Below are 121,568 nucleotides of genomic sequence, written 5' to 3'. Positions count from 1 at the left end.
TCCAGGCATTTTTCACAGCACCAGAGTTGCATTAAAGAGAATCCACCCTACTCGCAAATACAGAGCGCTGTGACCTGAAATAGACTCAGAATATTTGCAAAAGAGCATGTCAACAAGAACAAATGCGTGAAAAAATAAACCCCAAGCTTGTGTGTTCTGGTCTCTCTGGATGAGAGGGGTTCAGCAGTGAAAGATTCAGAAAGGGGGTTCAACCTTTGAAATCTAGTTTGAAAGGGGGCTATAGATTGGCAGGGAAGAGAAAATAAAGTTGGAATAAGCACCTTCCCTTAAGGTTACTTAGACACTCCTACTGCTATGAAATGAATTTTCCAGTCTGTCTCCCTGAGTAGCTTGGAATCACGCTGAAACGTGGCAGGGTGAATTCAGGTCAAGAGCACAGAGATATTTCTGGTGACGAGGTGGTTAAATACCAAACCATTTCATTAAAGGAAGTGGTGAAATGTCGATTTTTTTTTTTTTTTTCCCCTCGGATGATTTTGGCTTACTCCGTTTGGAGACAGGAGCTAGAATACACGAGCTCTGGAAACCTCATCTGAAAATGGCAATTCTGCAGCTATAAGATAACTTTATTACACTGGCATAAAAAGGGTTCAGGGCGAGCCACATAACAACAAACTGTTACTCAAGCCCAGACCCTCCCAGAGAGCTGGTGCAGGAGCTTTTCACCCTTCCTCCCTGGTTCCCATACTCCAACAAGCATGAACTAGAAAGGGCCTGAGTCACCGGGTCACGTGACTGAAAGTGCACGCTCCAGTGTTGGCAGGGCCACATGAAACCAAAATAGCCAGTGCCCTGCGAGCCAGGGAGCACCAGACACTGACAGGTTCATGTCAGGAAACACCCCGGGGCTGCCATCCAGCCATCGGAGCTTTAGAGGAAAACCATCCTTGGAAATTCTTCATTCCAAGGCACACTGGCCTGGCTGCAAGACCAGTCTAGCCAGTCTCGTACTTCACTGGCGTTCACACGTGGGGTCTGCTGCACCCTGCAGGCCCGGGATTGCTGAGCAGAGCTCAGCGTCACTCCCTGTTTCAGCGTCGTTCACTGTTGTTCACAGAAGAGGATGTTTACATTCCTACCTGTCCAGGTGTGTGTTGGTCAGTCAGTTGATTTAGTTGTGTAGTCAGTTGGTTAACTGATTGGTTAGTCTGTTCATTTTGTAAGTAGCACAAGGGCACAAACCCACCTACAAGAAAATGATGTTGTTTCACAGACTCGTTCATGATTTCACTGCCCCTGTGGGAAATCAGAAAAGGCCTTGAACAGGAAGTCCACCTGAAGAACCTTTTCTCCTGCTCTATGATTTCTGTTTTCCTACGAATGATGGACCCGGAGACGATTTAGGTTTAGTCAGACCTTAGGAATCATCTAGCCCAATCTCGTTTTCCAGGAAAGGAAGCCCAACCCAGGAGAGATGGAGGAACTCACCCAGGTCACACATCTGGCCAGTGTGCTTCACCTGGGAGTGGACCAGCCCACATCCAAGGTGAAGGAGGAGGAAAGAGGCCATTTCCCGCTTGTGTTTCAAGTAACACCGTACCCTTCACCTGTCCGTGTCCCAAACACCACCACCATCACCAAACACACACACCTATGCTGCCTGCCCTACTGCTTCTAAGAAATCACTGAGTCTTTCATTTCCAGGAGATTTTAAATATATAGGCACCATCGTTGCCTTCCAGCAGAAATGGGAGTGGCTTCCTGACCACAGAGGGAGGTGCCATCCTCAGCAAGCTCAGGCTGGGTGACAGGTTTTGTGTCATCAGTCTTGTCATTCACCTTTTTTTTTATTTTTTATTTTGTTATTTTTTTAAATTATTTATTTATTATGTTTATTTTTGGCTGTGTTGGGTCTTCGTTTCTGTGTGAGGGCTTTCTCCAGTTGCGGCGAGTGGGGGCCACTCTTCATCGCGGTGCGCGGGCCTGTCACTATCGCGGCCTCTCTTGTTGCGGAGCAGAGGCTCCAGACGCTCAGGCTCAGTAATTGTGGCTCATGGGCCCAGCTGCTCCACGGCATGTGGGATCTTCCCAGACCAGGGCTCGAACCCGTGTCCCCTGCATTGGCAGGCAGATTCTCAACCACTGCGCTACCAGGGAAGCCCCATCATTCACCTTTTTTTTTTTTTTTCATTCCTGCCTCCCAATTCCCAGAACCCACCTCCTCAGCACTCAAGTGGATCAATTGGGTGTAGACAATGAGGGTGGTTGAAAGAGCCGGGGTTTTCACATCAAAAGGCCTAGATACTAGCATCAGCCGCATGGCCTCACTCAAGACGTTTAATGATTGGCATTTTAAACTGGCAACAGTAATGCCATGGTGCCATGAGAATGCAATGACATCATATTTTGGGAAAGCCCTTTTGAAATGGTTGTGAGAGGAAGCGTAAGGGATTTTCATCACTACCTCCAAGCTGCCTCCAGCCTGAACACGCGAGTAGCGTTCACAGCCCAGAGGAAGGGTGTCAGCAGCTGGGCTGGGCCAGAGGCTGGCCTGGAGATTGGGAATGTGGTCTCCCCCACCTGTGTACTCAGGAGAGAGCCGCTTCCCACCGTCCTCAGAGGGGACGTGGCAGGGGCCCAGGGTGGCTGGAGCCCAGAATGCACTGGGGCTGCTCTCCTGTCAGCCCCTGAGGCTGCTGTGTGTGTGTGTGTGTGTGTGTGTGTGATTGGTTCTCATGGCTTCTGGAGCATTTTAAAGAGGCTGTGTCACGGCTGACCTGGCAGACAGGCAGCTTGCTCTAAGGCAACAGCTCATTTTTTTTCCCAGCCTGATCTTGTGCAAGTGGAGAATATCAGGGATGTGGACGCCTCTTCCCTCTTACTTCACGTCCTTCAAGCAGTTAGTTTCTCCCTCCCACTCCACTATCTTCAGCAGTCTTGACAAGAAACATAGTCTCCTACCTAACATGAATGTCTCACCGTCCTTCTTCATCTCCAAAGACTGTTCCTTCAAGAAAAAGAGCATCACTTTTTTTTTTTTTTAACTTGGAAGCAATGGTATAGATTTACCCATGACAATGTTGGGGGTTCAGAGCAGCCTCTTTTTACCAAAGGGGAAAGGTGGGGGGAGGGATAAATTAGGAGTTTGGGATTAACATACACACACTACTATATATAAAACAACCAACAAGGACCTACTGTATAGCACAGGGAACTCTACTCAGTACTCTGTAATAACCTATATGGGAAAAGAATCTGAAAAGGGATAGATATATGTATAACTGAATCACTTTGCTGCACACCTGAAACTAACACAACATTGTAAATCAACTATACTCCAATATAAAATAAAACTTAAATTAAAATTTTTAAAAAGAAAGAAAAGAGCATCCTCTTTTATACAAGTTAACCACAACACCTGTTTCATCACTTCCTGAACCCCCCCTCTCTCAATGAGCATAGCAGACCCCACCTTCAATTTCTCCTTTCCACAGACTTTTTCCCCTCTGCCTATGAGCATATCCAGGCTTCTAATAACTTGAGAAATGTTCCTCGATGCTTCCTCCACTATTTTCAATCCGATTCTTATTTTCCTTCCATTGCCACACTTCTTAAATCAGTGATCTATAGGAGCAGTCTCTTCTTTTCCTGAAATTTTGCTCCACCTCATGCCCCATAGAAACTTTTCCCCCAGAGGTCACCAAGGAGTTGTCTAAAGGTCAGTGACTGATTTTCAGGCCTCAGTCTTCCTCTGCAATGTTGATGTTCCACTCAGTGGGATTCATTCGCCCCATGGCTCCTGTGAACGACCTTCATCTCTGTTTCTCTGCCGGATCCCATGTCCCCCTGGTCAACTCCTCTTCCTTTTACTGCCTCCTAATATGGACATTTGTTCTCAGGGCCTCTGCTATTCTGTTTATTCTCTTTCCCTTATTAATTTCCTTCACTCTCTTAGATGGATGCTTGTTTCATTCTGAAGACATGTCCAAACCTCCCTGTGGGGGGATGGAGGAGGGATGAAAAAGTAGGAGGCTAGCTAAAAGATGCTGGGCTTCTTGCTAAGGTCATGAAAACCTTCTAAAATTGACTGCTGTGATGGTTGTCCGTATCTTTGAATAGTCTAAAAAACATTAAATTGTATACTTTAAATGGATGAATTGTAGATACATGAATTACATCTCAATAAAGCTGCTAAAAAGTCAAAAGATGTCTGTAAGGAATAAACAATTGGAAAACTTAATGGAAAAAAAATCTCATCCATAAAATCAACAGAATCTGGAAAACGAATAAATATTGTACAAAATCTTTATTTAGAAAATTACAGTATTGAAGTACATAAGAAAAGACCTGAATGAATGGAGATATAAAACATGTCTGTGAATGGAAGATTCAATATTGAAAAGACATTAATTTTCCCTGAATAAATCTATAAAAGAGATGCAACTCCATTCAAGTATTTATTGGATCCTAAAATTCACAAGTAAGGGAAAGGGGTTAAAAATATCCAAGACACTCCTGATAAATAAAGTGAAAAGACAAGGCTTGCTCTACCAGAAATCAAGACTTAACTATAAAGTCGAATTATTGAGAGTGTATTAGTAGGGGATGGACAAAAAAGCCAATAGAAGAGAATAGAGAACTCAGAAATGGACTCACATATAAATTAAAACTTGATAAATGAGAGAAATGACCTTAAAAATAATCAATGGAGATTTTTAAAGAAGAGATGGCGTATTTAATCAATCAGTGATCCTCATATGATTGATTACCCCCAAAATTATGTCTCTGTCTTCCACCAACCACAGAAATAAATTCCAAGTGAAGTAAAACATAAATTTGAAAAGAAAGCTTCAAAACTTTTAGAGGAAAATTGGGAGAATTGCAGAAAATAAAATATAAATCATTCATAAACATCTTAAAACCCGTTATCAAAGAAATTCAAATAAAAGTAAGAAGAAATTTTCACATATTAGGTTATCAAAAATATTTTTCTTGGTAATACTCAACATTGGCAAAAGTATGATTCCATGAACATTGATATGCTGCTGGTAAAAGTATAAATTACAACTAATATTCAGAAAAACGATTTGGCAATTCGGATAAAAATGTCCATAATTTTTTACCTTGTTATTATACTTCTAGTTAACTATCAGGAGCAAAAACAGGAATATGATAAAGATTTGTGTTCAGAGATGTTATTTATTGCATTGTTTATAAGAGAAAAAAAAGAAAGAAAGAAACAGCATAAATATCCAAAATAAGGGAATGTTTAAATAAATTATAGATTATAATTTATTTATAAGATAGACTATTAGCAGTCATTCACTTACAATGATGTTTATAAAGAATTCTTAAAGGCATTGTGAAATAAGTGTGCTGTAGGGTTAAGTAGCAATATAGGGTATAGACCTGTATTACAGTGTTATCTCCACTATGTAAACATACACAGGGGTCCTCGTTATCTACATAGTCATTATCCAAGTCTCCAGAGTTGCAAGATTTAATGAAATGAGGGGGAGTCTGGAGAGCTGCACAAATCACGTGCGAAGCCACTAGCAAATAATTCAGAGTTAGATCCATAAAAAATTGAAGGTAAAGTTGGCAAGGGTGATGATAAGATGGGCCATGCAGAAGAGAATAATCTGACTAGTAAAGTATTCTGAGAGGCCATTGAGGAAACTGATGAACTCTTCAAATGTTTTTGCAAAATTGGTCCTCTTTATGACTGTGTTACAAAATAATCCAATATGAAGCGAAACGTGTAGTATTAAATTAACTTTCATTTTCTTGGGAAAAATTATCCCCCATCCCCTCTCCTGCCATTTTATTTGTTGGTATTTTCTTCTAAGAATTGGTGAGTAATTGAAAGTTTAACCTAAATTTCATTTCAAGAAGACTTAAAGTTATTTGTATATTTTTTATTGCATTTTCAAGGTAAAAATCATAAGGATTCTTTTTAAGAACTGTTAAAAGATAAACGAGGCATATTAAAAATTTTAAGAGTTTATCTGAGCAAAAATTTGTTGGCATCAGGCAGCACCAAATGGGAAATGGTTAGAAGCACTCCAAAGACAAGAGCCAGGACTAACTAGCCAGTCTCCAAAGGCTAACATAGAGAGTGTTAGGAAGCAAAGAAAGGAAATTATCTGATTGGCTATAACGTAAGCCTAGTTGGCTGTTTGTGATTGGTTGTCCCAAGTGTTTCAATTTGGTAACCTTGGGGCATTTACAGGCTGAGATTTTGATTTCTTTACATAAGCCGCCTTGGCATTAGAGCCACCTAAGTCTAACAACCTCCTTGTTTAATTAATTTAATGCTACTTATGAAATTTTGATTCCCATTTTAATTGATTAACTTCAGATGATTCCTAGTTAACAAAGACTTCCTGATTATTACATACAGAAAATAAAAAGTGGACAGTACCATCAGATGGAAATACAATGCGACCCACTTATGTGATTTCAGTGAAATTAATTTAATAATATATTGTGTTTAACACAATTATCCAAAATATTACAATTTCTACATATAATCAATATAAAATTATTAATGGGTTTTTTTTTTTTTTTACTAAAGCTTCAAAATCTAGTGTGTATTTGACACTTAAGAGCATCTCAGTGGGAACAAACCTTATGCCAAGTATTATATAGCTCAGGTCTAGAAGAAAATGCACACAAAATGATTATGTATAAATGGAGGGATTACATGTGAGAAAATATTTTCTTAATTAACATTTTTATTAATTTTGGCTTCAAGTATCACATATTTCTAGCTTTCTTTTTTCACTTACAAAGGATAATATTTTTTCTATATCTCTCATTTATTGGTCAGTATTTAAATAATACATTTTTCCCTTATTTTTTTTCTTCTCTTCTTTGCTACTTGCATTTTATTTCCTGTTTTGGCTTTTCTGGTTTTCTGAGCAAATTATTTCTATTTTTTCCATCCTTTTCTCTGGTAGCTTGGCAAACTTCCACTTCTGAGATCATTTTAAAGCAACCCTTAGCCCTACCAAGTTAATTTCTTTCTACCCTTCCCTTCTTTCCCATGGGTCAAGATAGTTTTTTCATATGTTATTGAAACCATATTGTTTTCTTATGAAACAAGCAGGTCTCTTAGACTTCTTTTTTTTTTTTTTTTGATTTTTTTTTTTTAATGTGGACCATTTTTGAAGTCTTTATTAAATTTGTTACAATATTGCTTCTGTTTTATGTTTTGGTTTTTTGGCCCTGAGGCATGTGGGATCTTAGCTCCCCGACCAGGGATTGAACCTGCACCCCCTGCATTGGAAGACAAAGTCTTAACCACTGGACCGCCAGGGAAGTCCCTCTTAGACTTCTTTGTCTTTAAAAAGACCCTTCCCAGCAGACTCTTTAAGGTACTGGAATCCACTTCGTTGATTTTCATTCTTCTACCCTTGCAGGTTTACTCCTTTCTGTCCTTCAGAATCATACATTTTAGAATGTATAAATGCCTGGTCACTTTCAACCAGGTTGCTAAATTTAAAATCTGAAATACTTTTTCCCTGAACACGAGTATCACATCAAGTTCTGTTTTCAATCCAGTGCTTTAACTTCTCCATCTCTTGCCATTAAAGGCTATTTCTCCTTAAAAGAGCCGGAGAAGGACTTCCCTGGTGGCGCAGTGGTTAAGAATCCGCCTGCCAATGCAGGGGGTGCATGTTCGATCCCTGGTCCGGGAAGATGCCACATGCCGCGGAGCAACTAAGCCCGTGCACCACAACTACTGAGCCTGCGCTCTAGAGCCCGCGAGCCACAGCTACGGAGCCTACACACCACAACTACTGAGCCCGTGCTCCGCAACAAGAGAAGCCACCACAATGCCGCTCACCGCAGCAAAGAGTAGCCCCTGCTCGCCACAACTAGAGAAAGCCCGCGCAGCAACAAGGACCCAACGCAGCCAAAACAAATCAATAAATAAAATAAAATAAAAAATAAAATATTAAGAAAAACTAAACAAACAAACAAAAAAAGAAAAACAAAGGTGGTGGTCAGTGGATGGAAAAGTATTAAATAAAAATACACAACAGCCCGAGAACTTATTTTGCATCACTTCCCTGCTATCTCCTTTCACAGAGAGAGACGCAGAAATTGTTGGGCTGCACTACTGCATTCTGTATTGAACATTTTGGGCTAAGTTGTACAAAGAAAAATGGAATTTGGTCAAGAGATGGTGTATCCTTTTCTTGAGCGTAACTGCTAAATTTCACTTTTTTTGATGTCCTTAAAATCCCTGAGTTAGGTGAGAAAAGAACTGTCAATATATGTATAAGCTAAATAATGTTGAAATCTTCCTTATATATTAGGAGATATATATATTCATATAATATATACAATATAATAGATTGTATATTAGGAATGATATATTCCTTACATATCATTACTGTAAGACACGACACACTCAGAAAATAGAAGAGTTCATTTAAATAATAGAAATAAACAGAAAGGAAAAAAGTAATAGAGGTGCTGGGGAGGGGTACTCAGGTAGCAGCCTACTGAATACTAACTAATACTACTGAATACTAACAGCTTACCAAAGTGATTCAGACACAAATTTACAGATGAAATCTAATTCTCTGAACATCTGCTCAGGAACCCTCACAGGCCACCCACAAAAAACAAGAGCATCCTTTTTTCTCCCCTCGGGGATGGGGGAGGAAGGCTATGAATAATAGCTTCTTAATGCAGGAAATGGAAAAATAAAATAGAACAAACGCTTGGATTTGGGGTGGAATGAATTAATGATAATTTATATTTCCTATGCATTGTGGGTAAAAGTGGTGAAACGGACAGATCAAATGAGGTTATTTGAGGGAGGCGCATTATTTGTTTGTATTGTGCCCGTCTCTGTCTAGGGCTTGAGCAGACTGGTAGTCACTCTGAAAATAGTAACATTCTATATGCATCAATGTTTAGAAGAAGGTAAGAAAAAAAAAGAAAAAAGAAAGAAAGAGGGGGAGGGAAGGGAGAAAGACAGGAAGGAATTTCAGTTAAGTGTATTTCATTCGTAGAATCGGTTTCCTGGAGGGGGGAAAATAACAAGACAAAATATTGGTTACCATTGGATTAAATTCAAAAAAACATTTATTGAGTACTTGCCCTGTGCTAACTCATGCTAGGTGCCAAGGAGTGTCACGAGATAACCGGAGTGAGTAGATCTCTACATAAGGGATAACCGTGTCCTCCTTCCCACTGTCACCTGCTCACAAAGGATGGTCCCGATTTTACCCCATCACAAGGCAGGAATCCACATCAGGATGGAGCCCAAACCAATGCCAGTTCCCTTTGAGCGAGACCAATCCAGGGGAGCCTCAGAAGGGAGGAATGATTCCAGAAGTCATCTGGGTCTTTCAGAGTCGACCTTAATCTTGAGTTATTATCCCCTCTAAAAGCGGTCTCTGGCCATTCTCACAATTTGCTCTGTCTTCTCACTAACTACTAAACCAGCTAGATAGGAGCTTTGGGGAATGACTCAAACCAGAACAGAATGTTTAGGGAGAATGTATAAAGCGTTATTTATGTCTAGGTGGGTTACTTGCGGCAGGTTACTCTCTTCCCCAAGAAAGAACAAAGGTGCTGTAAGTTAAGGGAAATCATAGTGCCTGGGGCTGAAGAAAGGAGGCATAGGGTCTGGGGAAAGCTAGGGACCCCGGGTTTGGGAGCCAGTCACTATCTGTGCACTCACTACTAAATAAACTATTCAACTTTTCGTGTCTCTGTTTTCTCAAACTCCAAATGATGACAATATTACCTATGTCACAGGGTCATATTGATGATTAAATGAGATAAGAGACTTGAACATTCTGCAAATGTCTAACACAGATGGTAATTAACATTTATAAAATTATGAGAGAGATATCTGAATAGGTGAAAGAATCAATTTCTTAACAGCAGGGGGAGTGAGCCTGAGAGACCAGACTTCAAAGAGATCCTCTGGAGACAAAGAAAGGACTAGACTCAGAAAGCTGGAAGGAAGCATCTGGCTTGATGCCTCCATGACAGAAGCTATCCAAATAATCAGACTCTGCTCTGTAATTTGGGAACCTGGGATTATATTTGTATAATCGTATTGAGTCTAAATTCTACACGCTGTCTGTGAGAATTATAAGCAAAGAACATCAGAAGGCAGCCTAAAATCCACCGCTATCAAGGGCTTTAGAGGCTGGGGTGTGTTGTGTTCTAGAAGCCCTGAACATGGGCGGGATGTAGCTGGCCACTGACAGAAACCTGGCTATAGTCCCACCTCACCGTCATCTCCATCCTGTCTGAAACTGCCCTCCTGGGGCCAGGCTGAAGCTGGACCAGATTCCAAGTAAATGGGGATGCAAAGTGCCTTTCCCTGGACAATCCAGGGAGACTTGGTGTTACTTCTTGGTTCCCAGTCCTGGGTTTCTTTCCCCCTTGTCTTTGTTTAATTTTGCCTTTTACCCTGTTGCATCTTTTGAGCCCACACAATAAAAGCTGTGAGGAAACCAGTGCTGAACTGACAAAGAGGGCTGCAGAATTGAGCTAAAATGGTCCTTTGATTCTCACTCCTGGTAAATCCTAGAATGACCAGCTTTTCCCTTACATCTGTTTCCTCCTGTCAACTAAACGCCAACAAGGACACATAGTCTCAAAAAACTTACTACTATTTCGCAGACAGCTGCAGAATTCCAAAACACTGTAAGAATTTTGAACAACTAAAGCAGGAATCGCTAATAAGCAAACTGCAATTAGCTTTGGACAATTAATTCAGGTCAATAATCAACTGGTCCTATTTAATGTTTAAATAGCAGGTTAAATTCTCCATGTTAAGTCCAAAGACTTGAGCCGAACTGTGGTACTCATGTTCCCCGGGCATCTCTGGACCCCAGAACCTTACCACTCCCTCCACCCATCCTGCAGCATTCACACTATCTTCCAGCCCACGATGTCTGACCCAGAAGCCGCCAGCATGCTGCTGCGGCTGAGAGCACTGGAGGTGTGGCCAGTCCTAATTAAAACGTGCTCCGAGGGCAAACACACAGCAGATTTTGAAGACTTGATACAGAAATAAGGTAAAACGTATTAATAATTTAAAAATACTGATCACAAGTTGGATATATAGAGTTAAATAAAATACACTATAAATATAATAAATAAATAGCAGGTTAAAGTTTACAAAGTCTTTTACATCCATTGTCTCATTTTTTAAACATTAATTAACTTATTTATTTTTGGCTACATTGGGTCTTTTTTTGCTGTGCGCGGACTTTCTCTAGTTGCAGCGAGCAGGGCCTACTCTTCGTTGCGGTGCGTGGGCTTCTCATTGAGGTGGCTTCTCTTGTTGCGGAGCACAGGCTCTAGGTGCGTGGGCTTCAGTAGCTGTGGCTCGCGGGCTCTAGAGCGCAGGCTCAGTAGTTGTGGCGCACGGGTTTAGTTGCTCTGCGGCATGTGGGATCTTCCTGGACCAGGGCTCGAACCCGTGTCCCCTGCGTTAGCAGGTGGATTCTTAACCACTGCGCCACCAGGGAAGTCCCCCATTGTCTCATTTGTTGAAAGCTCCCAAGGTGAGGCAAGTATTTTTGGTAGGTACCCCCAGATGGCTCCAAGTGATTCTGGCCTCCTAGTATTCATGCCTTTCTGTAGCCGCTTCCATATGGAATGGGGCTGACCTGCATAGCTGTTAGAATATTGCAGAAATGATGGAGTGCCACACTTCACCAAGACATTGCAGCTTCCACCTTACTCCACTCGTGGGTCACTCTCTCTGGGAGGAGCCAGCTGCCATCTTGTGAGGACACTCACGGCTCTGATGGCTAATTTTATGTTGTTAACTTGACCTGGCTAAGGGATGCCCAGATAGCGGGTAAAACATTATTTCTGGGTGTATCTGTAAGAGTGAAGGAGATCAGCATTTGAATCAACAGACTGAGGAAAGAAGATTGCCCTCACCAATGCAGGTGGGCATCAACCAATCCATCAAGGGCCTAAATAAAAGAAAAAAGTAGAGTAAGTGCAAATTTGCTTTTTCTGCTTAAGCTGAGACACCCATCTTCTCCTGCCTGTGGACATTGGCGCTCCTGGTTTTTGGGCTTTCAGGCTCAGACTGGGACTTACATGGTTGGCTCCCCGAATTCTCAAGCCTTCAGACTCTGAATTACATCATGGGCTTTCTTGGTTTTCCAGCTTGCAGGCAGCAGATATTGGGACTTCTCAGTCTCCATAAATGCATGAGTCAGTTCCTATATTAAAATAAATTATCTACCTATCTATATCTATATATCCTATTTGTTCTGTTTCTCTGGAGAATGCTGGCTAATTCAGCAGCCCGATGCAGAAGTCTACATAATGGGGAACAGAGACCTTCTGACAACAGCCAGGAGCAACTTGGAACTGGATCTTTCAGTCCCCATCAAGAATTCAGATAATTGCAGCCTCTCCCAACATCTTTTTTTTAAATAACAGCTATATTGAAATATAATTTACATATCATACAACTCACCCATTTAAAGTGTACAATTCATTTAAAGTGTACAAGTGTTTTTTTAAGTACATTCACATACATGTGTAACCATCACGACTGTCAGTTTTAGAACATTTTCATCACCTCAAAAGAAATCTCGTATCTTTCAGCTGTTAACTCCCTATGACCCCATACTCCCCGGCCCTAAGCAACTTCTAATCTACTTTCGGTTTCTATAAATTTGCCTCTTCTGGACATTTTACATAAATGTAATCATCTAGTATGTGGTCTTTTGTGACTGGCTTTCTTCACTTAGCATAGTGTTTTCAAGGTTCATCCATGTTGTAGCAGGTATCATTACATCATTCATTTTTATGGACAAATAATATTGCATTGTATGGATATACCACATTTGTTTATCCATCCATCAGTTCATGGACATTTGGGTTATTTTCAGCTTTTTGTCTACTATGAATAATGCTGCTGTAAATATTCATATACAACTTTTCCTGTGGACATATGTTTTCATTTCTTTTTGGTATATACCTAAGAGTAGAATTCTTGGGTCATATAGTAACTTTGTGTTTAACCATTTGGGGAACGGACAGACTGTTTTCCAAAGTAGCCAAACCAGTGTATGTCCAGAACAGCAGTACATGAAGATTCTGATTTCTGTACATATTCACCAACGTTTGTTATAGCTGACTTTTTGGTTCTAGCTACCCTAGTGACTGTGAAGTGGCATTTCCCTGTTTTGATTTGCATTTCCCTGGTGACTAATTGTGTTGAGCATCTTTTCATGTGCTAAGTGGACATTTATACACCTTGTTTAGAGAAATGTCTGTCTGTTCAGTTACTTTGCACTTTTTTAACTGGGTTATATGTCTTTTAATATTGAGTTGTAAGACGTCTTTACATATTCTAGACACAATTCTCTTAACAAATATATAAATTGCAAACACTGTCTTCCATTCTGTGGCTTGTCGTTTTACTTTCTTGATAGTGTTTTCTGAGGCACAAAATATTTTAATTTTGATGAAGCCCAATTTACTTATTCTTTTCCTTTATGGATTGTGCTTTTGATATTATATGTAGGAATCCATTGCCAAATTCAAGATCATGAAGTTTTACCCCTGTGTTTTCTTCTAAGAGTTTTATAGTTTTAACTCTTACAATTAAATCTTTGATCTATTTTGAGTTAATTTTTTAAATTTATTTATTTATTATTTATTTATTTTATTTTTGGCTGTGTTGGGTCTTCATTGTTGTTCGCAGGTTTCTCTAGTTGCGGCAAGTGGGGGTTACTCTTTGTTGCGGTGCGCGGGCTTCTCATTGCGATGGCTTCTCTTGTTGCAGAGCATGGGCTCTAGGTGTGCGGCCTGCAGTAGTTGTGGCACGCAGGCTCAGTAGTTGTGGCTCGCAGGCTCCAGAACATAGGCTCAGTAGTTGTGGCTCACAGGCCTAGTTGCTCCGTGGCATGTGGGATCTTCCCCGACCAGGGCTCGAACCCGTGTCTCCTGCATTGGCAGGCAGATTCCTAACCACTGCACAACCAGGGAAGTCCCTTGAGTTAATTTTTTATGTGGTGTGAAATGAGTCCAGTTTCATTATTTTGCATGTGGGTATCCAGTTGGCTCAGCACAAGTAATTGGAAAGGCTATTCTTTCCCCCACTGAAGGGTCTTGGCACCCTTGTCAAAAACCGGTTGACTACAGACACGAAGATTTGTTTCTGGACTTTCAATTCTATTACATTTATGTATATGTCTATCATTATGCCAGTACCACATCTTGACTACTGTTGCTTTATAATAAGTTTTGAGATATGTTGTTCTTCTTTTTCAGGATTGTTTGTTTATTCTGAGTCCCTTGTAATTCCATATGAATCTTAGTGTCAGCTTGTCTAAGAAGCCAGATGATATTCTAATAAGGATTACATTGAATTTGTAGAAACATTTGAGGAATATTTCTATCTTAACAGTATTAAGTTTTCTGACCCATGAACATAGAATGATTTCTATTTATTTGAACTTTATTTAATTGTTTCAATTTTTAGTTTTCACAGTATAAACTTTGCACTTCTTTTGTTAAATGTATTTCTGTTTTATTTTTCGATACTATTGTAAATAGAATTGATATCTTAATTTCATTTTCATTGCAAATATATCCTACAACCTAGCTGAACTCATTTATTAGTTCTAATACTTTTTGTGGATTCCTTAGAATTATCTATATACAAGATCATGTCATCTAAAAATACAGATGGTTTTACTTCTTTCTTTCCAATCTGGATGACTCTTTATTTCTTTTTCTTGTCTAACTGCGCTGGCTATATTCTCTAATACAATGTTGAATAGAAGTGGTGTGAGTGACATCCTTATCTTGTTCCCGATTTGCAGGGAAAAGCATCTAGTCTTTCAGCATTAGGTAGATGTTAGCTATGAGTTTTTCATAGATTTCTTTTACCAAGTTAAAGAAGTTCCCTTCTATTCCTACTTTATTGAGTGTTTTTATCATGAAAGGGTGTTAGATTTGTCAAATGCTTTTTCTGTATCCATAAACACGATCATGTGGGTTTTGTTTTTCATTCTATTGATATAACATATTATGTTGATTGACCTACCAAAATCTTGATCAAGACCTCACAGGAGACCCTAGGCAAGAACCAGCTAATCTGCTCCTCAATTCCCAACACACAGAAACTGTATGAGATAATAAATGTTAATTCTTTTCAAAGCTGCAAAGTTATGGGATAATTTGTCATGCAGCAATTGATAACTAATACAATATAGTTATAACTATTTTATAAATGAAGAAACTGAGGTTTGGAGTGTTTGTCTGCTTCATAATTCTGGCCTGGGTTACAGAATTAGAAGTAGAAGTGATTTGAACCAAGTCTTCTGCTTCAAATAACAGGGCTTCCTCCACAAAGTTCTACTATGTTTGGTGACCGAGACCCAGCTTACGGCAGACTGCTGTCTCTGGTTGGCAAGCCCATTTCATATGATCGAGCAGGTAGTTCACTGCAAAGGGGCAACTAGCTGAGGGGGCAGATAGGGACTAATATCTGGCCTGTGCTTTTTCTACCAAGCTGTGCACCCCGACTCAGGGCTGCATCTGCCCAGAGGAAATGGCCCCTTTTCAAATGTGTCTGGAGGCATAGTCTGGTTGTCAAGCCTCATGCCCAGAGGGTTGATACCCACGTGTTGGCACTTTTTTCTAATTTGCACAAAGGTATTGTACAAGCCAGTTAGTTTGTTCCAATAAAATTTATATAACTGGAAAAAGTTTCATATTTCCCTGTTTACTAGTTTTGCATGCCAGTTAGGCAATATTAGTCAATGGGACTGGTGCCAGACAAATTTTTTAAATCTGTGACAAGATTTGTACTCACCACCCTCCCTTACCCCCTTCTCCACCAACACCTCTTCCCTAGGACCTGGCATTTAGGAAGGAGAAGCACAGGAAAAAGACTTCATATTATCTGAGGGTCTCCTATGTGCCAACATGTGGCTGGTCACCTTCTATGTTCAATATCATTTAATGTTCATAATTATGAGAGGAAGATATTATTATCCCCATTTTACAGATAAGGAAAGCCTGAGAGAGGTCAAATAATGTATCCAAGTCCCACAGAGGGTAAATGGTGGCAATGAAGTTAGAACTCAGGCTCATCTGGCTCCAGAACCCATGATCCACCCACACAGCTTGCGGGTCCACAAATTTACAAAGAAATCTAAAGGAGGTGTCCCACCAGGAATACTAAAATTCTCATAGAGAACTTCTGCTGAATAAATAACACTCAAGACTCAAATAAATTCATCTAAACTGGTAGACTGTCGAGCCTTGAATTATAGGATTGTTTGGGGCATTAAGAACTCCCAACACCCTTCAAAACATACCACATAAGTTACCTCCTTGACTTGAAGTTTGCCCTACTGACCAGTTTCCATGGATCCAGACAATCCACTGAAGGCCATATCCTGGATCTCAGAGGCTAAGGTACTTTTTAAGTCTGAAACAGAAGAGAAGATCTACTGATACAGCAGGACAGATGCTCATTCATTCTTTCAACCAATCTTTATTGAGTGTTTACTATGTACCAGGTATGTGGCAGGGGCAGAAGAAACAGCATCAACCAAGGCAGATATGTTCCCTGCCCTCCCGGAGCTTAGAAGATAATGGGGCCCCTTGAACTTGCCCTTTCCCCTTTTCACTGAAACACACACACACACACACACACACACACACACACACACACACACGGCTAACCGAGTAGGAGAGAAACTACACACTTAACTCTCCTTATAACCCCTACAGTGGAAGGCTCAATTGCTAGGGCAGACACTGATGGTTTAAAAATAAGCAATAGCCCAGAAAGCTGCGATAACGCTTCCAAAAAATCTTCCTCTTACTTCTCAAGTGAACAACCAGACCGTACATACAGATGCCGCCAAGCAGACGTTCACAGGGTCAGAGGGAAAGGCTCAGACTATACCCGTCCCCCGACCTCCCATGACCTGAAGGTAAAGAGAAGGCTGAGAGAAGGGCCACAGAGGAGAAACGACCTTTAGGAAAACTTGGCTTCGGAATCAGGAGTGTCAGCTTCTCATTGTCACAATTTGACCAGTGATTCTCAGAAGGTGACAGAGTTTGGGTTCATTTCAGAACAACATGTAGAAAGAACTGACTGGCCACCCAAAACCTTATCTGAACCTAAAATGTCTGCGGAGTTGGGCAATAAAGTTAAAAGAAACAGCCTTTTCCTTGCAGACTTTTAGTGCCAAGACTCCTTCTGGTTCCCTTGTAACTGAGTGAATCTAGAAGCCAAAAAATTAAATGGAATTTTTGGAACTCGAGACTGGGTGTGCTGCAAGCTGAGGACAGAAATATTCAGGTTGATGAAAGTGGGGTGTAGGCTTGTTTTCTTTAGGGTCCTTCCCATCCTCTAGAACTTTGGCCCATGTTAATGGAGTCAGGCTGGCTTCCAGGCTCCTTGCAACGACCAAAGTTCAAGGTAATCTGCCCCCAAACTTCTCCATTTACAGTATATTATATGGAGAGTATTATCTAACAACCCCCTTTTAAGACAGAATAGGTTCCGTAACTCCATATACCAGAAAAACTGGTTCGAAAAATGGAATGTGACACCATGTCAAAGAAACAGATGCACAAGTACTGATAAGATAGAGATGTGGGCAGACTCAAGGCTGCTGCAGAAGGCAAAGGAAAAGTCAGTGTGCAGGGTCCAGGTCCTACATCTCCCTTCAGCCAGAGCACACAGCTTTCCCTCTTCATAAACGTGGGCTCAGGAAAAGATGTAATTTGAGGGGAAATGATTCAGATAAATGAAATGGATGGATGGATGGATAGATAGATAGATAGATGATAGATGATAGATAGATAGATAGATAGATAGATATAGATGAAATCTATAAAACATGAAAAGCCCTCTTGTGTAGAGAGAACACTGCATTGGGAGTTAAGAGACCAGGCTTCTAGCCCAGGCTGCCACTAGGTCCCAGTTGACCTTAGGCAAGTGATCATAACTTCTAAGTCTCATCTTTGTTTCAACTGAGAAATGCCCAACGTGGGCTAAAATTTCTCTAAGGACCTTCAGCTCCAACATGAGTTGATTCTCTGATTGCAAGGAAGCTCTAGAAGAAGCCGACAGCTGCCTTTAATGACCAGAGCTGGAACCCTACTCTAGTCTCCCCTTCTTGAGAAGATGGAGTTTTACATGGAGATAAGCCTGAGAACTAAGTCATCTCTTTGCTTAGAAGATCCCTGTAACTGAGCACAGAACTCAGTTTACAGATGGAATCAGCACACTGTACTCTAAAGAGCACTATAATGTACCCTGGGCCATAATAATAACCCCAACATGGTAATGATGTAAGCGTACTGTTATTGAGAACACGTAATGGGTCAAACATGGGGCCCAGAATCTTATACATATTGACTCCTTCAATCCCCACAAAAGTCCTACAAAATTAGGACGATTAGCATTCCCATTTTACAGATGAGAAAACTAAGGCTCCGAGTGGTTAAGTGGCTTATCCAAGATCACATTGATGCTAACAGCAGGAGCAGACTTCAACGCCAGGCAGTCTGATATCAGCGCTCTTGACAACTGTGCTGTTCAAAGTGGAAACCAACATGGCGACCCTGTTGACATTTGAAGACTCATCAGAGAAGGGAGGAGACATTGTGAAAGCAACGAAATACATTTTCTAGCAAAGAGGTAGCTACTCAGTAAAAATTGGAATCCTTGTGGGGATGCCTCAGAGATACTTCAGTATAGGCTGGCGAGACATACTGAGTCATTAAAGAACAGTGGCCCCAAGGAACAGAGGAGAGACAGACTGAAAAGGAGTTCTCCAGGGAAATGATGAAATCAGGTCACTGACAATTGGCAGAATGAGGGAAAGATAAATAGGCAGGTGCTGGCAGACCGGGTGAGGGAGGCATGTTGGCATGTTGGCAAGGGGAATTGCCAGAAATCCACACCAAGTGTCCAAGAGACTGTCTGCATTGCTTAATGGTTCTAGGACTATTTGAATGGAACTTGTACACTACTGAATTCCCAGTTTAGATCTAAAACAGGGTCAGTTCTGGATCAAGTGAGTTGAGAGAGGGCTCTCTCTTCACCTGCTGAGGTAGCTTTTCCTCTGCATGTGTGCTGATTTCTTGTGGAGAGGGAGAAAGGAAAGTGACACGAGTTAGCATTTAAAGGCGATCCCTCTATAAGACTGAACTTCCAAGACATTCCCTTCCCTGTTGCCCCACAGCCTTCACCTTCTAGTTCAGAATTTCCAGAGTCCCAATCTTTCCCTCCACTCCTCTGTCCATGCTTGAACTTAAATACATATTCCACATGGCTTATTCCTTATGAAAAAGTTTCATCTCTTGCTTCTTTCCAACCTTAGCAACAATGAAGCATCATTGTCTCTCAAAAAGGGTCTGGAAAAGCTAGTCTGCAGGAGAGAGAGGAAGGGTCCGTGATGACAAAGAGCCACCCCAGAGCTGATACCAACCGGAAGCAGATGCCTAACATGGTGCCCGCCACGTGCCAAGGACTCAGTATTTGTTGGAAGGAAGGAAAGAAGGAAGGAAGGAAGGAAGGAAGGAAGGAAGGAAGGAAGGAAGGAAGGAAAGAAGGAAGGAAGGAAGGAAAGAAGGAAGGAAGGAAGGAAAGAAGGAAGGAAGGAAGGAAGAAAAGAAGGAAGGAAGGAAGGAAGGAAAGAAGGAAGGAAGGAAGGAAGGAAGGGAGGAAAGAAGGGAGGAAGGAAGGGAGGAAGGAAGGGAGGAAGGAAGGAAGGAAGGGAGGGAGGAAGGAAGGAAGGAAGGGAGGGAGGGAGGAAGGAAGGAAGGAAGAAAGGAAGGAAGGAAGGAAGGAAGAAAAGAAGGAAGGGAGGAAGGAAGGAAGGAAGGGACGGAGAAAAGACGGGTTATTCTGATTAATATTTATAGCTGATTTGAGGATTTGAGGATTTCCAGACTGTACTAAGGGACTGACAGAAACCCCTGAAAAGTATAAAATGAGTCAAATAATACATTCTATTTATGACCTTGATGGCTGCTCTGTACTGTTTTGTTTCTTCAACCTTAAGTCTAGAAATTCTCCACCAAGTGGTCCTAATAACAATCCAACTTTATCTTCCTTAGCTCCTACAGGGAACCCTCTTCCCCAGCAAAGTCACCAGGTCTGATCTGTCTAATTAGAATTATGTGCACACCAGTCTCCTGCACTAAAGTATAAGCTTCCAGAGGCTAATGTGCTAAAACATTTTCTATCTGCCCCTCCAGGTCCACTTTCCATCTTTCTCCACCCTGCCTTTGAGAGGCTGAACTCTTCAGACTATTACCCAGACTCCCTTGCACCTTTGGCTTCCGGTGGGTTTGGCCAATGGGAGGCGCAGGTGAGAGATTGGGGGGTGGGAAGAGAGAGGTCTGGGGATTCATTCCCTCCTGCCGAGCCATGTTCAGGCAGTGGCTGTGGTCTTCTACCCAACGCCACAACTCCTGTCAAACAGCCCTTCTCTGAAAGTCATGACTCTCTCCGGGGCGGCTAGCCACCCTTTTCCCCTGCGCCATCAGGCTGAGAGGTTGCATGGGTTTTCCACCGTGTTTATCCTTGTGGTTCTCTCGATCTCATCCCACAGCTTCGCAAATTGTCCATTCATGAAATCTCCACTTGCGTATCTATTCATTACGGATCACTCACGGTGTGGACTGACACAGGCACCAGAGCCCCAGCCCTAGTCCCACAGGGTCACCTCCTAATTCCTTTCGCTTTACTAGCATTCTTTTGAAGGTGATAAATGTATCACTGAGTTCAGGCTTAGAAATCTCTCTTACAATGTAAATATGGCTTCTGGGAGGGACACACTCTTACTGTGATCATTCTGGCAGTGAACAAGCTTATCAGACTTACAGGAGAGAGTGAATAAATATAACGTATTTTGAAAGACTGTGATTTATTAGCCATTAGTTAAGTGCTATTGCTTATGGGACTCCCTAAAGACGTAGTGCAGCAGATGTTGCTTTGGAGTGGGACAAAGGGAGGGAGAGACTGGTCAAGGCAGAGCAAAGGAGGACCTGAGGGTGGGTGACTAGAGGGGAGTGAGGACATGGAGAACAAAGGAAGGGGATCGTGTCCAAAGATAGGGACGGACCCTGGAAAGAAACTGGATTCATTCACATATTTGTACAGGGCTGGGCAGGCCCACCCTTTCCTTCCTCCTCTTCGCCCACCATCCCTTCTCCACTTGAACCACTACTTCCTCTTCCCTCCTGTGTCCTCAGTCGCCACTCATATATGTATTGTCTAGGTGACAGAGGAAATGCACATTCACGATTGCTCAGAAAGAGGCGGGGTACCTCTTGCGTAGCATTCAAACAGCTGAAGGTCTGGGGAAAAGTTAGGAACATCCATACTGATGTTCTCAAGAAACTTGGAGGGCTAGGGTGGTAGCACATGGGGTGACCCCGCCTTTCCCTGGCATTTAATTAAGACCAGTGCTAAAAATATCACACGGATGTGAGGCTTAGTGACTCTCTGGAGGGCCCCTACAGCTGTTACATGATTCTCTGAGGCACAGGCCTCTTTGTTAAGAAGCAGAGGGGAGAGGCGAGGGTGTGTTCACTCTCTGAGCACATGTACAGTGCTGGTTTCTTGCTTGTGGGATTTGTGGCAGAGGCTGCTAGTTGCCTAGTGTAGCATCTATTCTCACCTTGTCAACTAGAGAAATGACATTTCCCAGGCTCCACTAAGTTCTGGCCCATGTGTTATAAGCAGAAGTGATGTGTGACAGCTTCCAGGAAATCTCTATATAGGACAGTTGTCAGGTGACACTTAACCCCTTTCTTAATTGTCCCTTCCTTATTTCTGCTGTTGGGAGTATGGATGTGATAGCTGGAGCTTGAGCAGCCACCCAGGGCCATGAGATGGAAACCACATGCAGAGGATAACAGAGTATTAACACCGAAGTCTGAGTCCCTGACACTGTGCATGATTGTATCAACCTTAGACAGCTTACCCCTAGACTTCTTATATAGAAGAAAATATAGAAAATAAATTTCTATTTTGTTTAAAACACTGTTATTTTGTTTTCTTCGTTATATGTGACCTGATCTGATTCTAATTGATAAAGCCTCCTTCCAGGCTTTAGCTAGAACACCTAAGTTATCTTGAATAAATTCTAGTCCAAAAATTCCATTGTTGTTTCCTTAATTTCTCCAGAGGCTCTAAATATGAAACTCACTTCCCTTTTTTTCCAGGGAAGTGAAAAAGGCAATATTTCCATGATTCCAGAAGATGCCCATCTCACGGTCTGAATGACAAAGTGGAAAGTAGTGTATCATCTAGGCTCCCATCCAGGCCAAAGTCTAGTCCATGGATTCCCCGAGAGCAGCTGTGCCACAGTCTAACTACTACATAAGCAAACAACACCCACCTACATTTAGGGTCATGAGTGAGCTTAGTAGTGATTCAAAGTCTCCAGGTGACTTGATGATCCTTAGATGACAAGAGGCTTAGGAAATAGAAACGCATCCTTTTCAGCTAGAAAGCAACGCTCTGTGAGTCAGAACTGGCATAGCAGGACTGAGGCCTAGAATGGTCTCTCTGGCCACTTCGGGAAGTAGTTAACACTGGAGGGAAGTGGCCAGTGATGAGAAGGGAGGGTGGAGACTGCGGGGCTGCTAGGGAGTGAACACAGTGTTCCCTCCGGCTACGCCAGCCACATGGTGTGTTTCGGTCCTTCATGGTTGAAACCGAGCGGGGCCTGTGGGGCTCCCAGGCACAGAGGCCTTTTTGTCCCCCCTTTCTTGTAGGCAAGACTCCAGCCTCCATGACCTTCCCTGAGTTCCAAAGGGCAGATGTGAACAGTTGCTAATCAAGGGAGGAGCAGCCAGGAAACCACCTGAGGCGAGATTAAAGGGACCAGAGAAGCTCATCAAGATTAGGAAACCCGACCACCTGAGACCCTGCTCACACCCTCATCTTGTCAGCAACCCCACCTTTTTGAAACTTTGCAGAAGAAAGAAGAATGCGAGACTGGTACTGCCTAGATCCTTATCTCATACCCCTGACCACAAGCCCCGACTATAACACCTCTCCCTATGCCCCAGGGAGGGGGGCACAGTTCTTGAAGTGCTAGCCTGCTGTGTTCCCCTCTCTGCCTGGCAAAGAATAAAGCCACCCTTTCTCCTCCAAAACTCCGTCACCGTATCTTATTTAAGCATCGGTGTACAGGGAGCCAATATTTTGGCATCATGGTCTTGCCCTAATGAACTTCTCTTTTCCCATCACTCCCCATGGTCTCCACTACCATCCTCCCTGCCCTAAACGTAAACTCTAGATCATTCCCTGAAGAAACTCTGCTCTCCCACATCTACAGGCCTCTGTTCATGCTATTCTCTGTGTTTAGAATGCTCTTAACCCTCCACCAGTTTGAATGACACCTCCTCAGTGCAGCCTTCCTAGATTTCCTAGGATAAAGTTAGAACCTTTTTCCTCTGTGCTTTCAGAGCACTTAGTACATTCATACAAACTTCCATCTTAGGGATAATGCAGGGCTGTCTCATATGCACATTTAACTTGCATGGATTTAACTGCACATGCTCAGTAAACAAAAAGAGGGAAAGGAAGAGAAAAGAAAGAGAAAGACATCTTTTTTTTTAATTCCCCTCCCCCTGCAAAATATACCTTAGCTTCAAAAAATAAAAAAAAATTTAAAAAAAAGGAAGTTCTAGCTGAAATGCAAAGAAAAATGAAGGAAGTTTCTTAGAGTTGATTTCGGGGGTTTTTGCAGGGGTGATTTCCGTTTGTCATTTCACTTTATATGCTGACTTTGGACTGAATCTCTGAATAAGATGTGACACTTGTGCACAGCAACATGTGGTGGTGTCTCTGACTGTCCCCAGACAGAATGCTCCAGGCTGTGAGCTTCTGAAGGGCAGCAATTTGTGTTATTCATTTTGGGGTCTCCTGGGCCTAGCACAGTGTCTGGTAGATAGTTGGCGCTCAATAAACATTTGTTGGAAGAAAAGTTGAAGGATTCCAGTGCTTCACATTGGCTACACCATAGTCAGGATCTGAGGGAGACTGTCTCACCACACTCAGCTCTCCTCACTCTTTTCAAACTGTCATCCGGTCCCTTCTTTGAAGACACCTGACCATGACCTTTCCAAAGCAGCACATGTCACTTCTTTGTTAGCAAATGTCTACAAGGTCCAGTTGTTAGAAAATGAAGACTGTGGCGCCGTGAGCTTCATTAAGTGAATCCTGCTGCTGTCACCACTGCCAATGGGATTCACTCCAGGAATCAGAAGCCTTCCATTACTGAACTCACAACACTGGTTTTTGGCTTTCAGGGTTTGAGGAGTTGAGGGTCCATTCCATTCTCAACAATGATCTGAGATCTGCCTTTAACATCTCAGTTATCCAGAGATCAGCCTTTTGGAATCCTCAGAATGGCTATGACTGTGGAAGTAAGAATGGAGATATAGATAGATAGATAGATAGATGAGAGATAGATAGATAGATAGATAGATAGATAGATAGATAGATAGATGATAGATATAACTGAATTACTTTGCTGTACACCTAAAACTAACACAACATTGTAAATCAACTATACCCCAGTATAAAGTAAAAATTAAATTAAAAAAAAAAGACTTTGGGGTGCATAAATCAACTCTTGATCACCCATCATGATGGATCAAAGAAAGATGAGGACCTGAAGGTGACAGCTGATGTCTGCTTGGCTGAGCCAAGAAGAAAATAAGCCCCAACTGCTGGTGGTGCAGAGGAGAGTGTGTCCTTGGTAAGGAGAGGCATAAAGCTGTCTTAACAGTGTTTGGGTTGGTTTTTTCTTTTTTTTCAATTTTTTTCTCCTCTTATCTTCTCCTTCTACTTCATTTTACAGGGAATTGAAAATCCTTGCTTTGTATTCATCCATTTATTCAAGAAATGTCTTTTGAACATCTGCTCTGCACCAGGCACTGTGCTGGGCGTTTGCGTTCAATAAAGGAAAAGCTCACAGTCTCACAGGGAGACAAGTAAAGATTAAACAACCTAGTGTGGGAAGTGCTAGGATCAGGTAACAGTCAGCATAACAGAAGCATATATGAGAGGCACCTACCCCCATACTGGAAGAGAAAATAACGATAACAATGACAACAATTAGATGACGAAAGCATAGTCAGTGTTTGCTGTGTGTCCAATGCTATTCTATGTATTTCATATATATTAACTTCTTCAACCTTCACAACTTTATGAGGGAGGTAAGTTTATTATTCCCATTTTCAAAAAAAAAAAAAGAGAGAGAAAAAGAAACAGAGCCCCAGAGAGGGTACGTAACTTATACAAAGTCATGCAGCAAGTAAATGGCAAAGCTGGGAATTGAACAGTCGGTGGACTTCAGAGCTGTGCTCCTATCAGCTCCCCTGTTCTGCTCCCTAGAGCAGAGGAGAAGGTCATCCATGAGAATGACTCTGATCTGGGAAGGACGAGTGGGCGAGGGCACAGGCAAAAGCAAGGTAAGTGTGGGAAGGTGCTGGGAGTAGTGAGTGGTGAGTCTGGGAAGGTAACCAAGGGGCAGATGAGGAATGGCTCAGAAATCTGACCATTAACCTGAAAAAGATGAATAACCACTGAAGGGTCAGAACTGCATTGTAGAAAGGTCCCTCTGGCTACCGTGGAGATTATGAATTACTCAGGTTCAAACTGGAGCCAAGAAGACCAGAGAGAAGGGAGTTGTTACAGTAATCCAACTAAGAGCTGACGGCCACCTGAATGAAAGTGGCAGCAGGAGGAAAGGAAGTAGATATTAAGGCTGGTGATGACAAGACTCGATGGTGGAAATGAGCAGGTGAGGGACAGGGAGTTATCCAGGGGGCACCTTGGTTTCTGGCTCGAGTGATGGGTTCATGGTGATGCCAATCACTGACAACAATCCCGGGGAGGAGTTTATCTTCCATCCAAAGCGTTGCACCGTTGGGAGGAGAAGGGCAGAAGACACAGCCTCCCTCACCCTCTCTTGCCCAGTTCTCTGCTATGGTCAGGTGCATGATGCCATTCTACCGATGTCCACAATCCAGGTTCTCTGGGAGATTCCTGTAGGGCCCACAAAAGTCTGGGAGGCAGAGTGGTCACCTCAAAGAAGATAGGGCGGATATGGGAACAGTGGAGGAAAGACCCACTTAGAGACAGAAGACAGACTTGATCAGAGTGCAGCTGGCCAAGGGCCACACGACTCCTCTGGAGCCTCACTACTGCCTATTCTCAGAGTGCCTTTGCCTAGTTACGAGAAATCATGGGCTGGGGTGATGGATCTGTGCAGTTGTCAGCCTAAAAAATTTACAGACTATACACGAGGTACCAGGTACTAGCTAGAATCTTTAAATTCAAGGTTAAAACAAAAAAGCTAGCCTCTGCCAACCCAGTGAGGGGTGGCTGGCTCCTGGAAAAAACTATGGTTCACTGTATTGATTGTGAGAGTAAAGAACAAAGGTCCAGGGCTTCCCTGGTGGCGCAGTGGTTGAGAGTCTGCCTGCCAATGCAGGGGACACGGGTTCGAGCCCTGGTCTGGGAAGATCCCACATGCCGCGGAGCAGCTGGGCCTGTGAGCCACAACTACTGAGCCTGCGCGTCTGGAGCCTGTGCTCCGCAACGAGAGGCCGCGATAGTGAGAGGCCCGCGCACCGTGATGAAGAGTGGCCCCCGCTCGCCGCAGCTAGAGGAAGCCCTCGCACAGAAACAAAGACCCAACACAGCCATAAATAAATAAATAAATAAATAATTTAAAAGAAAAGACAAAAAAAAAAAAAAGAACAAAGATCCAACGTCAAGGAACCTGAATGGAACAAGAAAGAGACAGGAAGGGCCAATTAGGTAACTTTTCATACAGAGAAAACATTGGTGTTTCCTGACAGCAACTCAGAAGAAAAGATCAAGAGGTCAGGGGAGCAGTTTAGGAAATGATAGAGGTGAACTCATATGGAAACTAGATGGAAAAGGAGAGAAACATTCATCATTAAGACGCATAGCACGGAAACTTACTCTTGGAGGATAGGGTATTATTGACAACAAATGCACGGAAGTCTTTAAGAACTAGCGTCCAGAGAAGCAAGAGGTAGAAGACTTGATAGCATAGAACTCCAGAGGGAGGATCTGGACATCTAAACAAGAAGAAATATGACCCAGAAAGCCTGACCTTGACCATTTTGCGACTACAAGTGGGAAAAGGAGGATCTGCCTTACTAGACATTCGTAGAAGCAGCACTATTGGTGGCAGAGAGTGGAAGTTGGGATAACTGGCCCCAAACTAGGTTAACCAGAGCAGAGAACTAGAAGTGAGAGAGAGGCAAGAAGGTGGGGAGTAGTGCAGAAGGAGACTGAGAAGGAGACTGGGGAAAAGGGGGTGGGCATTTACTAAGTGAAGTTATAAGAACTGGCAATGGTGCTAAAGCCATGGATGAGTTTGGAGAAAAGGCAGGGTGGCCAAAGGGTAGATGTTTCCTCTGATCAGAAAGGAGAGAACATCTTTGTCCATGGTCTCCCCAGCAACAGGTGGATGGGCCCTGGGATCCTGCCTCGTGTGGCCTCCACATGTTGTCTGGTCCAGCAGTATTCAAGGTGAGGAACTCACACCAGAATGTAACCACGAACAGCCTCCTTCATCTAGAGCAGAGGTTGGCCAGCTGCAGCCCCTCAACCACCCCCAAGCCACATCGAACCCACTGGCCACTTCCTGCTTGTGCCAGTTTTTGTTTATTTTCATTTTTTTTTTAATCACCCTTATTTTTTTTTAAGTCTTTATTGAATTTGTTATAATATGGCTTCTGTTTTATGTTTTGGTTTTTTGGCCGCAAGGCATGTGGGACCTTAGCTCCCCGAACAGGGATTGAACCAGCACCCCCTACATTGGAAGGCAAAGTCCTAACCATTGGACCGCCAGGGAAGTCCCCCAATTTTTGTTTAAAAAAAAAAAACAGTTGGGACTTCCCTGGTGGCGCAGTGGTTAAGAATCCACCCACCAATGCAGGGGACATGGGTTCGAGCCCTGGTCTGGGAAGATCCCACATGCTGCGGAGCAACCAAGGCCGTGCGCCACAACTACTAAGCCTGTGCTCTAGAGCCCATGAGCCACAACTGCTGAAGCCCACGTGCCACAACTACTGAAGCCCATGAGCCTAGAGCCCGTGCTCCACAACAAAAGGAGCCACCACCATGAGAAGCCTGCGCACCGCAACGAAGAGTAGCCCCCGCTCGCCGCAACTAGAGAAAACCCATGCACAGCAACGAAGACCCAACACAGCCAAAAATAAATAAATAAATAAATAAATAAATAAATAAATAAATAAATAAAATTTATTTAAAAAAAAAATTGTATTAGAACACAGTCACACCCATTCGAGGTGCGTTGCCTATGGCTCTTTTAGCGCTACCAAACAGCAGCATTGACTAGTTGTGATAGAGACTGTCCAGCAAAGCCTAGAATATTTTCTATCTGGCCCTTTACAGAGAAAGCTGGCCAACCTTTGATCGAGAGGTCTTACTCTAAAATGGCAGTAGAACCTAACAGTGTGCTTAGTGGCATGGGTGGTCGACGTTTTGGTGCAAGCTCCTTCACTGGCGGTAGACCTAGACCACTAAGGGTATGTGGACTGGCCGCTGTGGATGCTTTGAGTAGTGCTGTCAACTGAGCAGTGGGCAAGGGTCGCTACTGCCCACGTGTGGGTTCAAAGCTCAGGCTCCAAGGAGGCAGAACACCATTTTAACCCCATAAATGCAGTCACCCAGCACTACAGACGCCTAGAACACCCTGCCATCCTAGACGCCATATTTAAGAGTGGGGTGTTCAGAAGCCACAGGGCAGAGGCCCTGCCTGGAGGTTATTTTGATGAGAGGAGCACTTACGTGTATTTATGCTTGTTTGTCTTCATTATAATTAGACTGCTAACTCCTCAGGGTAAAACCTGTCTAACCATAAACTTCTGAGTGTATACTTCATTACTAAGGGTAAATAAGTTAATAATAGGAAACCACCAAACTCTTTACTAGGAAAAAAATATTTATTTTTATTCTATGGAAACTTTTGTGGAGTGATGGCCAATAATAATATGGGGATAATTCACCCAATTTTTCCCAATTTTAGTATCTAATTGATTTCTTGGATTTGACTGTGTGAGGAGTTCTAGAACAGGTGGGGTGTTTGCTTTGCTTCGGTGTGCATGTGTGTGTGTGTGTGTGTGTGTGTGTGTGTGTGTGTGTGTTTTAAATCAGGAATGGCAAGTAGTTTCAGATATATAGTTTAGATCGATTCTGGCTCTGGTTCTAATGCTGGCTCCACGCTAGCTGTTCAATTCAACCATCTCTGGCCTGCTGGGCCCAGGGTTCCCTGACACAGAAATGACCCCGCCGGAATGCTGTCCCATTCCAAAATGATCCCTCTGCTGGGCCAGACTCATCTAGCTGCCCTGACACCACTGGTGTACTTGACTCATTCCCCCAGCCAGGCTGCAGCAGGGTGTGGATGCCCAAAGGAGCTCTCCCACAGCCTCGCCTCCTCCAGCCCTTCCAGAAAGGCCCCTCAAGGATTCCAGCATTCCAGCAACCAGCCCTTCCAGTTGGGCAGAAATTTCCTGCCTTGGCAACCGAGAGGCATTAGGTTTCGTTTCATTTTAAATGCACGGTACATCCCCAGGCCCCCCCACCCTCTGTTCTAATTCCATTCAGTCGATTCCTTTTGGCCCTTTATTTTCAGGCATTAGAAAGGGGGCTTAGATAGCTAGTGGGAAGCAGCTGCATAGCACAGGGAGATCAGCTCCGTGCTTTGTGATCACCTAGAGGGGTGGGATAGGGAGGGTGGGAGGGAGACGCAAGAGGGAAGAGATATGGGGATATATGTATATGTATAGCTGACTCACTTTGGTTTTTTTTTTTTTTAATTCTTGAATTTTATTTTATTTATTTTTTTATACAGCAGGTTCTTATTAGTCATCAATTTTATGCACATCAGTGTATACATGTCAATCCCAATCTCCCAATTCATCACACCACCACCACCACCCCTCCACTGCTTTCCCCCTTGGTGTCCATACGTTTGTTCTCTACATCTGTGTCTCAACTTCTGCCCTGAAAACCAGTTCATCTGTACCATTTTTCTAGGTTCCACATATATGCATTAATACACGATATTTGTTTTTCTCTTTCTGACTTACTTCACTCTGTATGACAGTCTCTAGATCCATCCACGTCTCAACAAATGACCCAATTTTGTTCCTTTTTATGGCTGAGTAATATTCCATTGTATATATGTACCACATCTTCTTTAGCCATTTGTCTGTTGATGGGCATTTAGGTTGCTTCCATGACCTGGCTATTGTAAATAGTGCTGCAGTGAACATTGGGGTGCATGTGTCTTTTTGAATTATGGTTTTCTCTGGGTATATGCCCAGTAGTGGGATTGATGGATCATATGGTAATTCTATTTTTAGTTTTTTAAGGAACCTCCATACTGTTCTCCATAGTGGCTGTATCAGTTTACATTCCCACCAACAGTGCAAGAGGGTTCCCCTTTCTCCACACTCTCTCCAGCATTTGTTGTTTGTAGATTTTCTGATGATGCCCATTTTAACTGGTGTGAGGTGATACCTCTTGTAGTTTTGATTTGCATTTCTCTAATAATCAGTGATGTTGAGCAGCTTTTCACGTGCTTCTTGGCCATCTGTATGTCTTCTTTGGAGAAATGTCTACTTAGGTCTTCTGCCCATTTTTGGATTGGATTGTTTGTTTTTTTAATATTGAGCTGCATGAGCTGTTTATATATTTTGGAGATTAATCCTTTGTCCACTGATTTGTTTGCAAATATTTTCTCCCATTCTGAGGGTTGTCTTTTCATCTTGTTTATGGTTTCCTTTGCTGTGCAAAAGCTTTGAAGTTTCATTAGGTCCCATTTGTTTATTTTTGTTTTTATTTCCATTACTCCAGGAGGTGGATCAAAAAAGATCTTGCTGTGATTTAAGTCAAAGAGTGTTCTTCCTATGTTTTCCTCTAAGAATTTTATAGTGTCCAGTCTTACGTTTAGGTCTGTAATCCATTCTGAGTTTATTTTTGTGTATGGTGTTAGGGAACGTTCTAATTTCATTCTTTTACATGTAGCTGTCCAGTTTTCCCAGCACCACTTATTGAAGAGGCTGTCTTTTCTCCATTGTATATCCTTGCCTCCTTTGTCATAGATTAGTTGACCATAGGTGCGTGGGTTTACCTCTGGGCTTTCTATCTTGTTCCATTGATCTATGTTTCTGTTTTTGTGCCAGTACCATATTGTCTTGATTACTGTAGTTTTGTAGTATAGTCTGAAGTTAGGGAGTCTGATTCCTCCAGCTCCGTTTTTTTCCCTCAAGACTGCTTTGGCTGTTCGGGGTCTTTTGTGTCTCCGTACAAATTTTAAGATTTTTTGTTCTAGTTCTGTAAAAAATGCCATTGGTAATTTGATAGGAATTGCATTGAATCTATAGATTGCTTTGAGTAGTATAGTCATTTTCACAATATTGATTCTTCCAATCCAAGAACATGGTATATCTCTCCATCTGTTGGTATCATCTTTCATTTCTTTCATCAGTGTCTTATACTTTTCTGCATACAGGTCTTTTGTCTCCCTAGGTAGGTTTATTCCTAGGTATTTTATTCTTTTTGTTGCAATGGTAAATGGGAGTGTTTCCTTAATTTCTCTTTCAGATTTTTCATCATTAATGTATAGGAATGCAAGAGATTTCTATGCATTAATTGTGTATCCTGCAACTTTACCAAATTCATTGATTAGCTCTAGTAGTTTTCTGGTGGCATCTTTAGGATTCTCTATGTATAGTATCATGTCATCTGCAAACAGTGACAGTTTTACCTATTCTTTTCCAATTTGTATTCCTTTTATTTCTTTTTCATCTCTGATTGCCATGGCTAGGATTCCAAAACTATGTTGAATAATAGTGGTGGGAGTGGACGTCCTTGTCTTGTTCCTGATCTTAGAGGAAATGCTTTCAGTTTTTCACCATTGAGAATGATGTTTGCTGTGGGTTTGTCGTATATGGCCTTTATTATGTTGAGGTAGCTTCCCTCTATGCCCACTTTCTGGAGAGTTTTTATCATAAATGGGTGTTGAATTTTGTCAAAAGCTTTTTCTGCATCTATTGAGGTGATCATATGGTTTTTCTTCTTCAATTTGTTAATATGGTGTATCACATTGATTGATTTGCATATATTGAAGAATCCTTGCATCCCTGGGATAAATCTCACTTGATCATGGTGTATGATCATTTTAATGTGCTGTTGGATTCTGTTTGCTAGTATCTTGCTCAGGATTTTTGCATCTATGTTCATCAGTGATATTGGTCTATAATTTTCTTTTTTTGTGGTATCTTTTTCTGGTTCGGGTATCAGGGTGATGGTGGCTTCATAGAATGAATTTGGGAGTGTTTCTCCCTCTGCAATTTTTTGGAAGAGTTTGAGAAGGATGGGTGTTAGCTCTTCTCTAAATGTTTGACAGAATTCACCTGTGAAGCCATCTGGTCCTGGACTTTTGTTTGTTGGAAGATTTATAATCACAGTTTCAATTTCATTACTTGTGATTGGTCTATTCATATTTTCTATTTCTTCCTGGTTTAGTCTTGGAAGCTTATACCTTTCTAAGAGTTTGTTCATTTCTTCCAGTTTGTCCATTTTATTGGCATAGAGTTGCTTGTAGTAGTCTTTTAGGATGCTTTGTATTTCTGCGGTGTCTGTTGTAACTTCTCCTTTTTCATTTCTAATTTTATTGATTTGAGTCCTCTCCCTCTTTTTCTTGATGAGTCTGGCTAATGGTTTATCAATTTTGTTTATCTTCTCAAAGAACCAGCTTTTAGTTTTATTGATCTTTGCTATTGTTTTCTTTGTTTCTATTTCATTTATTTCTGCTCTCATCTTTATGATTTCTTTCCTTCTGCTAACTTTGGGTTTTGTTTGTTCTTCTTTCTCTAGTTCCTTTAGGTGTAAGGTTAGATTGTTTATTTGAGATTTTTCTTGTTTCTTGAGGTAGGCTTGTATAGCTATAAACTTACCTCTTAGAACTGCTTTTGCTGCATCCCATAGGTTTTTGGATCATTGTGTTTTCATTGTCATTTGTCTCTAGGTATTTTTTGATTTCCTCTTTGATTTATTCAGTGATCTCTTGGTTATTTTGTAACGTACTGTTTAGACTCCATGTGTCTGTGTTTTTTCCTTTTTTTTCTCTGTAATTGATTTCTAATCTCATAGCGTTGTGGTCAGAAAAGATGCTTGATATGATTTCAATTTTCTTAAATTTACTGAGGCTTGATTTGTGACCCAAGATGTGATCTATCCTGGAGAATGTTCCATGCGCACTTGAGAAGAAAGTGTAATCTGCTGTTTTTGGATGGAATGTCCTATAAATATCAATTAAATCTATCTGGTCTATTGTGTCATTTAAAGCTTCTGTTTCCTTATTTATTTTCATTTTGGATGATCTGTCCATTGGGGTAGTGAGGTGTTAAAGTCCCCCACTATTATTGTGTTACTGTTGATTTCCTCTTTTATAGCTGTTAGCAGCTGCCTTATGTATTGAGGTGCTCCTATGTTGGGTGCATATATATTTATAATTGTTATATCTTCTTCTTGGATTGATCCCTTGATCATTATGTAGTGTCCTTCCTTGTCTCTTGTAACATTCTTTATTTTAAAGTCTATTTTATCTGATATGAGTATTGCTACTCCAGCTTTCTTTTGATTTCCATTTGCATGGAATATCTTTTTCCATCCCCTCACTTTCAGTCTGTATGTGTCCCTAGGTCTGAAGTGGGTCTCTTGTAGACAATATATACATGGGTCTTGTTTTTGTATCCATTCAGCAAGCCTGTGTCTTTTGGTTGGAGCATTTAATCCATTCACATTTAAGGTAATTATAGATACGTATGTTCCTGTGACCATTTTCTTAATTGTTTTGGGTTTGTTTTTGTAGGTCCTTTTCTTCTCTTGTGTTTCCCACTTAGAGAAGTTCCTTTAGCATTCGTTGTAGAGCTGGTTTGGTGGTGCTGAATTCTCTTAGATTTTGCTTGTCTGTAAAGCTTTTGATTTCTCCTTCGAATCTGAATGAGATCCTTGCTTGGTAGAGTAATCTTGGTTGTAGGTTCTTCCCTTTCATCCCTTTAAGTATATCATGCCACTCCCTTCTGGCTTGTAGAGTTTCTGCTGAGAAATCAGCTGTTAACCTTATGGGAGTTCCCTTGTATGTTATTTGTCATTTTTCCCTTGCTGCTTTCAATAATTTTTCTTTGTCTTTAATTTTTGCCAATTTGATTACTATGTGTCTCAGCGTGTTTATCCTTGGGTTTATCCTGTATGGGACTCTCTGCGCTTCCTGGACTTGGGTGGCTATTTCCTTTCCCATGTTAGGGAAGTTTTTGACTCTAATCTCTTCAAATATTTTCTCTGGTCCTTTCTCTCTCTCTTCTCCTTCTGGGACCCCTATAATGTGAACATTGTTGCGTTTAATGTTGTCCCAGAGGTCTCTTAGGCTGTCTTCATTTCTTTTCATTCTTTTTTCTTTATTCTGTTCCGCAGCTGTGAATTCCACCATTCTGTCTTCCAGGTCACTTATCCGTTCTTCTGCCTCAGTTATTCTGCTATTGATTCCTTATAGTGTAGTTTTCATTTCAGTTATTGTATTGTTCATGTCTGTTTGTTTGTTCTTTAATTCTTCTAGGTCTTTGTTAAACATTTCTTGCATCTTCTCGATCTTTGCCTCCATTCTTTTTCCGAGGTCCTGGATCGTCTTCACTATCATTACTCTGAATTCTTTTTCTGGAAGGTTGCCTATCTCCACTTCATTTGGTTGTTTTTCTGAGGTTTTATCTTGTTCCTTCATCTGATACATAGCCCTCTGCCTTTTCAACTTTTCTGTCTTTCTGTGAATGTGGTTTTTGTTCCACAGGCTGCAGGACTGTAGTTCTTCCTGCTTCTGCTGTCTGCCCTCTGTTGGATGAGGCTATCTAAGAGGCTTGTGCAAGTTTTCTGATGGGAGGGACTGGTGGTGGGTATAGCCGACTGTTGCTCTGGTGGGCAGAGCTCAGCAAAACTTTAATCTGCTTGACTGCTGATGGGTGGGGCTGGGTTCACTCCCTGTTGGTTGTTTGGCCTGAGGCAACCCAACACTGGAGCCTACCTGGGCTCTTTGATGGGGCTAATGGCAGACTCTGGGAGGGTTCACGCAAAGGAGTACTTCCCAGAACTTCTGCTGCCAGTATCCTTGTCCCCATGGTGAGCCACAGCTACCCCCCACCTCTGCAGGAGACACTCCAACACTAGCAGGTAGGTCTGGTTCAGTCTCCCTTGGGGTCACTGCTCCTTCCCCTGGGTCCCGACGCACACACTACTTTGTGTGTGCCCTCCAAGATTGGAGTCTCTGTTTCCCCCAGTCCTGTCGAAGTCCTGCAATCAAATCCCACTAGCCTTCAAAGTCTGATTCTTTAGGAATTCCTCCTCCTGTTGCCGGACCCCCAGGTTGGGAAGCCTGACGTGGGGCTCAGAACCTTCACTGCAGTGGGTGGAATTCTGTTGTATAATTGTTCTCCAGTCTGTGGGTCACCCACCCAGCAGTTATGGGATTTGATTTTACTGTGATTGCACCCCTCCTACCATCTCATTGTGGCTTCTCCTTTGTCTTTGGATGTGGGGTATCTTTTTTGGTGAATTCCAGTGTCTTCCTGTCGATGATTGTTCAGCAGTTAGTTGTGATTCTGGTGTTCTCACAAGAGGGAGTGAGAGCACGTCCTTATATTCCACCATCTTGGTTCAGGGTCCCTGATTCACTTTGTTATAAAGCAGAAACTAACACATGATTGTAAAGCAATTATACTTCAATAAAGATGTTAAAAAAAAATAAAAGGGGGGCTTGGGAGAAAGGTAGGGAGAGAAGCTAAAAAAAAGAGGGTCCTCCATAAACAAATGAAAATTGGGGGTCCCTTATACCCTGTGCTGTCTCTTTACTTTCTCCTTTCTGGAATGTGTCACTGCCTTTCATCAAAGAGCAAGGTTGTCCCCAGGTCTCCTCACCCCCAGGAGTAGTAGGCTGCCTTAATTGAGCTGAAATGTATAATGTCACAGGCGTTGGCAATAATTAAAGGACAAAGCAGACATCTGTGTCTTCAGAAAATAATACATATGCATACTGCTCTTAATTTCAAACTAATAACAATGTCATGCTGCTATGATTAATGCCTCATTTATTAGGTCCAGTGGGAAATGAACTGTTCTACATAATGGATTCTCCCAGATTCCTGGAGCCTAAAATTTGGGGAATCAAATCGTTTAAACATTTTTCATTGGTATGGAACTCTCTCTAAATATATGGTAGCATTCTCTATTTTTCTAAACAGAACCGACCCAACATAATTTATTTAACCTCCATAAGGACAGAACCATTTCTGTCATTACATACCCAGTACCTGGTGGTGTACTCAGGCTCCCAATATACATTTGTAGAACAAATAAATAATTATAACCTCCAATACTGAACTTTGATGTTGAAAAGTAATGAACTCTTGGGCTTTGGAATTATAGAGAGCTATTTGCCCTTACCTCAGACTATGTTACTTGCATTTTTATTTGTGCTTTTATAATTCTTCTTTCTGCTCCCATACCATAAAGTTGCCAGCTTCTTGCTTCTGTTCCCAAAAGTTCCTCCCTGCCCCATTAATGCACTGATTCTAATCTGCTGTAGAGCAGAATTAAACTTATTAGGTCATGCCAGAAATAAAAGGAAATAGTCTCTAAGAGAGAAGGCATCGCTCTGTGGATTTTTGATGCCCGTGTTGGCCACCCAAAGGCCTTTTTTGCTCCCTTCTGTTTTCTCAGCTGTATTTCAGAAGGCTGCGTCTGCTGTATGCGTGACTCCCAGGTAAGTCAAGCATTACCAGAAGAGCTACGATAGAAACTCATGGTAAATGAGTCTTACATGGGCTAGAACCTCAAACCTTGTCATCCAGGAAAAGAATGCTTCTGATCATAGGATCTGACATCTAAATTAACTGGTTCCTCCACCTTTGTGAACCAAAGCCAACAGAAGTCACACCCCAGACAACGAGGGGGCCCTGATAGGCTACATAATTCCTCAAAATTCAGAAGTAAACCAAATCTTCCATTTGCTGGTGCTTTGAGTCTACTAGGCTTTCCCTTCCTGGGTCCTGGAGATTCCAAATTTATTGTGTCATCAATCCATCAGGATTGAGCATTTCCCAGAGTTTCCACAGAATTGAGAGAATCTCTAATTTGTGTGAAAACACAAAACAGATGAAAAGCAAATGGGTGAAAATCCTGATTTTGAGCTTACCAAGAAATCATTTAGCTTTCAATAACACATTCTTTCCCTCACAAAGAGTTCAATGAAGACAGAAGAGAACTGGTCCAAAATAGTGAGGGATGAAGTGAGATTAGCCTCACACTTGTTGTAGATCACTGCCTTGTTGTGCCTCAAATACCGTCTTGGTTCCAAAGCAAACTGGTCAAGGCATGAGTTTTCTTCCCCCTCCATGGTCTGGTTTAGGGCCAGAGAATTTCTTGTTGTTTGGAGAATGTAAGGGAAGGGCCAGGATGCAGAACTCAAGCTTCTGCCCTGTGTCAGCAGCTGCCCCACCAGGGGACCCTGAGCTGGCTGTCTTAGCACTTTTGGAGTCCAATTCTCAGTCTATAAAGGGAGTGACGATTGTACCGCTCTGCTCCTAGGATGGTGTGAGACTTTGTTAATTGGTGTTTGGAAAAGCTTATATCGTTGGATGAAAGCATTTACAAGTTTTGAGCTCTGTTCTTAGCTGAGTCTCTGTACAGTTGGATTTTCTTGACTATGGTAAATGGGACTTCTATAATTTCCCTCTGGAGAACTAATTCTATAACCCTAAGAGTGTCATGGTGAACAGATGCATTTACAAACCTCTTATATTTCCCTCGGACTCATTTTTCATCTCATAGATGATCACAAACTCCTTAAACTCTAAGAAAAATTCTTTAAAAGATTTTAATTCTAAAAATATGTGGTATAAACTGGATTTTTCTGAATCAAATCGTGGATTGAATGCAGGAGCAAATTGTGCTTGCTAAAAATTTTTAATTTTGAATCTTTTAGAAATGATTATGTTTTTCAAAGTGAATAGCTACCTTCTGATATTATCTTTTTTTAAACAGCTTTATTGAGGTATAAATGACATGCAATAAAGTACACTGTTTAAACTGTACAATTTGAAAAGTTTTAACAAGGATATACGTCCGTGAAACCATCACCCCAATCAAGATAATGAACATACCCATCAACCCCCAGACTTTCCTTGTTCCCTTTTGTAATCCCTCACTGTCTCCCCTTCCCCCATAGTTTGCATTTTCTAGACTTTTATATTAACAGAATCAAAAGGCATGTGCTCTCTTTTGCCTGGATTCTTTCATTCAGTGTAACTATTTTGAAATTTATTCCATGTTGTTGGGTCTACCATAGTTCATTCCTTTTTATTGCTGAATAGTATTCCATTGTATGCATATAACACATTTGCTTATCTCTTCACATATTGATGGACGTTTGGGTTGTTTCCACTTTGGGGCTATTATGAATAAAGCTGTTATGGACATTCATGTACAAGTTGTTGTCTGGGTATATCCTTTCACTTCTCTTGGGCAAATGCCGAGGTGGAGAATGGCTAGGTCATATGGTACAATATTATCTTCTGAGTAGATCCTAAATAAATAGAGATTGTGTTTGGAGAAAAGCATGATATATGTGAACCCCTACATATAGTTCTCTTGATGCCTGTAAGTGTTTATCATGGAACCAAAAAAAAAAAAAAAATCATACCTCCTTTTTCTTTCCTTGTATTATAATAATAGAAAGCATTTGCTTTTGTGTTACACAAGGGAGTTTACAAAATGCCTTTGCATATATTATCTTAACATATCCTCTTAACAAATAATTTATTCTTCTGTTTCTCCGATTCACTCAATTGATTATCTCTCCCTACACAACAGTAACATCTCCAAGACTGAATAAAATATTCTAGATGTGTTCTCAAAAGAACTACATGTTCCTATGACTAAGTCGCTTTGCGGTGCACCTGAAACTATCACAACATTGATAATCGGCTATACCCCAATACATAATAAAAAGTTAAAAAAAAAAAAAGGAACTACATGTTCAAATTGCTTTTGCTCCCTTGTTTCTCAAACCCTAGGTCATGCCCCCTTACAAAGGCTACATTGTCCCCACCTCGAAAGTGAGTCAGCAAGATGTAGACCAGATCCCCCATATGCCTGCTCTTGGCTGCTGTCTTCTTTCTCTCTCTCATTTCCATGTCTGTAGAGACTCATCAATCGTTAACGCTGCAGTTTTTATCTTCCAAACTTCATATCTGGGCTCTAACTCATTCACAGATATCTCCACTAAGAAGATACAGAAACTGCAAATCCCAAACCCTGAATCATCTTACCATGTTGTTTAAGTTAGAAAATAGTATTATTTGGGAGATGCTGTCAAAAACTAGCCTTGCATGTTCACTGTTTTATGCCAGAAATCATTCCACTCAATTGTTGTAGAAAATTTTAGTGACACCTTTAAAATCATCACTCCAGCAATCTCATCCACTCTCTCTCCATCCCCTTCTGCCCTACCTTCTGCTTTTTTGCTGCCTTTTCTCTCTTCACTCTTCCAATTTCTTCTAAGGTTTGGAGAAAACTCAAAGACTATAGGAGAGAATTCTAAAAAGAGTGTTTGGCTTTGGGACAACTGGTTTCCCCACTGCAAAAGCTATATTATATTCCTCCCTACACAAAAATACAATTTAATGTGGATTTTAAATTTTTTAAATAGAACTACCAAAGCACTGAAAATATGGAAGTCAAAAAGTAATATTAGGGGACTTCCCTGGTGGCCCAGTGGTTAAGAATCTGCCTGCCAATGCAAGGGACACGGGTTCGAGCCCTGCTCGGGGCAGATCCCACATGCCGCAGAGCAGCTGAGCCCGTGCGCCACAACTACTGAACCTGCGCTCTAGAGCCCACGAGCCAGAGCTACTGAGCCCGCATGCCACAACTACTGAAGCCCGCGTGCCTAGAGCCTGTGCTCTGCAACAAAAGAAGCCACCCCAATGAGAAGCCCATGCACTGCAATGAAGAGTAGCCCTCGCTCACCACAACTAGAGAAAGCCTGCACACAGCAACAATGACCCAACGCAGCCAAATAAATAAATAAAATAAATTTTTTTTAAAAAGTGAAAATATTTCTGCTTTATAAAGAAAAGGTAATATTAGGTTGGGAGACATCTTCCTAAGCAAACATAACACTTAGAATGAAAAAAGAAAATTATTGATAGATCGACTATGTACATTTTCCATTTCTGTATGTGAAAGATATCATAACAAAGTTAAAAATTAAGAGGCAGCTTGAGAGAGAATACTTGCAATATATATATAAGGGGAAAGAATGTTACTCTTTTTTTTTTTAAACAATGAAACATGCAACACCTTTAATTTACTTTATTTTTGGCTGCATTGGGCCTTTGTTGCTGCACGTGGGCTTTCTCTAGTTGCAACGAGCAGGGGCTATGTTTTGTTGCGGTGCGTGGGCTTCTCATTGTGGTGGCTTCTTTTGTTGCAGAGCATGGACTCTAGGCGCTCAGGCTTCGGTAGTTGTGGCACGTGAGCTCAGTAGTTGTGGCCCACGGGCTCTAAGGCACGCGGGTTTCAGTACCTGTGGTTCACGGGCTTAGTTGCTCCGTGGCATATGGGATCTTCCCAGACCAGGGATCGAACCCGTGTCCCCTGCATTGACAGGCGGATTCTTAACCACTGCACCACCAGGGAAGTCCCAGATTGCTACTCTTAATATATAAAAAGCTCCCTACATTGAATTGTACCCTTAAGATTTGTGCATTTTACTGTATGTAAATTTTACTTCAAAAAATAGGACTGTAAATGAATATCAAAGTCTGTTATTGATAAACATCTGGAGTATTTAGTGTATGGATATCAACAACTTAATTTTGAAAGGCACAAAAATAAGGTGGCTTGATAAATGAATAAAGGGGTGAATAGATGGAAAGATAAATGATAAAGTAAATATAGGAAAATGTTAATGATCAAGTCTAGATGGTGGGTGTGTGGATGTCTACTACACAATTCTTTCAACATGTCTGTATGCTTGAAATTTTTCATAGTAAAATGTTGGGGGAAAGTCCTTAAAAAGGAATAAGAAAATACATATAACTCCTAAGAAGAGTAAACAAGGAAATTTACAGAAATAATTTCTTTGAAATAAAGAAAAACAAATAGACAAATAAAAAAGGATGTTCAATCTCACTTGGAATCAGCAACAACTTATAAAGCTTGATAACATGCAACAGAAATATACACACATGGGAAAAAATATATGTGTAAGGACATTTATTGATTTTTTTGTTTAATATAGAAAATTTTTTAAAAAGAAAAGAAAGGGAAAAAAAGAAAAGAAACAAGCCAAACACCCCTCCCTAGGGAAATGTTTAAATTAATGACAATGTGTCCATGGTACAGAATCTTAGGCAGCAGCACAGAAGAGTGAGGTAGCTTAGGGTGTACTGACATGAGATCGCCAAGGTCTATTGTTCATCAGAAAAATGAACATCACAGAGGGAATTGTATAAAATGACCATTTACATTAAAAAAAAACAATACAACTATGAATGTATGCAGATGCACAGAAAAAAAAATGTCCAAAAAGATGGTCAATCTCTGATTCATTTTAGGAAACAGTGAAATTGGAAGGAGGGGAAACGACATTAGAAGGACATTTAAGCTTCTACCCTGTAGACTCCCATCTTACCTGGACTTTTTACAACAAGTAAGCAATACTTTGGTAACTTTTTAAATTACCTAAATTGATCCAAGATGCTAGTAATGACTATTATCTAAATATTCCTAAAACACCCTGTGGAAGTTGCAAAATTCAGTCAAGAATCCACATATTTTTCCTGCCTAACATCAAAAGCCTGAAGTCTTGCAGACAAAACATCGTGATCTTTTAAGGGATTTTTCTTTACTTTTCCTCTGAATGTCTTAGCATTCATGTCTATTAAGCCAAATGGTCACAAGCCTATAAACCATGTGAAAGTTCTTTCTTCTCCGAATTACTTCGCCCGAGGGTTTAACCCAAGCCTGGACACAGAGCCTGATCCCAATAGAAGCTCCGTTGAGAGAAAAGGGTTCTTAAACATAATGGAACGTATTCTGAGCTAAATGCCAAAGAGTAGATGGGTCAGGAAGGGGGAATTTTACAAAAACACTGCAAGCCAAAGGAAAGAGAGGCAAAGATGATATGTGAGAAGAAACAGAAAGAAGATGGAAGTAGAGAGAGAAGAGAGTGAGGAAAGGGTTTTGATTTTAAAGGTTGAAACATTCTGATCCGTGAAAGAATTCAAGAGGAATTTCACCACCTAGGCTCGCATGTGTATTCGCACATATGGCTCCATTCAGGAAACCAAAAGAGACTTTCTGGAGGCAGACAGAATGGTAAATCAATTAAGTGAAGGTTCTAGCTATGCAGATATGCAGACATGGGTAGAGGAGCAGAAGAGCTGAGTTGGGATACACCCTCTGAAAGATTATGCGCCCACGACGAACAGGCTCCCTGCCCACGAAGAGCCTCAGAGCTTTTCACAAATATTTTGTCATGAGTAGGGAGGACATTCAGCTTCTTGCCCCCCTGTGACTTCTCTGGTGCAGACTAGATGGCCTGCATCTGGAATTCAGCAAAAATACCTGTGTCCAGGTGAAGAGGTAATGTAACCGGTACCAGAATGCCATTCCCAGAGCACGTGTCTCATTACCTCTGCTGAAGGAAAAACTCCCCCTGTACTTTTGAGGGAGGCAGGGGTGTCCTCAAGTTAAACCTCAGTTCACTCAACACACATGTACTGGGGACTTAATTAATGCCAGACACTGCTCTTTGCTGTGGAAACGCAAAAATGAGTGGCACGACCCTCTCCCCAAGAATCTCACAGTCTGCTGGGTAAATACTTACAATACAATGGATGTTTGTAAAAGGTACAGTGCCAGTACAAAGTCAACAGAGATCAACTGCTGGGGAAGGGAAGAGACAAGCCCAATGTCACAGAAAATGAGCACTGAGCTGCACTTTAAACATGAGTAGAAGCTCAAGAGAATGAGAAGATAAGCCAAAGACTGGGAGAAAATATTTGCGGAAGACATATCTGATGAAGGACTGTTATCCAAAATACACAAAGAACTCTTACAACTCAAGAATAAGAAAAGAACAACCTGATTAAAAAATGGGCAAAAAATCTTAGCAGACACCTCCCCAAAGAAGATATACAGATGGCAAATAAGCACGTGAAAAGACGCTCCACATAATATGTTGTCAGGGAAATGCAAGTTAAAACAACAATGAGATACCACTACACACCTATTAGAATGGCTCAAATCAAAAACTGACAACACCAAATGCTTGCAAAGATACGGAGCAGGGCTTCCCTGGTGGCGCAGTGGTTGAGAATCTGCCTGCCAATGCAGGGGACACGGGTTCGAGCCCTGGTCTGGGAAGATCCCACATGCCAGTGGAGCAACTGGGCCAGTGAGCCACAATTACTGAGCCTGCGTGTCTGGAGCCTGTGCTCCGCAACAAGAGAGGTCGCGATAGTGAGAGGCCCGCGCACCACGATGAAGAGGGGCCCCCACTTACCACAACTAGAGAAAGCCCTCGCACAGAAACGAAGACCCAACACAGCCATAAGTAAATAAATAAATAAAATAAAAATACCCCCCCCCCCAAAAAAAAGATATGGAGCAAAAAGAACCCTCATTCATTGCTGGTGGGAATTCAAAATGGTACAGCTACTTTGTTTTTTTGTTTTGTTTTGTTACTTGTACTTTGCTTCATTTATTGAGGTTTCTAGCTGTGTTCATGAAAGGCTTTGTGAAACTTGGTGCAAGTATAACAGAACTGAGGAGAGGGCCATTCTCCTAGCCTGTCACCACTACACCACAGCCCACAGGTAGAGCTGCTTTGGATGACAGTTAGGCAGTTCCTTATAAAACTAAACATACTTTTACCAAATAATCCAGCAATCACAGTCCTTGGTGTTTACCAAAAGGAGGTAAAAATACATATCCACCCAAGAACCTGCACACAGATGTTTACAGCAGCTTTATTCATAATTGCCAAAACCAGGAAACCACCAAGATGTCCTTCAGTAGGTGAATGGAGAAACAAACTGTGGTACATCCAGAAAATGGAATATTATTCAGCACTAAAAAGAAATGAGCCATCAAGCCATGAAAAGACATTGAGGAACTTTAAATGCATATTAGTAAATGAAAGAAGCCCATCTGAAAATCCTACATACTGTGTGATTCCAACGATATGATATACTGGAAATGGTAAAACTAGAGACAGTAAAAAGATCAGTGGTTGCCTGGGTTTGGTGGAAGAGAAGGATGAATAGGTAAAGCACAGAGGATTTTTTAGGGCTGTGAAACTACACTGTATGATTCTACAGTGGTGGATACATGTCATTAGACATTTGCCAAAACTCATAGATTGTACAACACCAAGAATGAACCCTAATGTACACTATGGACCTTGGGTGATAATGATATATCAATGTTGGTTCATCAGTTATAATAAATGTACCATTCTGGTGTGGGGCATTGATACTGGAGGAGGCTGGGAAGGGAAAGCACTGAGTATATGGGAACTCTCTATACCTTCCACTCAATTTTGCTGTAAATCTAAAACTGCTCTAAAAAATAAAGTCTATTTAAAAGGAAAAAAAATGGGACTTCCTGGTGGTCCAGTGGTAAGACTCCGCACTCCCAATGCAGGGGACCCAGGTTCAATCCCTGGTCGGGGAACTAGATCCCACATGCCTGCCGCAACTAAGAGTTCGCATGCCACAACTAAAGACCCCGCATGCTGCAACTAACACTTGGCTCAGCCTAAATGAATAAATATTTTTAAAATAAATAAATAAAAGGAAAAAAACATGAGCAGGAGGTGCAGCACTGGTTACTACACGTGCCAACTTGAGCTCCTCTAGTAGGTAAGAGACCCAGGCAAAGTCAAGCCCTCTGGATTACACATGAAGCACTCTTGTGACTAAACACAAAGATAGATATTAAAAGATGATAATTATATTAGAAATATTGTATGATATGGCTTATAGGTAGAATCCAAAAAAAAATGATACTTATTTACAAAACAGAAACTGACTCACAGACTTAGAGAATGAACTTATGGTTATGGCGGGGGGAGGGGCGAGGGACAGTTAGGGAGTTTGGGATTGACATGTACACACTGCTACATTTCAAATGGATAACCAGGGCTATCCTGGTGGTGCAGCGGTTAAGAATCCGCCTGCCAATGCAGGGACATGCGTTCGAGCCCTGGTCCGGGAAGATCCCACATGCCGCGGAGCAACTAAGCCCGTGCGCCACAGCTACTGAGCCTGCGCTCTAGAGCCCACGAGCCACAACTACTGAGCCCGTGTGCCACAGCTACTGAGCCTGCGTGCCTAGAGCCCGTGCTCCCCAACGAGAGGCCACCACAATGAGAAGCCCGTGCACTGCAACCAAGGAGCCCCCGTTCACCGCAACTAGAGAAAGCCCACGCACAGCAACGAAGGCCCAACACAGCCCAAAATAAATAAATTGAATAAATAAATTTTTTTTTAAAAAATAAAATAAAATGGATAACCAACAAGGACCTACTGCATAGCACAGGGAACTCTGCTCAATATTCTGCAACAACCTAATTGGGAGAAGAATTTGAAAAAGAATAGACACATGTATATGTATAACTGAATCACTTTGCTGCACACCTGAAACTAACACAACGTTGTTAATCAACTGTACTCCAATATAAAATAGTTTTTTTTTTTTTCAAAAAGGAATAGGGCTTCCCTGGTGGCGCAGTGGTTGAGAATCTGCCTGCCAATGCAGGGGACACGGGTTCGAGCCCTGGTCTGGGAAGATCCCACATGCCGTGGAGCGACTGGGCCCGTGAGCCACAATTACTGAGCCTGCGCGTCTGGAGCCTGTGCTCCGCAACAAGAGAGGCCGCGATAATGAGAGGCCTGCACACCGCGATGAAGAGTGGCCCCCACTTGCCACAACTAGAGAAACCCCTCGCACAGAAACGAAGACCCAACACAGCCATAAATAAATAAATAAACCCAAAGTTTAAAAAAAAAAAAGAATAAATAAATAAATATCCTGAGATTTCAACAACAACAACAAAACTGATAATTATATTTGATGAGTTGGGGAAAGGCAGATTATGAATGTAAAGCACTGAGCCTTGAGAATCGTACGTTGTAAATTCCCAGTACATGTTGGCTGTTATTCTTATTACCATCCTCCTCTGCTTCGTCGTCCTCCTCCTCATTATTAACAGCATTCCAGAAAGGGGGAATGTGTTTAAGGCACAGAGATAGAAAACCACACAAAGCTGTTGGGAGTTCACAAACAGTGTCACGTCTCTGGTACACCCGAATGGGGGTACGAGCAGGAGGAGATGGCCCAGGTCTTGCCGAGCCATAATTACCCCCAAAGAACTTGGAGCTTTATCCCGAACCTAAACAGGGATAGTCTTCAGTAAGAGAGTCCATGAGATCAGATTTGCACTTCTGGAAGACTGGCGAGGGGAGCCAGCCCCGGGGCTGCTGCCATGGTCTAAGAGAGGAATCATGCTCTTCTGGGCCAAGCAGCAGGGGTGAGAGCAGTGGGAATGGAGGCTGAGGTGGTAGCACTGATAGACTTTGAGACGGCTTAGATGTTAGAGGGGAGGGAGAGGAAGAGAGAGGCGGCTAGGACGGTCTTGGGTTTCTGGTTTTAGTGAACAAGAATGATGGGGTCAGTAAGGGGAGGCACGGGTTGGGACAGGGCAGTGAGATGGGGGAAAGTGAGCAAAGGGCATAAGAGTTCTCTGCTCTTGAGCACTTCCTGGATGGCCGTGGGCATCATGGCACCACCGATGATGGACAGAGGCGGAATTTAGGAAGCACTGAACATGGTCCTGCCACTCTGAGAGGCTTCTGCCTGCATTATCTCATTTAATCCTTCCACCAACTTTATGAAAGAGATATTGTCATTATCCTTTTTTTACAGAGAAGGAAACTGAGGCTTACAAACTTGCCTAAAGTCACACAGTAAGTGGTGGAGCAGAGAGCTACACCCCTGTCTCCTTGACTGCAAAACCCACATCCCCTAAACCAAAACACTCCACGGACGCAGTGAATCAACATCACCTCTGGCCCTTTCTCCTCCGTGTGACCTAGAGACACATGGCCTTGTCTTCCTAGCAGAGCCAGTCCCCATTTGGATGCATAGCTAGGAGAGACAGCTCCCTCCCCTTAGCTGGGGACCCCTGGGCAAGGTGCAGCCTGCACAGCTGAACATGGGGTCCCTGAGCCCCATTTCCTAAGCACGGTTCCCTTGCTGTCACCCTGGGGCAGGATAGGGCCCATCTGAGGACACCATAAATCCATGAAGGCATTTCAGCAGCTATAAGGGTCACGTTTCACTCTGGTTAAATGACACTTCCCAGAGGAGTGCTCCTTTTCTGCACTTACTGCTACTTCCCTTGCCTGGATGGGATGCACTGTCCTGGGAACTAAATAAGCCCTGGCGACAAAGTGGGGTTTTCATAAAAAAAAAAAAAAAAAAAAAAAGTAGAACTAGGGGTAAAAATTGGACCAAGAGGAAATAAAAGATGGATGTATATTTGGTACCTTTGTAATGAAAACCTTTGGGACTGTGAAATTTGCTTTCCTCAGCAATGTGGAGCAATGAAAATTGCTACAGTTAATTAATGGCTGTGACTTTTAGCACAGCAGTTTCCAAACGCCAGTCCTTGGGCCAAGTAAGTCCACGATGAAGTGTCACGGCAAGATGAAATGGGAAAAATAAGGGCAATGCAATATGCTTGTGTATGTGGAGACGTATACTATGTAGATTACATAAATTTATCCATGTCTGCATAACTTTTCCAATTGCCTTTCTTGGGAAGAACTCTCCTTTCTTCTGAGACTATTATCTTCCAATTTTGAGAGTATTTTTTTACACTCCAAGCAGCAACGCCAAGATTCTGGAACAACTATTGCAGTTGGCAAACCTTGTTTAATCATTTAACCAACATTCATGAAACATCTACTGTCTGCCGAGCTCTGGGGATGTCCCGGAAAACAAGACCAACCAACAGCTGCTCTCACAGAGATCACCCAGCGGAAAAGGAGGGTGCTTGTGATGTCATAAGGAGCAGAAAGAATACTGTGAAGGAGAACACCGGGTGTTACAGGAGCACATGACACGCAAACTTGCCTCACTGGAGTTCTGGGAAGGCTTCGTTGAGAAAACGGCACTTAGGCTGAGCCCTGCAGGATGAGTAGGAATTAGCTGGTTGAAGTGACCCTGAGTGGCAGCAAAGGATGAGGTATTTTTGAGGAATGGGGGAAAGGGAGTGAGGCTCAAGTGCTAGGAGACTGGCTATGTCACAGGAGCACTTTACTGGTTTACATGTAGATAGTCTGTGGCTAAGAAAGGCAAGTTCCCCTGCACAGGGTAAGCCAGAATCAAACCCATGGACCGTGTCTCCGGAAGTTGCTCCTAACTGCTTGCAGTAAAGTCAAGTTATAAATGTGGGACTGCACACTCTCACGCACTGTTTGATAGATAATAAGTGTCCAATGAATAAGACGCTGTCACTAGTTGGCAAGGCTGGGCGAACAGGTCATTTTTCTGACTGCTCTGTGCTTCATTTTTTTCTTGTGTGTAAAATTAGAGGGTTAGACCATACAAACTACTATATATAAAATAGATAAGCAACAAGGACATACTGTTGAGCACAGGGAATTATACCCATTATCTTGTAATAACCTAAAATGGAGTATAATCTGCAAAAATACTGAATCACTATGCTGTACAGCTGAAACTAACACAATATTGTAAATCAACTATACTTCAATAAAAAGTAATTAATTTAATTAAATAAGAGGGTTGGATTAAATAAGCTCTAAGGTCTACCCTGGGCAAACATTCCATAATGATAAATGCAGAATAGCATTTGAAAATTGAGGTCATGGTGGTAGGTGTTTCATGTGTGTTACCAACGATCCGCATCACAGCCCCATGAAATAGGTGTTATTACCACCATTTTACAGATGAGAAACTGTGAGGCAGAGAGAAAAAGTTCCAAGGTCATGCTCAAGTACACAGCAGATCCAGGACTCAAACCCAGTTCTGTTTGATTCCCAAATCCATGCTCTCTCCATCAAACCGAGCACACTATCATCAAGTTTTACGACGCTCTATGATTTAGCGGTTGCTCCATCAGTATTCTTCAGCCTGGCATTCAGAGGCTCTTCTGTGCCACTCTTCCCCTTGGCTCTAATCAGACTGGCCTCCGGGCTGGCCCAGTATCGCTATCACCCAGCAGCACTCCGCTCATGCTGTTCATCTTCGATCTCCCCATCACCTTCTCCCTCTCCCACTGGAATGAAATCAAGTAAGCAACTGGACGATGACCCAGAAACAAAACACACTGGACATGGTCATACAAGCACGTGGGAGGAGATGTTACAGGAGAGGATATCTGAAGCCCAACTAGGCCTTCAGAGTAGCCTTAGTAGAAGGAATGACAGCACAAAGCTCTTGGTAGGCAGGTCACTATCGGGAGTTCCTGCAACTGCGACAACTGCACCAAGTACAGTGGGGTAGAAGACACACAGATCCAGGCATGATGCTGAGCCAGAGTGGCCCGGAAAATGGCAGGGGAATCCCTGAGACTGTGGAACTGGGTCAAGTACCAAGACAGGCACTTCAGCCATGAGAAACAAGGCAAGAAACACCACAAGAATGGAGCCCAAGGTTGGGACTTGGCTCCAAAGGGCAAAAAAGGAGCCCAATCATTGATGAGTGATGCCTCATATGAGCCAGACCAGCAACAAAACTTCCCAAATAGGATGAGGGCTGGTCCCAGGTGTTCGAACAAATCTGAGTCTGATATCTTGGACAGGGAACCAGTGAGACCATTTCAATGATCTTGGCTGCTTTGGTTCTAATCCTATCCCTGATGCTTACTAGCTGGGTAATCTTGAGACAGTAATGAGAGACAATTCTCCTTGGGTCTCTCATAAGTTTGCATGGCTTATGAGAGAGGTACTGACTACTCTTTGTTCCAGATTTATCTTTTCAAAGACATTGGTATAATAAACAGCCTTGGAAGACAGAGTCTCCCTTCGGAACAAAAATCAAGGCTTTTACTCCCCATTATAAAAGATTTGGGTTCCCTAAGCTCAAGATTCCTCTTCTGTAATGAAACCCACTTCGTGTGCAGGTGTCATCTGGTCCACTTAGCATATTTTTCGACAAATTCTATTCCTTCCTTCCACCACCTATCTCAGAGAGGTGGTATAGGGATCATAAAAAGAACTCACTGTAAATGGTAATGTGCTCCATTATTATAATTATTATTAATAATACAAATTCTACAATTTTTTCAAGTCCCAGCTCATTTCTGGATCTCCATGATGACCTTCCCCAGCACTCCAGGACAGAGGTTAGTCACACAATTTATACATATTGTCAAACATTTTTATGCTTACTTCTTGAGTGTTATTTTTAACTCCTGGACTTTATTATTAGTGTTTGAGGGCAGGGACAATATCTCCCACCTCTTTTGGATCAGGCATCTACACTTAGCTTTATAGTAAAGATGTCCACTAAACACTTGTAAATTGATGTCTCATATGTCACCGTTCTACATACCTATTACCAGAAGAAGCTTAAGAAAAGCTTAAGGAAATAGGAAAGAATAGGAATATGAATGTTAGATATAGGAATAGGAAATAATGTTATATTATTTATAGGAATAGGAAAGAATGTTAATTGTTTTTAATCAGTTTTACTGTCTCTGTGATACAGGTTTTGTAGCCTGGAGAGAGGGCAGCTGTTAAAAACTGTTTGTGGGATGACAAGCCCATTGAACTTATCTGAAAGGCTGATTTAGCAGTTCATGTGTTCATAGGATATTTACATCAAGGATATTATTAAGCACAGACTTAAATATTTATATATGCAAAGCAGAATACAATAATTCATGTAAGTTCTTTCCAGCAACTCAGCATGTGGAACAGACCACCTGCCCACCCACAGGAAACCGCCAGGGTTAAACTTCAGAAGCCACATCTTCACCACAAGGTGTGTCATCTATTCAAAAAAGGTGTCAATGGAATTAAGTTCTGAGCCATTATGGTCAGCAAGCAATAATTCTTATGAGCAAAAGCAAAACTAAGGCAATAAGAACCAAAATTAAGCAGATACTACAAATAGTTATCATGCTATTGACATCATTATACATGTTCAGGGTATCCAGTGAGTTTATTTTCTCTGAGATACTTGTCCTGCAAGATGGGTAGAGGTACCTTGGTCACGGCCTGATCTCAGCCATGCATCTCAGACACATGATTTATGAAGTGCTGAGAATGTTCTCTCAATGAGTTATGCTAAGATGCTAAATTGTTTCTTCAGGGTCACCAGTACAAATCCAAAACGCTACTGCCATTGGGTATGACAGTCCACAAAGTAATATGAGCCTATCATTTCACAAACCTGCAAAGGAAGATGTGCACTCCCAAAAAGTGCCCAAATGTGGAAGTCTTTCAGTGTTAGAATCTAGCATTGTGTCAGCATTTTCATCTCCTGTGAGCAGAGAGAACTGAGGAGCTTCTACAAAGAGAATCCTCCTGTCCCCTTATCTCCTGTGTTCTGGTCTGAAGTGTAGATCATCCGCCATGTTCCTTAACATGGATTTTCAAAAAAGCCAGGATTCTCAGGGAATGTTACAACCTGTGAAATCATGTATGTAATGTGTCTGATTCATTATAAGGACTCGCCAAATGTTAATTCACTTCTCTCTGTCCTTCTCCTTAAAGAAACCAGAAATTAGGAATAAGAATGTGCCACCAAACCCAAGCGGGCAGTGACAGAGACTACAGATCACTTCATCAAATGCTTCCTCCATCCCACCAGCCACGTGTGGGACAGAGGGCAAGAGGAAACCCAGGCACATCTGTTGCCACTGGAGATGGGAACACACATCTTTGAAAGTCTGTGCTGTGAAGAGATTCTCCCAGATTAATAGATCCTCATCTTCCCAAGAGGTTCAGGTTATCCCTAGGCAGATGACACACCCTATTGAGAGTGTTCATGTGGCCATCAGGAAATGGAATTTTAGCATCTCTTTCTTTCACCAGAGCATGAGGGATTTGCAATGTGATTGAATGCAGCCTTTGACCATTCACGGTTGTGCGTGTGACAACCTCCAAATCACCCACTATGCTGTAGGGAAGCAAAATTTGCCACCCCAAAATATGCCTTTTTGGCCTGAGGATTAATTTAGGCTGATTATTTTTAAGAAACAGAAGACTCAGGAACTTTGACCTTCCCCATAACTTCCTAAAAGAATTTAGATAGAAGGCCTGTTCCTGGAATAGAGCTGTCACTAGAGGGAACTGCAAAGAGTATGGGCTGAGTGTAGTGGGGAAGCTCAGCAGGGCCTGGAGACCAGAGTCCACTCTGTATCCCACTGTCTCTGGATGGCCCAGCAAACATTCGTTTACCAAACATTCACTTTACTAACTCCATGTGAATTGCTTTCCTCCCCTTCCAAATCCCAAACCCCATCCCCAACATTTTCTTTCGTCTTTAGCTGAAGGTAGTATTTAAGGGGAGGGCTTTGGCCAACATTGTGGTTGAGTTACCCCATTTTCCTGGGTCTCTCCCATGTATACTTGTTATTAAACTTTTGTTTGATTTTCTCCTGCTAATCTGTTCTGTGTCAATTTCATTCTTAGACCAGCCAGAAGAACCTAGAAGAGTGGAGGAAAACTTCCTCCCCAACAATGCAGTCATGCCCATGCAGGTGGCCAGCCCAACCATGCTGCCCAGAGCTGGGACCAGAACAGACCTCCAACACCTCCTTGATTAAGGAACTTTGCAGAGTTCATTAAAAATCAGAAACAATGGGACTGATCTCACAAACCAATATATCGTTGTTGTTTTTGCTTATGCCTAAGAGGTGAAATTCTAACCATGGGCAAGTCAAAACACTCTCTACGTAAATTAAGTACAATTATGTCTGACTGCAGATACAAATGTCAAGTATAAATAGCTGTGAGATCTTAAGATGAAAGGTCCAATTCTCTTTGCTGTTTGTGATGTGATTTTGCAGGAATCCCATGTTACTGCCTTTTTCCTCTTTTGGCCTGCGCCTTCCTCTTCTCCCATCTGAGGAAATGGAGCTGGAAGGAGTGCTCAGAGCCTTTGTCTCTGGTTTGCCAGAAGGGAAGGAAAAAAAGAATGGAAAGGAGACTCTGGGTTGAGCTTTGAAATTTAAAGCTCACTTAGAATAAGCTCTTAAAGCCCAAACTTCAGATAATGAGCAATTACTACAGATAACGAGCTGTATCAGAATGACTTCTTGTACCTGCCATACAAATGTCCAGAGTTTTAATGATTGTTTTGGCTTCATTTATTCAAGGGCCCTGGAATTCTTTAGCATGAAAGGGATTAATGACAGGCTTTCCATGTTATTATCCTCCCACAGAGACACCTGCAATCTGGAAGGCAAACGTGAGTCTCCAGCCTGAAGCACTCAGGTGAGTTGTAGTTTTTGCTGCTTCAGAAAAGTTCTCCAGGAGTGACCAACAGCACCAAGAAAAAAGGACGGCAGAGAGAGTAACAACACTTATAACAATAATAGCATGGGTGAGACTTACTTGTCACCAGGGGCTGTCCTCAGCACCTTTAATTCCATCCTGACAACAGCAATATGATTTTACATTTTCCAGATGAGGAAACTGAGGCACAGAGATTAAGTAACTTGCTCTAGTTTAGACATCTTATAAGTGGTACAAGACAGGATTTGAATCTAAGTAGTCTGAGTCTGGAAACTAAGCCCTTGACAGAAAGTCAGCCAAAACTATTTAATCCTGTCCATTTCGTAAAAGGCTTGACCAGCTCAGGTGACCTTTGGCCCCTGTTCCTCCTTCTGCACCTGTGGTCTCATCACTGATGCCTGCCAATCCTTGCCCACCATGCCCGAGAAAGTGTGTGGAAAGAAGCTCAAGAAAATAAGAGGGTATCTGCTGAGCATCTGTTCCTCAGGTCTGTCTAAGAAGCTGCTGTGTCAGGCCAGGTTGAGAGATCTAATAGCTACAGGCAGAAGGAGGACTGCTTTTGGCTCTGGGCAGACACTTTCAAATACAGACAAAGTGGAGCTCTTTCAGAAGAGCAGCCCGGAGGACAAAAGACCAAGAGACTACACCAAATAAGGAATTGCTGAAGGAACTAGAGAGATTTAGTCTGAGGAAGAACAGACTCAGTAGACAGGAGAACTATCTTCAAACATCAATCTGTTATTGGGGGAAGAAGGATGAGGTCCTGCCTGATGGCTCAATGGAGAGAATCCACACAAAGGCAAAGAAGCTGATTTCAGCTAATGCTCAGAGCTGTCCAGAGACTAATGCACTGCTGAAACCGAGCAGGACCCTGTGGGGCCCTCCTGGGTACAAAAGACTTTCCATGTCTCAGTTTCTTATTTGTAGGGGAAAGGCTTCAGCCTCCTACCTTCTCTGAGTTCCAAAGGGCAAATTCAAGCAGTTACTAATTATGGAAGTAAGGGAGTATAGAAACAAAGGAGAAGCAGTCAAGAAACAATAGTGCAATGATGGGGCAGGATCCAGGCCCTCCTCAAGGGATATACATAACAATATCTTTGAGTCCTTCTGCAGGAACTAAGGTCCCCGCCCAGGTGGAGGCTGAGCACAAGTACAAGATTCCTAGAGTACCACCCTGTTACCTCACCACCAACCAATCAGAAGAAAGTCACACACCCTGCAGCCCTCACTCCAAATGTTGCCTGTAAAAACTCTTCTCCAAAAACCATTCCGGAGTTCAGGTTTTTTTGAGCACCAGCTGCCCATTCTCCTTGCTTGGTCCTGCAATAAAACTTTCTCTGCTCAAAACTCTGACATTTTGGTTTGCTTGGCCTCACCATGCGTCAAGCACACAAACGTGCATTCAACAACACTGCCTAGTCTTAGTAAAGGTATTTAAGTACAGACTAGAAGACCACTGGCATCCTCGTTAGTAGTGCATCCTTTCACTCTCAAATGAGTCCTGGTTTGGGTCTAATTGTTACCAGAAGGGGGACCCCTTCCAGGGCCCAAGAGTGGGGTCTTGTCTAACACTCAGAAATGAATTATCTGAGGAGACACATGTACTGACAAAGCAAAAGACTTTATTGGGAAGGGGCGCCCAGGCAGAGAGCAGTGGGGTAAGAGAACCCAGGAGAACTGCTCTGCCACGTGGCTCACGTCTCAGGTTTTATGGTAATACAGTTAGAAAACCTGGTTAGACAACCAGGTTTTCCTGGTTGTCTCTGGTCAATCATCTTGCCCATGCCCATATTTGGTCCAATTCAAGGCCCTTCCTGGTGGTGCACACATCTCTCAGTCAAGATGGTTTCCAGCGCAAGGGTTTCTGGAAGGTTGGCAGGACATATTATGGGCTGGCGTCTCCTCCCTCCTTTTGGCCCCTCCCGAATTCTCCTGGCTAGTTTTCCAGCAGCAGCAGCATGTTCCTTATCAGGACCTCTTGTTGTGAGACAGCTCATGCAAGCAGTTATTATCGTGCCTGGCCAAGGCAGGCAGTTTCGGTCAATGGTTCCCTAACAAAATTACTGGTCACCAGAAGGAGGGAACATATAGCCCTTTGGCTCCCAGATAACTTGGGCAGGTTCCAAAACATTTCCAAGCTGTAATTTTTAAATTTGCATATACAAAATTTTTTGAGATAATAATCCTATGAATGATTTGTAACTACAAGGATTATACTTCATATCTACTTTTCCATCATGGTAATTGAGCCTATTCCTTCACAGACTTGTTCCATTTTCCTCTTTTTGTGAGTCCCCTGCCAGCAGAGAAAACAGTCCTGTTGTGCTGAATGGAAAAGGCAGGAAAGCACTGTTTGACTTGGAATTCCATAACATGTGGCAGACAGGGTAGAGGACAGACTGGGCTCACTGAACAGGGTGTTCTTTGGGGTCTAGGGAACATGGTGAAAGAATCTAAGTTCAAAACAAATGGGAGGGAAGAGCAGAAGGGATGAGCAGGGACCAGCCTGGTGTCCTGATGTGCCTGGCGGAAAACAACGTTTGGGATACAGTTGCCTTGCCACATGGCAGCACTGCTTTGTTTTGCTTTGTGTCTTTTTTTTTTTTTTTAAAGAAAATACATCACAAGCCTAGGGACTAAAATAGTAATATTTAATTATAGTGTATAGGGAGGGAGGAATTAAGAGAAAAAACAAGCAAAAAAGAGAGAGTGAAAGACAGACTTATAAGAGACCTCAGTGAAAGAACATCATGTAGGAAGATGAAGTAAATAGATTTGCCTACAATCTGGGTGCCAGGTCAATGCTGCCTCAATCAGGGGGCTAGAGCAGAAGCTCGCTCAAGTTTCCTTCTAGTTTATGATACTCCGTTTATTGCAAAGAGGAATTTCAGCCCCATGCAGTGTGAGAGAGCAGGGCGTACGTAGCTGGAGCCACCTCGTCCCTTAAATCCCCTCATCTCTTTGAGCCCCCAGGTCCACGTGTGTCCACATGAAACTCTTAGGACAGCGGTTTCCAAGGCCTCTACTGACTCTGAAGTTCAGTGATTCTGTGATTAAATTCTAAAGGAAGTTATAATTGCCCTGGAAATGTCTTTCTCCAGGTAAAGTGAGAAGTGGAGGGAGTAGCAGGAAGGGAATTTGTCCATGAGCGTCTTGGAGTATTTGTAAAAAGGAACAGAGCCGATGAGAAATGTAAGCAGGGAAGCCTCTAGACTTTTCCAGAGGATCAATTACCTCTGTCTACTCACGTCTGATGATTACCAATGCGAGGGGCAAAAGCAATCTCAGATATACCCCTCTCTTCCGGAAATGTCCTCCAAAAATGAGGTGATGGGTAGTAATGGTCACAACTGATAATGTCCCTTCTCCTGAGGGACCTGGGGAGACATAATTGACCTATGACGCATCAGCCAACGATTTTGTCATTGGCCAGGTCAGACGTCATACTCCAAGGACGAGGTGTACAAGTGGGTCACTCAACCCCAAGAGTTACAGCAAAGACTCTGCAAGGAGAAGTCTGGCAAAATGTGGAAATACTTATAGAAGACTCTGGAAGCACCAGGAAGCCGGAACAGTGGGGGAATGGTTACCCTCCCACAAAGAAATTCTGTTCTGGGGTCCTCGACTGCACACCAAATACAGCCAGTTGCTGCCTAAATGTCTGCTCGTGGCCACAGGCAACTCTGGGCAGAACAGTGACTGGTGAGTGCTGGAGCCGGGGGAACAGATTCATGCACGCCTCCCGCTTCTGGAGAGCCAGGTTTGGGCCCTGGTTGCTTTGGAGAAATTGACAGCACAGTCTGTGAGCTGGAGGACGAGGGCCACTGAGGGGGCACAGCCCCTGAAGTGTTCTGGACAGCAACCTCTCCTGGAAGCCAGTGGAGTACTCAGTGCTTCAGATGTAGCTGACTGTCATCTCTGGGCAAGAAGCCACCAAAAAGACCCATGCCCGTAGTGGGGGTGACATCATAATAGTACCTGTGTGTACCCAATCCCTTGTAACAGTTTGCATAGCTTTTATGTATGCCTTCTCATCGGTGCTTAGGACAGCCCCGTGAAGCAAATAGAATGGATATTATCACCCCATTTTACCTTCTTTTAAATTTTTTAAAATTAATTTTTATTGGAGTATAGTGGCTTTACAATGTTGTATTAGTTTCTACTGTACAGCAAAGTGAATCAGCTATATGTATACATATATCCCCTCTTTTTTGGATTTCCTTCTCCTTTAGGTCACCACAGAGCACTGAGTAGAGTTCCCTGTGCTATACAGTAGGTTCTCAACCCCTGTTTTAAAAATAAGAAAATTGAGGCTCAAAGTGACCTAATGACACACTCCAGCTCCCACAGCTAGGAAGTATCAGAGCCTAGACTTTGGCGTCTAAATTAATGTAAGCCACTACTTCAAAAGAGAAAGAAAGGAGCCATAACCAGTCCTCTGGGCTTTGCTTCAGAATTTACTTTCTTTCATACCGCTGTGGATGTCAGCCCCAGGGAGAAAAGCATGTGCGCTCTCCGGAATAAGAGGCTCCCAATCCTAGCAAATCATTAGCATCTCCCCTGCTCCATGTCCCCTACGTGCAATTCCCCAGAATCACACTGGGCGGAAATGTGAACCATTCCTGCCATGCCCCAACACCGATTAGTACTTAATGTATTGAACACACATGCCATCCTCACCAAGGCGCACGCGGCTCAACAGCCACCGAGAAAATGCTGTCTTTATTCTCAAGGAATTTACAGTCTTAGGAAGTAGAAGATGCATATCAAGTTACACATGGAGCAAAAAGCTTCACAAAATGCCAGGATTAGTAGGAATACCTGAAATCGAAATAGAGGTGGATAATGTCTCAGCTGGGGAAAAATCATTAGGGCTTGGTCGTACTTCTGTGTCTAGAGCTAATTGCCCGAACAAGCATATTTGCCTTGCTCACTGTCATTAATAAATAAAAACGTATTTGCATTTTTCACAGGCATGCTTAGATTTTGCGAGCCTTGTACCAACTACTACTGCTACTATTCAGTAAGATGCTGCACAGTTCCTTTTAACCTTTTAAATTCCTTGTATGTCAATTATGACTCTTAATAATCAGAGCTTCTGTGAATGAGATGTTTACTCTATGCCTGGCACTATTAAATGCGTTGTACTTGTTATCTCGTTTAATTTCCTCTAAGACCCTATGCAGTAGCTGCTACTATCTCCACAGTTCAGACATAGAAACTAGACTAGAGAGATTTTGAATAAACTAGTTCAAAGTTCTCTAAGTGGAAAAAGTAGATTAGAACCAAGATCTGTCTAAATCCAAAGCTCTTAAGAAGTTCACATTTCCTCATTTTAGCTTTACGACATCCTCATGAAGTAAGTAGGAAAGATTTTATTAACCCCATTTTAGATATGAGGAAACAGATTTCTTCAAAGTTTCAATGACTTAACCTAAGAGTTTTGGCACTAACCCTGCAATTCCATTCTACCTACCATCCATCCCGTCATCTTTATACAGTGCCAGCAACTACTTATATCAAGAGGGAAAGCCAGAATATTATAATTGGCTTAGAGACTGAAGTATCAGCTGCATTTTTTAACCATGCATTTTTTAAACTGTTCTTTGCCACATGGGTAATATCACCTCCAAATGTTCAAATTCTACCCGTTACCCAGTAGAGAATGCAGATGGTTTAGAATCTTCACAGCCAAGATAGAAATGACCTACATTCAAGAAAACTCCTGACCTGGACTCTCTCAAAGTCACATGATACCAGAGACAGTTGGAAACCTAAGCAGACTTAGTTATGTTGGAATCACTGATGACTCCACCAACTTCAAATTCCACCGGAATTCCTGTCTGCGGGCCCTGTCCATTCTGTTTGCCTCCGTGGAGATTCACCTTCTCTGAACTTCTGCCATATTTGCTAATCACCCCAGGAAGTTGGGCAAAATGTGTGTCCAGGCCATGCTTGCATAGAACTCCCCTTAGATCTGCCACCCTACCATAACTTATCAGAAAGTCATGAATCATCATCTGTAAAGTCACTTCCTCAAGGTCATCCTCATCAGGAAAATAATATTAATAAACCTACCTGGTTGCATTATGGGGATTAAATGAGACAATGCACCAAATGAATGATGAGGAGTTTAAGTGCATTAAATTTTATTAAAGGGAGTATGACTAATAAGTACATGCAATTGGATTTCTTTTTAAATTCTGAATTAGATCCTTTCTCAGCCAAATAATGATTTAAGAAAGAAAAAGACAGGAGGTAGGATTATTCATATAGTCAATTTGGATCACCTTGTGCCTGTGATATCTGGATGGATCAGAGAGAGGTGGCAAGGTTGGGAAGCACCTACCTTTCCGTATTAGAGGGAGGAAAGGCTTGCATGATGAGGTTGTATTTTGCAGACCTTTGCTCCTTTACCCTCAGTATCCCTACATATTCTATTTTTCTATGTTATAAATTAAAAGCAGTAAGGCTCAGGGAGGACACACCTTCCTGAAAGAATATGTAATGGGCTGGAGGGTGAGGACAGAAGTTGAAGAAAGTTCTGTTTCTACCACTGTGTTAGTTTCCTAAGACTCCTCTAACAAATTAACACAAAACTTGAGAGCTTACAACAGCAGAAATTTACTTCGCCAGATTTCTGGAGGCCACAAGTCTGAAGGTTGTTTCACTAGGCCAAAATCAGGATGTCAGGGGCCCACGTTCCTTCTGGAGGCTCAGGGGAGAATTCTCCCCTGCCTCTTCCAACTCCTGGTGTGACTGCCAGCATTCCTTGGCTTGTGCGACATCACTCCAGTCTCTGCATCCATGGTCACATTTGTGACATTGACATTTTTTAGGAACACAGTCCAACTTTTTAAAATAGAATGTTATATATTTATTTGTTTATCTATCTGCCTACATATTTATTAGTAGGGACTTATTAATTCCTACTTTTTTCAATGGTTTATTATTCAATGCTATACTTAACTATTTTGGTGCTCAAACCGTACCAGATTTAACCAGTAGCAATCCCTTCAAGGTGGTTCCTGTGTCCTTGTGAATGCCCCTCATCATTTTTTTTTCATGCATTTCTTTACTTTCTGGCCAAATGTTCCAAGCTCATAATGTACCTACCTTGTCCCAGCTCTGGAACTGGCCATTTCTTTGAGGAGCTCTTGGAATTAGCAGCCAAGATTTGAGTTGTAGGTGCTCATTGCTACTGGGGTGTCTCTGCCTCTAGGCCCTTTCAGTAGACAAAGCTAGAAAAAATATACATGTATTTATATACATACATACAAACATAATACTATATACATATTATATATAATACACATGCACAATACATATACATGTATACATATTTATGTGCACATGTGTATGTATATATGTATACATACATATGCATGTGTGTGCATATATGTATACATACATATGCATATGTGTGTATGTATACATACATGAAATCATGAGTTCACATTGATGCCTCTAATTCCAATCCAGCCCCACAGGGTTCCTTCTTGCCTTCCCCATTCCACATTTTGATGTCCATTTCCCATACGGTACTTCTCACTGCCAATAGCATTAACACATTTCTTCACTTGCCCAATGCCACAGTACATCTAAATTAGTTTCCAAATTTCTTGACACATCTTACCATGAGATGAATAAGATTATATACTAAGAAGAGTTCGGGAGTTGATTACAATTCTCCTCCACTCAACCTCAGCCAAGACAGAAGATAAATAGTCAAACAACGTGTTCATGAGTTACTTAGATTTGTTCTTTCTTTTGCTTTTTCTCCTTCAGTGTGGTTGAAATACAATTGGATTCATTCATTTCAGTTTGTTTTGTTTTAGGCTTTTCTTTCCCTTCCCATCTTGTTTTAATTTTATTTTTTAATATGTGGAAGATTGACATGCTTCCAAAAGTCAAACTATACTAAAAGTATTATTCACATAGAAGTGTCACTCCCTCCTGAATCACTTCCATCCCCTCCCTCTGGTAAGTAATCAAGTTTATTGCTTTCTGATTTATCTTTCCTGTGTTTGTTTTGGTAACGATAAGATATATGTATGTTTCATTTCCGTTCCCTTTTTACACAAAAGATGGCATACTATATATCCTCTTCTGTACTGTCCATTTTTTCAGTTAGTATTTCCTGGAAATCATTTGATACTAGTTCAGAGAAAACTCCCTTATTTTGTTTTTTGGGTTTTCTTCATACAGCACAGTATCCAGTACTCCATTGCATGTATATACCATATTTTATTCAACCCATCTCCTATGCTTGGAGATATAGGTAGTTTCCAATATTTTACAATTACAAATAATGCTGCAGTGAATAACTTTGTGCATATATATTTTCATACTGTTGGAGGTGCACCTTCAGGGTAAATGCCTAGAAGTTGGATTTCTGTGGTCAAGGGATAAAGCACATGCAATTTTGTTAAATACTGCCAAATTCTCCTCCACAGGGGTGGTACCATTTTGGATTCCTGCCAGCCGTGAATGAAAGGACCTGTTTCCTCACAGCCTCATCAACAGAGTATATTGTCAAGGTTTATAGTTTTGCCAATCTGACAGATAAGAAATGATTTCTTTATAGTTTTAATTTGCATGACTCTTAAATGAAGTTGAACATCTTTTCATATATTTAGGGCCATTTATATTTCTCTTTTTGTGAACCAACTATTTCTGAATTTTGTACTTTTCTATAGGAAGTGTGGCCCTTTTCCCCCCTTAATTTTTAAAATTACTCTCTGTATTAGGGATATTAGTCTTTTATCTGTCATACGTAGTACAAATATTTTCCTCCAGTTTGTTTCGTTTGTTTGGTTTTTTAGTGTAGTCAAACTTATCAATCTTTTTTTATCTAGTATCTGGATTTTTAGATCATTAGGAAGCCTTTATTTACACCCAAGTTGTAGAGGAATTTACCCATGCTTTCTTCTGGTACTTGTATAATTTCATTTTTGCATTCAGATCTCTAGTTCATTTAGAGTTTGTTCTTATATAGGGTATAAAAATGAATCCAATTTATATTTTTCTAAATGGCCATCAGTTTGTGCCAACACCATTTGTTAAAAGATCATCTTTGCCCCAGTGATTATAGATATCACCCTTGTCAGATACTGGATGTCTACTTGTAGCTGTGTTTATTTTTGGACTTTCTCTTCTATTCCACTGGTCTGTTTGTCTAGCCATGCACCAGTAAATACCATATTGTTTTAGTTACAGAGGCTTAGCATGCTTTAATATGTTAGGGCTAATCCCCCCTCAGAGCTCCTTCTTTCCAGTGGTTTCCTAGCTAGTCTTGGGCATTTGTTTTTTCATAGGAACTTTAATATCAATCTGTCTCTTTTAAAATGCTCACTAGTATTTGCATTAGGGTTCCATTACATTTATAAATTAACTTAGGGAGAACTGACATCTTGATCAAATTGAGACGTTCTGAGAACGAGGCATGTTATTCCTTTTGTTCAAGTTATTGGTACTTTGAGATTTGATGTTCTCTCTCGGACATTTACTTAGGTACCTTAGCTCATTAAATCAAATAATATCTATTGAGCAGCTATTACGCCCTTAACGCTATATTAAGCACAATCAAAGTAAAGAAGTAGGTCTGTCCTCCAGCAGCTTAGGATCTCATGAGAGAGACAGGCTAACACACCTGAAGCATAGCAAGCAGCACAAGAGCCCCCGGAAAGAAGCTCCCATAGTGCAGCTGGGCCATCCATGCTATGCAAGCTCAAAGGCAAGGGAGAGAAATGAGGGCTAGAATAACAAGGCAAGACTTTTGGCTGAATTGAGGTTGGAATTGTGTGCCCTGAAGGTCATGTAGGATTTACGTGGGGTGACAAGGAAGAAAAAGGAGTCCCAGTGAGGGGCCCCCAAGTAAAAGCCCAGAGGTGGACTGAGCATGACACTTCACAAGGCAGAAAGTCCCCAGCCAGACCCTTGGCTGGAAAACTCTCTTCAAGCCTCAGAGTTACGTCTCAGTGTTAACAGCCCCCAAATCCTCATTATGTACTTCTTAAAATAATATTAGTGAACACCTACTAGTTTCCAGATACTAGTCCTTTAGAGTGCTAATTTCTGTACATCACTGTCTTTTCTGGGAATGGTCTAGAGCTGAGATGTCCAGTAGCCCAGTTTAGCCACATGCAGCTACGCAGTCCTCAAAGCCCTCGGCGGAGTGCAACTGAGGCACTGGATTTCTAATTTTATTTCATTTTAATTGAAATTTCAAAAATGGAAGCAGGATTGCCCTGGCAGTCCAGTGGTTAAGGCTCCGAGCTTCCAGTGCAGGGGGGCATGGGTTCAATCCTTGGTCAGGGAACTAAATCTTGCACGCCGCAAGATGCGGCCAAAAATAGTAAATAAATAAATAAATAAAAATGGAAACAGTGTAAATTATTTTTCCATTGAACCCAACTTTATCGTTTGGGGGAGGACTGCATTTGACTTTGACGACAGCACTGCATAAGATATCACTGTTGTATTTCAGGGTGTGTGTCCATTTTCCTTTTTTTAATGTGGCTACTAGAAAATTTTAAATTACGTCATATCTCATTTCTCTTTGTCAGCACTGGTCTAGGGTCTTACAACCCCATGTGGTCTGGTCACTTTCACGTGGGAGCCATCCCCAACCTTCAGAATCTGATCGTTTACTAAGATGCCCAGGTTATTCTTATGCATAGTAATCAAGGCACTGATCCAGATGACAGAGAAGACACCCAGGCCTCCGATAGGTACCCCCGGAGTGGCCCCAGTCCTTCTGAGAGTCGGGGGATGAGGCAGAGGGCGCAGCAGGGAGACCCCTGCTGCCACTGTGATGTCACAGAGGCAGCCTCCTGTGTCAGCCAGCCCCACCTACATAGGTGTCCTGGCTGCAGGATATCCTCTTCATCATCTCCAGCCCACCTCACACCACCTGACCCCTCTGCTGGCAAGAGGGGCCTTGATTCATCTTCAACTCCATCCTCATCCCATGCAACCGATTAAGACAGAGGAGAAGAAACACTGAAACCCCTTGGCCTCAGAACTTCAAAAGTGAATGAGCAATTCCTCTCAGCTGACTCAAAATGTTTCTCTCACCCAGAAGGTAGGTACCTTGAATTCTGAAATCTCAGGACTATCTCATGTATAGTACGCTTAATGTTGGATTGGTAATAGGTGTTATACAAATTCATCAATTTATTTCACATGCTCAAGGTAAGGAGCTTGAGAACACATGGTAGGATGATCCGAAATGCAGTAAAAATTTGTTACTCAAGCCCAGTTTTTATGGATAAACCTGGTGATGTCCCTACCTTGGCCTCTTGTTTTTTCATCATCTTCCATTAAAACTTCCATTTCTTCCTCCTTTGACTCTTATCATACTTTTCCTCTCTGTTCCCAGGGCAGCTTAGCGTCTTCTAGCTCTTCTTTTTTCCTCTCCATCTGTATGATTCCTGTTACAAAATCTGGTCCCCGGTAGAAGGCCCAACGACCATGGCAGCGATAAAGATGTGTATCACTCTAGTGAACAGAAAGAGATGGTGAGGCAGCCCCATGGCCCCACTCAAAGCCAGCTCTGATGGGAAATCTGCTGGAACTAAGGAGGACAGCATGACCTTAGGTTCTTTCTGGTCTCAAAGAATCTGCAGAGATGCTTCCAGACCCAGAAAGACACTCACAGCCAGCAAAGATGTCTTGGCTTGTTTAGGGTAGAACCCACATCTGGAAGGGACTTGCCTCCCATTTTGAGAAAGTTGGGAACTACCAAACTGCAGCTCTCAGGGTTACTAACAAAGGCAATGTTCATTCTCCCATATCTTGCCTTTCTCAGGAAAGAAAAATGAAGCTTACAATTAGCCAGAGAAATAAAACACACAGAGCAATGTGGTGTGCTGTTCATGGGCTGGAATTTAGGGATCTCAGAAGAAAGGATAGGACGGGTTCTAGGAAAGAGACCCTTCTGGGGCCGCAGAGAAGAGCTCATGGTGGGCTCAGCCCGCTTGCCTGGTTCAGAAGCTACCTAAGTGAATAGATCACAAATAAGAGAACCCTCAGAAGTGGACAGGCATAGGACAGGAAAGCCAGCCACAGTGAAAAAACATTTTGTTGGTCTATGAGGAGAGATACAGAGGAAATATGGGAGAGTCTGTTTATCGGTATAAATCCGTGAAGTTTAAAGTACGCAGTCCATCGCCTCATTCTGTGTGCGTTCTCCTAACTGGGCCTCAATCTGGGCGATGGTTAAGGTGACTGGGCCTCCCCTTTGCTGCGGGGCGGACAAGCCATGAATCAGAACGTTTCCAATATTTACCAGCGCTGTGGCCTTGAGCGAGTCAGCCTCTCCTTCGGGCTGGTTGTGAGGATTAAATGTCTGTGGAGGGACTGGTAAGCCGTCCAGGACACGGAAGGGGTCCTTCCTCTTCCTTTCCACGTTCACTCCACCGCTTTTGATCTTCACAGCAGAACCGTGAAGGTCAAACTCTTTCTAATTCGCCTCTGAGAAAACAGTCGCTCGGGGAGATTAGGGAACTTGGCCAAAATCTTTAGTCCCGTCCTGGGGTCGTGGGTAGAGCAGTGACTAGAACTCAGATCTGCTGAGGGTTCGTGGCCCCGAAGTTTAGCCTCTTGGACCCACGAAATGAGGCAAAGGCACGGCCTTCCGGCAGAACTGGAGCCGGGAGAGTAAGTTCAGGGGAAGGGCAGGGGGCGGGGAAAGCCTTGACTGGATTCCACGGCACCCGGCTCCTCCCGACCCTCGGCCCACCAGCCTGTGCTCGGAATTCAGGGGATGGGCAGGGTCTCCGCACTCCCTCCGCCCGCCCCGCCTGGGAGGGGCCCCGGGCCGCCGCTCCGGTCCCCGCAGGAAGGTGGAGGGCCCGAAGGGCCCTGGCGGGGAGCCCCACCCGCTCGGGACCTTCTGGCGCTCGGCCGCTGGGCGGAGCCTAGCCAAACAATTCAAAGCACGCGCCCGCGCGTCGCCATGGCAACGCGCGCCCGCTGCTAGGCGACCGGGAGGCGTAGTAAACCTTGGGCTGGGGTGTTACTCCGGGAGGGAGGGGGCTGCGGGGTGGCGGCGGGCACTCGCCTATGCTCGGGCCTCGCGGCTGCCGGGGGCAGGAGGAGAGGACAGGAGAGGAAGGGACGAGGGGGGCGCACGCGGGATGGAAACGGGGCAGCCCAGTGCTGCCCGCCCGGGGCCGCGCCCTAAGCACCCCTCGAGAGGCTTCTCGCGTTAGAACCCCGCCCCACCCATCGGTCCCCGAGACCCACCCCCCCCACCACCACCCTCACCCCTTCCCCAAGCAGGCCACGAGGGCTCTGTCACCCCAGCGTGAGCGATTGCCCCACAGGATGTGCGGATGGGCTGCCCCTCTGATTCACTCCAGCTGCTTGCGGCATGGAAGAAAGGCGGCTTCCTCTCCTGGGAATGACTGCATTAGCAAAAGCCCTCAAACAATTCCATTAAAAAGCGGAAAGGGAAAAGGCACAGAGGGGAGAGGCCCCCAGATGCTTTTCTTTGGGCCTTCCCACTGCACATAAGTAGGTGTTCCCAAAACTCCGGGACCCATGTTAGGAAGACAGGAGTCGTTTTTTATTCTGTGAGCCCCTAGGGTCATGTGGACATAAAGCATGGTTACATGAGAATTAACCTGACGCTAGGAAATCCCAGAGCTCAGTGTCCTAGAGTGGTGTTAGTATTTTGGATACTCGGCATGGGCATTTTAGCGGCATTAGTCTTCCCTTTAGGGCTGGGAGGCAGATATCAAAAATGTCCTGTGTGAACCTTCTTTATCTTCGTTCATAAATGAGTCACATGTCAGGCATTGAAGTAAAAATTGTAATTTAGAGCTTCGAAAGCTCGAACGGTTCCAAGATATGTCAGCCGAAAGGGCTCCAGTCAGTGGGGAATCAACGAGCTTGGGAAAGGACATAACATTTCCAATCTGTCACTGGCTTGTGAGCAATCTGATTGTACCCTGGTGTCTGTGAACTGAAGATAATACTGGTTCATGAGATCATTGCTGTTTTCTGGGCTTGGCTGGTCAAACAGCAGGAATGTTTCCACAGGTGGGAGGAAATGTATTGGCAGAGGGTCTGTTTGATGAAACTCTGGGTGCATCTGTGTAGAAAGGCATAGGGTGTTTCTGTGGACCTGTGGACCCTCTTTTTAGCTTCTCACTGCTCTTCTGTACGTGAAGCAGGAGGATTCGTGTTTCCTCTACAATAGAAGGCTGTTTGAACACCTTTCTTCATTATCTTATCTTCACCCATAGTCTTCCTAATTGTATTCTAATTGTATTCATGAGCCTGGTTTCCATTTCACACTTAATTCATTCATTCCATTCATTTGTGGCTGTTAGGGCTAGGCTCTGAGGATCAACAATGCATAAAGCATAGTTGCTACTGTATCTAGAAACTTAGTCAAGTGGGCAGAACAGCCAAGTAAACCACATGATGAGTTACATGAGAGAGGCACACAGTAGAACACGCTGGAACAGAGAACAGGGCAGTGTAGATCAGAGCCAGTGACAACCAAAACATTTACTCTTCATTCCAGCCTTTTGTCTACTGAGTAACAGAAAGGAGTTAGTTAACAGGGCCTGGGTCAGAAATCTGACTCCTGGGAGAAGGACAGAGATACTACTATCTGTCCCAAACAAACCTCTCTTGGGACAAAATGCCAGAATGGATATATGAAAAAAAAAAAAAAATGGGGATCCTGTAGCCCCAGGCTTGGACCTGAGGGAAGTGGTGTGCTATACAATCTTCCACTGCTCAACATCTCAGCATTCTTACCCATTGTTTTAATCACTTCTAACCTTCAGCGTAGTCACAAAGCAAATTGAATTCCTGTTTACAAAGTAAGTGTGGGTGTCCCAAGACCAGTTTCTCTTCTTTCATACCTAGTAAATGTGGTTTTGCACAGTGCAGGGCATGGCGACTTAAGACCTTAGCAAGACTAGGTTAGTCCCAGCCCTTGGCTTTGTGATGTCATAAATGTTCAGTCGCACATACATCCCTGTGAGGTCAATCCTGAGATGGTAAAAGTCCAACACACAAAACTTCAATATTGTTTTGAGATGTGGAATCTTCTCATCTGTCTTGAATCATGAGCTTCTGAGCCTAACCAAATTATATTTATGTGGCATTGACTAGTGATTACTTTTTCTGTCCTAAGAGAAGAAAAAAAAAAGATTAACATGCCCAAATTACAATGAAAGGAAGTGAGTGGGATGCTGGGCTCTGATTTTTGTGGCCAGGCAGAGAAACTCATGTTTTGTCAAAAAGAGGAAATTAGACATTGTGGCCCAGGGTCCTTGGGGAGGGAAGGGGAGTGGTCTCAACATTGGTCACAGCTAGGAGCCAGCCAGCCAGCCAAGCACACACACTAAATGCACAGCCTCCTAAGGGGTAGATTCAGGCTTTGGGAAGGGCTAAAATAATATAATTTGAGAGGCCCTCTTTAAGAAAAATAATACAAAATGACAAGTACAAATTAGGTAACAGCATCTTGGAAGGGGCCTGAGTAAGTGGGGGACCACAAAGCTGAGGTTTCATCAGCTACACTCTCGAAATCCACCTCTAGACCTCCTCATGTGACCCACCTGAGACTCTGCCACTCCCATCCCCTTTTCCCTGGAGAAGGCACACTTCGGGCTATTAAGACACAGGGGGCACGGTTTATGAGCAGAGGCAATAAAAACCCAAAGACAGAGTACTGTGCCAAACGGTGACTCAAGCGGGATATGAGAAGTGTCTCCAAGTATTTGAAGGGTGGAAGCAGAGAGAAAGGAAAAGAATTGCTCACTGTTCTGGGGTGGAAAGGGAATGAGGATACGATTAAGTAGGGAAAAATGTGCGCAAAACTCATCAGGAAACATTGGCTAACAGTATTTTCTGTTACTGCGGAGTTGTATTTCCCATGGGAAGTATATGAGGACCTATTGAGTTACTGAAAACTAAAACTGGCCACACAAAAAAATGTGCCACAGCAAACAGTCTTACAAGATGTCCTCAGGGGAGCAGCTGGATGGCCTCAGAGTTCTTTCTGAGCCCTGAATTCCAGAAGGCTGACGCACGGCTTCTATAGATTCGTGTGTGGGGAGGAGGCCAAGGGAAGAAGAAAAAGCAAGAGTGCCAGCCTGCCCAGCGGGCAGCCACCTCCACCCACCTTTGCCAACTGGTGGGGGAAGCTTGTGTCCGAAGAGGGAAAATATGGGGAGATAGTGCCCCCCAGCGTTGAGATGAAAACTGCAGCCTAGAGACCAACAGCCAATTCAGGGGTAAAAAGTGACCACAAGCATCCCTGCTCCCTCCTCCCAAAAGAGAGGGAGTTCTGTCACCGTGAAGAAAGGGCCATTTGGGTGGTACAGACATCACGCCTGGACAGAAGGACATGTGTAAAACGTGCTGTTAAGAGTAGAGAACATATCCGGTGACAGACTCATTTGGCTGGAGTGTGGGCCAATTCAAATGCTCCGAGGGAAGCCTGCCTTTGATTCCCTAAACCAACTGCACAAACATAGGATGGGAAGACCATGACTTGGTTGGTGGCAAATCTGGACAAGGTGGCAGAAGGGCAGGGCAGGGTAGAGAGGCTTTCATTAAATGTCAGCCCAAAGTGAATCAAAGAGGTGTGATTTTATGGTACATTAATCCCCTGGCTATATAGTTTTCAGTCTGTTCAGGTTTTACTTGTTTTTTGGTCAGAGTGGCGACTCCCAAGGTCCTCACATGCAGAACCAGAAACCAGAATTCCATCCCTGGTTGGGTACCAAAATCTTTCTAAAATTACAGATTCCTGGGCCTCACCCCAGAACCACAATGGCAGCTCAGGATGGAGCCCAGGAATCTGCATATCTTCCAAAGTTGCAAAGATTGTTCTGATGCTCAGTCAGAATTGAGACCTACTGCTCTTGAACAAGCAGCAGCCTTTGAGGACTTTACAGTCAAGGCAAACAATTAGAATGGAATATAGAAAGCGTCATGGGAGGGGTACAGTGTGACAAGGACAAAGCAAAGGGAACTGTTCTTAGGAAGCAACTTTTTTTTTTTTAAGTATTTATTTATTTATTTATGGCTGTGTTGGGTCTTCGCCCCTGTGCGAGGGCTTTCTCTAGTTGTGGCGAGCGGGGGCCACTCTTCATCGCGGTGCGCGGGCCTCTCACTATCGCGGCCTCTCTTGTTGCGGAGCACACGCTCCAGACGCGCAGGCTCAGTAGTTGTGGCTCACGGGCCCAGCTGCTCCGCGGCATGTGGGATCTTCCCAGACCAGGGCTCGAACCCGTGTCCCCTGCATTGGCAGGCAGATTCTCAACCACTGCGCCACCAGGGGAGCCCCAGGAAGCAACATTTTTAAAGAATGAGTGACTTTTATTAATCTTGATGAGAAGCAGATCACCAGGTAAAAGAGAAGACATTCCAGGAAGAAAGAGTATCTGTCAAGGGGAGGAGGATGAACTCACAGCAGTCTCCCCGCCTTCTCATCCCACTTGGTACAATTTTTGAGTACAGAAAGCACAATTTGTACTTCTAGGGGACTGACGGCAAGAAGAGATGCCATCAAACCCTTATTGATTTGCCAGATTCGTTTTTTTTGTTTGTTTTAGAAATGATTTTTTAAAAAATAAAAAATTTTATCCCTTTGCCCAAAGATTGGGAGAGAAATGGTAGATAGCTATAGCATTACTGACCCTGGGATTTATTTCTCTCCAACCCTCCTCCAACTGCATCCTCACCCCCAACCCTATCTAACACTCTGACGGTCTCAGGATGTTGTAATAATCCTTACTAATATCACTAACTGGACGGTGGAGACCACCCACGACACCAAGAAGCCTTTTCATACCCATGGCTCCATGAGGCCCTGACACTGCAGGCCACAGAGTTTATTAAAGGGATGGAAAACCCAACACAAGGGAATGTAGTATTTTGTAGTAATGGTGACTCTGGAATATTTTGTCTGCCATAAAATCAAGACCAGTCCATTCACACTAGTTACCTAGGGAATGGCAGTGAGATGGAAACTCAGTGATCATGTACTCTTTAAAGAAATTTCCCTCTGCACATGCAGAGGTCCAGGTTCTTGCTTCTTATGCTGAATCCCAGATCCCCACTGGCAAGCTCTCCTGTGTAATCTCCCAGAACAGCTGGGTCATGATTGCACTGTCAATTATTAAATGCCCAAGTTCCCTGCAAGGCAGCATTTAATCATGAGGTACTCCAAAAAAATATGAGATAGAGGGGAGGGGTGGGAAGGGGAGGGAGGAGGGTGGAAAGGGAGTTTTCCTTCTTTCAACACTAAACCAAAGGGATTTGGAGCACAGATGGCATCTGCAGTCCTTCTGGACAAGCCACAAGATGCTGACCATGGCCAAGGTAACCAGCTTCCCTCTCTTATTACTCAGAACATAGATTCCATAGCTGTTTTGCACCTGATTTTTTTAAGAGATGTGCCAGTCTCATCAATTTGCTCTCCTTACTAGCCTATGTTAAATCTGAGGGTTTTCTGTTAACCTACGTCAATGGAAGAATTACTGACATTTTCACATCTATGTACTTCCTAGTGATCTGAGCAGGGAAGCCACACTCTGTCCCTTTTCTAGAGAGTAAATAGTCCCCTTGGCTTGGGGCTTATCAGTACACGCAAAGACAGAACTTGTCTTCTGGCTGCTACTTCTCCATGATCCCCTTAAGGAAACCGTTGCCAAATTAGATTGTTCTTCCAATTCAAAAAGTATCTGGATCCTAGTGAGAAAAGGCATATTTTGGAGGGAGGAATAAAATATGTGATGCAGGGCATGGCACTGCGGGTGTTGAAGATAATTCTTGAAAATACTGTTGAATGGATTCTCATTCGATGATAAAGATAATTCTTAAATGAGGCTCCTTGAGTCTGTCCTTGCTGGACACTCCTGGAAACAACCTCTCTGGGCTTCATTCTAAGCTCTTTTTCATTCTCTGTTTCTCAATTCCTTAATTTGGTTGTCACCTTAGTGCTGCTACAAAGTGGTTGCACTGTGGTTCATTATTCTTATTTTGGAATAGCCTGAAGAATAACTTACAAATATATATGATTTGAAATGGATTGAGGGTAGAATTAAAATCTGATGTGATGTGATTGAAAATAAAGTTGTCGAAAATGTAGAATTGCATAAATCCTTAGTTCTACTTTTATACAGGATGATTGATGAAGATGTTTTACCTTGAAGTCTATTTTCCTAGTCAAGCAGTGGATATAAAAGTAGAAAGGATAACTAACTCATAGTAACAGAACAATGACAAAAGCCAATAGGATTTTCATAACTAAAAACAAGAATAAAACATTCTTTTGCAGGAAGAAGGGGGCCTCATAATGACTCCCGTATCTGGCAATATAAGATCATCCCCCTTCCGGATGCCATGGCTTTTGAGTCCTCAGCAGGGTCATCCAGAAAATTCTTGGTGGAGTTAATTTGTTGAGTGCTTAAAAAAAATCATATTAGCAAATTGCTTTTCAGAAGCTGTTTCATCATACGTTTTGCTTACTGGCTTTTTATATACATGTGAATCTGATATATTTCTTATTGCCATAAAAAAAAAAAACCTGCACTTTGTCTGTGGTATGCACTGACATAACAGTTTGAAGAACAAACTGTTATGTTTCTAAGAGAAAGTTCCCTGTTTAATGTAGAAAATGTTAAGCTGGAGGTGATGAGAGGAGATGGGCCTGTCTCATTTAGCTATGGTTTTATTTACATCTCTTAAGCTAAGCAGATTTGGGTCTGATTAATTCTGATATGAGTGATTGCCTAGAAGGCTCAAGATGGTTTACTTTAAGAAGTGTCTGTCAGCAACTAAGTATGGGCTTCTTCTCCATTCGGTATGTATTAATATAACAGTACAAACTGCTTCGTAATGCAAAGGTCTCAAAATCTGAAACCTGTCAGATTTCTTTATTTTTCTAAATCAGCTTAAATCTGGCTCCAAGCCACCACTCCCCAACACTGAAATATCTAATAGTGGACTTTTTCAGCCCGCCCTTCTCTTCTCTTAGGCTAAAAACGACGAGGTCAGGGGCTCCAGCCAGAGCTACCCGGGCCACATTCATTCTGCAGCCACACACTGGGTTACCCCCGGAAGTCAGGCACTGCGGCTGCATCAGGCTGTGGGCCCGGCCCTGCGCGTTCCTTGTCCACCCACCAAGGGCACCGTCCCGTGTCTCCAAGGTCACAGCACTCGGCGTCCAGCCTCCATGGGTACCATGCAGCCAGCTGGCGTTTGAGATTCTGTCATCTCAGGGGCAGTGGATGGAAGCTGGACCCATATCGCCACCCCTCTGAGAACCCACAGCTTCCTCTCCTCTCCAAAGTTCGCAGCATCCCCCCATCCCAGTTGGCCCACTGCCCTCTTATCTTCAAGGGCCCAGTGCCTCTATCTGCTCCCCCAGGGATGATCCACTTTAACATTCGTTGATAGGATATATGCCCCTTTACTCCTCTCAGAGGAATCTAACGCAGGGAGGAAGACATCCAAAACTTACGTTGTCACAATAACAAATACCTCCACAAGTCAGTGCTGCTACCTTTCAATGAAGACAAAGGCAAAAATTACCAGCAGGAGCATTTGGAGAGCTCCCAATTCTTTTTCTCAACCAGATAGATACTAGCTCAGTGGCTTAATCTCATTATTATCTGATGCTTATTCAGATTATCCCCAATAAGCGTTTTAATATAATAAGGTCCGGCTTAAATGAACATCATCACTACGGTGCCTACTCTGGGCCACTCCTGGAGCCCGAGCTGCCTCACGGCTACTTGGAGAAAACTCCCAGTGGCTCGTTGTGCCCATCTTGTTGGAGGAAAGTGGCTCGAGCTTAGGGAGCCGCAGGGGAGGGCACTGATCTCCGAGGAGGCTCTGAAATCGGGCTCCGCTCTTGTGTTTGTCTGTTACAGATGGAGCTCCCGAAGGCCGTTTCTGACCAATGGACATGCCTATCTGCCTTCCTCAACATGCTGTCACTCAGCCTCTCCACAGCACCCCTGCTCAGCAGCTACTGGTCTGTGGGCATACAGAAGGTGCCCCAGCCCCTGTGCGGGAAAGGTCTGCCAGCCAAGCGCGTTGATGTGCCGGTGCCCTTGCATGGGAGCAGCGCCGACGCATCATCCCAGCAGGTGGCGCAATACAGCTGGGAGACTGGGGATGACCGCTTCACCTTCCGTGCCTTCCGGAGTGGCGTGTGGCTCTCCTGTGAGGAAATCGTGGGAGACCCAGGTGGCCCCTCACCCCACCCACCTGATAGCTTTTCCCCACCAGGGATCTCATGCAGGCAAAGAATCAGTGGGATTCTTTGTACGGCCCTCACTCGCCCCCGCCGGGCCTCACCTCCGCCTCGGGGTCTCCCCACTCTGCACTGTGTCCCTTCCCCATCAGACTTCCCCAAAGTCCATCCATCTGGCGTTTCACCTCCAGTCTCGCTGGTTTCAAATAGCATTACCCTTAAAGGGTTTCATGCAGACTTTTTTTTTTTTTTTAATTGGGGTAGAGCTGTTTTTACAATGCTGTGTTAGTTTCTACCGTACAGCAAAGTGAAGTAGAGTTCCCTGTGCTCATGCAGACCTTTAACATTATGAGAATTTCCATCCCAGCGAGCTAGAGTTGCCTGGACCAAACGAGGAGACTATCATAGAAAAAGCCCGGGCTGTGACCTTATAGGGAGAACTTCATTCCTACAGGCCTTGATTTTCTCATTTGTGAGATGCAGGGATCAGAGTAGATCGCCTTTAAATAAGACCCCAAAAGGGTGTTCTCATTCTAAGTGTTACTGTTACAATTGAAAAGGTAGGGGAACTGAAGCCCAGAGGGGATAACTAGACTGTGGAAGGTGGACCCAGACGGACCCTCCCAGGTCTCACGCCGCTGGGTCTCACACTCGCAAAGCAGGCACTGTGCCAGCCCGTTAGGTAAGGGTCGTCCTCGGGTGGGGAGCAGTGGGGTTGAGGACACCCCCAATGTCAAATGTGTACAATTTGCAATCTGCTGCTTCCCCCGATTTAGGCTAAGGGGAAAAGGAGATGGGACAGGATTATAATTCGTGTGTATTTACATTTACACTTGAGTTATTATTCTGCCACTTAGCACTGCTCCAACTCCAGTCCCGGAAACAATTTAGAGCCCTGCAGGCCAGTGGTACAGCAGGAGAAAAAGGTGCTGGTGAACCAATGCTGGGAACATTCCCCAGGGTGACTCAGGGAAGTGTACTCTTCATTATCAGGACTTGAGAGAGAAATTCATCTTGGATGACTCTGGCCTATTTTGTTCATCCATCCATACATCCTTCCCTGCTTCCAAAGAGACATTCATTGCCTGCCTACCACCTGCTGGGCAGGCCTGTGTAGGACCAAATGGAGCAGTACCTGGGATGGGACTGGGGAAAAGTCTGCATCCCTCGTCCAGGGCAGCACCTCATCGCCTTGTACCTTGTCTGTTTCAGGGGAGAGGTGCCGAAGTTTCCTTGAACTCACACCACCAACCGAGAGAGGTGAGAAAGGACTACTGGAATTTGCCACGTTGCAAGGCCCATGTCACCCCACTCTCCGATTTGGAGGGAAGCGGTTGATGGAGAAGGCTTTCGTCCCCCAGCTTCCCTTGGGGCTTGGGGCAAGTATGTGGCTTTGATAACAGATTTAGTTGCCATTGAGTTGGGCCTCTGAGTATCTAAACTGTACTGTGATCTCTTGCTTTTCTCTTCTTCTGAGCCCTATAGGGTGACACAAACTCCTGCTAGGCTGACTCTCATTCCTATGCAGGAATGCAAAATAGGAACAGCAGGGACAAATAAAGTCCACAAATAGAAATCTGCCAACAGCTCTAACCTACTCCAGTTGCCAAGTAACCACGTAGAAAGCTTGGGTTTTTCCTTTTTCTTTTTTTTCCCCGATAATTTTATTGTAACATAGAAAGAAGGGAGTCAAAGAGGGCAAGGCGGGGGTGGGGGTGGGGGGGAGGAAGAAGAGAAACAAAATGGATTGGTCCAAAATTAAACTTTAAAACAAAGGAGAAACAAAAATGATAACTAGCAAAGTCATATCCCTGCAAGATTTGGTGAAACTTGGATGATTTCTTCTCAAACCTCCCTCAGAGTATTTACAGTCAATCAAGTGTACTTGGTTATGTATTGGGTACTGAGCAGAGTGAGAACAAAGAGCCCCAGGTTAAGGGCTGTCCCAGCTGCTTTCAGCTCTGTCTCCTCCTCTGGTGCTACGAGGCTCTCCACTTCTCATGGGCAGCATTTGTTTACCGCCGGCTCAGTTAGTTAACTGTCAGGGTGAGGGTTCTTCTTCCTCTGGTTTCTGACAGAGATCCTATGCTTATCACTGGGAGTCCAATTCGTCTACCTCGGACTTGAACTCATCAGCTTCCTCCTGCTACTGATGGACTTGCTATTCACGGGGAACCCCGGCTGTGGCCTCAAGCTCAGCACCTTCACCGCTATCCTCTCCGTCTTGTCAGGTGAGCATCTCCAGAGCTGGAGAGGAGGGTGGGTGTCCTCTGCTGCCTTTGAAGCACTAGCCGGAAGGCTGGAGTCTCTGTCCCAAGGGAAGAAGGAGCCCCAAGGCAGTCTCAAGAATGCAGCCAGGAGATAACAGCACAGGCGTCTTTAATTTTAAATTGAAATAACATGTGAAATGTTGTATTAGATCATCATGTCCTTTGCTAAATGATTTCTCTCTAGGTTCTTTTTATTTTTCATTTTCATTTAAGTTTTCTCATTATGTACAATACAGTCTGGTTTACTTTTGAGTCATGACATACACACAGCTTTTCCACGCTCTGTTGGATCAAGTGAGAGATGCGTGTAGACGAAGGACAGGGATACAGGTGGGAAAGAAGTAAAGAGAGCAGCAGCCTGTGTGCAGCATTGACTCAGAAATGTTCCCACAGCTTGAAACTAAACACCTGGGGAAGCGACTGCAAATATGCCTTCAAGGAGAAGTCCCCATTGCAGAGTAGTCTCCCTGGAATGTGGTAGCATCGGGGTAATGGAACGCCTCGACACAGGTTGTACCTGCTGCCAGATGAGGACGTTGCTCCCGAATCGTGTTCCCTGTACATGGCAATGCCAGCCTGCCTCTAAGGGAGCTGCCTTCCTGCTTCCTCTGTAGGGCTTCTGGGGATGGCGGGCCGTGTGATGTATTCACAAGTCTTCCAAGCAACGGCCAACTTGGGTCCAGTAGACTGGAGGCCCCATGCTTGGAATCATGGCTGGGCCTTTTAGTAGGTGCTCCTCCACCTTTCTTCTCTTCCCTGGTCCACCTCAACTAGAGGCTTGCTCTGTGTCCTCCTGCCTTCTCTTCCTCCCTCATCCCAGATGTGCATGAGTCACCCAGAGGGCTGGACCAGCATCCCATACCCATTCCCTCCCCACCTTCTGAGGAGGTACAGAGTGGATTCCTCGGGCTTATTTTTTCTGCTGATAAAGCTGTAACAGGTGCTTCTTCACCTGATACGTATGACGCCCTTGGGAAGTGAGACTAATTTTGCATGGCTTACAGAAATGATGCTCTCTGTTTTATATACTTTATGATTCAAGGTATCGGGAGACACAGAAATGAAGAATCAGCCTTGCAATCTGGATTGGAGTCCATTCCTGTGAATGGCTCACTCTTCTCCTGTGACGAAGAGTGACTTCATCCTGTTTCCATTCTTATTCCATCAAACTGTGATAGAAATGAAACTTCCCCTACCGGTCTCTCTCTAACCCTTAAAGAACTGAGGGCTCAGTTAGTTTAGATTTCTCTTAAGAGGGAAGCACCAACCATGATGAAACACACACATTCAAGGGAAACACCCCCGTTTGTTTGGGTTCCTCACCTTCTCCCTTGAGGATCACTCTCCATTCACTGCACAGGTGCTGACTTGGACCTACATGAACCACCTGGGCCGAGTGCTAAGCACCTAACAGCGCTGGAAAGACAGTCCGTGCCAAAGAGGCATATGGAAGCCTATATATGTCCGTCACAGGATCTCATCCCCTTTTCTCACGGTGTAATATGTGCTATTGGATTCAGGGGCCTTTGATCTCTCCATCAGCCACCCGATCAGTTTAGCTCATTTTCCAGACTCATCGTTTCTCACCTTTTATCCATTTTCAAGCCATTCTGGGCATTTCAACTGCAGAGCTCAGACTTCAAAACTCCCATCACTTGGCCTCGTGAAATACCACACCCCCGACCTACACCACTCCTGGTGTCCTGGGCTTCCCATGATCATGGAAGACTTAGGGGTTTGACTTCCCCAGTTTTTAGGAATGTGTTTGATACAGTTCCCTGGTGTCTTTTCCTCTTTGTTGAATCCATCCAGCTTCTCTTCATCTCCAGCATCTCTTCCATCCTTTACAAACTCCCGTAAGCCAAGAACCACACTGTTTCCATAGTAGGCAAATTCCACTAGAGCAACCTATAATAATACCTCTAGACGTGTAGTCAGTGTTTCCTGAATGCCTCTCAGAGGCTCAACTTTGTGGACCCTAAGACAGCTAGGTGCAAAACCAAGGAAGATGGAAGAGGTATCTGGCAGGAAGTATGTGTGTCAGGGAAAGGAGGGATGTAGTGCCTCGGGCTGTGTCCACTGTGTCCAGCTGAGCTACAGGTCTATGGAATCTTGGAGATTATACAAGGGTAACTGTAGCTTGGGAAACAACCGTCCAAAAAATTGTGTGGCAGGGTGGGGGGTGAGTGTGTGTGTGTGTGTGTGTGTGTGTATACACACACACGTAAAATAAGCCACCAGGTATGAAAGAACACAGCACTTACGCTAATCAGTGCAGTGAAAATGAATCCGTTAAACTCCTAGCCTGACTTTAACACTATACGAGTCATTGTCTTTTACTAGGAAACATTCAGAACCTACCCTGAGACCAAATTCAGTCTTCTTGCCCACAGCTCTTTACCTGCAACATGGTGGAAGGCAACACCATGAGATCCTTAAATCCCTAAGGCGGCATTGGCCTAGCTGACTAGTAGGAAGGGACCCCGGTATTTTTCTTTCAAACCCGTAAGGAAGTCAGTCTTACATTCCAGTTTTTTCGTACATTTGTCCCTAGCACGGCCTGGGTTTCCTTTACCTGCTGCATGGCATCAGCTGTCAACCACCTTCAACACATACAGCCGGCTGGCGCTGGAGTTCAAGTGCAAGCACAGTAAGAGCTTCAGAGGAGCCCCGCCGAGCTGCCTACTGCATCACCACCTATGTTTCCTTCAGGAGCTGGCGTGCACAGCCCACCCGAGGGGCCTTTGACCAGCTACCCCCAGTACCACCATCAGCCCGTCCGCTCTGTCTCCGGAGGAGTGGACTTCTACTCAGAGCTACACACAAGGAATTTCAACACGGGACCAGCTGGGAGCCGCAGGAAGAGGCGGCCGGGTCATCTGCAGAGGAAGAACAGTGTTAGGGGTTAGTGGGTTTGGAGAGCAGGCTGAGCCCTAGATGTTGCTTTGTTATCAACACGTGCTTAAGCCTAAGTCTGTTTCTTGAGCATGATTTTCAGAGGTTAAGAACAAGGCCATTTAAAGTCCAAGTCCAGGGGGCGTGTGCCCGGGTGCCCGGTGCCCTCGCTCCCTTTTCTGTCACAGCTTGGTCTCACTCCCGCCTCCCACTCCCCGCCCCCCGTGTCACTCATTCAGAAGTCCCTGGTCGCCTTTTCTGATTGTTGGTTATATGCCAGGTTCTGGGAGATACAAAGAGGAGTAAAATATAGTTCCTGCCCTTTAGAGGCCGACCAACTTGGTCATCTGTCCTGGATTTGGACGAATGGAGGTGGGTAGTTGGTGGTGGCTCCGCTTTCCGTGGTGCACTTGACTTTTCCTGGAAGCCACACGCTGGAAGCCTCTCCTAGGAGCTCTGACCTGTAGAACGGGCGTCCTCCGCGCTGCCTACCACGGTGTCCTGCATCCCCGCGACAGGGAACATATCACATCACGTTAATTACACATTATCCTCAGAGCCATCAGGAGACTAGGGCACACGAGAAGGCTCCTGCAGCCTGCGGGGACAGGCCACCCCTAGAACGGCCCACTGAGGCCACGCAGACAGGATGGCAGCTCCCCAGCGACCAGTGCATCTATCCACTCGCCCTTTCTCTTTTCCGTCAGGGAACACCCACCATCCTCGACGGCTGAGAAGAATGAGAACAGCACACACGTACGCTCCTATACACAGTGTTTATTTGTTCGGTAACGATTCACATTTTAAACAGCGCTTCCTGACATCGTACCAGCTGGCTCTTCTTTAACACAGGCAATAAGGGCGGCCATTCACATTCGAGGGCGGGGGGGCAACCACACTAGATGGGGCAGCAGAGTCCCTCTGGGGGTGGGGAGGATGTCGTCTAGGGTAGAGGGCTTGTACGGGAAGGAAAGAGGAGAGAGTGGGAGAAGGAACACCCTGGCATTCACTGGAGTCAATACTCTTTCTAAGTAGTGCGTGATTGGCTCCGCTGGCAACCCCGAAAGAGAGGAGCGCCTCCTATCTTTGACGTCTGGCTGGGGGGTTGCCTGCGAGGAGAAGGAAGTTTAGGGACACATCTGACAAGAGACCAGCACCCACACCGATCAGGTGAAGCTTCCTCGATCTTCGGCCACCACTTACTCCCCCTATACTGGCTGCAGGAGGAAGAAGAAACCTAGAGCTTGCGTCCTGTGTTCAGCAAGAGAGATTCAAACCGGTCAGAGACCAAACAATCTATGTGAAGCTAGTCTGCAAACACACCACAAAGAATTTAGGGACGCTGTTTTCCTAGCTGCTGCTTAGGTATTTCTGGGACTCACCCAGCATAAATATAGTCTCCTGCCCCAAACAGTCCTCCCAAACCAGATCCTCTGTAAACAACTTGGCATTTGACTCCTGCCTAAAGTGGCTGGCAGCTCTGAAAGCCTCCATGTGGTAGAGAACGAGGTGGCCCAGCCCAGGCCGCCACTCAGGCTTCAGGTATTCGGTTGACTATGAATCAGTCCTTAGAATTCTCTATTAGACTGAACTAGATCCTACGCCCTTCTACCCAGGCAGATTCAAACCCTAGAAGTGAATCTGGAATCAATCCCATACTCTTGGGCGTCTCCTAATTGTTCTCCCAAGTTCACAATAAGCTGGACCCACACGTGCCTTCCAAAGTGTTGAAAGCAAATTTGCTTTCAGGGACTTCAGGCGGCGGGGCGGGGGGCGGGAAGGGGGCAGAAACCTGGCGAGGCCAGTCTCCAGGCCAGGCAACATGCCTGCTTACAGCTCTGGCTACCAACCTTCCTTTACATCACAATGCCTACCAATGGGCAATTCAGACATACCCTTTTAAATCTGGCATCCCGATTTTCTGGAATCTCTTTAGTAACACAATCTAAAAAGACACGGGCTCAAGTAAAGAGAGAACCTGAGTGCACTCAGGGATGACCTATCAAAATTATTCGAGAAGAACAGCGATTCTCTGTTATATAAACAATGACCTAGAAGTTTAGGGGAGAACCTGATAAAGTAACATATTCATACAGAAGAAGGAAGAAATAAGCTCTGGAGATAATTCTAAAGAACTTCTCCATTTATAAAAGCTATAGTATTTACATAGACATTTTCTCAAAATAGAAACAATGACCTAGAAGTTTAGGGGAGAACCTGATAAAGTAACATATCCATACAGAAGAAGGAAGAAGCAAGCTCTGGAGGTAATCGCAAAGAACTACTCCATTCATAAAAGCTATAGTATTTACACAGACATATTCTCAAAATACTCTGCTTCAAAGGCTCTACAAGGAAGGGAGGGTACAGGGCAGAATGGTTGCATGCTGGACTCAAGGAGCCAAAGTCCAGAAACAGCTTTGCTCTCATGCAAGCAAAGCAAAAATATCCCTGAATAAAAGAGAGCAAAATGAGAGGCAGAAAGGAGGACGCCCACTAGGAAAAGGTGCTGAGAAAGCAGGGTGGAGATAAAGGGGATGAGGCCGCCAGCCTCAGGCATTCCTGACTTGAGTTTTCCTCTAAGCTGTGGACGGTGCACACCTAAGCACGTCTGAAGTGACCACGGTAGGAACAGTCATGACTGGAGGAACCACCCGAACCATGTCATAACCTATGGACCTTGTCAGAGGTGGGGCGTTTAAACTTCTCCTGCTCCCCTTCTGATAGGAACAGGGTTATTGTTATGGTCACTGAATACAGAGCAAAGGAACATGTGAGGAGAGAGGAGACAGGAGCCACAAAACAAGGAAGAGAAGAGGATTCTGGGTGGCCCGCACCACCCCCGTGTCAGTCTTTCTTGCTACCGCAGCCAAGGTACAGGTAGGGGGAGACGGAGGGGAGAAATGCTGAGGGGCCCTCCGAGTCAGAGGTAGGCTATCTGGGAGTCTCAAGAGGCCCAAACCAACCAGATGTGTTTCGGACGGATGAGAACCTGGGTCCCTGGAGCTTAGGACATACTTATCTAGAGAAGGTTTCATCACCACACCAAGAGATACACAATCAGGGCGTAACACACAACAAAATGTTGCAGGGAAGGACTTCACTGGAATTTCCCAGCAAGGGTTCATAAATTAGACACACAAAAAATAACACAAGATTCACATTTCCAAACTATCCACACAGAACACCTAGGAGGGGTTAATTAGGGGGTTGGAAGGGCAGCACCCCAGCCAAACGGATCGTGCTGTTATCCAAGGCCTCCAAGTGCCTTCCAAAGTGTTTGGCAACCTTCACGCAGAGGTGGTGGAGTGGGTGACAGAAGTCGTCCTCTCCAGCTGGAGAGAGACGGTACCATTCAGTTCACTTCTTCTGAAACTGAAGAGTCCAGCAGCCTAGATCTAGGGAGAAAAGTGCAAGTATCAATGACTTTAATTTTTTTCACGGTAGAGACATGGAGGGACCCTAAATGTCAGAATATCCCTCTATTTTCCTGTGCTTTTGTCTAGCCCCAGTGGTTTGTAAGTGTCCCTCCAGAAAGGCCCAGAGACTTTATCTTTTTCCATGATACACTCTTGAACATTGAACTAGACCGTAGTATTTTCAGAGGAGTGGGAGGGAGGGTTGCATCTTGAGCAAGATAATTCTTTGTGGTATGTAACTGCCACAAGCCCTGCACAATGCTGGCACAACGAGCCCTTACCCAGGAAAGGCCAGGAGTAACAGTAAAAGCCAGAAGCCCACACTTCCAAATGTCTCCTAAGAGAGATGGTACCATTTCCAGCTCAAAACAACTGAGTAGTAGTTCACGGTCATGAAGTACCCTTACAAAATAACACTGGTTGAAAATAATTGTTTCCTGATACCCGGCTACTCGAGAAGGCTCCCACTCCCCAAATCTTCTAAAGAGCAGACTCGGGGTTGGTAGTATGTGTCTTCAACCCTCAGTAGTAACCAAACATTTCTTTCACAAGCTCTTCACCTGGTAGGGAGAGTCAACGAACTTTATCCTAGAGAGGAATCTTCGCAGCTCCCCGCGGCCAATTTTGGGGGTGGTCTCCCTTAGCTGGACCACTTGGCCCTCCATCAGTGCCCACCGCAGACTAAGCTTGCTGACCACCAGGGGTGCTCGATGCCCTTCAGAGCTTGGCCCTGTTGTCCTGGTAACATAAAAGGCATCTTTCCAGAGGTCGTTGATCCCAACTGAGGAAAGACAAAAACAAGAGCAGTTAAAAAGGACAGAAAACTTCAGCTAACAGGAGAGTGGTTTGGTTCGGCAACTGGATTCATTCACTCATTTCCTCCTTCGCTAATTCATAGAAGTTTACTGGGCACCTGATCAACGCAAGGCACTGACTAGACAATGGGTACCCAGGGGTGCAAAGCAGCAAATTCTCAGCCTCTGTACCTGTGCTTCTCCGAAGCTATTTCTAAGAAAGCCCCAGATCAGGAAGTGAGAGGAATGGCCAACTGTGGCGACAACTTGGTAGAAAAGTGAGTACAACAAACTAGAAATTCTGAGAATTCCTAGACTGTCAGTACCTGGTGGCATAAGCTATGTACACAGCCAGTGTTTATTTTGCCTCATCTATAAACCAGGTATTGTAATAAAAATGGTCTCGATTCTTAATTACCATTACGTAACGTTCACTGAATAATAATTTATGCTACTATTGAAAAAGAGGTCATTTAGGTCCAGTCACAGGATTTTGCAAACTCACGCCTCCCCACCGCGGCCCTGCTGCGCACAAAGCCAGTGGGCAGGAGTGCCTGCAGGTTCCAGATGAGCTATTCTGCCCAGTGCAGCCCAGTGGGCCCACAGCCACAGCACCAACCTCACCTTCAAGGCAAACGAGTTTGTAAGGAGACAGCAAGTCTCTGAATGGCAAGGGAATATGGAAAAGAAGTGAAGAAAGGAACCATGGCCGGCCTGGCCGGCCCCAGCAGGACTGCAGACTCCCAGAGGCCAGTGTGGGACGGGACCCTCCAAGGAAGGGACCATCGGACGATCCCAGACCAGCTGCGGTGGCCGACTTTCCAGGGCTTTGCATTACAGGTCTCTAAGATGTGATCCCAGTTTTGCTCTGTGATATTATTTAGATGCACATATAAAGTAGAACACTTCCAAATGTTAACGGCGGTTATGAGCGGTCAGATTACGGGTGATTTTCCTTTTTCCCTTTTACTCCTGGCGCCAGTTTCTATGCGATGGTCATGTGCACTTTAGTCCAAAGAAAGTCTCTACTGAGCCTAAACGAATGCCCTGAGGAAACATCCTGCCTCTGCTTTATCCTTTGCGGTGAATTCCAGGTCCTAAGCTCCTACAAGGTCGAGAAACTAGTCTGATTTGTATTGCCAGCCCCGGGCACAGCGCCTGGTGTATGGCTGATGCTGAGCAAACACCTGCTGAAACATTAGCTCCGTGGACCCTTGGGGATGGGACAACACTGCCCCGCAGCTTCCAGCATGTTTGGAGGCTGGGGGTCCTCACCCCGTGAGCCGGGTGCTGCCCCCAGAGGGCGCTCTCAGGCGATGGCCCCGGGCACCAGGGCCACCAGGGGAAATGCGTGGGAGCAGCTCGGCACACGCGTCCTGCCGTCATCTGCAGGCACACACCCTCCCCTCGGTGGGACGACGGAGTCACCCTCACCACGGCCAGCACATCCCCTCCCCTCCTCTGTGTACACAGACCCCACCGTCCCCGGGACTTACCCTCTGAAGCTGTCACGGTGCCGGTGGCGTTGGCCAGATCCAGAAGAATGGAGGGGAAGGCTGGATGCAGGAGGTACAGGTGGTGAAGGCTGGGTGGCTCGGTTCCCGGGACGACATCCTGACAACAAGCAACAGTGAGAGCAAAGGTCAGTCCACACACCAGCGTACAATGTCACTCAGATGAAAGGGTGGTGGAGACGGTGGTGATCACTCATCCCCTGCAATCCCAACTATGAGGGTGTGTCTGAGAGAAACTCCCACATACGAGAGACATGTCATTTCAAAGAGCTGAAAACACTGATTAAACACTAACTTCTTCAAACCACTAGAGCTAGAAAATGCTTTCTCCCTCATGAGAAAAAGAAAGGAAGAAAGGAAATGGGCATGCCCCAGGAGAGAAACTGATGGGGGCCCTCGCAGTCTGGTGCCAATGGAGTATTAGGAACAAGTTCTTCCCCGACAGCAGGCAGGGGGCTTCGTGGAGGCAAAATCTGCATATAAAAAAAAATATTGAGCCAAAGACATTTGCTTTCACTGGATATTGAAGCCAATCGCAAGAGTCAGGCTAAAAAAAAATCACAAAGATCTTATCTGTTCCTGAAATAAACAGGAATGGACCAAACAGAACTCACTAATCGTAAAATAAAAATTCCAAGGCCTGAGTGTCAATCTCCTGACCCCCGACGGCAGAAAAAAATGCACATCAGGGACTTCCCTGATGGCACAGTGGTTGAGAATCCGCCTGCCCATGCAGAGGACATGGGTTCGAGCCCTGGGCCGGGAAGATCCCACATGCCACGGAACAACTAAGCCTGTGCGCCACAACTACTGAGCCCGCGCTCTAGAGCCCGCGAGCCACAACTACTGAGCCCGTGTGCCACATCTACTGAGCCCGCACGCCTAGAGCCCGTGCTCTCTAACAAAGAGAAGCCACCTCAGTGAGAAGTCCGCACACCACAATGAAGAGTAGCCCCCGCTCGACACAACTGAAGTGAGAGTGTCAGCCCTGCTTCCACACTGTCAGCAGGGGAGGGGACACGTGTGCGGGAAGCTCGCGGTGCGCTCCCACCACTGTCACAGGGCAGAAGAGGGCTTTCCCACACACCTCAGGGTCCCAGCACCAGCTCAGCTAACATGACAAGAAAATAGCCCAACTCCCTCCTCACTGCCTATGGCATGGTGCCCAAACTCCTTAGCGTGAAAACCAAGGTCTTATGCCTTTCAACCCCCATGTGCCTTCCTTAGCCTCCTACGATTATATGCCTATGCACCCCACGCTCCAAGAACGTCTGTGAAACAAGCACATGCTTCACTTGACTTTACCTGACCTTGGCCAATCTTATTCCCCCTTAGACGTCTTCCTCGTGAGCCCATTTCCACACATTAAAACACTTCTTGTCCGGAGGTCCCCAACTCGATGCCACCTCTTTCAAGAAAAGCTCCCTAATCGCCCCCAACAAAATGACTACCCCCCTCCCTTTGTGCTTCCATCTGAACTTCCTATGTGCACCTCTATTACAGCATTGGTAATATGCCTTTGTTTTGTGGTCATTTATAGACACTTACATTTGAGAGTCATCTGATCCGAGCCCCTCATTTTATTAAAGGAGGAAACCAGGAAGTTAAATGTTAGATAGATTGCCCACATTCACGTGTCAGGGAACCGCAGAGTTAGGACAACCATTTACGGAAATCTGATCCGAAAGCAAGGGACCATGTTAGCATCTTCATTAACGGATAAAGAGCATGGGGCCCAAAAAAGTTAAGTCCTAGAGCACAGGGCTGATGAACGCAGGACTCCCCCTCTGTCAGGCCACCCGATCGCCAGGGACCGTCCATCTTCTCCTGCAGCGGGCAGCACTCTTCCTAGTTTACCCCGAGGTCCCTGGCACACAGTAGGTGCTGGTCAGCTGTGTTTAACTGGACTCAATCAGGGTGAGTCTTACTCAAAATCCCCAGGCACCTTGTAGAGGTGGCCCCGTGCCCCCTCAACCCCGTTAAAGTGCTGCAGGACAGCATTTAAGACATTCTCAAACCTGCCTTCCGTGTATCGGAGCTTCTCTCCCGTGATCCCCCAGGTGAACCCTCACCTTCAGCCCAGCGTCCCCCCCCCCTCTGCTTTGCCACCCTGCGGCCCCGCCCATTTCCGAAATCTCAGCTTATTCACCTCAAAGCCCAGCCTCAGCCCCCATGAAACCCTCCCTGCCCACTGCAGACCAGGCATGGTTATTTCTCTTCAGCACCTGCAGCACATAGGAATCAGCTGTTAATATGAGTCTAGACTTCACCCTCTACCTACGCCTCCCACTGTCATGGAGCCAGTAGCTGGGAGCCGTTGTCAGCTTTCGCTGCTCAGCGCAAAGGCAGAGCAGACAGAGCACAGCTCAGAAGGAAGCAGGTTCCTGCCCTGCCCACCTGAGGGCTGTTTCGTCTCTACCCATAACTGCTTGGAAGCGCGGCTGGTCTAATAACACCTCCGGACCCAGTCAGCCCCGGGAGCTGCTGCCATCTGACGAAGCGACACAGGGGCCCTCCCAGGCTCACTCACAGGATTGGGCGATGCAGCTGACAGCCCTTCAGCCCAGAAGAGGAAGACAGACTTCTGGTCCACAGCGGCTGCTGAGGTGGCTGGGGTTTCTTCCATGTGACACGGAACGCTGTAACTCCAAGCGACCAGGCCAGAGGCCCCATCCACCACCATCACCTGCAGAAGAGAAGATGGTGAGTACAGGCCATCCTCAGAGAGACAGCGGAAAACACAGGCACACCCAAACAAAAACCCATGGACATGCAAATAACACATACATTAACAGGCGGAGCTTACCAGATGCAAACAACGGGGTGTTCAGAGAGCGTTAAATAGCAACTAGGCCCAGGACCCTAGATAGAGTCTAAAGGACTGCAGCCTTCCCAGGTGGGAAGGGACATTATAAATCATCTAGGCCTCCTCGCGTCCTCAGATGAGGGGATGGAGGCTCAGGGACAGGAAGTGACGCCGATTATTCTGCGTTCGGGACAGTCCTGGATGGAGCAACCATCCCACCGTGGAGGGGCTGAAACCCGACCCTCGTCCCTTCCCTCCAGCGATGCAGCTGCCACGATTACGGGGAACATGATTCGGCGACAGCTCTGTCCCGTCCCCCGAGCTAAAAGCTTTACAAGTTTGACTCTGTCCTGTGCGTCCTGGCAGGTGCAGCTCAGCCCAAAGGGAGTCTCAAATTTAAAAGAGCATAGTCTGAACAGGCACAAAAACATAAAATTAAGAGAAAAATTCACTCCTTAGTTGCATCTCTCAAGGGATAATTAAGGGGATTAGATTTATAATCCCCGGCAACACTTGTATCTCCTGTCACCCCAAATACCTCACACCGCACAGTTCTAGAACAAAACAGCCTCTCCTTTGCCAAAATCCCCGAGAAACTCCCCCATCACCTCCAGCCCCAGCATCTCCACGGCCTCTGTCCTCAGTGTCTCTGCCCTGCACCTCCTTCGACAATCCCTTCCCTGCGCCCCCAGCGTCCTGGGCCTGCCGTTCTCTGCCCAGGATCAGACTCTGCTTCGCCGAGAGCAAGCAGAGAGGAAGCAGGTTAGCAGCCCAAGATTCCCTTCATTAGTCTCGGGGAGAAAAGAAGTCTAGAGACACTGCACTAAAACACTTTAGCCAGTGACACGTATTATTCCATTTAACTGTCACGACAACCCTATGAAGGCAAGTGGTCTTATTACTCCCGTTTCACAGATGCAGAAACTACAGCTGGGTGAGACTGTGTCATCTGCCCAAGGTCACCAATAAGTCAGGGACTAAACCCCTTTTGTACCCTTCTTCCTTCATCCTGCTGGGAAAGCCAACGGACATGTCAGTCTCTACCTGAATTACCTTTGAAACACACTCAGACACTGCTTCCTTCCTGTCTAGCACTGCTGGAAGACTCTCCCCGAAGTGGTACTTGTGTACTCGGATCTGTCCCCTACCCATGACTAAATAACCCTAGGCTCTACGCCTCATCTGAATTCCGCAGCCTGGCTTTCAGGCCCTCCACCAGCTGAGCGCGTCCTGACCGCTCTGTTAGGAAGGCCCCTCTGCCCAGCCTCCTATATCCATCCAGCAAACCTCTTCCCTGCTCTCGTGACTCTGCACATCTAACCCCCAACCGATGGGAAGCATCTCTTGACACCCTTCACTCCATCTGCTCCCCACGTCCCTGTGGCATCGTGCGAACTTCCGTTCCAGCACTTACCACGACATACGAGGTACAGGCACCCCGGTGACTGAACCACACGAGGCAGTGGCTTGTTCCCATTGACGCTGTGTCTCCACAGCCATCATCTGCGCACCTGGCACAGAACCTGGCATACATGAGAGGCAGTGATTAAGTGTTTGTTGAAGTCACTCTCAGGGAACAGGGTACAATCGTATATAAATACATATTTCACGCTGAAGATAAACCAAAACGCTCAGTCGATTATAAAAAAAAGGAAATTTTAAAAACTCGAATTCCACCTGTAATGTTAAAGGAATGAAAACTGTCTATCCAGTCATTAAATCCTCACAATATACAACTTGACATAAAATCAGAACGACCTATTTGTGTCCTTGGAACACACCTTACCGTCTATCTCAGGGAGCTGGAGCTCCTGCCCCTGCCTGCCTGACCACCCTCCTCTAGAAACGCAGTTCAGCGGCAAGGCTCTGCTCACCTTTTCCGCCTTCATGAAGTCCTCCGTAACAGCCCAGCCACCCCGGCTAGCCCACCTTCTGTGAAATCTAAGAGTATGTGTACTGAAGTAGTACATTTATGTATACCTGCCTTTCCCCATCAAGAGACTTCAGAAGGCTCCTGTACATTGAGAATCCAGAAGGAACTCCTGCATAGGAAGGAGGGCAGCTAGAAAAGCTTCTGATGCTGTAGAGTTTAGCACTGCATTGTGACTTTTCATTTTATCCATTCAGCTAGACTTGGAGCTCTTTGAAGGAAGAGACCATATTTTAGGTTCTTTTTATTTCTCACGATGCCTAGCGCAGGGCTGGACACCAAGTTTACACTGGATATATGTTTTGACTGATCTGGAGTCCCCAGGTTTTACCTTTTTCATCCCAACTCCATTCGGTATCTGCAGGAGGAAGTCTAACGTCTCATCATCCGTGAAATACCCAGGAGTAGGCTGGCTGCAAGTGAGAACAACGTGAGTGATTAGAAGTAAAGGAGAAAAAGAGGAGACCCTAACTCCTTCCCGCCCCCTTCCCTTGCACTAGCCCCAGATATCAAGCAATCATTCCGGGCGATTTTGAAACGCGGGCAAGTGGAACAGAAAGCACACTGCCCACCTGCGCAGGCCTTGGAGGCTCAAGGTCCAGGAAGGTGTGAGATTTTGCCCCTGAAGCAGGACGAGGCCTTGTCTGGTTGTGATCAGGAGGTTGCTGCTGTTGGAATCCGGCACCTTCACCACCTGGAGGAGCTCCACCCCATCACTGCGTTAAACAAGACCCCGACAGTTAGCCTCAGGCTTGGATGAGATTCCTGCCCTGCTTATTTTGGCTCTTCCTCTCGGCGTACGTGTTTGTATAGACCCTCGCATTTGTCTTCCACCAGTGTCTTGTCAAGCAGGGCACTCTGCAATTGCAGTTGAATCTCCTTTTCTTGGTTTCTTTAGAAACCAAGGAGCCCTAGAAAATTCAGGCAAGTTCAGAAGGAACTGACAGGAGAAGTGCATCTCACGCTGGATGCTCTGGGAAACAGAACAGAGCTGAGGACAGTGGCAGGGAAGGAGACGGAGGTCGGGACAGGATGCTTGAAACTGTCATTCAGCTCGGACAGCTGCTCACGCCATACACTTCATCCAATTACTTCTCCCTCTGTACAACCGGGACTACTCTAACATCTGTCAAATGCACTGACACAATGCGATACTGCCTAAGAAAATGCTAGAAAATGATTTGAAGCTTCTGGGAGGAAAAGAACGAAGACAATTATTACCCAGGCCTGGGGTGAAATGAGTAGAATCCACGGTAGATAACAAACAACATGCTTTTAGTTAAGAAATAAACAAGAAAAAAAAAAATAAGATTTCATGGATGCTGCCCTTGCTTCTGCCAAAGTGATTTTTCAACTAAGAGAAAAATACGGGCGAAGAGCAAGGCCGATCCTTCCGCACCGTTTTACAAGCAGTTGTGTTAAATCAATCTACCTCCCTACCTGAGGTTCCCCAGTCTCACCCTGCCCTGCTCTGACTGCCACGCCAAACGAATATCCTTCTTCGCCGCCTACGTGCGAAGTGATCACACGCCACGGGCACCCACACGTAGACGTCAACGCTTTATGTCACCAAGAGAAGAGCACTTGTAACTCCCCTTAACCAGATCAGAAGGTGGTATATGAAGGCCAGCACTGTTTTCCCCCCCAAACCTCTGCCCACGTGTTCACCAGCCCAGCCAATGACTTGGTCTCACTGTGACGGGGCCAGATCGCTGCCCACCTGTAAATGTCAATGAGCTCTGACAGGTTGATGGATCTCCGCCTCTCCCACTCAGGCTCGTCTATCTGCAGGGAAGGTGGTAAGCTGTCTCGATTTTGGGCCTGAACAAAAATGTCCCGCAGGGCGACAGCCTGGATATTTCCTAGCAGCACAGAAGAACCAACACGGAGAAGGTGAACTTTACAGCACTTTTCCAGGGTGAGGATGGGAGCGAGAGACCCAGAGCCTGGGCAGGTGGATGGGTCCAACACAGCCCGCCCGGCCCAGAAGGGAACGAGTGGGGGGGATGGGCAGAGCTTCTCGTTGGAGAAGAGTGAGTGCCCTGCGGCAGGGGGCCCGGGCAGAGGAGGTGACAGAGGGCTGGTGCCAGTGACTCGAGGCTTTCTGACTCCAGGCTTTCTCTTCGTCACACAGGGAGGCCTCACCGTACACCCATGGGGACAGTAGCAAAAATGAGCCTTGCTTCTTACCAAAGCCAAACAGGATGTAGGCAGCCCCGCTGGTGGTGATGTAAACCTGAGGGCCGATCAGGTTCCCCACTCCCACGATGTTGTACTTCACGGGTCGGCCCACGGGACTCCCTGTCCGGCCAGACACCAGCAGAAAGCACAGATCTGGCTGACGAAGTGAAAGACGGGGGTTGAGTCCATAGAAGACTTATCGTTTCCGAATCAAATCGTTTCTCTAGATAGTCATTGCTTCCTCATTAGCTAAGAGGTCAGAAACACCTCCCAAAGTTGGAAAGCCCAAAGCCAAGCCCACTTCGTTCTACTTCCCTGGAAGTTAGAAAGTGGGGCAAATGCCCCATTCCCTTGTTAGATGGTAGCTCGGGCAAGTTCTCCGAAGCACAGCTGTTGCTGACAAGCAGTCTCCTGAGGCAAAGAACTCTAGCCTAGAGCTAAACAGAGTAGAGCCGACCCCCGGTCTCTACCCCCACACCCAGAAATCCCCAGTAACATTTGGTCCCAGGAGAATCAGCGCAAGCAGTGTGCTCCCATCATGACATACACATCTGGCCTGGCCACTATCAACCTCACCATCAAGCAGAGATCAGCAAACCTTTTCTGTGAAGTGCCAGACAGTAAGTATTTTACGTTTTGCCAGCCAGATGGTTTCCGTAGCAGCTACTCCACTCTGCCACTCGAGCGTGAGAGCAGCCATAGATAATACATGAATGAGCAGGCGTGACTGCGTCCCAATAAAACTTTATGAAAACAAACTGCAGGCCATAGTTTGCCAACCCCTGCGCTGGAGGATTTTCTTTTGGGAATAGAGTCACTGGTTGGGAAATATAAGGACTACATCGATATCTTGACTTCAGTAAAGCTTTTGACAGAGTTTATCATCATGGATTCTTATGGACAAGATAAAGAAATGTGGTTCTCAGTGTACCCCGAGAAAGGGCCAATGCCAACCCAGAGGGAGGTTTCAGTGGAATGTCACAGCACCCAGCTATTATCTCATTCCTATTCATCATTCTTATCAAAGACCTGAATGAACAGAATTCAAGTTTATCACAAAGCTGAGAGCGATAGGTAATATGCTGTTTGATTGATAAACTCAAAATTCCAGAAAGTCTTAGACTAGAAGATGGGTCAAAATCTGGAAGAAAAGATTAGGCCATTAATTAAGACGTGGGTATTTTATGGTAACAAGACTTATCGTGGTGATCATTTTGAAATGTATAGAAATAACAAATCAGTAAGTTGTTCACCAGGAACTAACACAGTGTTGTAGGTCAGTTATACTTCAAAAACAAATAAACTCATAGAAAAAGAGATAAGATTTGTGGTTACTAGAGGGAGGGGGGGTAGGAGGGAGGATTGGATGAAGGCAGTCAAAAGGTACAAACTTCCACTTATAAGATAAATAAGTACTAGGGATACAATGCACAACATGATAAACATAATTAACACTGCTGTACATTATATACAAAAGTTAAGAGAGTAAATCCTAAGAGTTCTCATCACAAGGAAAAATTTTTTTCTATTTCTTTAATTTTGTATCAATACGAGATAATGGATGTTCACTAAACTTACTGTGGTCATCATTTCATGACGTATGTAAGTCAGATCATTATGCTGTACACCTTAAACTTATACAGTGCTGTATGCCAATTATATCTCAATAAAACTGGAAGAAAAAAAATGAAAGAAGTAGGGAAAAAAGACGTGGGTATTTTAACGGGTTATAAACAAAAACTGATTCTTAGAAAGGCTATCACAGCCTTTGGCTGCACTTATAGATATACAGAGTCTATATCAAAAGAAGCAACAATTTCCTTATGTTGATATAACTGGTTATATTACAAATAGAATACTGTTTTCATTTATGGGTACCATATTATAAAAGAGATATGGACAAAGTATAGTGAAAAAAGAAAGACATCAAGAAAGAGAGGGGTCTGGATCATTTTGCATGAGGAACAGTATGAGAAATTGGGACTGTTTAGCCTTGAGAATAGCAGGCTTTAGAGGGACCAGGCTTCCAGCAAAAGGGCTTTCATGTAGAAAGAGGATTAGATTCATTCAGAGTATTCTATGGAGCTGAAGCCGGCACCATGAATGGAAGCTATGAGAAAGCAGATTTCTCACCAATAAGAATTTTCTAGAGTGGGCCAAGAACAAAATGGACTGCCTCACAAATGCACACTATTGCCATCAGCCTGAGGACTCAGAGGGAATGGGTGCCAATGTATCTGGAACAGTGTATCAGCGACTGGAGCACAGTGTGCGGGGGTTAACTTCACGGCCTCTGAGGTCCCTTCCCACTGACATGCTAGCCCAGATCTGTCCTCTAACCCCAACCGTGTCTAGGTGTCCCAGGCCTGCCTCACTCCAGCCCCAGATCTAAGAATGCCACCCCTCTGTATCATAGGCCTAATACCTCTCACTCCTCCTACCACATCTGCTGCTCGGAGCAGACACGTCCCTCAGGTTCTTTTTTTGCTGGTATAGAGGTCAGAAAAGTCAGTATGAAGATGAAGCCACTGCTCTGAACCCACCACTTCTCCTATGTCTTGCTATGCTTCTGCTAACAACCATAATTCCTTTAAAAAGAAACTCCCCTATGTGTAGTGAGGTGGATGAACCTAGGTTCTGTCATACAGAGTGAAGTAAGTCAGAAAGAGAAAAACAAATACCGTATGCTAACACATATATATGGAATCTTAAAAAAAAAAAAAAAAAAGGTTCTGAAGAACCTGGGGGCAGGACAGGAATAAAGACGCAGACGTAGAGAATGGACTTGAGGACACGGGGAGGGGGAAGGGTAAGCTGGGACGAAGTGAGAGAGTGGCATGGACATATATACACTACCAAATGTAAAGCAGATAGCTAGTGGGAAGCAGCCGCATAGCACAGGGAGATCAGCTCAGTGCTTTGTGACCACCTGGAGGGGTGGGATAGGGAGGGTGGGAGGGAGGGAGACGCAAGAGGGAGGGGATATGGGGATATATGTATATATATAGCTGATTCACTTTGTTATACAGCAGAAACTAACACACTATTGTAAAGCAATTATACTCCAATAAAGATTAAAAAAAACCCAATAACCTATATGGGAAAAGAATCTGAAAAAGAATGGATATAATATATATGTATCACTGAATCACTCTGCTGTACACCTGAAACTAACACAACATTGGAGATGAACTATACTCCAATATAAAATAAAATTAAATTAAAAAAAAAAAAAAGAAACTCCCCATACTTTCCACTTTAGGACCTTCTGAGAATCACTCCCTGATGGATGTAATCATTAAAATGTTCCCTACTCCCAGGTCTCTTTATTCACAGTGACTGGAATGAAAAAAGATTATGTGAAGAATTCCTGACATTTTGGTTCAGTCTACTTTGAGACCAGCTGAAGAAAAACAAACAGAAAGGACCCCTAAAAGCGACTAGCCTTCGGAAATATCCCTCACTATCTATCTTCTTTTCTCTCACCTCACAAACGTAAAGTATCGTCTGAGGCACTAGAGCAGGGCTCCTGAAACTTGTGACTGGTGGAGTACTCTGAGTTAGTTCACGGTGCTCTTAACAGAAAACCGTAAAGTACTGATAGATTTAATTCCATTCTAAATAATTTTACTGGCAGATTTTGTAACTCCATTCCATATATACATTACAAAAATCACAACAAGGTCTAGTAAAATTAAAATCAGCTATCAAATGAGGCACAACGATCGATAGCCACATTTTCCCACAGATATTCCTCACTGACTGCTGTCCACGAGCCTTTCCTGGCAGACTCACACTAGATAGTCTGAGAAAAAGTCTAAGAGAAAGTCTGACAGGAGCTCTGAGAAAAGCTTCAGGAATAAAAACTTAAAATTGAGATAATTCTATCCATTAATATATTCTTTCCTGTGATTTACGGAGAAAAAAAAAACTACTATTATTTTATCTGTGCAGAGAATAACTAGTTCCAGGTCACTGGAGTTCCAGCAAAGCATAATTGAGAAGCATAATTTAGGGACCACCGTACCAGAACCAAAGTCTGCAGGCACAGCTTAAACGACAACTCTTTCTTTGGTTGCTGTTGTTATTACTTGTTTGACTTACAATTTTTTTCTATGTATATCTTATGAGCTTTCTATCTGTCTGTCTCATTGTTTTATAGTTGCAATAAAAGTTAAATATACATAGTAAAATCAACAATATGTACACTTGGTGAAAAACAGGCACCACTCTGGGCATTTCATATATGTTAGTTCTAATGTTCATAACCATCCTGCAAGTAGAATAACATCCCCGCTTTACATACGAAGTAACCAGGGCTGGGATAGGCTCTGTGGTTTGCCCAAGGCCACAGGGCAGTAGAGCAGGAATTCAAACATAGACCTATCTGGCTCCCAAGCTCTGCCATGTCGGTCAATGGGACCTGGAAAATGGGTTCATAATGGTAATCTATTCACTTAATCTCACAAGAATTTATTTAAACCTAAGCCCTTGTAATGAGAAGGTTTCAAGCAGCATTTCTAATAATGATACTAGGAAACGACCAAAGTTGACACTTGCCCTGTAAGAGACAAGGACCACCTAACATGGCGCATACCTGCAATTCCCCAATGGCCAGAACTGCGAGATCTCTAATGCCATCTTCATCCAGGTCTGGCAGCACCACGCCTGGGGCAGCCAGGGTACCGTTGGATAAGTAGTGTGGGTCTAAAGTCCAAATGGCTTTCCCTGGGGAAAGATAAGTACACTCATCACAATTAGGGATTTCTGCCTCTGCAAAAGGCAGATGCAATGCTCCCAGGCCAGAAAAGAGACTCAACAGGCTGAATGACAGACAGCAACTCCTACACACTTTTTCCTTTCGTTTTTATCTTACTGGGGAGAAATGGAGCAGGGAGTATGCACTGAAATCCTCAAGTATCTGGCTAACAAGCCCATATAATAACTTCACACCTGGATTTTTTAGGTAACATGGACATGCTGAAGACTCTCTAAGAAAGAAGAGCCCAGTTGTCTGGGATGGAGGAATTGATCTGTTAGAGATGATTCCAACTCCTAAGGAACCATCCAGGGGCAGCCAAACAGAAGCCCAACTCACTCCTTCTACCATGTGTTCATATAAGTAGAGAAATCATAAAAGGTTTTCAAGATGAATTCATTGCTAGAGTTAACTCACACGCAAATTTTTTTCACTCAGAAGAACCCCACTCCCAAACTCCAACCTTTACAACTAGGAAGGAGGCTATTTTACTCAGCTTCACTCAAGTCGAAGGTTAACGAGCATACTGGAAGTATAAGACTCTGTAACGAGCCTTCATTATATTTGATTCTCTTCCATTCCTTTTGTCACATATGTCTGAATGTGATAAAAAGATAAAAGAGGCCAAATCAACATGCCTCCACAAACCTTAGTTTCTTCACTGGCATATTTTTCAGTGGTTAATGCCCAAGTTTACATGTGAACACTTGTATGTCAAATATTGAATACAAAGAGAAAAAGCTCCATGGTCTTCTATACAAAGAACAGAGAAGGGAGATTACTTAGAAACTGAAAGCCTTGGGATAGGTTCTGTTTGGATGACTGAGTTTAGCCCCATCCTATCACCAAACAGGCTGAACCATGGATCTATTACTCACTCTGCTCAAACCCTTTCTCCTTATTTCCCTTAATATCCACCTTGCGGAGCAGGAAATCAGACCTCCCACCATGGGAGAGTGCAACGGTCCCTTCCCTACCAGACTGTTCTAACCTGAGATTAGGCCTCCCAGGAACAGGGATCTCTCATGGTCAGTGATCTTTTTTTTTTTTTTTTTTTAATTTATTTATTTTTGGCTGTGTTGGGTCTTTGTTGCTGCACGCGGGCTTTTCTCTAGTTGCAGCGAGCAGGGGCTACTCTTTTTTTTTTTTTTTTTTTTTTTTTTTGCTACTCTTCATTGCGGTGCGCAGGCTTCTCATTGCAGTGGCTTCTCTTGTTGCGGAGCACGGGCTCTAGACACGCGGGCCTCAGTAGCTGCAGCACGCGGACTCAGTAGTTGTGGCACACGGGCTCAGTAGCTGTGGCTCGGGGGCTCTAGAGCGCAGGCTCAGTGGTTGTGGCTCACGGGCTTAGTTGCTCCGCGGCATGTGGGATCTTCCCGGACCAGGCAAGAACCTGTGTCCCCTACATTGGCAGGCAGATTCTCAACCACTGTGCCACCAGCGAAGCCCCCGCAGTCAGTGATGTTTACCTGATGTCGCGTTGAATGCGCTGAGCATCTTGTGTGTCCCCGTCACAAGGCAGATGGTTTCGGCCACTCTCCCTGGCATTAAATCCAGACAGGTAATATCTCGGGCCTCCTCGGGGAGGGGACTAGACCAGAGCGTACTGCCATTCATCCCCGAAAGGCACACGAGGACAGCAGGTGGCCTTGAGACACCTAAAAGCACACAAGAGACAAGAAAGGGCAGGAGGCAGAGGAGATAAGAGGGAGAGATGAGCGGGGGGCTAGAAAACCAAAAGGAAATAGAGGTAAGGCAGCAACTCAGACCTGTGTGCTCAGCTCCCTCCTGTATTTCTGGCAACAAGGTCTGCAAACAGAGTACCTGTCACATCTGTTCAACACATCTCTCATGTAAGACGACATCCTCCAGGCAACCCGTGTGCACCTCTACTCTCCCAACACACTTGTTGACGTGTCTGTCATCTCAGCCCTCGCTAAACAGGGATATCCTTAAGGGTAAAGCCTGTCACGTTCATTTCTGCATCCTCAGTGCTTTGCAAAGCGCCGAGCATATCTAGCAGCCAAGTGCTTTCTGAATAAAAGGAGCAAAATCAAGAATATGGAAAAGGAGTGATTGGAAACAAACAAACAAAAAAAACAGGAGGCACAGCTAGGCTCAGAAAATTGACACTGATCTAGAATATGTATAGAGCAGGAAGCAAAGTACCTGAATTCTAATCATCGCCAGCAAATGCTCCCTGAGAGCAGAAAACAATCTCTTTAAAAAATAAACCTGGGGAATAAAAAAGGTCATGAAGAACCTAAGGGCAAGACGGGAATAAAGACACAGACCTACCACAGAATGGACTTGAGGATATGGGGAGGGGGAAGGGTAAGCTGGGACAAAGTGAGAGAGTGGCATAGACATATATACACTACCAAATGTAAAATAGATAGCTAGTGGGAAGCAGCCAAATAGATAGCTAGTGGGAAGCAGCCGTATAGCACAGGGAGATCAGCTCGATGCTTTGTGACCACCTAGAGGGGTGGGATGGGGGGGTGGGATAGGGAGGGTGGGAGGGAGGGAGACGCAAGAGGGACGAGATATGGGAACATATGTATACGTATAACTGATTCACTTTGCAGAAACTAACACACCATTGTAAAGCAATTATGCGCCAATAAAGATGTTAAAATAAATAAATAAATAAAATAAAATAAAATAAACCTGGGGACTTCCCTGGCGGTCCAGCGGTTATGACTCCACACTTCCAATGCAGCGGGCACGGGTTCGATCCCTAGTCGGGGAATTAAGATCCCACAAGCCGAGTGGCACGGCCAAAAAGTGAAACAAACAAACAAAAAACCCTGAAGATTATACTTAGCAAAGATCAGGAGGTCCTCCTGGTCTAGTTCCAGGGAATCAGCTGATCTGGCCCCAGCCAAGAAAGAATACTTGGGCAAACTCACTACCTAGCTGGCAAAGGATTCGAGCAGCTCAGCTCTTTAACAATCCTTTATGGCACTCAATTAACCTATCAGAATAATAACTTTCTCTCTTGCCAGTTTCACATTCACTTTCAGGATAGGGATACGGCCCACCTCACACACTTCCACTTTTCACTTCTAGCAACAGCTAATAAGGATAAGGACATGTAGGCTTTAAAGCTTCACTGTACCTATTCCTCAGAACTGCTAATTAAACATACAACCCAAAAACAAGTGACAAACTGGCTCGCCCTTTCAGACCTTGTTGCCAGAAGCAGCGGTTTACATGACAAATCTCAGCCATGTATGTTACCCCCCGGACTTCCCAGGGATGTTCTGATTAATAGACTGTGCTCTCCTTCCTCCTTCATGACCCTATCGACTCCACATCAATTGCGTGACTCGTCTTTTTCCCGGTGGTGATGCGTCATCCCTTTCCCTTCACACCACGACTCCTTGAGGCAGAGACCACACTCCTCTCGTTTAGCTCAAAAGAAGCAGTGCAGCTCTATGTGAGGTGCGCAGCAGTTGTTGGATGAATGAACAAATGAACAAACAAGTAAGAAACACAATCCCCCTCATGTTCAGTGGCACAGATCTTTGAACCCACTGGCTGGGGTTATGGGCACAGCAGTTTGACGTAAGGGTCAAGGGCAGGAACTCCAGAGTCTCCCGGCTACACCATTTGGATCCCAGCTCTGCCACTACCTGCTGTGAGACTGATCAAGTTCCTTAACCTCACTACCCCTCAGTTTCCCCAACTGCAAACGGGGATAATAATATTAGTCCACATTATAGGTACATTGAGGGATAAATTCATTCATAATATGTCATGTACTTACAACAGTGCATAGTACATACAAAGTACCATGTGTGTGTTAGCGCTACTATTATTTTTATAATCTATAACCAAGTCAGGCTGGTCCATATTGTGTCCAAACCCATGGCCTTGCCATCATGAGTCCTGGTATGTAGCAAACCATGTAAAATACCAAATGACTGGAAAAAATCTCTAAAAGTGGATGGGGGAAATTTTTACTTCAAAGGCTAATGAGGCAGAAAGAAAACATAATTAAGGTTGAATCATATAAAAGTCAATTTCTAGGCTGGAGCTTCTTCCCATAAACAAATCTATGCCCAAATTGCTTCTGCATATTACACAAGCCCCAGAAAGGTATTTCTAATAACATCAGAGAGGCATGCAGCCTAGAATTCTCTATAACACACCTAAATGTTTATTCCAAGGCCTGAATGGTTAAAAAACAATTGGTAGGGCATCCTCAGCCTCAAACCAGAGTTCCTGTATCAGTTTACAGACTTCAGTTCGAATCCACTTAAATGGAGGCTCCAGGACAAACCAAAAGCCCCCATGTACCTATAATGAAAATGCAACTTTTTTGTTGTTGTTGTTGCAGTTGACATGTATCAGCTGGGGTCCCAAAAAAAAACCCAGCTCACTCAATTAGGGTAAGTTGTGGAGGTTTAATAAACAGACTGTTTACAAAGATGTGGTCAAGGTGTAGGGAAACCACAAGAGATAGTACAGCCCCTCAGAACCGTGGCCACGCCCAGGCCCAAAGAGACAGGGGGAGGAAGCGTTTCCTGGAATGCAGAAAAAGAAAGTCCTGTAAGAGGACCACCTTGAGAGAGGCTGTGACCTCTGATCAAGGATGTGGCCAGCCTGAGGTGGCCCGGGCAGAGGGGAGCCAGGGCAATAAATACCCTCTGGTCACTCTCTTCCTCTCCTCCAGCTTCTGGCCTGTGCTCCCCATTGGCCAAACCCAGTGGAAGTCTGCAGGCCTGGGACCTGACGCAACGCGTCCGGGTCAGCCTCCCGTCCCGCGGAGAGCACGATGGAGAGCAGAGACGGAAGAGCAAACAGACGGGGTCAAAGGAGAACACCCAGCCAAGAGGTATGTGTACAAAGATATGTTAGAACGTGAGCAAACGCTTTCCGCCAGGGAGGGGAAGGTAGATAGAGTCTGTGTTTATCATCATCTAAGAGGCCAGGGAGAACCGACTCGGAGAAAACTCAAGCAGCCTAGGTGCTGGTGCTGTTCAGGGCAGGCGTGCGGCCGTGGAACCTCCTCCCTGGGTCTCAGGTGGGTCCTTGGACCGGGGCGCCCTCCAGCTCGCATGCTCTGTGATTCCCTGAACCAGGCGTTACGCACGTGCAGGAGCCCCCGACGAGGCCCGTCGTGTGGGCCAGATCCCCGAGGGCTTTCTCCTCACTGAAGCCCGTGCAGGAGGCGGCCCCAGCGCCTCCCCTTAGCTCACACCCTCCACTCAACCGGCCTCTCCCGCCGAGGCCTCCAAAGGCACCCTCTTACCAGCGGTGCTCCCGTTCCCTGACGTCACGAAGGAGAGGAGCACGTCACGCAGGCCGTCCCCGTTCACGTCCGCCAGGTCCAGCGGAGACAGGTCCCCACCTGATGGACACATGAGAAACACAGGGTCCTCAGCAAGTTGCACACACCAGCTCCCTGCTCCAGGCTGGAAAGGGAATGCGCCATAAAAACCAGGCAGACTTCTGGGTCCTAGATAAGATACACAGACCCAGCTCTGCCCGTGCCTCTCGCCAAGGACAGCTAGAATCCCTGGGCGTTACACATAAAACAAACAGGAGAAGACTCTGGAAGGCGGAGAGAAGGCAGACCGGCTGGGGACGGCGAGACCCCAGGAAGGACAAGCTGGTGGCTCCCCTGGGTTTTCTTTGGCCTCATACCCCAGACAGGGTGCTGCAGAAGCTGGCAACCCCGAAATGCCACCAGGGACACACAGAAGGCCCCAGAAGAGCTGGTCCCCAGCCAAAGGACAGGAAAGGCACAGCCTAGCAAGCCAGAAAAGTTTTCCACAAGAACTGCTCTACTCCAACCAAACACCACAGATAAAACTGTGGTCCCAGCCAGCCTCATAGCAAAGGCCAAGAGGAAACCCTTGCCGGGCTGTTAACAAGGTCCCTCTCACCCCACCAGGGTCAGGTCAGAGAAGGCCGGGTGGGGAGGCTGGACTCCCATCCCCACCTAGCAGCACTCAGGCCTCCATACACGAGGGAAGCCTACGGTTCTATCCCCACCGAGCATTAATGGGGCAGCCGCCCAGCCCTGGTGTCAGCAGAGGCCTGACGGGAGCCTGGACCTCCATCTCCACCCGGCAGTGACAAGGTAGGTAGTGTCATTCCCCCACACACACCTCCAAACAGTGTGGAGTCAGAGGATGCTTGCCAAATTCGGAGAGCACTCACACACGGCTAGTGGAAGTGTAAACTGGTACAACCACTACGGAAAATAATTTAACAGAAACTCCTAGCGCTGGACATGCACATACCCTGTAACCCAGCCATTTCACTCCCAGGTTTATGCCCTAGAGAAATCCTTACACACTCCAACAGGAAACATGCCCAAGAATCTTCTTAGTGGCATTACTTATTTTTTAAAAAAACAGAAGTCACTTAAATGCTCATCGACAGTAAAGTGGATCGATAAATCATAGGACATTCATACCATGGAAAATTAGTGGTGAAAATAAACTCCAGTGACAGTACATTGCTACGGATAAACCTCAAACATATTCTTTAAGTATGCTGAACAAAAAAGCAAGTCACAGACAACTACATGATTATATCAATATTTATATGAAATTCAAAAGCAGGCAAAATTAAAGAATATATCATTTAGAGATGCATATCTATGTGGTAAAACTTTAAACACAAGTAAAGGAATAATGACACAAAACTCAGGAGAGGAGAACCCTCTGGCGGGGAGAGGGAGATACGGTGAGGAGCGACACATGCGGAATTGCAAAGATCTTTACAAGGTCCTATTTCTTAAACTCGGTGGTGGATATACCAAGAATTCGTTACTAGTCTTTACGCTGCATATAAATATTACAAGAGCTAACTTAGAAAAAACAAAAAAGGAAGGAAGAGAGGGAGAGACATTCTATGTGTAGGAACATATCGTAAGACATATCCACCCAGTTTTGCCTTAAGAGAAAGTAAAGATGAGAACACAGAACTCATCAGAAGCTAACTCAGCTGGGATCAGAGAAGGGTCAGAGAGAAAATGTCTCTAGATCAAGATGATGCAGGGGTGTGGGCATGCTGTAGGGAAGGGAAAATTTTTCCTCTGCCTTCTTAAAGTTTCTAGCTGGGACTGACATAAGACAGATGAACAAGGGAAAAGCACTCAAATTTTATTTAATAAAATTGTGCATGTGCATGGGAGTTCCCACAGTTAAGTGAAGACCCAAAGACGTGGCTAGGCCGCAGTGTTTATATCCCGCATTGCACAAAGAGTGGCGACTGGAAAAGTAACTAAAATATATGAGGGAACTACAGGAAGATGAGAGTTATTCTAACAAGGTCTGTTTGTACAAATGTCTCTCTGCCTCAACCTCCCGTCTCTGGTGATAAGAGTGTTCTTTCCTCCTGGAATAGGGAGGGCATCTTTCACCTGGGAGTTTCATCTCCTGCTTTCAGGAAGAATCGAAGGTCAGAGTGGCCCTCTTGCACCTGCTATTGGTCAAATGCCTTTAACTCAAAATAGTCAATACACCAAAGCGCCACGTTGGGCTGGTGTGTTCTGAGCCCCTTCGGCCTGGTGCAGTTTTCGAGGGACAGGACCGTTCGGCACTGACAGTTAGGTGGGATCCCCAATCTTGACCCAGAGCAAGCTGCTTTAAAGAAACCTGCTCCACAACCTAAATGTCCATCAACAGATGAATGGATAAAGAAGATCCAGTACATATACACAGTGGAATATTACTCAGCCATAAAAAAGAGAGAAATTTTGCCATTTGCAGCAACATGGATGGATTTGGAGGGTGTTATGCTAAGTGAACTAACTCAGACAGACAAAGACAAATACTGTATATCACTTATATGTGGAATCTCAAAAATACAACATACTACTGAATATAACAAAAAGAAGCAGACTCACAGATACAGAGAACAAACTAGTGGTTACCAGGGGGGAGAGGGAAGGAGGAGGGGCAATGTAGGGGTAGGGGATTAAAAAAAGGGGTTTACAGGAAATCGTGTGTGTGAAACTTTTGAAAATTGGAAAGCACGGTAAAATTTAAAGACTCTTTCATTCAATAAAAAAAATAATAATAAAAATAAAAAATAAAGAAACCTGCTCCAAAATGAGACAAAATAGCCAAAATTACTTGGGTAGCACCATCCCAACCATTAGGAGCAAGAAAGAAAAGTTGCAGCAAGGAAGCAACTCTCTTTTCCTTGAAAAGAAATTATTTGATAAACAACAAGGTCCTACTGTCTAGCACAGGGACCTATATTCAATATCCTGTAATAAATCTTTTCCATAGTGGAAAAGAATATGAAAAAGAAGATGTGTACACAACTGAATCACTTTGCTGCACACCAGAAACTAACACAACATTGTAAATCAACTATACTTCGATAAAAAAGAAAAATAAAGAGAAATTATTTGAAAATTCAATTTAGATCAGGCTTCTACAATCAACAAAACCCCAAGGGCCCTACAGGAGCTGTGGCCTCTGGCCTGGCCAGGATGGGAGCTTCACTTTTCTCTGCAAACCGCCCTTCCCACAGCTTTGCTCTCCCCTGATGCAGCCTCAGCTGCACGACAGGACTCAGCAAACTGGGTTCTCCCCTCCCTGCGTCTCATTAAGACCTTCCCCAGAGACACACAGCGCAGCGATCCTCCCAAGGTTTTGGAGCCGTACAGATGCACCTTTCTGTCTCATTTCAAATCCTAACCTCCTAACCACCTCCACACACAGGGGGAGAAATGCTAGACGACACGCACGTTAACGTGTAAAGACGTGGAGGAAATTTTCAACGTAATCAGAAGCTTGCCGGGATGACATGCGATCGTGAAGGTTTTACAGACTTAGAGCTAAAAATCCCGCAGCTCACCTCCCTGGGGGCCCAAGTGGCGGCTCCACGTGCTGTGCAGGTCTCGGGGGGGACAGGGGATCAGGAAGGCACACACGAGCACCAGGACCATGGAGATCACCAGCATCAGCAGAAAGACGGATGTGCGCACGTAGGACGCGATGGAGGAGGCCGCCTTCCGCTCCAGGCCCCCCAGGGGCTCCAAGGGGTACCCCTCCGTGGTGACCTCCGAGAGATGGGGCTTCCCAGCCCCTGTGACCTCAGCATCCGAGTCAGGCTCTGGTGCTTCTGCCAGCGGACTCTTCCCGTTCTTGACCCCTCCGTTCTTCTGCTGCAGGTTAAGCACGAGATCATCTTCACTCTCGTCGCTGTCGGCCTGTGTGAGGGGGTCATACTCCCCCAGGTCCGGGCTCTTCTTCCCTGAAAAGACAGAAAGCCACACGGTCAAGGAGAACCTGGAAGGAGGGACCTTCGGCAAACACACAGCAACAGTAAACACCTAGGAGAACACACAGAACAGAACAGAACGGAACAAATCTAGGTTGACAAGCCTGAACCTTGGAGCCGTCTATAAAATAGATTCCAGCGAAATGGGGGAAAAAAAGAAAATCAGTGCTCTAGAATTATTGCTTTCATGAGCTTAAGAACATTGGAAAAGAAACAGAGAAAGCGGCAAATTTCAAATACATTTTAGTTGTTTTTTTTTTTAAAAAGCCCTCTCTTAATTTGTGTGACTCTCACTAACGAAAAACACCATAGCTCTTCTAGGAAAGCTTCCATACACCTAATGTGCGTATTTCCTTTGATTATCTTAGATTGGTGATGTTCCAATCTTTCCTGCGACTCCTCTAAACTTTTTTTTTTAACATTTTTTTAAATTTACTTATTTATTTATTTTTGGCTGTGTTGGTCTTTGTTGCTGTGCGAAGGCTTTCTCTAGCTGCCGCGAGCAGGGGCTACTCTTAGTTGTGGTGCACGGGCTTCTCATTGAGGTGGATTCTCTTGTTGCGGAGCACGGGGTCTAGGTGCACAGGCTTCAGCAGCCGTAGCACGTGGGCTCAGTAGTTGTGGCTCGCGGGCTCTAGAGTGTAGGCTCCATAGTTGTGGTGCACGGGCTTAGTTGCTCTGCGGCATGTGGGATCTTCCCAGACCAGGGCTCGAACCCGTGTCCCCTGCACTGGCAGGAGGATTCTTAACCACTGCGCCACCAGGGAAGTCTTTTTTTTTTTTTTGAAAATTTTTTGATGTCGACCATGTTTTTAAAGTCTTTTTTTTTTCAGTTTATTTATTTTATTTATTTTTGGCTGCATTGGGTCTTCGTTGTTGCACATGGGCTTTCTCTAGTTGCAGCAAGCAGGGGCTACTCTTCGCTGCAGTGCGCGGGCTTCTCATTGCGGTGGCTTCTCTCGTTGCGGACAACAGGTTCCAAGCACGCAGGCTTCAGTAGTTGTGGCACGTGGGCTCAGTAGTTGTGGCACGCGGGCTCTAGAGGGCAGGCTCAGTAGTTGTGGCACACAGGCTTAGCTGCTCCGAGGCATGTGGGATCTTCCCGGACCAGGGCTCCAACCCGTGCCCCCTGCATTGGCAGGCAGACTCCCAACCACTGAGCCACCAGGGAAGTCCCTCTTTAAAGTCTTTATTGAATGTGTTACAATATTGTTTCTGTTTTATGTTTCGGTTTTTTGACCCCCAGGCATGTGGGATCTTAGCTCCCTGACCAGGGATTGAATCCACACCCCCTGCATTGGAAGGCAAAGTCTTAACCACTGGACCGCCAGGTAATTCCCTCCACTAAACCTTTAGAACAACTGTTCTCTGCACACTGCTCCTCACAGGCCAATATATGTGGTTTCCCAGCTGTCGCTATGGAAACCACGTAGAAAGTCAAATGCTGAAAGTCATCTGGAGACGTCTTACCAAAAATTTACTTTTGAGAACCTTCCTGCAAGTCTATTGCCCTTTCAGTACATGTTTCAGTAAACAGTGGTTACCTGAAAATTGCTATTCTGAGCCTGCATGCCGAGAGGGGTGGGATCCAGCCGGCACAAGGAGGTGGAGGACTTGTCTTGAGGCTGGTTTACACAACAAGCACCCTGGTTTTACTTAGACCATATCTTTGCAGGGGTGGCAAGAGGCAGACATTACGGGGGGCTTAAGCCCACCTCCTCCTGAGCCACCCCGGCCCTCGCAGCCAGTGACTAGATGAGTTTATGCCTTTATTTCAGGCTATAGCCAAATAAAAACCAAGAAAAAGTTTCTGGTTTTGGAAATTATCTGGTAAGCTATCACTAACGTAAACTCTATGGTTAAATCCTTTGTTAAGAAGACATATAAAAAAGAAAATACAACCCAGATATTTAAAAGGGGAAAAGGAAGAATTTCTCATGTTCTCTGCCTCTGGTCACTGTGATCTTGGTGATGTCACTTCATTTTGTCCAATAAATACTGAATTTGATTTTTTAAGGTATTAAATTATAAGAAAATTAAGCAATTATTAGAAATTTAATGCAAAATAGTACCTCTAGGATATGCCACAGAGTCAGTGCAGCTGATTCCCATAATTTTTATATTTCCTCTATGAACCAAATGGTTTCATTAATTAGGGCCCATCATTCCTAACCATCCCAGATAACTTAATTTATAATAGTTTGCAAACAGAACCATAGGTTGTTGTAATATTAACTCTAATACTTTTTAAAGTTTTTTTTTTTTTTGCTAAAAAAAAATACACCTGACAGAATGTTTTAAACGTGCTGCCTGCATATGGTGGAGTATTATTCAGCCTTCAAAAGTAAGGAAGTTCTGACACATGCTACATACAACACCAATGAGTCTTGAGGTCATTACGTTACGTGAAATAAGCCAGTCACCAAAACACAAATACTGTATGATTCGACTTATATGTAGTCACATTCACAGAAACAGGAAGTAGAATGGTGGTTTCCAGCGCCTGGAGGGAGAGGTCCATGGTGGGGTTGTTGTTTGGTGGGTACAGAATTTCAGCTTTGCAAGACGAAAAAGTTCCAAAGCTTGGTTGTACAACGATGTGAGTATTCTTAACCAGACCGTGCACTTAAAAATGGTTAAGATGCTAAATTTTATTATGTGTATTTTACCACAATTTTTTAAATTTCAAGTTAAAAACAAAGAATACACTTGACAAAGAGGAAAACATACACAGCAGCCCCAAATCCCAGGGTTCTTAGAGACTTTGAAGGTCACACAATCTACCTCCACCCCTATTCCAAACATGCACTTCCTTACCAAAGCCCACCAAGCAGTCACTCAGCATACACCTCAGCGGAGGCCTTATCAGGGAACTCACTACCCTCGCATCTAGAAAGCAGCACCTTACTCTGATTCAGGAATCTACTTCTGGGCATTTGCCAACTACCCGTCTTAGTTTCAATTTCTGGGACCCCTCTTCCCCACGCACAATACTTGAAGATACCAGTATTTGAAGATACCAATCATAAGAAACATAAGATACGGTATTTACAAGCTCAAGTCTTTACAGTAAGCAACCTAAAGTCAAATCTTGGCTCCATCTCTCATTAACTGTGTGACCTCAATTCAATTTCTTCACTTTAGTAACCTCAATTTCCTTATTTGTGAAATGGGATAATTACCATTCCTACCTCATATGACTGTTACGAGGATTAAATAAGATAACATATGCATGGTTCCCAGTGCTGCCTTAGGGTCACACTCAGCGAATTTCAGCTTCTGTTATTATGGTTGGCATTCTGTCTCCCCACTGCCCTCACCCAATCTCCTCAGCCCCGGTTAAGTACCTCTACCTCTTCAACCCATTACTTGAAGAAGCATTGTTTCAGATGCTCACACATCCTGGTCACTCCCCTCTGGACACAATGGGACATGTCTGTGCTCTTTAAAGGACAGTTCCCAGACATGAATGCAGTCCCCAGGGTGCAGTGTGACCAGGGCAGAGGAGAGCAGAACGGTGTCCCCCCTAGTCAGAGAGGACACTACGGTTCAATTCCTGTAACCTAGGATCAGGCCAGCTTCCTTGGTAGCCCCATCACACAACTGATTCAGCTAAAGCTCCCAAGCACCTTCTACACACACTCAAGCTGTCCTATCATTGCACAATTTTTCGTGAAAAAGTTAGCATCGACACTTAACTGAATTCAGTCTCGCTAGTCAATCTTGCTGGTCAGTTTCCACCCTGCAACAAACACAGCCTAAAACAGCACCTTTGCCAAAGTGAAATCATGACTGAAATACTGGTGAACAAAACGGTTCAAAGGAAATGCACTTTTATTATATGATATACTATCACAGGCAGGAAGAAAGCTCAACTGCACATGCTGCAGAAATCTGTAAATTCTTTAATAAATCCATAAAAATAAATTGCAAGCATTCTTTGAAAAACAAAGCCGCTGTTGAACTGATCCCTCTAACAAAATTATGTGCTTCTAGTTAATGATGGCAAAGGAAGGCCTTTCTGTCTGTCTCTTCCTAAAATCAGGGGGCGGGGGGATAAAAAGAAATAAAAATAGGAAAAAGAAAAAAAAAAGGGAAACAGCCACATTCCCAAACTAGAATTTATGAAAAACCGTTGCCAAAGGCAGTGAAACGTGTATCCAACTGAGGAAGTACAGTGAGAATAGGGACATACATTTCAAGTCTCCAGCAATGAGGAGAGTTCACAGAATTAATAATGGTGATGATGGGGATGACAACTGGAAAGGTACTGAGAGCTACTATGCCAGGCACTGGTCCAAGCACTTACAGGGATTAACTCATTTAATCCCCACAGCAACTCTAAGAGGTAGGTATTATTATTATTCCCATTTTCATCAAAAAGATGAAAATGTAGAGAGGTAAGTTGCCTAAGATCACAGAATTAATAAGGAAAGCCGGGATTCAACCTCAGGCAATTTGATTAGAGTCCACAGTCCTAACCCATCGGTTATGCTGCCTCCCTTGTTCCACGGATATAAAGCCAAACCAAATAATCTCTTGCTCGGAAAGACAAAGTTTGGGGTCCCAGAAGCACCAATGAGCCCCATTCAACACCACAGAGTCAAAGGCGAGGTTAGGACTGAAGGAGAAAAAGCACAAGCTTCTCTCTTTATAAGAAGCAGGCTGGCAGCACGGCAGGTTAGAAAAAAGCGCTGGAGCGCTGTCAGTTCTCGGGAGGAGGATTTTTTGGACAGTGTGGGTCCAACAGGGAGACAGAAAGCAGACAGTAATTCAAAGAGGACAGTTTCATATAAAGAATTATTAGACAGTGATAGGAGAGTAAATATAAATATGGGAAGAGAAATCCAAAAGGTATCCTAGGATGGGGAGACTGTATCCCAGGAAGGACAAACTTGGTATTTAAAGGGTCCAGATCCACTTTCACAGATCAGGCAACAAAACTGAATGTGCAGCTCAGGGGCAATAAATTGATAGCTGGCACAAGAAGCAAAGAGAAGTAAACACTAAGTCAGCACTCTAAGGCCCCGTGACAAACGCCAGCCAGGAGAGAAACATCTGCAAAGGAAGAGCACGGATGGGAAAGGGATCTGAGCTGACAGCCTAAACTAGATTCCAGCCTCCAGCTGCCCCAGCCCACGGGTCAGCCAATAGCCGGCTGTAAAACAGCCACCCATTTAAATATGAAGAGAAATCAGAAAGGAGCCATCATTAGTACTTGGTCCATAAGCTACTGCAAAGTTCTACAAATACCTAAGAAAGAAGTTACAACAAAACCTAGCGAACGAAACCGGCTACAGAACAAATGCTGGACAAATTATACCACGATACAGAAGAGATAATGAACCTATACTTCCCGCTGGGATCCAAGAAATTCAAGAAATAGTCTTCTCTGAAATAAGGGCTCATAGGAAAAATATAGTATTTCTAAGAAGAAATGACAATCCAATAGAGAAGATGAAAAGTAAACAAGGAGAGCTCAGGAAAACGATGGAAGAAAATAAAGCAATTTTAGGGACTTCCCTAGTGGTCCAGTGACTAAGACTCCGCGCTCCCAGTGCAGGGGGCCCAGGTTCAATCCCTGTTCGGGGAACTCTATCCCATGTGCATGCCACAGCGAAGTCTCGTGTGGCACAACTAAGACCTGGCAGAGCCTAAATAAATAAATAAATAAATAAAATTTAAAAAAAAACAATTTTAAAAAGGATATCCTTACTGAGATCAGCAAAAAGAACCGACATGGCTAAAAACAGCATCAGAGACTTAAAGGATAGACTGTGAAAATCAAGCAGGATGAAATGGAAATAACAACAGTGGCTGGCAGTTCTGAGCACTTACTATGCTCTCTTCCAAACCCTTTTACTGTCTTAGCTCAGTAAATCTTCATAGCAACTCTTAAAGGTAGACACAGTATTATCTCCATTTTAAAGATGAGGAAACTGAGGTTTGGAAGTTTAAGTACCTGGCCCATAGTTAAATAGCAAGTAAGTGATAGTACAAGGATTCAAACCCAGGCAGTCTGCCCTGAAGCCTGGACTGACTATCTCTGTGCTTCCCATGGGAAAGATCAAAGCTTTTAAAAGGACTAGAGAGAAAGGGATAGATATAAAGAACAAAAGTGATCCAATATATGCATAACTAAAAAAGAGAACAGAAAAGAAAATGGAACCAAAAATGACATTTAAAAGATATACCAAAAAGGTTCTGCAGTAAAGCAAGACCTAAAATTGCAGAATAAGGGGTCCACTGAGCCCCAAGAAAAACTGATACAGAATAATCAATATTGAAACATATCCTAGCCAAGGCACTGAACTTCAAGGACAAAGAAGGAATCACATGAGCAGGCAGGCCAAGGGAAAAAGAATCAAGTCACTAATGATGGGACAAAAATCAGGCTGCCTTCTCCACAGTAACATACGTTTCTAAACGACAGTGCGGCAAAATAGAAAAATCCTCAGAGAAAGAAGAGGGGGCCGCAAAGTCCAAGAACTGACCCACACACGACACTTCTGAAGTACAGAGGCAAGCATGCAAGAACGCAGAGGCTTTCTTCAAGGGATCACAGAAGATTGCGACGTGTTCGTGCCCAAATTATAGAGGAAGATAAATACTGACTTTAACACTATTAATATATATTTTTCCAGAAAGTGCAAAGACAAGCCTCAGCTTAATTATTACAGACTGCAAGTTTTAATTAGAGAAGTCCTAAGTAAATATTTTTTTTTCTGTCTATTCACAGAAAAAGAGGTATACAGTACGCTGACTTGCCTAAAATTATACTCAGGCTGAGGAGTAGACACCAAATCCTTGCTTCAACTTTCCCACCCTCTTGTCTGCTGATTTCAGCTACCACTCACATTTTTAGTCAATGAAAGGTTTTCAAAGAATAAAGAGAGGACACTGATTTCAGAATAAATCAACATAAATGAGCTTTCCATGGCTGTCACTTTTCCTTATAGGAAGACTGGGGTTACTAGGTAAATAGCATTCCCGGGATAGAGGAAAACATCAGTAGGAAAGACATGCAACTGTACCACCCCTAAGTGTTTTCAGGAAAACATACTATAATATATACTATTCTATGACATGCACTACACTTTACATAGACTATCCTATACACTCTACTACAACTAAAGGTAAATCAATTGCATCATGAATTAGTTTATCCAGGGGCACATAATCTTTCCAAGTTACATATAATAAAACAAACCATTACAATAACATTATGCTCTTATATTCCCTTCAGTGTTTGACCTTTAAACTTTTAAATGGACTAAAAATATATATTCTTAAGAGATAAGTTGCCCCACCCCCTGCTTTATGACTGTCACACTGCCCTTCTGTTACTAATTAACCTCATTCTATGCATGTGGACCAAACATCTTTCCATCTTGAGCTTGGTGAAAGGGTACGAGACCGAAATACATCCCCAGCAACTGTTCTTTCTTCACCAGGTTGATGGACATCTGTCATATGCACATTACATCAGGTCTTCCTCAAGGTAACACACTTGTAAAGATCATGGTGCTAATGATGAATATAAGAATGGTTAATTGGGCTTCCCTGGTGGCGCAGTGGTTGAGAATCTGCCTGCCAATGCAGGCGACACGGGTTCGAGCCCTGGTCTGGGAAGATCCCACATGCCACGGAGCAACTGGGCCCGTGAGCCACAATTACTGAGCCTGCGCGTCTGGAGCCTGTGCTCCGCAACAAGAGAGGCCGCGACGGTGAGAGGCCCACGCACTGCGATGAAGCGTGGACCCCACTTGCCGCAACTGGAGAAAGCCCTCGCACAGAAACGAAGACCCAACACAGCCAAAAATAAATAAATAAATAAATTTAAAAAAAAAAAAAAAAGAAGAATGGTTAATTAACACTTACTGAATACTTAACACATGTCAAAGGTCAACAAACTTCTTAAGGACATCCATCTCTTTTACTACGCCAAATAACCCTACTGTGTGGCATACAGTGAATGTTCCACAAGAACATTATTATTACATACGAAGAAACTAAAGCTTAAAGAGAATAAGTAACTAATCTGAAAAAGAGTGGATTTAACCCAAGTCTGTCGCATGCTCTTCACCACCATTCTACTCTGCTTCCTTACACGTAAAAATGGTGAGGATGTCATGGTGGTGATCATTTTGCAATATCTACAAATATCAAATCATGAGGTTGTACATCTGAAACTAGTATAATGTTATATGTCAATGATACTCAATTTAAAAAAAAAATAGTGGGAATGTTAACTAAGGTAACATGATACAGTAGCCCAAACAGGACAGTAGCTTCACAGACCCAAAACTGGATACAGGGTATCCAAAAAGAGCTATAAGAAAGCAACTTCTACCTAAAAACTGTATTTGGGGTGGAGGGGAGAAAAGGGCAAGAGGGAGAAAAGCAAAAGCACAAGCAAAAAACAAAAAACCCACATCACATAAAAGAACATATGGCCTTTGTACCTGGGCCTAAAAGTATCAAACGCTCCTGAGTGCTCAGGGCCCTGCTGCTACCCAAACACAGGCCCAACGACCAGACTGTGCTTCCCCTACGCTGTCGGCTGACCAAGTGACTGCAACTGAATACTCCAGGAGTAATAATACCAAAGCCTCCGCATGCAAAAGAGCTCAAGAGTTTCGAAAGCAGGATTTTGTTTGCGTTCCCAGCCTTTGAGAATGACAATTACCTATGCTGGAGGGGAAGCAGGGGGGCAAGGAGTCTAAAAGAAAACAAGAAATAGCTAAATATGTCTGACATCCCATTACCCCTTGGGAGGATATCATCCTACACTAAGGATACACAAGGCTACTCTCTTCAAAGTTAATCCTGCAGGCAGAGGGACATGTCCCCCATTCCATTCCAATGTTACATACACATTCCAAGAGAGATATTATCAGTGTTCCTTCCGATGTTCTACTGAGCACATGTGGGGAAAAAAAAAAAAAAAAGGTGTCTGAGGTCATGAAATCTGGGAACAGAAATGAAAATTCATACCAAATTCATATCCAACCCAGTGTCATCCGTGCCACAATGTAGCAGACTGGAAACTCCTTGAGAAACAGGACCCGGTAATCCCCCTGAAGCCTTATGCTGGATGTCTGCCAGACACCCAACTAGCACTTTCGACCCAAGCCAGGAAAACAACTGTTTTTCCCACTAACACCTTAAGTTACCATCAAACAAATGTTTATAGCTTTATATTTAAAACTTATTTAGGTTAAACCATAAATTTTTCTAAAGCCTTAACGTCTAAAATTTATTTGGGCAGAATAAATATACTTTTATTAAAATAGCACGTTTCTAGTAGCACAGTCCCATGCTGGAGGTTTAAGAGGAAAAACAAAAACAAAAAACTTGGAGCTGCTGCCCAAAGTACTGAATTAGCTCTGGAAGTTGACATCACCACGAGTGCCTCCTGAAAGAATATTCCATCCGTTATCTGCAACTTGCAGGTGCCAAATAATTTCCCTCATAAATGCTCAGGCTCGAGAGCCAGAGGCCCAACAAGTGGAACCAAAAGCCCAGGATCTACAGTCAGAAGACCCCCCCCCCCCCACAATGTTCAAGTCCAGGCTTTTCCAATACTGCTTGCGCGACCCTGGTCAGGTCAATTTGCCAAATAACTCATTTTTTAGGAGGGGAAATGCCTGTCCCACCTACCTCAAGGCAGCATTAATGTTGTCATCAAGTGGTGAGGCTGCTCCAAGGTGTCACTCGCCATCCTGCCGCTCCCTGACCCCGCCCAGGTCCAGCCCAAGCCGGAAGGAGTTGGAGAACCTGCGGTACCTCCTTCGCGTAGCTCGGGAAAGGATGCTAACCTCACCGCCCTGCCCTGGGGACAGTGGCGACGCGCTCCCTGACATTCGCCGCCGCCGCAGCGCCGAGCCACCATCCACACGCGCCTCCAGCGTCCCCCCCTCCGTGTTTCCCAGGCTCGCCCAGCGCCGGCGACCCCCAACCCGCCGAACGCCTCATTTGCCCCCTGGTGGCGCGTGGACCCCAGCCCGCGGGGGCTGCAGCGCCTCGCCTCCCCGCGCCTGCAGCTGCGCCCGGGTTGGGGCCAGACCCCGATCGGCTTCGCCCCCGGAGTCTCGCCTCCCCATCTCCCCAGGCCCGGCGGGGGCGGGGTGGTCGCGGGGCTGCGGTTTCTTACCCGGGAGCTTGAGCGCCCTGGACAGCACGGTCGCCATGGCGGAGGCCCCGGTGCGCGTGCGCGCTCTCGCGTCCTGCCGGGAAGTGTAGTTCGCAGTCGGGGTGCGCGGGATCAGGACCTGCAAAGGTGGGAGCCGGACCGCGAGGCAGGGCCGGGAGGAGGGGCCGGGCTGCGGCATCCGCTCCCACGTGAGCTCTCCTCCCGCTCCACTCCGCCCCCTTGGGGACAGACCCCCTTCCTGGGCAGGTCACTTCACCACTCGGAGCCTCACTCTCCTTCTCGGTGAAATGGGGAAATAATACACCGCATAGGCTTGCAGTGAGCATGGAATGAGATAATAGATAGTAAAGTAGGCCCGGGTTGTGAAATGCGTGTGGGCGGAGTCGGACGGGATTTGAATCCTGCCTGCATCCATCACTCGCTGGGCCATCTTGGGCAAGTCACTCGGTATGGCAAAGCTTCAGCTTCATCTTTTAAATGGAGACAGTACCACCTACTTCATGAGCGTATTGTGAGGATGATATTATATAATCTGTTTAAAACACGCAGCACACAGTAGGCACCTAGTAAATGTGTTTCTCTATGTTTCTTAGGTAAAAGTCGAGGTTTCCTGGAGCTCTAAACCTCATCTCTGGTTACCAGTTCTTTCCAGGTAATCCACACAGCACCGTACCTCGCAGCTTCTAGCTTGAAGAGTCTAAGGAAGCAAGAATAGACCTGCTTCTTCCCTACAGGCACCAGGAGATCGGCATTTTAGTCCAGGAATGCTGAAGATATTATTCATCTTAGAACTGAAACAGACCTTAGAGGTTCCTTGTTTTACTAAAGAGAAAACTGAGATCTGTAAAGGTGATGTGACTTCTCAGTGTCAAACAAAAGTTCTAAGATACCTGTCACTTGGACCGCTTCATTCCCGTGAGAAACTGTCCTAGGACAGTGCCGCCGTTACAGTCCCAGAGATTCTAACAGCGACCCTCACCACCCTTTTCCCCCCGCAAAAATGTCACTCACTCCGACTGAGCGCAGATTTCTGGAGCCAGACCACATGAGTTCAAATGGACTCCACCATTTCCTAGCTGCCAGATCTAGGGCTAATTGCTTAATCTCTCTCTGCCTCGATTTCCTCATCTGCAAATTGGGGATGAAATAGTTCCTATTCCACAGAGTAGTCTTGAGAATTAAATGGACACATGCAAAGCACTTAGAACAGTGTGTGGCACCTCGTGTTTTATAAGTGTTAGCACTTCTTTTTATTAACAATTTATTATTTTTGACAATTTAATAATCATAAATTTAATAAGACTTTAATGGGTTAGTAATTTATTTGTTTATTCTTTCTGCATACTACAATATCTGAAACTTCTACTGTTTGGCACTTCTCTGGAGGTATGATTAAAAAACACATTTTACATCTATGAGGGTCATCTAAGAGAAGCCCCATTACAGGTCACAATAAACCAGTAGAGGCTTGCCTGAAATCAGATTAGCTAACTGGAACACATTCTTGAGATATGAAGCCTGAGAAAAATAACCTTTAAGGTGAGTAGGATCCGTTTTTGCTGTAGGATAGGAACTTGGGTTTCTAGGAGAGGGTGCAGGTGGACTTAAACAGACAGGTTACACAGCAGAGAAGGAAAGGAGAAAAATCTGTCCACTTTTCTTAGGGAAAGTCCCTTCTTATGTGATGAAAGTAAAATAAAACTGTACAAAGTCTGATTAAAACTTTGCTGCAAACTGTATCGTCACCCAAAGCACCCGTGTGGGTTCACACACTTACGTGTTTGCACATAAACATGTGTAAGGGTATATGCATCCCCTAGATGTGGCATCTCTAACCCCTTTTTATGCCTAATCTTTATGGCATTTCCTCTCCCCCCACAGTCATCACCCCAGTTTTGCCGAAATGATTTTCAGGGGGAAGCAGATGCCAGGAATCCCTCCCTCTGGCTCCCTGACCTTTCCTCTTCTTTGACACTCTGGCCCCCTCCGGAAATCTCTCCCATCCCCTCCACATTTTTTTTTTCCATTTTAACATGGGAACCACAGCTTAAAACAGTGATTCTCACATTTAATGTCCTTTTTCCAATTAAAGGAAAAGATTCAAAGCGGCCACCAAACAAATCAGAATCCTAGCCTTTAACCTAAAGAAAAGCTGTGACATCCTCTCTAGTCTCCTGGCTGACTGAGTGCCTTGCTGCACAGACACCCGCTGAGGGCGCCCTGGAAAGTGAAACGCCAAGGCTTCCTGACTTCCCAACTTGGCTTACCTCCCAGAGGAGTGAAACAAGGGTCGGCTGGGGAGACAAGCCTGTGGACAGCCTACCCTGCCTGACCGCTGTGCCTGCCATGAAGAGAAGAAACTCTATATCTGAAGATCACAGCTGAAGCCAGAAGAGCCTCTTCTCCCTACAAGGATCTGCAGCGGCATTGTTCTTCCCTAACCTTCCAAGTTTCCAATGCTTTGTGGTGGCAACCCATATTTGCTGGTTCTTTATGACCTTTGTGATGCCCCAAGCATTGCTCAAAAAATCTCCAAAGATCCTACATGGGCTCATAAGCAAATCTGATCATCTGGTACTTCCCATTCCCTAGACACCGTGGCCTCTTCTGCTGGTCCTGCCCCTCCCACTAGCTTTTACCCCTTCCTCTTGGAACAAGTACCACTGTGTGCACAGCAGCGGCCACCCCTCCCTCCCAGCACTGCCATAACCGCCAAGCCTCATGGGCATTTCTGCCTCCTTTCAAAAACCGTTACTTCTTCCTGTATCTCCCAGCAGTCACTGCCACTTCATATTTGAGTGCTGCTGAAATGTCAGAGCTGTTCAGTGCAGTGACAACTGGGGAAGACTGTCTCTTTCTTCTTCTTATGTTACACGTGATTAGAAAAATAAATGCTGTGCTGCCTATTCTTCAAGGTCAAATGCAGTATTTTCATTAAACAGTGCTATTTATTTTTACCCAGTGAGTCAATCGGGGCAAGGTTATTGCTGTTAGCAACAACCTCAAAAGTTCAGTGGTTTTAAAGAATAAGAGTTCATTTCTGCTCATGTCACGGTCAAGGCGAGGGCGGGAACAGGCAACCCTGAGACTCTCTATTCCTCCAGTTCATTCAGGGGCCCAGCTCCTTCTGCCTGGTGCTTCTTCATCCCAGGGCCTTCAACTCCCCCACTGGATCATTGCATCTCCTGATCATGCAGGAAGTTTTATGGGCCAGGCCTGGAGGTGATATATGTGACTTCTGCCCACATTTATTTGGCCAGAACTTAGACACAAAATATGTGTGCCAGGGAGGTATGGGCCCAGGAAGAAAAGGAAACAGTTTGGTGAGCATCAAGCCAGTCTCTGCTACACTAGTCACCCCACATATTTATAGGATACAGACCTAAGTTCTTGGTGAAGGGGAGGGGCTTCAGGCTCTGCTCTACTTGGAACTGCCCTTCTCTTCTAGGGACCAAAGCTCTGCTCGTGAGCTGAGCTTGTTGTCCTAAGTTAGGACTTGCCAGTGCGTCTAAAGTTAAGCTCTCCCGGGAGGCGCCTCAGCCCCTCCAAGGGTGGCCATTCCTATATCAGTCAGCAGGGCCTGGACAAGTCTGAACTCACTGGTAGACCCACCTCAGGCTCAGAGCAGTACCCTCTGCTACAGGGGTACCAAAGAGATTGAATCAGGGAGCAATACGTATAAGATCAAAAAGCAAAAAGAAAATACTGTAGCAAATAGCAATGACAGCAGGGAGATGGAGAAAAGCAAAAGAGGAGCTCAGCAAAAGATTTGGGGGTGAGATGCAAATGTCAAGGATCCTATGACATCAGCCTTGCATTTGGATCAGGAAGTTCGAAAAGGGCAGGTACAAGTGGCATATTCACTTCTCATCACAGAGAACCTGACTCTACCACCAGGAGTTGCATGGCTTATCACGAAGACAGACGGGTTTATGTTCCCAGAGCAACCTCTAATAAAACACAAGGGCTCATCCAGATTAGACTCATACAGACTTCCAGACCATAAAACTTTCTAGACTAGTCTAGCCTAGACTATAAAACGTTTTCTGGGCCCTGAGATTGAAACAAATGCTGCTTAACAAGTCTCTGGCTGGAACGTATATTTAAGAATGAATGACAGTGTAATTAAGGACAAACTCACGCTGGCCACTGTAGCCCTCCTTCCTCTAGGCCCTCATCATAGTTTGTTCCTATGTGTTCATTTACTGAGCACTTATCACCTACAGGGAAGACACTGTTTTGGACCCTTGCCAAACTTGATCCAAAACCCAGCCCTTCACCAGCTTCCAAAAAACAATCCAGTGGACCAAGCATATTGTGACTTGTGTAGTTTTCCTGAAGATTCGAGGGGGAGAGAGAAGGGGTCACAGGGCACATAGCATTTCACCAAAAAAAATCTGTTAGGCACGTCTCTTCTCCCAGGTCTCTGCTCCCACTCCACCACTATGTCTTCCTCCACGAGGACCCTCTTGGGTCTATCCCACTTTTAGGCTTTCCCCCCTTCCCTTTCCTGCCTCCTGCTGCCTTTAACCTCCACAGGAGGCTGGAATCTCACCCCCATCCTACAGTGGGTGAAATCTGTTCATGGAAGCTGTCATTTCATACAAGGGAATTCTCACACAATGTTGGTTAATACTCACAACTATCCTACAAGGTGGGTATTACCACCCGA

The 121,568-nt window shown here is 44.4% G+C and overlaps 2 protein-coding genes and 1 long non-coding RNA gene across 5 annotated transcripts; 1 reads left to right on the top strand and 2 right to left on the bottom strand.

Annotated features, from left to right (window-relative positions):
* Positions 1-18,527: 18,527 nt before the first annotated feature.
* On the bottom strand, positions 18,528-66,553 carry LOC132373019 (uncharacterized). Of its 3 annotated transcripts, none has more exons than XR_009505327.1 (4): positions 65,966-66,553; positions 64,968-65,175; positions 60,790-60,914; positions 18,528-18,576 (listed from the first exon to the last, which is right to left on the bottom strand). It is a non-coding gene; the product is annotated as an uncharacterized LOC132373019 (long non-coding RNA). The 3 variants fall into 3 exon arrangements; XR_009505326.1 differs by lacking the exon at positions 18,528-18,576 and adding an exon at positions 38,533-38,690; XR_009505325.1 differs by lacking the exon at positions 18,528-18,576 and adding an exon at positions 58,388-58,494.
* GSG1 (germ cell associated 1) lies at positions 64,712-80,086 on the top strand. Its single transcript, XM_059935345.1, is given in 10 exon segments — positions 64,712-64,759; positions 74,589-74,907; positions 75,772-75,840; positions 76,127-76,174; positions 76,993-77,145; positions 77,799-77,910; positions 79,739-79,781; positions 79,783-79,906; positions 79,909-80,001; positions 80,004-80,086. Coding segments are annotated over 10 exon segments (1,092 nt in total).
* Positions 80,087-80,836: 750 nt separating this feature from the next.
* Positions 80,837-116,967, bottom strand: FAM234B (family with sequence similarity 234 member B). The gene is made up of 13 exons (XM_059935344.1): positions 116,897-116,967; positions 106,315-106,713; positions 102,743-102,841; positions 98,952-99,140; positions 97,321-97,451; positions 92,733-92,880; positions 92,263-92,404; positions 91,115-91,258; positions 90,874-90,955; positions 88,337-88,492; positions 85,789-85,906; positions 84,059-84,279; positions 80,837-83,477 (listed from the first exon to the last, which is right to left on the bottom strand). The coding sequence occupies exons 1-13, from the start codon at positions 116,931-116,933 to the stop codon at positions 83,472-83,474; spliced, it is 1,872 nt and encodes a 623-aa protein (XP_059791327.1). The 5' UTR covers positions 116,934-116,967; the 3' UTR covers positions 80,837-83,471.
* Between the last annotated feature and the right edge of the window lie 4,601 nt (positions 116,968-121,568).

This window comes from Balaenoptera ricei, chromosome 10, assembly GCF_028023285.1.
Source record: "Balaenoptera ricei isolate mBalRic1 chromosome 10, mBalRic1.hap2, whole genome shotgun sequence".
Lineage (NCBI taxonomy): Eukaryota > Metazoa > Chordata > Mammalia > Artiodactyla > Balaenopteridae > Balaenoptera > Balaenoptera ricei.
The sequence above is the reverse complement of the archived record's forward strand: the minus strand, read 5'-3'. Positions and strand labels throughout refer to the sequence as shown.

What these genes read in the sequence shown, in the direction of transcription:
- FAM234B (XM_059935344.1), bottom strand. Translation starts at nt 116,933, where the DNA reads ATGGCGACCGTGCTGTCCAGGGCGCTCAAGCTCCCGG. An exon ending in CGCATTCAACGCGACATCAG is followed by an intron (nt 97,452 to 98,951) that starts GTAAACATCACT and finishes ATCTTTCCCCAG; the next exon opens with GGAAAGCCATTTGGACTTTA. An exon ending in ATGGAGTTGGGATGAAAAAG is followed by an intron (nt 88,493 to 90,873) that starts GTAAAACCTGGG and finishes TCTCTTCTGCAG; the next exon opens with GTGATGGTGGTGGATGGGGC.